The sequence below is a fragment of the Oreochromis aureus genome, linkage group 7 (genome assembly GCF_013358895.1).
Source record: "Oreochromis aureus strain Israel breed Guangdong linkage group 7, ZZ_aureus, whole genome shotgun sequence".
NCBI classification, from domain to species: domain Eukaryota; kingdom Metazoa; phylum Chordata; class Actinopteri; order Cichliformes; family Cichlidae; genus Oreochromis; species Oreochromis aureus.
Window position 1 is genome coordinate 51,436,545 of NC_052948.1, and position 144,179 is coordinate 51,580,723.

The following is a 144,179-nucleotide window of genomic DNA, read 5'->3' on the forward strand; positions in this document are numbered from 1 at the left end:
CTGAATATGACCTTTATCTTCCATCACAACATTGTCAGGTGGCAAACGTGAGAAATTGTTTGGTTGTTGCGAAGTTGAGAATGACCAAACAGTTACTTTGCTAAGCTACAGTTACCATACATGCACTATACCCCACATAGCTTGTATTTGTACAGAAGAGGGTGCTTAAACTTAATTGCATTGTGTAAGATATAATAAAGCGGAAAATAAACATAAATTAAGAAAGATACTTCTATTGGTTTTTTTGTGGTGTGCTGTGTTTCAACTCTCTTTCTATACGCATGGTAAAATCACTTTTTAGCATTTTTTTCTAGTAACAATGTAATTGCCTCCGGAATTATTTATTTTTAAATCTTATGAGGTTCTTTGTGAAATCTGCAATTCTGTAACACCACAACAATATTTTTTCAGATACACGGACATGTGTAGTATGTATATATGTAGATATATGCTACATGCATAATGGATTCCAGTTACACACGACTATCGTGACACTACTGGAAATATCCAATATATATATGTATACATATATATATATATATATATATATACATATATATATATATATATATATATAGTCACATACACACAGGTGTGTGTATGTGACAAAATGGCCATATTTTGACCTCCTGTGTTGAGTTTTATGCATTTGGCCCCAGGTGAGGCGAACCTGTGACTAAATCAGAGCCAGGAAATCTCACAAAGACGACATATGTGACAGCATCAAAGACAGGATGTGTCCATTTTTCCCATACATTTGTCTGTAAAAGACTGAATGCAAAAAACAAGGCTCCACTTCTCCTCAACACAACATTACTTAAGGGCTATTATTAAGTATATTTACACATACAGACACAGGCATGTCTGTGGGTAATCAAACATAGCTCTTTAAAATGACATTAGCGACTGCTCTTCTGCTCAGTAAAACTGCGCATGGGATTTTGTTGTGAAACAAACTCCTACTCTCATTTTTCCTAATTTATTTTGTTTTATTTTCCAATCACATAACTGATTGATATAAGAACAATTACCACTGCCTGCTCTACCTCCCAGGCAGCCGCTGTGCTGCAGGCTTCACTAATGAATGTAATTTAAGTGTTATAGAGGATGCGGTTTCATATTGGTGATGGATGGTTGTGTGTGGGGGCCTATTTTGTGTTGTAGTGGAGGTGTATTAATCATTATTAAAGACGACTTAAATGCTTTCCCTATGCACCAAGGTGATTAGGACTCCTGGGTGGACAGTGTGTGTAGCACTGAGGGGACTGCTGCTGGTAGTTTCCATAATGAAGTACTTACTCAACCTGCTGCCAAGGGACTGCAGGGTCATGATAAGCTGTTGTAGTCAAGGTGAAGCAGTTTATGGGCATGCTCAAGGGCAAACACAAATATACACATGGCTACATGCGCATGCCAAGACATACAGCAATGCACTGTATGCATACTGTGGAATTAAGTGACACAATCACCAGACAAGAACAACAAAACTAAAGCAAAAATAATTAAGTTTGATATGGCTCCAGCCAGGGAAAATAAATGCAATTTATTTATTAAGTCTGTTTTGAAAACCAAAGTGTAAAAGTGACTATCTGCAGTTTGACAGTGGGTTATGAAGATGGCTACAGAGCGCCAGCAGAGACTTGGGGACGTTACTGGAAAACACAGTAATTAGTGAGCTTCAGAGATACTGGTAGGTGAATTCTATTAGCATCAGACAAAGCCTGCCTAACTGTTTTCTTCTTTTTGACAGTCTTCATGCCAAACTAATTTCATGTATTTGTTTTTAAGTTTAGCAAAAGAGCATTTTTTTTCTACAAGTTATTAGCATATGGTTGGAATAAAGCAACAGAAACACATTCAGTGCTCACCAATCACTGAGCCTGTGGTGATGGCTTTGGCATGTGGTGCCAAACCTAGCAATATGGAAATCATTCTGTTTAGCATTCATGGATAAACTAGTTTACAGAAAATAATGACCCAAACACAGTGAAGCAAAAAGATTAAAAAAGATACAAAGGCCAAAGAGGATACCCTGGACAGAGAAAGCTTGGCATCAATGTGTATATACACTAAAAAGCTACTTTCGACTGCTCACTTATTTACAAAGGTTCACCACAGTGGGTAGTTCCATGAGTTTGATTCAGCAGATTTTTAACAAGCGAATATGTATATGAACTAAGAGAAGTAATAAGCTCATTGGGACCGGTTGGTGCAGAACATTAGCAGGAAAAGCACAACGGGCTGAAACAAAATGAACAAGAATACATGAAATCAAAGGATTACAAAATAGCATGGGAATCAGCTCGGCAGGAATAGTAGCCATAAGCAACCTTACTTTAATTTAGGAATATAACTAAATACATGTGCTTATTTGCAAACCTTCACCAATCTGTCTGAGAGTGAATGCAGTCAGTCCAAGTCGCATCACAAGTGTTGACGACAACTTGCTTCCCACCAGGAGACCTGTGCAATCAAAAGATGATTAAGGCAACCACCAATTTTTCCAAGTCATAAGGATGTAAGCCTTACTCCACTGTAAATGAGTCATAAGGTGCTAGCTGCAAAAAATTACAACATGAATGTGATGTAAAAATGTCTGTGGCTGAGGAGACGCAGTTTCCCGGTGTTGCACTGTTTACCTTTGGCATAAAGATCACAGATAAGCATGCACAAAGTCTCCACATTTCTAACATCCTGCAGAGGACATATGCTCTATAGTCAGAATCTTCACATACACAGGCATACCATGATATATATAGAGAGAAGAACAAGTCTCTATAAAAAGATGTAAGCATTCATACAGAATACCACTTTATAAGCTTCACTCAAGTCAATGAGGTACACAATGTTATGCAGAGATACAGCAAACTCAAACACAGCTAGAAGCATCATGAAAGACTGTCTGATTCAAACCCAATCAACAGACACATCAGTGACTTCCTCCATTGCTTATGCTTACGGAGAGGATGGTGTGTTTGTGGAAAAATGTAATTACCTCGACTTGAAAGCCACCATCAATCTGTCCTCTTTACAAGGATCCGTGTGTGTTTGGATGGAAATGCCTAAATCACTGCGGCGGCTCTCCAAGATAACTTTAATTTTTTATTTCACACAAACTGAGCCGAAATAGAAGGGGAAAAAAAGGAAAGGCATTTGAAGGTTAGCATTTAAGTTTTAGTCAATGAAAACAACTTTCACTTTAATAATCAGATTGTGATCAGGTTGATTTGTTAGGATTAAGCAACCAGAAAAAGAAGCTGGACTTTTTGTTTTGGCCAAAATGCTCTTTAGAGGAAGGATGAAATGCAGAAATGTCATATCCTATCATAAGCAACCAAATCTGCTGTTTGCTGTTGCCAAACAAGAGTTTGCGGATTGGCTCGCACCAATTCCACCATTACTTTTTTTTTTAATGCATGCCAGCAAGAGCATGACAACCGCTGTGCGTAACTATTTTGTATGCAAGCTCTTTTTATACATGAAGACCAAGATAAGTGACAAATGTCAGATAATTATTCACTGCTCCTGCTTGAGAGACCTTCGAGCTCAATCAGAAGGTCCACTGGTCTCAAAAAGTATACTTCTTCAATTCGGCTTCTTCTACTTAGAAGGAAGAAAATTTATAAGTAAAGTTGATTTTTGACTAATTAGCATCATTACCACAAACGTCCAAGTTGTCCAAATTAATGGACAGCAATTGCTGATGTATAAATGTACATAGAACATTAGCTTGCCTAATGAGAAGTGAAATGCATTCACTTTGTTCATGCATTTGTTATTAATCAAAGGTTATGAGTGACACTGGAAAACTGACACTGAGCTACTACAAAAGCAAATGGCTTAGCATGAGGTAATTCACCGGCCAAAATACAGCTAATCAAAAAACCTACAAGCTCTGCACTGAGCATTTTTACTGCTTACAGTGTGTGAAAATTACAGTGTGCGACCCTGATCGCATGATCACACTAGTGACTGACTCTCCTTTGAGTCACTGTGGATTGCAATCTATGCTCAGCTTCAACAATAATAAATCCATTTTCTCTCCTCTCCTTGTTTTTTATTAAAACATCAGTGTGTCAAACATTCAGTCTGCAGCTTCTCATTTTTAGCCGCTTTTCCTTTAATTTAAAGAAAGCAAATAAGAGGGAAAAAGTTATTTTCTGATTGTTTCACGGCACTTACCTTCAAAACCACAAGTAAATACACCCACACCTCCACACAGTCCCACTGAAAGGTGCTGGTTTGAGTGCATGTAAAAGCAACCAGGGTGCAAGCTTCTTGCTGACTGCTTTGGCCCTTTCTGCTCTTTGCCTGAGTCTGTAAGCACAGCAATGTCCTCGACTACACAGAGACTCAGATCTGCACCTCTTTATACATCAATGAATAACAGAGAGCTAAGAAAAGAGATGGATATGACGATGTTTGAAGGTTTTTTTTTTAAAGACTCCAACCTTCACTCTATGCTTGCTGTTATAGTTTACAAGGCTACACACGAACTGCCCAAAGGATGCAGCCCAGAAATGTCCAGCAAAACAAGAAGATATGAGAAAATACATGGTCAAAGCCCCTACGCTCACACTGACTTCTACTGGGTCATAAGTAACATAAGTTACATAAGCCTGAAATTGTCTATGTGTCTATATATTCTATACATTAATCTTCAAGTGACTTTGAAAGCCAGAACTTGGCTATCTTGCCAGTATTTAAGCTGTACAACCATAAGAAGATGTTTCTGGCATCCCAACAGTGTCCACATATTTATATGAATTTTCTGTAGCTTATTGTATCAGGTAACTTTAATCAATACTTTCTGCCTCGGAAATTGAAGGTTGCAGATAATAAAAACCTTTGGAAACGTTTGGATTTTTAATGTATTTTATCTGAAAGCTAAATGTAATAATGTAACTATATTTATACTATTTATATAGACAGAAATACTTAAAAAGCAATACTATTTTATGTACTAAGTGACCAATTTTTACATATCATAGAAAGTCATGGTTAATTTTGCAGAAAAGCAAACAATATATTCCATGTTACATCAGAAATGTGGCCATTATATTGAGTACATTAATCTTGCGTTTTTACATCTTTTTTACATCTTTATTTAATATTCATTATCTTGATGTGCATCGTGGATGTTATGTTTTTCAGTAACTGTGTTAAGAACTATTCTGCCTGACCAACTGAGAAGAAAAAAAATAACTCACTCCATCAAAATGTGTATGTTTATGTGGTTTAAACTTATGATTGAGAAATTACACAGTAATTAAAAAATAGTTGTGCAGTACTTAAAATACTGCACAACAGTATAATTTGTTTGTTGTTTGTAAAATACCTGTGATATGCAATAGTTAAAATTATCATGCACTACCAAAAACTGTTTACACTTTACTTAAATTACTTACAGACTGCTAAACATAATTACATTTTAATTTCTGATAAAATACATTGAAGCTACATTTAATTAAAGGGGAATTGCACTCTTATTCACAGGTGGTGTTAGAGTAGGCAAAACCAGTGTTACCAAATTAAAGACTGTATCAGATTTGGTAGCAGTTGATAGCAATATTGGCCGTGCACACTATTTTTCAAAGTCCACCTTAATCACCTCTGCAGTTATACTTTATTTATTCAGCATTTATAACTAGCAAAATAACTAGAGTCTCCCAACGTGAAGCAGCAGCATGGGAGTGAATACACAAACGTGATGTGATGTTTCAAGTAAACTAGCAATGGCCTTGAGAATCATTATGACTCCTGTCTACTGGGAGCAGAGGGTGTAGCGAGGTGTGATTACAGGGGCCACAAGGTGAACAGACCGAGGGAAGGTAGGTGATCGGGTGGTTAACAAAATGTCGTGCTTCTCACCTCCTTTCCTATAATGACAGTGGTAAGTAATAAAGAGTATTGTACATAACCTTTAAATGTTATTGCTGTTTACCCCCAAAGCATATTATTTTTTCATTTTTCATTTCATTTTGCAATTAGGTGCAGTCACGCTGAAACAGAAAAGAACCTGCCCCAAACTTTTATATTGTTTTGTGGCAAATGTCTTGGTAAGCTGAAGCATTAAGATTTTTCTTCAATAAAACAAACAGATCCAGAACAACCCTTGTGAAATTCAATTTAATGTGGTATACTTGCAAAATTACATGGAAAACAGAATAAAACATTATGGAGCTTTCTATTCATTAAGGCCCCATTACATTGGTAACTTCCCGCACTCGTGATAAAGTCATCACTCAGCTACATCCATTTATACGTGCCATTACAATACAGGTAGCCACTGCAGTATTCTCCTGAACAACAGGTGTTGCCACTCAAACAACACATCCAGATACAGGAGAAGAAGTATCAAAATACTATTAAAAGATCAAAATTTATGTCCTCCTTTAAATTCTCCAAAGTCTCTGTTGGGTTGATCCTGTCCCTCGGACCTTATGTTTGACACCTTCCGTGTAATCAGTGACTCTCTGAGCTTCCATCATAGAGTCAGAGGTGTGGTCCAATACTTTTGTCTCTGTGTCCCTTTAGGCTTGCGTATCTCTGATTTGGAAAGGTTTCTCCACGGCATTTGTTTATTTAGCTTACCTGTAAAACAAACTAGGTGATCAGGCCTGCACTTCTGTCTGAACTAACCTGGAAAACCACAGAAACAGAAATAAAGTGAAATGAAATAAAAAATCCCGGCTCAGCTTGAAAGTCTTTCAGATTCTCTTTCACTCCTCTCTGGACACCACTGACAATCCAGTACCGTCCTGCAGTCACAGCCAGTTCAGCCTCTGACCCTGGATCTCAGTGTCCCTGACACAGAAAGCAGTGGCCACTGATGTGAAAAATACTGTCACTCATCCATAATTTTTTTCTTTCTGCAATTTCTGAGAGGTAAGTGTGAAATAACCTCAGAGAATGATTCATTTACTGATGCAGCTTTTGATTACTGGCAGACTTGAGTGAGTCAGCCCTGTGAGAGCTGACAGATCTGGTGACATCATGAGCTGGCCACTCATTTCTAACCCTACTGTATTTTGCTCTGCCCTCTTGTTTAAGTGCGGAAGCCTCACTGGGGATGGATGACAGTTTGCTGTTAATAATTCAGCAGCAAATAAAAGCCATATTGCAGCAAATTACCTCACTGCCGGCCTTGTTGCTGGGATTGTGATAATGAAGTCATGGGTTAGATCAGCTGGAGAGACTGTAAAGAGAAAAAAAACATTACATCATCAATTAGAAGGCTCGCGGTTCATAGTTTACACATTTTCCATATAGATTTATTGGACTAGCTTCTAGCTCCTTGCATCTGACTTGTTTTACATTATTTGGAAATTACATTTTGAACTCAAACTGTGAAAACTGGATTTACTGAAAGAAATAAACGCTGCAGAGGAGAGAACATTTATATGTTTTGTTTTGCTTTTTTCAAGTAGAGCCTAATTTAAACACTTTCATAGCCCTCGTTCTGAGTCCATTCGCTGTGTGAACTACACACAGGCTGTTTTATTGCTGAGCCACAGTGGCAACCATGACAAATAAAAGAAACCACTGTAGTCAATTGCCTGTGGAGCAACCATGAGAAGAGAATGAAGGGATCATTTCTTGTGCTGCCTGAGACCTCTGGTCAGATGGCAGAATAGAGTTGTCAGGAGCTAATACAGAAGCTAAATTAAATAGATAAATCTCTCATTTCTTCCCTCACTGATGGTCTGAGATGCTTCGAGCTGTGCCGGGAGGTCAATGATGGCTCAAACTTCTGCCACGAGACCTCGAATCCATGACTCTGTTGTCACTAAGAAACTGTAGCCATGCTTGTGAATGCATCATGTTGTCTAGCTAACCTCTCTCCAGTCAGCCAAACTCCCTGTACTGTATGTAGCATAGCCTTCTCTTTAAGAAGCAGTTAAATAACAAGATGATCAAATACCTAAAAGTAACAACATGCGCTACTCTCTCTCCTGCTTCTCTGTCCTTGTAGCTGCCGTGCAGACACGAGTGGGTGGTTATTTCTATTTGACGGAGCCAATTTGAATGAGCGGCTACTGTTTGTGCCTTTGAATTTATGCGGTTTCTGCAAACAATATTGGTTCTGAGCCAGAAGGACTTTGAGCAATTTATACTGACAGCCAAGAGTTTCTTTTAAATGTATTTTACTGCAGATAATGAACAGGGAGGCTCTGACAGGAACATTACGTGTTTCTGCTGAATGTTTACTGATTATCCACTGTTTTTGTGTGCCATTCGAGCAGGTGGAACACACCTGCAGTCACTTTACAGGTGTGGAGAACAGTTTCACTGCTTGTTTGAATACACACTGCACATACACGCAACCACATAAATGACCACACATGCTGCTTTATCTTATACACCATGCTCTGTTCACCTGTTCATTTTGAATTTGCTGAAGATGCTTTTACTTGTATTTAGGGAACTTTGTCTTTATAATCAACGCTGGCAAATTGCTCTGCAGTCCCCTGTGATGTTTTATAAAGGGAGTGCAAACTGTTGCCACATTATGTGGTACCTAACTGAAATCCCTGGCTTTAAATATATTGTTTAATCACCTGACCCTTAGTTATTTTGGATTTTATTCATGTTAAGATAAGTACATGTTGAACTCACTGGTTGGTTTTGTTTGTGTGTAGTTGTTTTATTTGGATTTGTTTACCATGTGTGTAGGCTGATCTGATGAGACGGTATTTAATTTCCTCTCTGGGGTTTGTTTGTTAGGCAAAGACACTATAAAACCTGGGTGTAGCTACTGGACTGGAAAAATGAAGCCTACAAAGAACTGCATTAAAGCTGTATTCTCTATCTGAAGGCCACCAGATGGCTACGGCTTTGGCTGCAAAAAGACTCCTAGTTCTATTGAAGTCTATGCGAAAAGTGCCTTTCTGTCTCGATCTCTGTAAACACTTTCATGCTGAGTCACTCATTTCAGGTTATGTTAATAATAAATTAAGTCTATTTTGTAAATCTTGGTTCAAGGTTCTTTATTTGTCACATGCATAGTTATACAAGTATAACACAGAGTGAAATGTAACCTGACACGCTCCTCGACATGTGCAGGGGGGTAGAGGAAGAACATTATATATATAGTATATACATTAGGTGAATGTGCAGTAGCAGCAGCAAGCAGGTGAATTCTGTACATCAAGTGAATTAAACAAGAATAGGCAATCTGACTATTTTACAGAATAGACAATATAAACATATTTAAAATTAAAGGAATTTGAAATGCACATTGTGCCTGGGTTTAGAGTGTCTGGAAGAGAATCCTGTCTCAGTCAATCATAGATGACGTGAGAGGGCGTGTGTGTGTGTGTTTAGGGCCCGGATGGCTTGGGGATAGAAGCTCCTCTTGAGTCTCTCTGTCCTTGCCCGGATGATGCGGAACCTTCTACCGGATTGCAGAAGTTGGAACAGTTTGTTGCCGGGATGGGACGGGTCCTTCAGTATCTGCGCTGCTCTAGTCCGGCATCTCCTGGTGTAGGTGTCCTGAAGCGGGGGGAGAGCAATCCTGCAGCAGCATTCTGCTGTACGGATCACTCTCTGAAGAGCTTTTTGGTCCTTAACACAGCTGTTCCCAAACCACGATGTGATGTTCTGTGTGAGGATGCTCTCCACAGCGCCTGTATAGAAAATCCTGAGGATCTTTGGAGAGACCCTGAACTTCCTCAGTTGTCGGAGGTGGTACAGGCACTGCCTAGCCTTTTTGGTCTGGACCTGAATGTGGGCAGACCATGTCAGGTCTGAGGAGATGTGGACACCAAGATACTTGAAGGACTGCACCCTCTCCACTGGAGCTCCATTGATGATAATGGGTTTGTAGTCTCTATGCTGACTCCTTCTGAAGTCCACCACCAGCTCCTTGGTCTTGCCGACGTTCAGCTGGAGGTGGTTGTCCTGGCACCATGATGCCAGATTCTTCACTTCGTCCATGTAGGCCGCCTCATCGTTGTTGGAGATGGCGCCCAACACCACTGTGTCATCAGCAAACTTCACAATGGTATTGGAGCCGTGGGTGGCCACGCTATGATTCAAAATGGAGGCAATGAGCAAGCAGTTTCACACTTCACACAATTTCATACCATCATGGACTGGCACTTAATTCACCAATCAGGCATAACATTGTGACCACTGACAGGTGAAGTGAATAACACTGACTGTCTTTTCATCATGGCACCTGTCCACTGTCGCAGCAACAGTGCACACATGACCATCATAACAGGACCACGGAGCCAAGGGCGTAGATTTGGCATGGACGGAAGGGACATGTCACCACCAATAATTTGATCTCTTCGAGTAAAGAAAAACAAACCGATAGAAAGAAAAAAAAGGATCTGTCAGCGTCTCATTCACCCAGCGGTGCAGAAAGAGTTAAATTACGTTCTCTATTGGAGTCCTATGTCATGTGACAAATATGACCAATATGATTGGCTGTGCCTTTCAGGGAGCTCTGTTTAGTTTTAGCAGCGGCAAGCCTGCGCTTCAAGGACCTGCAAGGAGGAGAGGAGGATGGCAGCAAAAAGGAAGAACCTGGATATAAGAAAGTATTTTTCAAAGAAACCTGTAAGTCACTTAAAGTCAAGCTCACTCATAAAATGTGTCCGTCATAATAACGTTACAGGCTATGCCAGGCTTTGGCCCACATCAGTCTAAAATTGTATGTAACGTGTTTTGGAAACTAACTGCACAACAGGCAGTTCTATTAGTTATCTCAGTCTCCCAGAGTAGCATTTCTAATTTTGATTGAAACTGTCAGAGAAAACGGCAGCCTCGAGCAAGCCGGAATATTAGTTTACAGAGGCTGTTAAAATTATATGTCTAACGTTAAAATGTTGGTGACACAATAATTTCATCCTAATGGTACTGACATATTCATAGGGTTAATTTTGAGACAAAATATCATGAGGTAGTCATGATTTTGCAAATATTCCACCTTGTAGTGCAGTTTGCACAAATTGTTTTAAAAGTGCACTCACCCTACAAACATTACTGATGAGTCAAGATCTGCACAAATTGACAGAAACACTGAAGCAGCTACACATTTTATTCTTATTGTCATGTATGTCCTATTTGTCAGGTGACAGAAGAACCAACACAAAGCTCAGAGAGCAATGGTGATACAAGATCACAGGTGAAATGTGATGATGACTTGGTGGTTCATGACTGTATTTGAAGCACATGTGTGACTGCATTTATTTGGAATGTCTCACTGTTATTCATCAGGTGACAAAGGCAGCTCTGCCATGTTGTAGCTCGGACAGAGATGAAGAGGCAAGGTCACAGGTGACTGACTGATGATTTGGTGCTATAGATTAACTAGTATTTATTATCATGACAATTGTTAGGCTGCTGATGTAAATTGATTCATTAGTGTATATTTGGCAAAGAATCTGAATTGACATGTCTCACTTTTTATATGGCACAAATCAATGTGTTATTTTATCAGGTGGCAATATGTCCTAGTGCAGTCAGTTGTATTATATACAATAGGATAAAAATAGAATACAAATGTTATATACAACTGAGTAAAAATACAACTTTGTCAGAAGAGAGTGTTGCACTTAGTCTTATTGCACATGTGTGGGTTTGTGTGTGTTTGATCAGGTGCAAAAGTCTTTGTTGTGGAGTCTGATAGCAGTGGGGAGGAAAGACCTGCGAAATCTCTCCGTCCCACATGTAAGTCCTTAAAGTCATATTCTTTTATTGTCTGGACTGTATTTGAAGCTATTTTTATTTTTGTATGATACCTGATTTATATGGAATATGACTGAAGTAAACTAAAGTCTAAAATACTTAGTCATTTGTTTAATAGTAATTTAACATTATATAATTCACATATAAAACTATGAATTGTAATTTTAAATGGTTTAAAAGCATGTAGAATAGCATATGTAGGCAAGTACATTTCTCCTTTTTTATCAAGAAGCAAAGACAAAAAGGGGAAAAAAAAAAAAAGAAACAGGGCAGGGTTCGGTGGTTAAAACAACCGTCCCCACCAATGCCAAAACCAAATCTACGCCCTTGCACGGAGCAACGGAAGAAGGTGGCCAGGTCTGGTGAATCACATTTTCTTTTACAACACGTGATTGGCCGGGTGCGTTGTTTACCTGCTTTAGGCAATGTTCTGCTGGGAAACCTTGGGTGCACCACCTACGTAAGCGTTGCTGAAGAACATGTACACAAAGCAAAAATGTTTCAGGGATGGTTTAAGGAGCACAACAATGAGTTTGAGGTGTTGACTTGTGTTCCAAATTCCCCTGATGTCAGTCTATTGAAGCATCACTGGGATGTGCTGGACAAAAAGTCCGATCCATAGAGGCCCCACCTCCCAATTTACAAGATTCAAAGAATCTGTTGCAAACATCTTTCAACCAGATACCACAGCACAGGTTCAGGGGTCTAGTGGAGTCCATGCCTCGATGGGTAAGGGCTTTTTGTGGCAGCAAAAGGCGGACCAACACAATATTGGGGCTGTGGCCATATTGTTATGCCTGTGTATATACTGCATATAGTGCATTTATAATTAATTTTGAGCAGTCAAAGTACTTTTTAGTACAGGTCTTGTTCATTCACTCACACACATGTACACCTAAACATTTCATCAAATATACAAACATGGACAGAAGGAGCTCTGATTGACTGACTTTCCAATTGATTGACGATCCCACTCTACCACCTGAGCCACAGCCGGCTCTAACATCGTAAAAGCGCTCACTGTCACGTCTCCAAATTACCATAAAACCATACATCTTAGGGCTTCAATACAGGACTTAAGAAACTGTTGGACAATGTCATGGTATCCACATCCATCTTCCTTACCATGATTTTGTATATTTTCAATGTGTTAAAAGAAAAGAAAACGTGTTTCAAAACTTACCTATTTGTATTGTGATGCAGAAATTGTATCTTCTAAACATCCTGCATTGCTGAATGAAACTATGAATCATCTGAACCAACAGGACCTCAGAAGTAAAACTGCTTATCTGAATGTATCATTCAAACTTTATTTGAGCTGCACTTTCATTCTCGGAGGCAACACTTTTTTGCATTGTACACAGACACATAATTTGGTTTGTGTGTGAAGAGAGATAAAAATTTGTAATGAAAATTTGCAACTTGTATGTTCAAGCATGATTGGGAAGTTACACTTGTTTGGCTCAGAGAAACCTGGTTGCGGTGCTTAGTGAGAATTTTAATTCAAAAATGATTCCTTTGAACAATTGTTGGATGAGCCTGAGGAAAAATATGTTCAATATTTACACTTGGAGTACATTTTTCTGACACTTGAGAACAGGCAGGGGTTTGTGGATTAAAAATAATGATATTTATAGATCTAACTTGCAAGTGTTTCTCATTACAGAGCATTACGGAGCCTCTTTAAACTTCCCTCAAGCGAAGATAAATACAGAAGGATAAAAAGTGTTCTCTAATTTGACCAAAGACTTCTACTTTCACATCTGTTGGATATAGATGGATATCAGCAGTAGGCCATTATATTGCAGCTATTCAGTAGCAGTTCAGGTGAATTCCAGCTTGAGGCAGATAGACATGAGCTCCAGTCGCCATCTGTGTGCCAGCCCAAAAGGCATGGTTTCCCTTTCACTCTTTCCAAACATGAGAAAGAGTGCAGGGGGTTGCAGAGAAACCGATCAGACGCAAAGTCCAGTTTCAAATGCAGCTTCTTCTTAGAGCCACCTGCCAGGAAGGTTAATAAGAAAGACCTTTATATTTTATTCAATAGTCAGGTGTATTGTTACGATCTTTATAAAGGAAAAAAAAAGAGCCACTGAGAAGAGTTGTGCTATTTGATACAGAGTAAAGCCAGTGTTACACAGACAAAATCTGGCCTCCAGTGTAGTGACTCCTGACCTCAGACGTGTACCGGCACGGATTACAACACGCCCTTGGAGTATTGTGTTTGTAAAGATCATAGATGGTGATGGTGCTGCGGCTGCTGCTCACACGGCACATGACCGTGTGTTTCACTTCAAATTTAAAACGAAACTACCATAAAAATTACAGCCTGTTAATTTCTTTGTAAGTGAGCAAACTTCAGTTTTCAGCGGGGGATCTGTACTAGCATCTTCGTCTATGTTTTAATTGTTAGCATTGTGTGGTGATGTGTGCAGCTGAACACACACGTGCTGGCTCATAAAAGACCGAGTGCTGCCGCTGAGGATGAGGCAGCGAGCAGTTTTCATTGACCTTTGCGGTGTAGCAATGATAGCTTGTGCTACTTTTAATTAACTTATTATACAGGTACACCACACACCTGGTACGAAGGCTGTGACGATGTGGGGCTATAATGAGCATGACAGTGAAATTCCTTGAAAACAACAGGGCCTTATAATAACCGCCCTCTGTGTACACTGATGTATACGTGCGGAAGATAAAGATCCACTCTGCCTATCAAACACACCCAGAAGGAAGGTTAGCCAAGGACTGCAAGCCATCTGATGCTGTGATGTGTTTTTTTTTCTAGTCTCCAGCTGAAGCAAAGCATCTCGCTTTCATCCTTAATATATTTACACTTACTCGCCAGAAGGGCAAAGGCTGTATGGCTGTACGAACAAAGACTGTGATTAGAAGAATAAATCTACTGTTGTCTACTATATTAAGCAGGAAATGAGGATAATATTTACAGAAGATCCTCGCTTGCTGCTGCACATGTTCCTGCTGTCCAACTTCATATTCTGGATCGGATTCAGGTTTGAACATGCACAGGAGGATTTAAGGAATTGCTATTTCCAATTAGGAACATTTTTTTAGTGACTTAACAGATTGTTTTCAAAACTTTTTTTTCAAAATCAGAGTCCCAGAATGCAAATATGGATGTGAGCTGGAAAAGAGCACATGTCCGCGTAATAAAAGCAATAAAATTCCACAATTCAGTTACCAAAACATGAAACCAGTCTTTTTCTTCATCTTCATATAGTAATAAAATTTCAAACATAATACAAAATTGGTGCTGTTCTGATGCAGCTTTAGTCAAGGCAGATGGGAACAAATGCATAGGTGCATTCAGCGGGTTTCTTGTGAGGAATTCAATTTGCTTCTAATCAAGCTAGGTGCATAGCAGATGGAAAAGAACGGGTGTCAGGGTTTCAAAAATGAAAAAAGAAGAAGAAGAAAGGGGTCTTGTGTATGTGAACGTGTGTATGACAGTTCTAGCCCCCAGCCTGGAGGGACAGGTCTGTTTCTGCAGGCCTAAATTGGCTGTCAAACCTGCCACAGACGACCCTTCTCACAAGCCTCAGTCTCATATTTCTCCTGTAATATGAACTGGAGGCGAGAATGGGGGAGGGAAAAAATGCAATTACTGTTCTTTTTTTTGTGTGTGTCTGTGTGTGTCATCTCGGTCATGTATGAAGGCAAAAACAGAGCAGCTCTTGTTATAATGAATCCCCCAAAACTCATTTCCACTCCCACAACAAGCAACGGGTGTGCGGGATCCCATAACATGAACCCGCAAAAGATTGTCAGAAACACTCCACATTACATGCCATTACTCCGTATTCTTCCTCTGTTTTAATAAAGGCTTCTCGGTACATTGAGTTTCCTGAGAGCTTGAATTACATTACATCCTCTTGTCCATGGGTATGAAGGCTTTGTGTTTTTCTCTGAGAAGTTACGGTATTAGTCTTTGGTTCATCTTAAAAAAGAAGACTAACAAAGCCAAATGATATTCACCACCTGACATCCTCATTAAAATGATTTATGGTAATTGGGAGGAGTGACAGCAACCTATCTTGCTTTATGTGTGTATTAGCGCACCATGAGCTAATACAGAATATTTGTCCTCATTACATCACTAACATTAATATAGAATACGTCCATGGTATTGCACCAGATTGCCATTGGACTGGATGACATGTCCCTTTATTATGGGTACCATGGGCATTGTAGCTCATTTTAAGCTGACTAACAACCTGCTGCTGTAAGTACGAAAGCTAATATAGTCCCCAGCAAATGTACTGTTTCCACTAGGCTGGGTACACTCTACGAACTATATCATAAACATCCATTCATCCATTCGTTTTCTTCTACTTATCCAATTCAAGGTCAGGGTCAGGGTTCAGACAGTGTGGGAAGGCAGATGGCTGGAGCCTATCCCTGCAACCACAAAGCAAGAAGCAGGCACCAAGATGTCTTACAGAATTATTTCAACTCTTAACAAAATGCCATTTATGGCTCCCAATTAGTTTATAAAGACTTATGTCAGTGGGCTTGGTGCCCAAAGCCACAGAGCAGTAAGAGAAATGGATACACCAATAACTTAGTCATGACTTACTGTAATTGTGACAGCCCATACCCAAGACATTATTTTAATTGGTAATTAATTTGGTATTCTAAATTGACTATAGACATGTGTGTGAGTGTGATTGGTGTACTCTACCTCTTGCCCTGCGACGATAGTCTCCAGCTCCGCCACGACCTTGAATTGGATAAGTGGAAGAAAATGGATGGATGGATAAAAAAAACAATTTTGATGACAGCCAGTGCCAGCATGGTTTATTTTATTGTCCTGTTCTTTCTTTTTCCCTCTGTGCTAGGAAAACAAACAGATGATAAGCTGTTTTTATAAAGTCTTTTGGCTCTTTCTCACCCTATCTGCAGACATTCAGCCAGTGCCAAACTGATGTAATATAAAAGATACCTATCAGCCACTGACCTTGGTAAATATAATCTAATTTACAGATAAGATGATATCAGTCAGCAGGGCCCATACTGCCCCGTATCACTGTTCCTGTATCAGCCAAAACAAAACTATAGAATTTCAACCCAGCTCAATCATGAAAGGATAGGTTTGTTTTCTTATAATGTATAATGTATCTTTTGTGTGAAAAATGAAATAAAAATCCAAGAAAGCCAACAACCAAATTCTCTGGCATCCCTGCTCAGAAATCCATCAGCATAATGTTCAATATTCTCTTTAACTTTGCCACGATGCAAAGTTCGAATTCCCTCTGCTTTCTCCTTCTTGTGGTTTAGTGCTTGTTTAATGCTTTGTTTTTATAAGCAGAAGTTATTCTGCAAAACATCTTTCATGCCATGCTACAACTACACTGCAATGGACTGCATTCCAAAGGCTTGAATTTGAAATTGATTGACAGCCACCCACAGCGACATGCTACTGTCTCCATCTCTCGACCAGACAGATTTCCTCATTAAATGCAGTGTTCTGGCACTGTGGAGGTGATCGATGGCGTCGCTTTCTCATCCTTGTGTGCTCCTCACACGATTCATCATTCATTCTGCTCCTAGACCCCGCCACCCCCCACCCACCCTCCACTACCCCAAACCCCATCTCAAAACTCTGCAAGGTGAACCATTTCAATGTGGGGATAACAGACATACAGTAGGTCAGTTGTGGTAATCAGATGTGGGGGAGGAAAGCACCAAATGAGCCGTGTTTCAAAACACTATGCAGAATATAGACTGCCCCACCAGGGACAACATCATACTGGATCACTGTTACACCACTGTAAAAGATGCCTATCGCTCTGTGCCCCGGGCAGCTTTGGGACATTCTGATCACTGCATGGTCCATCTTATTCCAGTTTATAGGCAAAAACTCAAACGTGCCAAGCCTGTAGTCAAAACTGTGAAGAAGTGGACTAACGCAGCAAAGCAGGAACTACAGGACTGTTTTGACTGCACTGATTGGACTGTTTTTGAAGCTGCATCTGATAACCTGGATGAGCTCACGGACACTGTGACATCATACATCAGTTTTTGTGAAGACGTGTGTGTGCCAACAAAGACCTTTTGCACATACAACAACAATAAACCATGGTTCACTCCTAAACTCCAACATCTTCGTAAGGCCAAGGAGGACGCCTACAGAAGTGGTGACAGGGCCCTGTACAAGCAAGCCAGGAACACACTGACCAAGGAGATCAAAGCAGCTAAAAGGATCTACTCCCAGAAGCTGGAAGAACGGCTCTCAGCCAACGACCCTGCGTCAGTGTGGAGGGGCCTGCAGGAAATCACCAGCTACAGACGCCCCGCACCCACTGTTGAAGCAAACAAAGACCTGGCCAACGAGCTAAATACATTCTATTGCAGGTTTGAGACGGACAGACTCCCACGCCTCACCCTCCCCTCCCCAGAGACACTGCTTCAGACAATGACCCCCAACACACCTTCCACTTCTCCCCCCTTCACCCTCCCCCTCCCCAATCCAGTCTCAACGACCACCCCCACCCTCCCCAATCCAGACCCAACGACCACCACCACCCTCCCCATTTCAGACTCAACGACGACCATCACCCTCTCCAATCCAGACTCAACGACCTCCATCACACCTCTCACCCCCTTCCTCCTCCCTGAAACTCAGAATACACACTGAGGATGTGAGCCGACTATTTCAGAAACAGAAGCCCAGGAAAGCCCCCGGACCAGACGGTGTCTCACCCTCCTGCCTCAAGACCTGTGCTGAACAGCTGGCTCCCATCTTTACTCGCATCTTCAACAGATCCCTGGAACTGTGTGAAGTTCCCTCCTGCTTCAAACGCTCCACCATCTTCCCTGTTCCCAAGAAACCCACCATCACAGGACTGAATGACTACAGACCTGTTGCCTTGACGTCTGTGGTCATGAAATCCTTTGAACGACTGGTGTTAGCCCATCTGAAGGACATTACAGGCCACCAGCTGGACCCTCTGCAGTTTGCCTACCGGGCAAACAGGTCGGTGGATGATGCAGTGAATATGGGGCTGCATTACATCCTGCAACACCTCGACCACCCGGGAACCTATGCCAGGATCCTGTTTGTGGACTTTAGTTCGGCTTTTAACACCATCGTGCCTGAACTTCTCTCTTCCAAACTCTCCCAGCTCAGCGTGTCACCAGTTACCTGTCAGTGGATCACCAGCTTCTTGACAGACAGAAAGCAACAAGTGAGGCTGGGGGAGATCACCTCTGAAACTCGGTCCCTCAGTATTGGTGCCCCTCAAGGATGTGTCCTCTCACCACTACTGTTCTCCCTCTACACTAATGACTGCACCTCCAAGAACTCAGCTGTAAAACTCCTAAAGTTTGCAGATGACACCACCGTCATTGGCCTCATTCAGGATGGTGATGAGTCTGCATATCGGTAGGAAGTTGAGCGGCTGGTACTCTGGTGCAGTCAGCACAATCTGGAGCTGAACACTCTTAAAACTGTAGAGATGACAGTGGACTTCAGGAGACATCCCTCAACTCTGCCCCCCCTCATCATATCAGACAGCCCTGTGTCGACTGTGGAGATCTTCAAGTTCCTGGGTACCACCATCTCCCAGGACCTGAAGTGGGAGACCAACATCAACTCCATCCTTAAAAAGACCCAGCAGAGGATGTACTTCCTGAGACAACTGGGGAAGTACAGTCTTCCACAGGAGCTGCTGATCCAGTTCTACACTGCAGTCATTGAGTCTGTCCTGTGCTCCTCCATCACAGTCTGGTATGGTGCAGCCACTAAACAGGACAGGTGCAGACTGCAGCGGACTGTACGGGCAGCAGAAAGGATCATCGGCGCCCCCTGCCCTCCATCCAGGATCTGTACCTCTCAAGAACCAGGAAACGGGCAGGGAAAATCATCACAGACCCCTCACACCCTGGACACAGACTTTTTGATCTGCTGCCCTCTGGCAGACGGTACAGAAGCCTGCAGACCAGGACCACCCGACACAGGAACAGTTTCTTTCCCCTCGCCATCTCCCTTCTAAACAGTTGAACTGTCACACTGCTCCCACTGCCAGACTGCAACTGCACCTTATGTACATTCTGTAGTATTCATTCCACCTCATTTCATTTCTGTATTTTATGTATATACGTTTAGATTAGTTATTTATAGTTGGTTTACACAGCTTTGTGTATGTATGTGTATGCATGTGTAATGTATATATAGATAAGTGTGTGTGTGGGTGCGTGTGTGTGTGTGTATGTGTGTGTGTGAGATTTACATTGCTGTGCTCGAGAGCCACCATCTACCGGAACCAAATTCCTTGTATTTGTCTGCACATATACTTGGCCAATAAACACGATTCTGATTCTGATTCTGATTCTGAATAGACCTCTGGAAATGCTACAACTCTGGAAATTTCCAGGCAAGGTCACTTTTCTGTCCTTCCTAAGCTTCGTCTGACATTGTGACTTCATGCTCTGGCAACCATTTCCACCAACTGATGGATCACAGGCAATGCCCTCCCTTTGCAAGTCTTTTTTGTTCTGCTGCTTTTTTCCCTCTTGTAAAATAAACGGAGGTGATTCACCAACTCCAGGGAGGCAGGGAAGGCCCCTGATATGACTTGCATGAACAAATCACAGCCTCATTATCCGCAATCTATCATTGACATCCAGCTGACCTGTTTTCCTACAGCTGCGACATACAGCCTCAACTGACGAGTGACCACCAGATGAATCATAATTAAAAACCAGTTCCTCCCTTCCCTCAATCACCACCGTGGCAGCGATACCACTGAGAGTTATCAGCGTGAGACAAGCTGAAGTATAAATGAAATGCAGAAAGAGACAGAAGCTGTCAGTCACCCTGTTTAGAGTGAGCATATCCATCTGTGTCTCCTACAGGCACCGAGGAGGTGCAGCGGCCCATCAGCCAGTCAGGAATAGTTCCCACCTCCTCCCTTCTACTTTCTGATTATTACGTTCTTCATGAATAACTCTGGTTTTCAGTATACCACTGTGCTGCATACTCCCGTCTTGGGAAAGGGGGAGATTAAAAAAAAACCTGCCATTAATAAGGGCAAAGGAATGCAGGGTACACACAGATAACATGTTTCCCTGTGCTGGATAACAGCCGTCTGCTTGCTGTTTTTCTTAACAAGCACAAAAACAGAAACATGTGATGTGTGCTAGGTGTGTTTTTGGAACCCTCAGAGGCACAGAGGCTGGATTGGATTTCCATACCTTGTTTTGGTATAATGAAATGCAGATCCTCTTTGTGCTCCAGAAAAGATAGCTTTCCTTGCATTCAGCTGCAGGATTATCACGTACAGCATAATGTTCGTGCATAACTGAGTCGTCTCAGCCGAGACAGCCGAACAACATTTGACACAAATTATAACTAGCGGGACACAAGTGACATATTTGTGGCTCTGAAGAAAGACATTTTCATGTTATGTTTTTCAGTCTGTCAGAGTGAATCAGGGGTGTGCAATTAAATTTCCCAAGGGGCAACATGAGAAACTGGGACTGTTGTGAAGCGCCAATAACACCATAAAGCATTACAGTTAATACTGAGCTGAACTGAGTTCAGTTTATTGGTGTGGCCCGCCACAACAGACCCAGATTTCCATTAGGGCCCCTTGGGAAAATTAATTGCCCACCCCTGGTCTACCTGGTCACATATGTGAAACATGAAGTACTCTGAGATCACTCTCTGGGCAGTATTTATTTCTAAGGAAATAGTATTGTATTTTATATATATTCATTTTTGTTTCTTTGCTCTTTTTCAACACCCCTTAAGAAGTCAGATAAGGGTGTTAACTTTGATTACACTAACATTATGTTATGAAGGTAATTATAGCTAGCTATAATGTGATATTTAGAATCCCCAATATACCAGCAACATTTCCTAAATGCTGACAATACAAACAGAGACAGAATTTAAATCACAGTTTTAAAGATAAGAGACAGTTTATGAAAGTTTTTTATCCATGAAGATAAGGTCACAGGTCAAAGTAACATGATATTTTGAATCCCCATGTAACATTCCCTATATGCCTATATGTTGACAATCAAAACGATGCTTGAAGGAAACTTAGTTTAGCCCTATATACCATTATTATCACTTTGATATTCAGATCAATCAATTGACCTTGAAGGTGGGGTCAGAGACCATGTGACGTGGTATTTTAAAGCTTATAGAGTACTTTCTATATGTTGACAATACACCCCACACTTGTAATGATCATAGTTTCTAAGTTGTAACTTTTTTGTTTGTTTTTTTACAAACAAATCATTAAGCTGACCTTCAAGGCCTTGGTGGATGTAAGCCATATTTTAATGGATTGCTAACATGAGCCCACTCTACACCCTTACGAGGTTTTATCAGAATTAATTCAAAACTTTTTGAGCTATTGCGTTTGCACACAGAATGACATGCACATAAACACTACCAAAGAACATAACCTCCTTGGTTATTACATCCAGTACAATAACATACATTACATCACATACATTTTTCTACTTACTGTAACCGCTCGGGCTAAATAGCATCACTTTCTTTCTTTCCTGCTTTTATTCTTGGGTGACAAGCAGCTAAATTGCCCTTTTAAAAAGTAATACAGCCGCTAACACCAATTCATCCATGACCAAGTGGGTGTCCACTTGTTATTTAATGAGGATTTCCTTATATTAAGGAAACTTTAACAGGCTACAACTTTGCACATCAAAGTTTCCTCTATAGCCATTTAAGAGGATTCAGTAAGTGTAAAATCCTTTTCCCTCATTAAATGTCACTAAGTTAAGAACACACAAGTCATGCTTGGAGGGTTTCCATCACGTGTGCGTCAAGTGTGTGTCAGGCCTCCTCGTGGCAAACGTGTATTTATATAAATAGACTCTTAACTCATTGCTATAAAAATTCATATTAAGTCCTGACTTCACTTTTATGAGACAAATGGAGCAGCAGAGCAAACATTTTTTTCTGTATCACATCGTTTTAAAATGTCAGATTAATTATCCAAATAGGGTCTATTGCAAGCTTTCACCTTTGTCACACGCTACTTGTTAGCAAAGAGAAAGCCTAACAGGATATTCTTCCTCCAGTCTTTCTGCTACTAATTGGGCCCCTGAAACTGCTGCTAGTATGGTAATTGTGGCATTGTATCTGAATATGCACTTCACCACTTTAAGCTTTTGGAATGAAAATTCATACAGGGTTCGGGGTTTGTGGTTGTGCCACGTGTTCATGTGAGTGTGGATAAATATGGCCTATTAGGGAGAGGTGTGGTGAACCAAAGGAGGTGATAAGAAAACCCTCCTTTATTTTTGCTTTTAAAATGTAATTGGCAGTCATTGTTGGGGTTATAGATTAATGATTCCATGTGAAGGCTTCCTTTGGGCATTTGAAAGGAGCGATGTGTAAGGCATTTTTTTTAACATTAGGAAACATTAAAAACACAAAATTTTAAGAGAGTGTGATGAGTGTTGACATTATGGCTGGCACTTTGATATATTGTGTTGCAGAGATTTGTACTGAAGTATGGGTGCTAACCAGCTTGCCCAAAGGCTATGCCATCTCCTATTACCACTTTGTACCCCAAGAGTGAGTCACCATGGTGTCAACTTCAGTTCAACATATGAGGAAAAAGAAATGGGGCTGCCAGAGTGTATTTTTACTCCGTAAAGACTGTCTTGTCATGCAACTTGTGAGGATAGGTGGATGATAAATGAAACAATATATGCAAAGGAGAAGACAAGGGGATCTAAAAATTATTCTTGCCATAAATTAATAAAATGTATTAGACAGTAGGTGCACTATTTTCAGAATTACAGCCAGATGTGTCAACTAGCAGGCCTGGGGAATAGAACTGGGCAGGCACTGCTCCAATTTGGCTCTCAGGATGACATGAATTTTACGGCTTTTCTTCCTGATGAAGACCACTCACATTCATACTATAACAAAGTAATTAAATAATAGAAAAACAACTACATGACAGGAAAGAGGACTGCCTGGGCAATAAGCCATCAATTTTAAACATTTCTTTCTTCCAATTTAAGGCCGTAGAGTAGTGGTGACAGCATTTATTTATCCTTTAGAAAACCTGAGACATACTGTTGAGACTGCACTTCTTTTTGTTATACTAAGATGGATACTGAGCACACTAAGCAGCTGGATAGTGTAGTGGTAAGACTACACACCTTTGGAGCGTGAGTCGCAAGTTTGATTCCCACCAGTATCCAGTAAGGGTCCTGGCTAGAACCCTCATGCTACAAACCAAGCCCTTGAATGGTGTAGCTATTTCTGCCAGCTGTCTGCAGTTTGGACACGAAACACTTCCACTGCATGTTGTACTCTGTGTATGTGACGAATAAAGCTTGTTTGTTTGAAGATATCTCAGGGATTAACTGTGTCGTTAAACGTCTTTACAATGACAGAAGGGAAAGTTTCACAAGTCAGGCCCATTTACGATCAAAGTGGGCTGCATGAGGCCCACGATGTAAAATGAGTTTGACATTCCCTGCTATAGGCATTTTCCCATGAAGCAACCTCTTTTGAATATGCAAACACTGGCTGTAGGCAAAGTGATCTTGCTTACTTTCCGTTAACCAGGTGTCAAGGAAGAGATTGGACCAGTGAGTCTAACACAAAAGTCTCTGTAACAGTAATTTTCGATACAGTTTCGATAATGGTTTTATCTCTTTAACTTTGGATGCTTTGTCTCAGAAGCAGAAGGTCCAGATGAACAAAACGCCCATGAAGCCATGCAGAGGTAGCAATGATTCATTCAGCATTTGTTCTGGTATATCAGGGTGTAATTCAGCAGGCTTGTCCATAAAAGCCAAGAGAACCCCAAAATGTCCAGGGACTTAAATTTAGACTATCTTCACAAAGATCCAACCAAACATCCATGACACTGTGAAAAAGGAACTCTTTACCAACTAGTGAAATGATGAACTTATATGTGTGAACTAACTAGGAACTGGAAATTTGGTGTAGAGATGAATCTTTAAACATGTTCTTAATCTACCTTTTAAAAATTTGCCTTTGCTTTTCAAATTCCATAGTTTGGGGTGCTATAGATCTAATCTCAGTTTATGCTTTCCAACTTTCAGCTTGCTATCTCTGTACTTTTTAGCGACACTACAACAGTATCAGCCACTGAATAATTTCCCACAGCCACAGTAAACTCAAGATAAACTCTCACAGTCCTTGGGTCGTTTTAATATCACGCATATCCTGTTTGTTCTTTGCCAATCAAGTTGTGAAGCCAAAGCTCAGGTTGGCTGTTTATCTGGCGTCCCCGCTGGGAAACAAAGCCAAGCATTGTAAAAAATTCTACTTCCTCTTTTCACCTTCTTTTCTGTTCCAAGGCAGATTTGGGAGAGTCTGATTAACAGGCCTGTAACGCAGCATTTAGGAAACATTTTGTTTTGATTAAAGACAAAGTTTTCAATTAAACTGTTGCAGGCATTTATAGCACTGGTCTTGTGCGTTCACTGGAAAATGCATTTCCATTCCTTGCAAGAGGGAAAACGCTGTAATCACTTGGAAAGAAATATTGCTTTTTTTCCCTAAAACTTCTAAAGTTGATAAACCTTATTTATCTTTTTTACTTTTTAAGAAATAAACTATGTCATAATGTCTCACATAGATATTGTGTCTTTTTTTCTTAGTTATTACAACCACACACAGTATTTACTGTTATGGAAGTATTAACTTGGCATGATGTATCAGCTAAATGACTTCACACAGCAGACATCAGACATCTGTTGCAATTTTCTTGGCAAAGTTTCTACACCGGGTTACAGGACCATCTTTCACTCTCACCTAAACAACCGTCAGAATAAGATGTTCCATGTGTTTTTTGTGCAAATAAAATCCAGCTGAAAATGAACTGCAGTCTGTCTGACAGCCTTGTGACACTCCATTTTTTTCAGTGTAATTTTACCTTAAATGGGCTTGATTTGGGTTTCTTGCTGCTATCCACTGATGAAGCTCTAACTGCTGCTTTTCTAAGCACTAACTACAAACATTCAAAATAGTGCTAAAACTCATTTGTCCTGAATTAATAATTATTACAAGACTTGTGTCCAGTGTTTCCCAAGTTGCTGTTTGTGCCCGTTTATGAGAAATTACCTTTTTACATACCGTCTAATGCATTTAGCCCTGTGAGACCAGAGAGCACAAAATATAAACACAGAGAAATGTCAAACATGATCATCCGACAGCTTCTTCATTAATGGGGATTTGCTAGCGATTTGAATATTTCAGGGTTGTTGATATACCAAAAGCAGCACCATTTGTCTGGGTGTTCATCAGTAATTTGGTAGTCTGGGACTGGAAATACAAATATTAACCACTTAGGCAATGCAGGCAAAAGTCAAAGACAGCCTAAAATCAGACATTGTGTACCCAGAAAGGTGACCCTCACGTCTGTAGGTTCAATGCTGTACATTGGATGTGTTAGACACATGATTAAGTGAATTTATAAATATAGCACTCATCATCTGCATCAGAATGTGAGGTCATTGTTCACCCACTCTTCCAACAACCTGTGTCCCTAAAAATGCAGCGAAACAATTAAATATAGTTCTTAGATTTCAGTCACCTAGTGCAAATAATCAAAATCATTACAATTTCAGTGTGAATCCAAACAACTGCCGCTCTCTGACAGATAAAGAAATGAAACAAAAATAGATTCAGAGCTATAAAGCTTTGAAATGTGTTTTAAATTTCAGTGAAATAACATTTGATTATGGCTTCACGGTGCAACACACCAACATCAATCATAAATAGCAGTGTGAACAACAAACACGCAGAGTGCCTCAGTAATTCAGCTGAGAGCAGGGGGAAACCAAACACAGAAAGAGGCTGTGATTTTAAAGCAATTGTTCTGTGATTGAAGTACTCTGCTCCCCAGCCCCAGGCTCTCAAATAAAGCCTGATTCCTCTTCCCCCATATCCTCCAAAATGTTTTAATGAGACCAAATCCTTTTAACTCATGCCCGAACTGCCAGAGTTATGGATATAACTGTGTTTGGTTGTGTGCGTGTGCATGTGCGTGTGTGTGAGCGTGTGTGTGTGTTTGTATATGAGAGTTCTGAACAGTTTCTCCTTCTCCTGGAGTGAAAAGGGCAGCAGTTTCCTCTGGAGGGGAAATCACATCAAAGACATCAAAAGATCCAAAAAGGTGGGGCATCAGTTTCAGACCAAATGAGCATTATCTCGCACGACCAACCGTCCGTGACCACCGCCTAGCTTAACCCAAATGCACCGAAATGTGTCTGAACTCTGAATAAAATGTTACCAAAATATTACACCTGACAGACTTAAAGCTTATCCCGAGCAGCAGTCCTGATCTGAGTGCAAAACTATAACCAAACTGTGGCCAGGATAAAAAAAATCGGAATGACTCTTTCATGTCATATAGTCAGTAGGCATTTATCATAAATGGGAAATTTAATTTCAGTGTAGCAACTAGGTATTAAAATAATAATAATGATAATTAGCCTCAGCACAAACACACCCACATGTGTGTGCTCGGCTGTATAAGGAGGAAACGTTTTCTTTTTCTACACTTTCAGAGTACTGTGGAATTTTCTGAGGAACTGTTGCTTAGCACTGATGGTTATCATTCACAACAAAGAAACAACACACTGAAAGGGGATGTTCTAGAGGCTAGAAGTGAAGTAATGTTGATAATACATAGTTCACTTAGCTATTTGCCACAAGAGCACCACAAATATATAAACCTCCATAGTTATTATTAGCCATGCCGTCTATCTGTGAGTTGGACAGTCCAGTATTTCAGTTTGTATTAAATATTTCAAATAGCATTGAACAGCCTGCCACAAAATCTTCCTGCAGCACCACTTTGAGGTTGATGTGTCGTTTAGGGTACAAAATATTTAAAAGTTTGAAATAGTTTAAATCATGAGGTGTATTTAAAACTCTTTTTACATGACTATTTAACTAAACATCTTAACATCCTTTAGATTATCACAAATTTATGTTTCAATACTAATTTATCCAACAGTTGTGTCTTGTTTTAATGAAATATCTTGCTGAATCGTACAGATCATGTCAAATCAGACTCCTACATAATAATAACAAGTACTCATACCTTGTAACAAGTACAAGTTATCATTCAGTCTTCAAGCATTCCTTCACTATCATATGATCTGTGAATGAGTATTTCATGGGAGAGTGAGAGAGAGGTGAGATAAAATGCCATTTCCTAATAGAATAACATAATTCCAATTGCTCTGTAACACAAACAATATGCAAGATGTGTATCATTGCTTTAACAAAATAAAAGTGATTTTTCTGCTTCCTGCATCTCGTCTTCTAATTAAGAATATAGCTTTTAATTCAACTAGGATTGTTTTGAATATCATTTGTTGGGCTCCAGAGATTCACTGGTAATTAGCTGTGAATATTCAAACGTTCATCCATGGGGTTGGATATTGCAATTATCCAGTGTTTATGATTAAATCTGTTGTTTAACTTTTCCAAAGTCAAAAAAAGTTAAAAGTTGAGAGTTAAACCTCTAAAAGTGATCCAGCAGCTGATATTTTGTGTCAAATTGCTGCTTTCAAAGCTGGAAATGATCACAATCTTGTAAATGGTGGCTGTTGTGGTTTTTTTCAATTAATGGCCTCAGGGAGACAATCAGATGTTTGTGTTTGTATTTATTTTTCAAAGACTTTTACAGTTATCAGTGATTTTGGAAAATTTTGGTATTGAGTAAATACAGCAACAATATCAGTACTGATACGTTTAACTTATAAAGGCAGCTTATGTCAGTTTGCCATGATTTCTAAAGATGAATTAGAGTCTTTTTCTCCAGTTGATCCTTCTGAGTTAGATTTAAGAAATTATTTCCTCCAAACCATCAAAGTGCCTTTTAGACCACATTATGACAAAACTGCCCAAATAGGTCCTACCATTAATTAATGCTTCAATCACAAATATGATCAGTCTATCTCTATTAATCAATTACTGACGACACGCCTTCAAGCTGGGAGTAATTAAGCCATTACTTAAAAAGCCATCACTTGACCCAGCTTGACCCAGCTGTCTTAGCTAATTATAGGCCCTTTTCCAACCTTCAAAAGTTCTTCAAAGAGTAATTGTAAAACAGCTAACTGATCACATGCAGAAAAATGATTTATTTGAAGAGCTTCAGTCAGGTTTCAGAGCTCATTACAGTCCAGAAACAGCATTAGCGATGGTTAAAAATGATCTTCTTATGGCCTCTCAGAGGACTCATCTCTGCGCTTGTCCTGCCAGACAAGCAGTGTTCAATACTGCTGACCATAATATTTTATTACAGTGATTAGAGCATGTTGTAGGTATTAAAGGTACTGTGCTGCAGTGGTTTGAATCATATCTATCTGATAAATTTGCATTTGTTCATGTAAATGGAGAGTCCTCTTCACACACTAAGGTTAATTATGGAGTGCCTGTCTCTAAATGACTTTGGGTCAACTTTTTTTTTTTCATTTTTAATGTGCTATAGCTATAAAACGAGACGTGACAGTCAACGCCAGGAGGTTCAGACATTTTTTTATAGGTTATGTTTGAGGTATATTTTTTTAATTTCCAAAAAAATAATTTCTATAATGTGATGACCAACAGCCACCAGTGATGGATGACCCAAACATTTGACCAACAAATTCAGCCTTCTCTCAGGCAGCTGCGTCTGCAACTAGGGGTAAATGACCCCTCATAGCTATAATTGCCAGTTCCCCATAGTGAACAGGCAGATGGAAGTGACTGACCTTTTTTTCACCTACTTTAATGACCAAGGAGGGCCAACTCACTATCTGTTACCTGCTGCCTCCTCTGATGCCAAGGAGAGTGCTATCAAAGGAATGAGCCTGTCAGACTGTGGCAGGGAGCTCATGGTCCAGTGAAAAAAAGGGATAGATGAAACTGAAAATATGCATGTGAAATTCAAATTAAGCATGTTAAAGGATTTTTCCAGTTAGTTTTAACTTGGGTCTCATTTTTGTCATTTGGCTATCATTCTTCTTATATAAAGATGTTGCACCAGTATAAGTGGTCACAGAGACCTCACAATCAAAAGACATCGCTATTACACTGGGCAGTGTGGGAAACACCAGTACTCAAATGATCATACTGTTTTAAATATAAACTTATTCAAAACATAAAACAACCAGAAGAAATATAAACTGTTTGTATGATGTTTGAATGTCAGTTTACAGGTGTTAACAGTGTGTTCATACCTCTAATGGTCTTAATAAAAACATTTGCAAATGATTAAAACAAGATTCCCCATTTGGTTTTATAATATTTTTCCTGTAAGACTACAGTAAACCACTAGCACCCATATGCCATCATGAAACTGTTATTTAACAGTATATTGATGGTAAATTTCATACTATGAGAACTATCTCAATAATGTGCCGTACAGAATATAAACATGACACTGTTATAGACTGGTTCTTGTATTTTCTACTGTACTTAAGCACTCAAAGTGCTTCATACCACATGTCTCAGTCATACAAAAATTCATACAGGTTTTTTTTCCTACTAATATTCTAGCTAATATTCAGATGATTGACACATTGGGAGCAGCTTTTGCCCTTATCTGATTGCCATTACATCATTATTTTAGTTTTTCTACTGTAATCTCTGTGAAGCATTTATCAGTGTCAAATATATTAAAGTGTTCTAGAGTTATAGCAACAAAATGATTTATATTACTCAGTTCTCAACTTGCATATCCTCTTTCATATAACTCAACTTGATGTTCTGTTATGTTTTGTTCTTTTCTGGACAATGGAAAGATATCAATCAGTCGATCCCCTACAAAAAAGCATTAGGCATCAGTGGGAAGAAAAAAACTTCCCTTTAACAGGAAGAAACATCCTTATTATCAGCCACTACTACTGTCAATGTTCCCTCTAAGCTGCGCACGTGCGCAATTGCGCACTGCTGGCACGGTCTCTGCGCACAGAAAATCTGCGTTGCGCACAAAAAAAAATCTAACCTGAATTGAAATTAAAATTAAAACTTTAACAATTCTGTTTTGCAGTGTTAGTCAGTAAGTGACTGGCTGCTCCTGTATGGGATAAGAACGATGCCACCTTATCCTATAGTCCAGCCAATAATGCGATTCACATACGCAGCCAATCAACGTCGTTGACAGGCTATGACAGCGTCCTTATGTGCCGACACCGGTGTTTTAGCTAGCAAAGCGGCGTGGCTGATGTGCAGTGAAGCCACATTAATGACAACGTGTACAACCATTGGAGATGTGAGCAGGACAGACGGAACAATTGACGGAAAAAGTGTGGACTTTATACCAGTTTTTAAATTGTGTTGATAGGCCACGTAGAACCAGAGTTATGATAAAAATATCTGCAGTGTTTGGTTTTCTTCCTGAACACTATCGTTATTTATATTTACTGCGGGAAGAAACGGTAAAAACGTTTTTACCTTTTCTTCCCGCAGTAAATAAAAAAAAGCGTTTTCCTTATAAAACGCCGTTAACGGCTCGAAAGCACTCCGCCTGTGAGCAAAACCAAAACCAAAAAACCCCCCGCCCTTTCCTATTGGTCGAAAAAAGTACCGTGTCGACCAATCAAAAAATGATATGGCAACGTGGCATCTAGTTGTTAAGAAACGGGGGGAAGTTTTAGGAGTGACGGCGGTGTTCTGAGATGTGAGAGATTTGAGACGTTTAGCGCAAATCTTGTGTAGTTAGTGTGTAGTTAGTGTGTAGTGTAGTCAATAGTTTTGTTGGTGTGTCAGAACAATGAGGCGACTGCTGAATGTTACAGGTGTTACAGGAGTGATACATCTCCTGTTGTCAGGCCTGCAGGTATCAGGCTGTTGTTCTCCTTTATCTCATAGTGGACAGAAATTATTTTTTGGAGTGGCACAAATAATTTGTGTGGCATCAGATTTGATGCAGAACAGCTGATTGTTCTGTAAATAGTTTGAAATGTTTATTTAAAAACGCCTTGGCTGCATTAAAAAAAATAAATAGCTGCAAAAAACTTTGTTGTTTGCCAAACTGAGTTACTTTTTTGAAGTAGTAACTATATAATTAATTGCCCAGCATTGGTCATTATATACTGTATTTTGCAGACAGAGAGTTACAGGACTCTCTCCCAGACCACAGACTCATACTCATAATACAAGTCAGAGCTTTATGGAAAAAAAAAGAAAAGAAAAGAAAGAAAGTTGTTTTCAAAATTGGAGTTCAAGTTATTTTTACTTCCAATAGTGTTAACATACTACACAAGTCATGAACAAAAATTTTTAAATTTTCATTGTAAGTGGGCTAAAACAGTTAATTAAAAGTAGTCTAACATAAATGTAAATGCTGTAATTTGATTATTTTAATAAACCATGTAACTTGGATGGATTAGATGCTGGCATGACCACAGTGCACACGTCTGATGTCGCACACAGTGGTCCAAGGGATCTCTCAGGGAGTTTGTGTGTTCACTCAGACATGTGAAAAATTAGAGGGAACATTGACTACTGTAATATGAAAATGGTTGCTTGCTGTTAATATTTGGTCCTTAAGGACGTGAGCATATAGTAAGCAATAGTCCAGGGGGTCTTATCTTTAGCTGGGATAGGCTCCAACCACTGGATGGATGGATGACAACTTGTTAATTGTGTGAATGCCTACAGCACAGAAATCAAATTTTATAAACTCATTCATATTTCTACACCAGTCTCCATCTATATTAAAGGGTTTTTTCTTTCAAACATTTGTAAGAGTCTCTTATGGTTCTCAAAATACTTCCACAAGTCCAGTAAGTGTAGTTCAGTAACATAACATATTGATGGTATCATTTTTACTACAGTTTGAACTTATTCTGTTAACATATGAACAACAGTAACTGAAACTGGTATATAAAATGCATTTCCTGTAGAAAATGCAGTGTGAATGCTAATAGCTGAATAGTTTGATTTGAATTTTTATAATTGCTGAAATCTTTGGTGAAAAACATGCTTAATGGGCTGAAATACACCGAAACATTCACCTGACAGCCAAAGCACAGAACTGAAATTCACATAGAAGAACTTAGAAACTAGCTGAACAGCTTGAAAATGTACATAAGAAAAACTGTCAAATGGCAAAAGAAAATTTAGAGCTAGAGCACATCTGAATGAATATTAATAGCTCATATTCTTTAAATCACTGGAAGAGTGGAATTATGTATTTTAAATGTCTAAACTCAAGAATTTTGAAAAAAGCTAAATATTTTCAGAATATCGGCTGTTTTTTGTTTTTTGTACCCTTGTGTATCTGCCATTTGTTCGAGGGGAATCCTCTATATGAGAAATACACTGCAGAAAGCCTGTGTCTCTCTTTGTCTGTGTGCAGTGTTGGGAAGGTTACTTTTAAAATGTATTCCACTACAGAATACTGAATACATGCCCCAAAATGTATTCTGTAACGTATTCCGTTACGTTACTCAATGAGAGTAACGTATTCTGAATACTTTGGAATACTTAATATATTATCATGCTGTTTACAGCTACATGACTGTCCTATTGCTGTGATTTATTACTGTTACTGAAGGTACGTAGTACCTAAACGTAGTAAAGGGACCTCTGGCTAATACGTCTGGTTCCCTGTCGGGCTGGTAGCCGAAAACTAGCTTTACTTTGTTGTCTGGGTCAACTTTGCTTGCGGGAGACAGAGAGAGGCGTTGAAAGGCTGCTCCAACGGAACTTATTTTTTCCGGAGGAAAACACGAACACAGTGTACAGTTAAGTCTTAATAGCTTACTTACAAATGGGCTCCTCAGGCACTCTTCTTGGCTGCTGTGGTTATTATTATATTTACATGCTTCCAGCTCCCGTTTTTGCTCCGTGACAGCTCGGACTTTTCCTTTCTCTCCTCCCTCGCTCACAGACACATAACGGCACGGCAGTCCATTCTCCCTGCAGCACGGACTACACTGCCCATCAGGCTACATTCTTTAGAGCTATGCCTGTAGCATTCTGCCTTTTAGCTTAGCACAACAACAACAACAAAAAAGCGCTCTCTCACCCAGGAATCACGCAGAGAGAGAGCGCGTCACCCTGTAACCATGGCGACCCTAACGCTGCCGCCTGGAACAACAGAACGTAGCTGTCAAACAAACCCAAATAATCCTGACCCGCGACAATATGAAACAGGAAAGTACCGCCGTGTAATCCATTTATTTCAACAAAGTAACTGTATTCTGAATACCACCTTTTTAAACGGTAACTGTAACGGAATACAGTTACTCATATTTTGTATTCTGAATACGTAACGGCGGTACATGTATTCCGTTACTCCCCAACACTGTCTGTGTGTGTGTAAGGGCTGCAGCAGGTGAAGCTGTTTGGGCAGGAAAAAGTACACAGCCTCTCTGACTGGTGGATTCAAATTGAGTTCAGACTCATTGACTGGCATAGATCCACTCAGGCCCCTCGGTGCAGACATGGAGTCTGTGTGTTTGTGTGAGTCTCTGTGTGCATGTGTGTGTTCATATGTGTCCATATTTGTAAATTTGTGTATCTGCTGGCTGTTCCTTCTTGCTTTTCTAATGTTTCTGCCAATTTTTCACAGTTGAAAAACAAGTAGTTTTGAGAAAACTTCAGCTTTTTTCAGCTGGCCATTTTGCTTTTCCAATATTTCTGCTTAAGTTATTTCTTTTCTACTAAATTATACTATTTCTGCTACTATGTTACATTTCTACTACTATTATACTACTGTATATTAAGTTATACTGTTACACCATTTCTTCCAAGCTGTTATGTTTGTGCTAAATATTAACATTTCTGCTGAATTACAATAATTCTGCTGTGTTGTACCATTTCTGCCAAGTTATTATGTTTCTTCTAAGTTATTGCATTTCTGCCAAGTTATTACATTTTTGCTAAGTTGAGCAAAACGATTACAAGTTCAACTACTTTTCAAATACTGACTTCATCTTCTTCAGCTATTTTCAGCTGTTTTCAGCAGACAGCTTCAGCTTTACAGCATTCACACAGCATTTTCGCAGGAAATGCAAATTTTTCTAGTATTATGTTAATATAATAATATAATGTTAATAACAGATTTGAGAAAAATCATATCTATATTATATCTTGCTATTATTATATATATTATTATGATCTGCTGCAAGCTGGTTAGAATCATATATGAAAACTACAAAAGTAATCCCAAAATTTTGTCCTAACATTCAATAAAAAAGATGGGTTGAAACTAAAAAAAGTGATGGCAAGAAGAAGAAGGTAATGTGATATCAAGATAGTACCTGATAAAGGAAAAAATTTTCTTTTCTGATTTGTTCATTGCAAGTTTGATCATACATCACTCATACATCAGTTTTACAATTCCAAAAGAAGAATAAAGGTCAGACAATACAACGTTGGGAATGCTTTCTTCATGTGGTAAACACTTTAGGATTACACTACATCTGTTAGCATTCCGTGACAGTAACCTATCCTATAGGTTGCACAACACCCCAGTAATACATTACTATCCAGTAATTATGCCACCTCTTGTTAAACATCATGACACATGGCTACTTGACAGTCCTCTATAATTTAAAAGGACAAAGAAGCAAAATGAGGGTCCCATTGAAAACCTGGTGGGTGGGTTGAACAAATGAGTGAACCTATTGTGAGGGATTACCCCAGTGTCACGGTGCAGGATCACAGTGAACAGCTCATCCACACGCTCTCACGAACAGCATCACATGAGTGTCCGACACTCCTCAAGTGCTGACAGATATGAACCTTTGATGTGTATTAGTATGCCTAAGAGATGGCTCACCTCCACCCTGTGCATAAACACCAAGACTGCAATTAAAAGAAGCATTTAAAAATAGATGCGGTCTGTCATGTCACAACAATGTGGGCCGTAGATAGCCGACGACCGCAGCGCGTACACATCCAGTTAAAATGATTTTCATCCCTCGCATACAAACACATGCGTGCATGCACACGCCTTACTAATACTGTTGTGCCAACAATATCGCAGGAACGACTGATGACACTGATGACAGAAAGATGAGAGCGCTGACAGGGTGACAGGCGGTGAATACACTTTCATGGAAATAGCTCACGATGAAAAATGATACACTATTCATAGCAGAAAGGTACCCAATTGGTGGCAGATGTTAGATGCAGTATTTTTATGATATTCCTCTCCTCTCAATTTGAAAAAAGCAATATACAGTATAGCTGGAAACCATTATACAAGTGGACATTTTACCAAATCAATGTAGAAAAAAAAACTGCCATGAAATGCGCATAGACGCACGTAGATCATACTTGTATTGATTTGTGCTCACCCTCTGGCAGTGTGAGGCATTTGGACACCACTAGAAGGCCATGGTTATCAATTCAGATGCTTTTTTGATACATGATAGCCATTAATAGAAAGTATTTCTTTGCCTTTAGCAAATAAGAAAATCATTTAGTTGCGCCTTTTCTGCTATGAGGACATATGAGTTTCTGTTTTGTCCCTCTCCTCCGTTTTAATTTATTTTAACTTTATCTGTTGTGATGCCTCCAACCATATGTCTGGGAAACTAGATTCAGATGTAGTGTACAGGGATGGGCTTGGATAGTCATGAAAAAGAATAGAAACTGATTAAAAAAAATAATAATAAACAAAAGAGGTTTCAGTTAACCTCATTGAATTCCCTTCCTGCCCTCTCCCAATATTCTGATAAAATATAAATGTCTTTTTAACCAGTTTTTGTAGCCCAGAACACAGGAATGAGCACAGACTTCTGTCAAATGAGGTAACGCATGCTCATTTTCTCTACTGTACACAGCATTTATGTTTCCAGCTGCGGATATTCACCCCCCCCCCAAAGGCCTATTCCGAGCCAGGAAAAACTCTGATGTAGGCCCCAAAGCACTTTGCAAAGCAGTCCCGTGATAACAGTGCTGGAGAGCCTGTTAATGCTGCATTTACGTCAAAGGGAAACAACATATTTGTATTTTTCCAGCTTATAAAACAAACATAGAAGTCCTGGAAGGTAACTGTTTGATGTTTTTTTTCCCCATAACCTCTGATTTATCCGCCTGTGTTTTACACAAAACTGAAAGGACTGAAAAGCAACTCAATGCAGTTGTGCACGTAGACCTACTTAAGTTCAAACTGAGCATCAAAATGGGAAAGAACGGTGTTCTAAGTGACTTTGAACCTGCCAGATGGGCATGTATTTAAGAAACTGTCAATCTACCAGGATTTTGGCACACAATCATCCCCACAGTTTACAGAACATGTCCAGTGAGCATCAGTTCTCTCTCTCTTTGCTGATGTCAAAGGTCAGATGATAATGGACAGACTAACAAAGAAAGACTAAAGGACATTTAAGTAATCACTTGTTATAACTGAGGTATGCTGAAGAGCGCAACTCACTGAACACCAGAACAACAGAAAACAGTGGATAAAACTTGCACAGGCTCATCAAAGTTGAACAACAGAAGACTGGAAAAACATCTGGCCTGATGACTCTCGATCAATGCTTCAGCATTCAAATGGTAGGGTCCGAACTGGTGTAAACATGAAAGCGTGGCTCCTTCCTGCCTTGTATCAATGGTTTATGCTTGTGTTACTGGTGTAGTATTGCAGGGAATATTTTCTTAGCACGATTTGTGCCCCTTAGTACCAAATGAGCATCTTATAACTGCCACAGCCTACCTGAATACTGACGCTGACCATGACTATCCCTTTATGGCCACAGTGTGCCCATCTGCTGATGGCTGCGTCCATGAGGACAGTGCTCTATGTTACAAAACTCCATCTCAAATTGTTTCCTTTAACATTACAGTGAGTTCACTTTACTCCACTTTTGGAATGTGCATTATGGATGTGCAGCTGACAAATCTGTTGATCATGTCTGTATGAACCAAACTCTCTGAGGAATGTTTCTGGCAGGCTGTTGAAAACATGTCATGAAGAATTAAGGTAAAGAGGGCTTCAACCCAGTACTAGAAAGGGGTACTCACCAAAGTGTCTGATAATTGTACTGTATGTTATTAACAGTGATAATCTTAGCTATAAAGCAACATTTTGTAAAAGAGTGGCGTACCTGACCTGCCTTTGCTTTGAAGCTCAGACCCGTGGCCATGACACTGAAGCTGCACAGTGTGTAAGTGTTGTAATTAGCACTTATTTTGGGTTAAACAGCATCGCACTCGGCTTTGACGCAGCTGCAGGAGACGATCGTGATTTTAAAGGGACGTGATGAGTGAGACCAATTAAAACGGGGGTCAGAGATAAAGATCAGAGGATGTGTCAGTTAAAAATGTCTCTTCAAAAGAAGCAACTTTTTGCAAATGCTGCAAAGGCATGTCATACGCAAATCTGAACGGAAATGTTTGCTTGTGCCAAATACAGTAAAAAAGAGAGAGCAGAAAACACTGAAAAGTACTGAAAGTCAGACAAACATGAATCAGGTTGTTATGATCATTATAGTTGTAGATTTCCCTCTCTGGGTATGGTTTTGAATAGTCTGTATATATACTGAGTCTATCCTGTAACTATAATTCACCCCTAAGAGAAATCTAATAACCTGTATATATGTTGTATATTGTGCAGGTTTCTCATAAAAGCATCACTCACTGGGATAAGCTTTAATAGCTGTTATTTATATTTGGACTGAGCAGGTTTATTCTGTGTGCCTACAGAAATCATTACACCTCCCCTTGGGAGAGCCTGTAGCAACGTGTGGTTCGGCCTGCCAGATGACTCAGCGATAATATGTTTCCCCTTTATCGGTTTTTCCGTCGGTGTTATTGGTCACCTTCCACAGAGGTCATTAAAAAACAACTAGGGAAGAAGGGACAGAAGCCACGTGCTGTAATAAGGAACAACCTTTAATTACTGATTCCAGACAAAGAGAAGCTAAACAGATGAAACGCTAAAGAGCTATTACTTTAATTTCAGCTCGAGTGTGTTTACGCTTTAATGAAAGAAAAATTATGACACTTTTGGCTCCGCTGCTCAGTTAGCTGGAAATGAAAAGCGTTTGTGATGATATCGAGGAACTTTCAGCTGAACTGGAAACATTTGGATGGTTGATTGACATCGTACTGCTATAGCTCAAGTTAGAGCGCATTTCTCTGTCTCTGCCTCCTGATTCCACAAACACGCACCACACATGATTCAGTAGACCATCCTCTGCATGGTCACCTCGCAGCAAGACCATTCCAGTTTTTGACCTCGCTGAGCTGGGACCTTTCTGTGGGAAGTTTGTGGGCAAAAACATGACTTAACACTCAGTTACTTTTCTGATAGTTCAGAACTTTTTAACTCTTTGTGATGTATGTTGAAAAACGTGCTGGAAACATTCCTAATTCCTGATTCGTATTGAGATCTACAACAGTGCAGATGATTTCAGTGTATTCATAGTTTTCACAGGACTTCAAATCATTATAGGAAGGGCCACCTGAAGAGCTTGACATTTATTTATAAGCATGTAATAAAATTGGGCAGTCTGCCTCACAGCTTAGTAGAGTTTAGCAGAAGATAAATTATACCGCCCTTCACTTGCATCTAGTTTAAAGGAGCCAAAGGTTCAAATGGAACAGGAGAAAAATAAAGTGGAGGAGCAGGAGGAAAATTACCACCAAGAAGAATAAAAGAGAAGAGGAAGAACAATAAAAAGGTGGAGTTTATACCGAGGTGTCAACAGAAAGAAATGAAGGAGAAGTTAGCTCTACAAGGCCATCATTTCTCCTGAAACTTACAACCCCACCATTTCCCCCCAAACCTATTCACTGCCTCTTACTTCAAACCTTTACACCAACACACCCCCTAACCCATGCACCTGCCTATTTAACCCTTATAACATACCCATTTACCCCAACCCATGTTTCCCAAATGTAGATAAACAGATAAGAAAATAAAAGCCCAATAAAATCAAAGGAAATAGCTCAAAACAACAGCACAAAAACCAGAAGTAGCTCAGAATGTGTAACAAAGAACAACGCCGACCAACCAATCAGGTCTGCTGAAGTGAACTGACCCTGTCTGTAAGTTCCTTTTTAACTAAAGCTCTTAAGCACTGTATTCTAGTGCTTGTTTATATAACAGTACAAGCATATGCGGCTGTGCGAACAATGACACCTGTCACATATACACGCACACACACAGGCACCTCTATGACATGCATACAAAAGCTGGCAATATCGTAAAAGGCTGTTTCTTTCTCTTCCCACACCTTTGTCAAACACCTTTGTCCTAGACAAAAATACAAAAGATTCTTTTTCAAACAGCTGTTTTGGTTTCCTTCAAAACTGATGAGGTAAGGTACGCCCTATTCCACAGAAAGCTCAAGAAGGCCTGAGGGAAACGGGCGTAATCTCAATTTTAAAGCAAAGGTAATGCCTACAATGGATCCTTGATAAGGTCTGACTAAAAGGAATTATTTTTAAATGATTTAAAAAATGCTAATAGTGTTTTACCCAAAAGGCATAAAGCTATCGTACAGTCTCAGAGTCAAAGTAGCCCCTAATTTAATAAAGCAGTGGTAAATAGAAAACCATCAATTTTGCAGCAGTTAACATTTGAAAAAGCTCAGATCTCTCAGCAGCTTGTTTCAGATCTGTACCACAGAGAAGCTAAAGGCTTCATCACTATATTTTATTTCAAAACTTGAAGGAGAAACAGTTCCCAGATGACCTGAAAGGCCTTGAGGGTTTGTAAGAGCGCAGATCAGAGTATTCAGAATATCAGAAGTGTTCTGGTCTTAAAACATTTAGTGTTTTATAGGACTGAAGTATATATATATATATATATATATATATATATATAGATATATATATATATATATATATATATATATATATATATATATATATATATATATATATATATATATATATATATATATAGAGAGAGAGAGAGAGAGAGAGAGAGAGATATATATATATATATATATAGATATATATATATATATATATATACATATTCACACACAAAGGAAAAAATAAACAGTCAAGCTCTATGATCAATGAGTTTAGCAGTGGAAAAAATTCTATCAAAAACATATATAGACTCTATATATCATGCCATAATGATGATAAAGTACGTACAGTATGTTTGCTCCTGAACTCCTCTATATGGTGACTGAGTCAAATATTTACCCCAAATAAAAAGTACTGTTTCTTTTTCTGTGCATTTACACATAAAAACTGCACGATCGAGGAAGGGTTCATTGATTGATTTCCATTTTAATTTCTACGTTTCTAATTTAAAGCCCCTATTATTGATATATTGTGATAGTTAAAGTGTCTGATCAATATGTTGGAAGGGTGGCACTTTATAATAACTTCATGCTATTAAGCATTAGTAAGGTATTAACTTATCATTATCATTTATATATCATTAATTCTCCTTAGTCATTTATAAATATAGATATTTTTATACATCTGTTACTTCTTACACCACGTACAGCTGCCACTGTGCAGTTACAGCTATCACTGCTAATACAGCACCCCTAGTAATAATCGTAATAGTTGTAATAATATTAATAATACTAATATATTTTTTACTAAGCCAAGTTTGATCACCTAGGCTACCACATGCAACCCTAACCCTATGTCCAAAAAATGATGAATTACACTGTAGTTCTTTAAACAAAAACAAAAATAATCATGCAAAATGTACCAAGCCAGAAAAAAGGCCGGGGCGTGCAGCTGACATGTAATGAAGTGGGCGTTTACAAAATATGCAGCAGGTCTGTGAAATAATAAGGTGCAAATTGGGGGCAGAGCCGGGACCCTGTTGCTATCACAGACATCTGCTCTTCTTAAACCACGACAGAAGCAGAGACACAGGTGGAGCACATGAAACACATTACTTTTATTGTCAGGAAAAAACCTGGAAGCTCTGTTTTTGTTTTTGGCCTCTTGTGAAAAGATCAATTTTGGTTCGCAGGAACCTGTATTTGAAAATAATAAATAATGAAATGCCCAAGAAACGTATCGTTTGTTGCAAAACAACATATTGCATTCATCTGATACTGGAGCGGATTTTATGATTGCAATTCAGCGGTGCGCTCAGATAGGAAATCATTGACATTCACGCACCTGGTCTGCCACCTGTCACTGCTGGCAGCTGAACGGGAAGCTCAATCACACATCTGTTTACACTGTTGGAGATACTGCACATGGAGACCAAGGACATAAAAACTGAAGTGTTATTGTCACCCATGCTGAGCTCTCTGTTTATGATTCAGCTAATTTGCTGTTTCAGTGTAATAAACCCCATCATGTAGCCCATCAAACAAACCTAAAGAAAAACAAAGCAAATCCAATTCTTTTTAAATGCAATTTTATCGGGAAAGTCAGGAATGTACAACACATGAGCTCAAAACAAGAAAATAGACCTGGTTACACACGTTCACGTCTTTGTGCAATAGAACCCTTCACACCGCACAGTAAAACATGACTTTTTTTGTAATAAATAAATAAAAGCACATAAGTTATGTACATGGTACTTAAGTCAAAACATCAAAATACTTCCACTGCCTTGTGGTCTGATTACACTACAACAGAAATTAAACAGGATTCATGTTATAGTGCCTGTACAAACATTAGGAGACACCTAAAGCATTGGCACATTCTTTACAAAAAAAAAAATCCTCAGGAGAAGCAATATGTAAATGCTAGCTCAATAGTTCAGCACAGAGCACAAGAGCATCAATAAGGCAACTTCTTATTGTTCTGGGCACTTGGGAGGATATTTATATTAGGACATTTTTCACCCAATGAAGCAAGCAAAGAAAGACAGCTAAACTGAGCAAACATATTTATGATGCTGAGCTTTAAGCACTGTAGTTCAATGGTTCCTCTGTCTTAGTTTAGGGTCTTAGCACACTAATGTTACTAAATCAGCACTAAGCATAAAGAGAGACCTGTTAGGCTATTTGTTTACAGGAACTGTTCGAAACTGTAGCATTTGCAAAATGAAAGGGACATTAGGTTTTACGAAAGAAGCACATTGTAATGGCTATGAAATGACAGTGTTTAGACTTGCTTCCAAAAAATATCACTGTAACTATGAAGTTCTTCCTGCCACTGGTACTAAATCTGGACTAAAAAGCAGTTAGCACTTTCCCCATTACAATGCACTAGTCAGGCAAGGAATAACTGTGGTTAGACATAGCTGCATGACTGAAATTATTGTAACCATGTGCAATGAACATTAGCTACTTACATTCAGAGTGCAGCTATAGATTTAAAACAGGAATATCTCCACAAATAGTCATGTAGTTGCTGCATGACAGCAATTTAACCAAGAAGGACACAGGCACTTAAATTCAACCTTGCTTTTATGTAGGAATATAACTAGACTACAACCAGTTGGCAACCAGTTCGAGTACATATTGCAAAAGACGAGACGATTTTCACTTATTGGCACAGACTGACTCAGATGGATTCCAATTTGTTGGCAATCTGTCTGTGTTTATAAATTAGATGCCAGTTATTTGCAACCCTTGACAAATGTGTCTGAGAGTGATTTCAATCCAAGCTTGTGACTGTTTGGAGACAGGTATGCCTTACCAAGTCGTAACCCAGAGGTTGAAGGTGTTGCACCAGTTGGTCAAGCTAACTACTTCCAATTAGTCGCTGAAGGCAAAAAAAAACCACAATCCAATTATCACTTTAGTCACAAGGAGGTTGCAATTCTATTTTTACTAGAGCAGTTTCTTTACTCTCGTGTGACTGAGCCATTAGTGAGCGGTTGCTTCCCCAGTTAGATGACGTGATGGGTGTGATCCAGTCTTTGTGACAGCGGGTGCCGAAGTCTGTTGCCACTTTTAAATGTTTGACCTGAACATGACACTAGACGAAATACTAAAGGCTCAATTACGGTCACATTTTTTCCTGAGGAGATCATTAATGTTTGTACCAAAGGTCATGACAATCCATCCAATATTTGTCAAGACGTTTCAGCCAAGTGTCAAGCAGGATCACAAATGTCTTTAGAAAATTTTATGGAAACATATCCAACAGCTTTTAGGACATTTCATTTCATTTCCGATGGACCATTGGACAATCCAAAAGAGCCAGGCTAAATTTTGACTTCAGGACTTAAGGCGGTTTGAGCGAGCGTGCTTTTGCGTATTGCAGGAAATAATTCTCAAGTGCTTGAAAGCTTATTTCTCATTTCTACTCCCTGATAAAACTGACAGACTAGCCCAGCTGCAACATCCCCACTAAGACCATATCTGGGCTTACTTTTTTAAACAAGGAAAACGTGCTTCAGATAAAAGGAAAGAAATGAGACGGCAAGATTGCAAAACGTGGGACTGATGTTGTCGGCTCTCATCTCTCATTTCTAATGATCTGTGCTCCCCATTGCTCTTTAGCTGGTAAATAAACAGGACCTGTCTGATGAATGAAACAGGGACAGTTTACTCCAAGGCAAAACAATCGCCCACCTGAGAGATCCAGGCTGATGTTTCACCGATATGGAGTATATGCTTTTCTCTCACTCTGTGGGAAAAATAATAAATATAGAGCTTGAGGGGTGAGATATGCGGGACCTGAGAAAAGCAGCGAGGGAGAGACTGTAAAAAAGCAAAGAAGGCGAAAGGTGAAAAGGGCTGCAGGGGATTTGACAGTCAATATATGGCCACATATATATACACACACACACAGACACACACACAAAAAGAAGACAGAAAACAAGGAACACTGAACACTCAGTGGTGTTTTGAGCTAAGGTGCATGACAAGTGAGACAGAGTCTTTCTCTCTCCATGTTGCCAGTAACTGTTTACAAAAAAAGAGACCAAAATAACCTTTCAATGGTAGAAAACAAGCATGCTGAAAAACGAAAGTAAAAAAAAAGAATTGCTTTCTTAAGGCGGCCCAGTCCGCTACTGATGCTGATCGTGAATGTCTTTCACCAAGTGTTTTTTTAGAGTTTGAAATGCACCAACGTTCAGAGGTACACAATAGTTTCCTCCCTGCCCTCCTCCCCTCCACTGTCGGTCTCCAAGGAAACCAGTGCACTTAGGTCCAGCTGAGGGTCACCGGGATGCGGGCGCACCGGATACGGGTCAGTTCCACTTGCTGTTGGCGACCAGGTCTCCCCATTGTAGCTGTGATCTGAGTGGGCACAACACACACAAAAAAACCATCATTTGTAGGAGAAATACAGTTACTGAAACTGAACAATGAGACGTCATCATTTATTCACCGCTGATCAAGTATCCGACAGTATGGGACACGTAGCCACGTGTTTAATGAGCTCGGTCTAATTGCTTAGCCCACTTATGTAATCACTAACAGCATACAGATTAGGCGCTGCTGAGCCTGCTGCTCCCTCCTGCACCGTGTCTGAAAATGGGGAAAAAAAGAGAATTTCAAGCTATGCATCACACCCCCTCAACTCAGGCGTTTTATCAGCGGCTTTCTCAACACGATCAATTGTCAGGCTTCGATGACATCAGCCTCCTCGCAAGCGATGGCGGACAAAAAGAGAGGAAGAGACAAGGGACCAGAAATGACAAATGAAACTGCTAACACCTACGAGTTGGCAAGCATATGGTCATGCTGAAGTATTCTCGCAGCAAAATACTAAACCCCGACCAGCCTGTAGTTGCTGTTCTCATAATCTTTTTCAAGGATTAATACCATTATTATTCAGATTCAATTAGCTCTTAAAGAGGCTATGCTTTTGTAGGTGGTAACTATCACTTGTCTCTGCTACGCTTGCATTCTTTTTTCATCCGTGTGCTGTCTAGCATTAGGGCAGGTGTGCTGTCATGGTAACAGATGGCGTGAACTATAAATTGCCTCATTGTGTCCCTGTAGGAAAGTGTCTGTTTGATTAATTATATAAGAGTCTGTCAGAGTAGCTCTGTTAGCCAACACACAGGCCAGGCCTCCACTAAATGAGATGTAAAGATAAAAATACCAAATCTTTTTCTTTGAGTTTCATCCATGAAATATTAAGATTGAATGATAATGTGACATGCATGCTGTTAAACATTTAAATTGCAATAAACACAAGGCTGTTAAAGCGTGGCACAGGGTTGTTTTATTTTCTGTCTACAGCAGTGAAAGGTAAATACTACACTACTGCTGTGTGTCATAGTTAAACTCACTATTTTGAGTGCATAAGTGTGTTCACATTATCAACTATGGATACATTTAAGAGTACCTCAGTTGGTCCTCGTAATGGTCAAAAAAAGGGCAACATTCCTGACGTTTGACCCGTCAAAATTCAAACACTACAGAAACAAGTGCTCGCTCTGCAGAAAGTAGTGTACAAAAGAGAAGTATCCACTTTAACAATTTAGCATCGCATTTTAGTCCACAGCATGGAATAAAATGCAGCACAACAAGAAATGGGTCTATTTTTTAAAGTATATGTATTTTTTTTATTTGCATCTAAATAAACCAAATGCAAACTTGGTGCTGACAGTTTAACCAGATGATTTACAAACAGGGAAGAGCTCACAACTCTCCCAAGTTCCTGGTTCCCGCATCAAATGATCAAATCAGCAATGATTTTCTAACACCAGCCACCCGGCGATTGTCACCGTTTTATTTCTGATTTAACGATGCTCCCAATGTCTGCCATAATTATCGTTTGGAAGCAGCTACGACCAAGAGATATGTGCTGTAATAAATCCTTTATTGACCAATTATGGCTCAGTCACACTAGAGTAAAAACAGCACACCAACCTCCTTGTGTCTACAAAAAGTCAACAGTTGACTGATAATTGCAACGAACTTTGTTGCTTTCGGAAACTGGTTGCGGGTACTTGCAGCCCAAACAATCACCATCCAACTCAGACTGACTGCAGACAGGTTGCTGAAGGTTGCTGTTCAATTCATAAATGCAGACAGATTGCCAACGCATCTCTGCAAGACATTGCTTGGTAATAGTGGACTTGACTTGGTTACTAACACGTTGTATTCTGTTTACATTCGTATATAAAATCAAGTATGTCTGTGATTTTACAGTTCAATCAATGTCCTGCAACAAATACGTCATTATTGGTGGAGGCAATTCTGAATTCCTGATTGAAATCTACAGGGTTCTGGTTGGACTCTGAATTTTGCTGCATGCTTTTCGGTTGTTTGTTGTGTCTGTATTAAAAGTGTGCATGTAAGGATGGATGGCTGACGTCTGTAGACCAAATCTACCTACAGATACAAATAAGTAACCACAAAGTGACCTGTTATCACTTGTTAATATGAATTTTTGTGCATGCAGACGACAAAAGATAAATTGCAGTTTTCAAGAAATTTTTCACACATAATCGGCATATTATCACAAAGCGATTTCATTTAATTGCCAACCTGACCCAATTCAGTTGCACACTCAAAGCAGACTAACTGCAGACTGACTCCATCAAGCATAGCTTGTTGTTCTATTTCCATATTGTTGCAGTTGCTTTGAATATGTCTCCAACTACTGCTTTACCTGTGTGACCGAAGCATTCACAGATTTCTAGCTTTCTGTAGGGGATATCAGCTCTATGTATAAAAAACAAACAAAAAAACAAAAACAATAGAATTCTCCTTTTTTCATTTAAATTCTGACAATAAATAAAAACAAACTTAAACAGAATTAGGACTCAGATTAACTTTAGCCGGCTTCAGCACAATGAAATAAAAGGAAGCGAACGGGCTCTCTGTAGATGGGCTCGATGGGTTTGATTGAAGAAGTGGCTGCGTTAAGCTAGTTAAATCTAATCAGCCTGGAGCTGCTCGCCTTAGGCAGAGAGAGCTCAATTCATTCTTTTTATTTCAGTCTTTTAGGTTTGTGAGCACTTGGACTGACAACAACACGCTGATGTCAAAAAAACGATACCGTTTATTAGGAAACTAACGATGAATGAATAAAGTGCCGTGATCATTGTGTTATATAGGCTCACAGTGTACAAAGAAGCTTTTTTATTTAATGCCAAGGAATTTTTAATGCCGGATAAACACAACACTTGGACACCTTTCCACAAAAGAAATTGTACACAACCAGTGTTATAAAGTAAGCAGTAAAATGTCCTGATGAAGGGAGGTTTTGTTAAGTTTAGCACCTTTGCAAAAAAACCATTCCTAAGTTATGTGTTGCATTATTATTTGTATTGTGTTATGTCCACTGTTTTTTAAGTGTGTGGCAGACTCACAAAAAAATGATCTATTCAAAAGCTACTGAGCACTGCGATGCTTGAGCACAAAGTCACAAAGCAGGTTTTTTGCCTCCTGCAGCACTTTGTACAGGGTTTGAATTCATCAGCGTGCCGTAAAGTGAAGCGGCTTCACCTTTCTTTTCTTCCTCAACCTCCTCACAGAGCTCTCATCTTTTGTGTAAAAAGGTGAACAACAAAAACCTGATACGACTCATCAGATGAAGCGTCAGTGTAAAAAATTCCATCCAACTGGTTCTCCAAGATTACACTGAACCAGAACGAATTATGGAAATCCACTGAATTAAAAAAGGTGTGTGTGTGTGTGTGTGTGTGTGTGTGTGTGTGTGTGTGTGTCGGTGTGCACAAAAAGAAATAGTCACATGCACAGGTGAGGATGAGAAGAGAGATCATATTTTGATCCATGTGACTGACGGCACAATGGGTCATTTACATCTGAAAGAGATTCCTTTTCTTTTCACACGAAAAAAAAAGAATGGAGATACCGGGTTCCTCCACATACCAAGCAGCTTGTGACCCAGAATGAGATCACACGAGAGCTCTTAAAATATAAGATGACAAAAATGACTCCTTGCAGAGGTTAAAATCAAACAGGAACTTAGGTGGAGATTTGGTCTTTTATTAACTGTCGAGGAGACCCTTAAGGGACCCACTGAAGAGCCTTGTGGTTACACATCAGCTGGAGCACACCCTGCGCTGTAGACTGCAGACATCCACCCCGGGCTTGTTAACAAGTGACTCAGGTTTCACTGGGGCATTGAATGTGCTCAATAATGAGGAAAGGTTAATAAGCTGATCAATGGCAAAGAGGTTGTGCTGCCTGCTGTAAGCTGGTAAACAATACCAGGAACACCGCATTAGGCTGCGCTGACCCGGTTTTTACGAGGGCCCAGGGAGACAGGCCGAATGTAAACTGTAATTTTCCCCGCCTGCTGAGAGCATCGGGGCGAGCACGCTGATGAATGGATTAGAAATGGGGACGGGCAAACATGGGAATGTAGCCGACACCTCCAGAGCGCAACCTGATTAATCTGTGACTGCATCTCTCATTCCTCCCCACCCCCCGCCCGCTGACGCCACCCTCTTTTCACCTGATGCGATGACAAGCCATGCTGTAATGAGTTTTGCAAAGATTTCTTTCAGATCGATGTCCCAATCAGTCAGCCATCGCCTGCGAACTGTGATTCACACGCTGTTGTCTGCCCGGCCAGTCGATAGATAGAGAAAGCATTGATTTTCTTTTTCCTTTGGCAGGCTCGAGCATTGTGGGGTGGGGTGGAGTTTGGGGGACTGGATACTGCTGCAGGTGGAGGTGATGGGAGGACAGGCAAGGCCTCACCGTGGATACGGCCTTGAGAGCGCGGCGTGTTTGTGTGTACAGTAGGCTCTCGCATGCATGGGTGAAACCAGTGCAAGCAGAAGGTTTGTTGACATTCTCACAGGGAGCAGATTTCTAATTTATGTTGACAGGGCGATAACACAGTACGCTACTGTTCAAATACATGAGGTAAATGCAATGTGTAGCGCTGTGCTAAAATGCATGTTCTTACATATTAAATGTAGTAGAAATGGAAATAAGCAATTGAGCTATTCAGTGCTGAAAAAAATACAATCCTCTTTTGGCAAGCAAAAGGTATTCACTGAGAGAAAATATATCCCAGCCTCAACTTTGGTCTGTAGGAGCAGACGGGGAAAACAACAGCTCTGAAACCAGCACTGTTACAAGTGTACCAGAGACTTGTATGGAAGCCAGCTGAGGGCTCAGTATCATTAGGTCTTCCTGAAAGAGGAAGGTCCCATCTTATCTTAAAGGCTTCATAGTACCACATCCCCTTTGCTCTCAGACTGCAGGGTTACTTGTGGTTCCTAGGATATTTAAGAAGTAGAATGGGAGGGAGAGCCTTCAGCTTTCAGACCGCTTTTCTGTGGAACCAGCTCCCAGTTTGGATTCAGGAGACAGGCAACCTGTCTAATTTTAAGACAAGCCTTAAAACTTTCCTTTCTAAAAAGCTTACAGCTAAGGTTGGATCAGGTGACCCTGCACCTTCCCTTTGTTATGTTGCAATAGGTCTAGACTGCTGGGGGCTTCCCATGATACACTGAGTGTTTTTCCTTCCCACTGTTGCCAGCTGTTTGCTCATAGAAGGTCGTCTGATTGGTGGGGTTTTCTCCCCACTATTGTAGTGTCTTTACCTTTCAATATAACAGTGACTGTTTTTGTGATTTTTTTCTATATAAATGAAATTGAATAGAACTGACAGAGGAGAGAAAGTACACCAGTGTACAGAAAAGAGATGCACTGGATTAATCCCATGAAACTAAAACCAAATCGAGACCATCAGTATATCTCAATTAGAACCACTGAAAGCCGAATGTTAATGCAATTAAAATTCAGTGTATCATACAGTCCAATTTAGTTTTTGATCTGTTTGAAAATATAGTAGCAAGCAAGTGACTGGAAAAGTTTAAAAAACATATGAGGCCCAAGCTGGCTTTGCATTTGTGTCTTCTCTTTCTAACTTTGAAACTGAACTTTGTGGTAATTCTTACCATGCCTTCCTGCAGGGCTGTAGAGGTATCCAGTCCCCATCATCCATCCCTGGGAGTCTGAGTGTTGGCCGTGGGGAGTCTTAGCTCCAGGAGGCTGTCTGCCGTTGGATTGGGCCAGCAGGGAGTTGAGACAATTGTGTGTGCTAGCATCATTTCTTCTGTGGTGCACATGGCGGTTGTTGACGCTGGTACTGGCTAACGCGGCCTCGTTCACAAACACAGAGCCGTTACCGGTATGGCCTCTGGGCGGACTTGATGCCGAGTCCTGAGGGAGAGGGAGGAAATGTCAGGGCTCGATCCAGACTAGCAAGACGATCATCGAGAACCGTGAGAACAGGAAGAGGAAACCCGTTTTCGTTCCAGGATAAGATCATCAACAAACAATGAATGCTGACAGCTGGATGGCATTCACACCTGTGAAATCTGTCAACAATCCACCTTTGAAATACACTCATGCATTTACATAAAAAGACCAGGAAACACATTTGACATACCTGCCAACAACTAGAAAAGCCTCCATTTCAATATCTCTACTTTTCTCAAGCTTTAATTACAAAAAGACAAAAAAGTGAGTCACTCGAAATGACATTTTCTCACTTCATGCAATAAACGGATCTCTCTCTCGCTCTGTCTCTCTCTCTCCAATATAAAGAAAGTGAATGAAATTTTATTTTTTGATGCTCGCAGTACTGAAACATTTCTTTCTGTGGATAATATAAAGACTTCACTGTGAAGTTTCTGCAGAGGCAATTTCTTCCAGAGAAAGCCATTTCCAAGAAAAGTGCTCACAGTATGTTCTGTGGATTTATGTGAATAATGGAGAAGCTGTTTCTGGAAAGACACTCTCGCTGACATTTTTTTCTCCCTCACAAATGACTCACTTATCGTTGCAAAGGCAAAAGCTCTCCAGAGAAAATAAAAATAAAAGTATATCAACTAAAGGTAAGTGAGGGAAAATGTTGTCATTTGGGTGAAGCAACCCTTTAATGTTTGGCTAAGGGCAGATTAGGACTCATCTTCACATAAACATGGCCTTTCCCTCTTCTGAGTGCAGGCAGCACAGCTAATTAGATGCAACCAGAGTCAAAGTGTGTGTGTGTGTGTCATTTGATCTGTCTCTGACCCTATGAACCACTGCCTCTGGCTGAAGCATTAGTGTGTGTGTGGGGGGAAACATTAGGACCTACACTGTCTCGGCACGCTTTTGTTGGACCGACTAAAATAGATGAATGGAAATAAATAAAGACTGCAAAAAGCCAGGAGAGCCTCATCACGTCTAGCCTGGAAAAGACCAAGGTGGGGGTGGCAGTTGTGGTGACATCTGTGTGTAAATTAATGAGGGACAGAGGGAATAACGAAACCTGAGCCTGCTCATTTGTCCATCCTTTCTGTGCTCTCTGTGTGTCTTCTGAACAAGTCACACCTGCTGCCGAACACAAGTCCCATAAGCCAACGGAGGTTCAGATAGATGTATGTGCTAAATTAGTTTCACCACTGCTGCAGTTCCACGTGAGGTATATTGGGACTTAAAGGGCAGGGGGAACAGCACACCCTTTATCCTCCATGCCTTCCAGCTGTGTGGGACATTTCGCTGGAGTGCTTTTCAAACAAAGTGTCGATAATCTAAGCCCCTTTGGGTCACGATTGATTGGTTTCTTAGGCCGTGCGCCTCTGGTTTTAATTATTTTTGTCAGAGCTTTTATTTGCAGTGGTTTAATTATCATCAATCATTAAGATGTTTACTGGTGAGCAGAGCTGCCGGAGAACTAAGACAAATGGTGCTGAAATTGCTCCCATTATCGTGGGTCGTATGTCAAGAGGGGATTGGGCTTCTAGGTGTGAACGTGTGAACCAGCGTAACTCAGGCTGATGGCTGTTTGAGAAAAGCTTCGCGTTAATGATTTTAGCACAAGAAATACTCCATAGATGCTGTACATCTGCCCCGTGCTCCCAATGAGGTCACGAGCATTAGTGGGGGGCTTTACTAGCTCATAGATTCAATGGTAAAAGAAAGGCCTATCATTTCCCCAATACCTGCTGGCCATCAAGAGGGATTAACATGTGAGGATTCGCAGTTGGAGGGCTGTCCTGCGGCCCGTGCTTCCAGCACTGCAGCAGCTTTTGCTGCTCATCCAGGTGTTCTCGCTCCCTCTCCACGCTCCTCTGGCCCTCCCTGAGCCTCTCCAAGTTCTGCTGGTACTCCTCGAGCTGCTCGTCCAGCTCTACGCGTTCACGTCTCAGCCTCTCCGCTGCCACCTGGCACTGCCTCTCCCTCTCTTCCAGCATGCTCTCCTGCGCCCCCTGCTGACTCTCCCTAGCCTGGCACTCTCGCTCCCAGCGCTCCTTCTCCTGGCGCAGGCGGTCATGGAGCCGCTGGGCCACCGCCGCCTCCTCCTTCTGCTTCTCCAGGTTACGTTGCTTCTCCTGATCCTGGAGGGCGCTACCCCGGACGGTTGGGAGATGCAGCCGTTGGGCACGAGGGGAAGGGCGGCCGCTATCTTGGAGAAGGAGCCTCTGGACCTCATAGCAGCTGTCCTGGATGGTCACTGCAGCCTGGCACAGAGAGGGGAAGGGCAAAAGCGACATGGTTCATTAAATTACAAACGATCAACTGCCACTTTTACCACCGTGTTGCCTCCTTGCAATATATTTGAATGGCAAAATGTGACGGAAATCATGATCAAGGCTAAACTGATGGCTTTTAATTTTTATGCATTAAGGTCACCGCAACTAGTGAAAGGAAGCCACAGCTGCTCTCCGCCTGTGGTTTTCCGAGTTCATACCCAAGATGAAACTTTGAATATGGAAATCACATCGTGATCAAATCCTCGAGCCTAAGTAGACAGGCAAGAGCGCGCGAACATGTCATATGCAAATACACCCACATTCTCCTCCTCGTACAAATTTAAATTTTACACCAAAGAAGGGGCGTGTGTACAGTGAAACAAAAGATCCTGCTACGTCTCCCGACTGAAAAAACTAAACAAAAAACAGATCAGTGAGATGAGCTCCTGGAGCTCCAGCAGAGTGATGCTACTGTTTACTGAAAGTGTGCAGGCGAATGAGAGCCTGCTTATGATATAGCATGTATCTGTTCATACTGAGATCACAGGAGGTGTTTTTCTTTTTCTTTTAATTTCTTTGTTGGCTTAATATAGATGAGGGCTGTGAGGAGGGTAAATAAAAATAGCTCACCTGCAGACTGTACAGCAACTGAGTCAGGTTTTGGACACTCTGAGCCACCTGTTAATAGACAGAGTCAGATGCAAAACACAGATTAATGGGTCTTCTGCAGATTTCATGTGTGAACATCAAGATTTCACTCCCTATTAGTTAGCTACACAAGTAACTACAAGCTCCATTCCTGTTTAAGCATGAAGTTGCATTCACAGAACACCTGCGCCCCCTGGAGGCCACGCATGAAATGTCACCACATTGTTTAGGGTTAAATTATCACTCAGTAGTCAGCATGAAAAGTTATTCTCTCTTATCAGAGTAATTTACCTCACAGGTCACAGAAAGCTGCAAAGAGCAGCAAGGCTGTTGCATGGTAATTGGAATAAGTCCCCATATCAATATTTAATGCTGCAATACCTCAGGAAACTAAATGGACTTCCTTTATTATGAACTTATCAATGATTCATTAGATTAAGGCCAAAATGTAGTTCTAATAGACTGCACTGAATTATTAAAGCAACAATCTTGAGCCACACATCTGTAAAGACGTGGAAAGAAGCCGTGCTCAGATGCAGGGAACACGTTACCTCTGCAGTACAGCAGCGAGGGAGGCATTACCTCCTGATATCTGCATCAATATTTAACTCAAAAAGCAATTTAATTTATCTTCTCTGTTTATATGGTGAAGTCACATTTCCTACAAGCTAAATCCATTTTAAACAGCAGGTTGCGTACCTTCAAGTCAACGTCGCCTCGATTGTCTTTTTGAAAGTCAGTTGTGGACTGAAACACAAAGGTCTCAGGCCAGCTCCCCTCACTGCCCCGAGGGTCTTCAAGCGAGGCCTCGAAAGAGTCTGAGGGCTCGACAGGTACAGCAGGGCTGACAGGAAACACGCAGTCTGTGTCAGAGTTCTGGCTGTGACTCGATGGTGAACAGGCCTTGGATGATAACATGGCCTTCAGGTTCTCAGCTGGAAAAAAACAGACGGGACAAGTGTAAAACTCAAACTAGTAACATCAGTAACAACATTACTGAATCAACTGAAGCCATCAACAGTTCAATTTTGTTGTAAGAACATAATCCAAGTTTTCTCGCTGGCACCGTTGGCATTTTAAAAATCATGTAACTCTGTTAAATTAAAGCGCCAGCATCTCATACTTTATGAATTTTCCTAAAATTGGTTTATTCATCATGTAGTGAATTGCAGGGTGTGTGGAATAAAAAGAAAAAAAAACATTATGACCATTTCAACCCAGCACCACCAAAGACATTACTTTGATCCCATGGAAACTAAGCTAAAACAACACATGCTGCATGCCGGGCTGTTTAGCATCATGCATTTTTTGCACACCTTTAAATATGAAAGCTGCTATACCAAGAGCTAGAGCTAGCTGGATAAGATTATTTATATCTCTTACTTATATTTGTGATTTTCTGACTTATTCTTACAGTGTAAATATGTTTCTTCTTTTTGCATGTATTGCTCTTTATGTTTATTAGTGTTGCTGACCTATTTTGGCTTCATCTCATATACTCGTACACATGCTGGAATCCTTGATTAACACATAAATGCAAAGGGGACTGTAGTAAGATAAAAGACGATGGGTCACAGATACTACCACATTTATAACCAAAATTAATTTTTAGCTTTTCCATAATGTTTTTCTTCTCTAATAAATGAATTATTAGATGTGTTAACTATTGTGTTCTCTGTTGTTCCCTTTGTGGATTCTAACATGTATTTTAACTTCATTATTTACGTTAATTTGACCTGTTTGACGATCTAAAGCACAAAAAGAAAGGAATTAGGAACACAGGTTTCTGGTTATTTTTCCTCTGTACTGTATTGCTACAGTAGATTTTTTAATTAAATGATCAAGATGTGATCAAGTGCAAACTCTCAGCTTCAATTCAAGGGGTTTTACAAAAGCTTTTCAATAACTGTTTAGGATTTTTATAAGTACTATAAGGAGTACTGTAAGTTGATAGTACTGTGGATATGAAAATATGTTTGCTGAAGTGTGCAGTGCATGTGAAAGTTTCACCTTCTTGCAGCGCAGCGGTCAGCAGTGCAGCAGACTGGGGAAGCTCCTCTGAGTGCGGCTGCACCAGCAGTCGCGGTTCAGCTAGTGAAGCCTCCATCCTCCCACTCAGAACAGAGAGCTGTGCGTAGATCTGCAGCTTCTCCGCCAGGCTAGAGCAGATCTGCTGGTCCTGGCTCGTCAGGCTCTCTGGTACAAGAGTTCATGTAGTTCAAAGAGCGTAAAATGTTAACAGCTACTATGTTTACAGTTTTTCTCAGTTGCTTTGGCTCATTTCTTAAATGTCAGCTGAACGTGGCCAAATCATGTGTGAAACTCTTCAGAACAGTCTGTTACTTTAGCACTTCAGAACAAGCTTTACTTGTTATTGGTGTTTGCAAATATTTTAGAACATTTAGGCAAGAGACGACACTCAGTGTGGTACAATTCAAACCATTCAGAGATGCTTCAGTCTTTAATAATGCTTCTATACGCTCAATATTTTTACTCTTGGTAATATGTAAGCATCAATTCATTTGCAGCTCAATGAACAGCGAATAGTCCATCTAACAGTCACAAATATGCTGAGCCAACATGTGCAAGTCATCAGTATTGTAAAGCATCTTTTAGAGCTTCAGTGCAACAAAGTTAAAACAATGTAACATTTTTCCATTACAATAGATGCAAAACATCATTTTGACAAATGCATACAAGGCCGGCAAGTTAAGACCCTTTGGCAGTTCATCTGCAGTGTTTTAACATTTTAAGAGAAATGCATCTGCAGAGCCAAAACAGCAGCATTAGGAGAAAAGTGTCAAAGCATCTGAAAAAACCCCAACCCTGTAATAAATCTACATTTAAAATTATTACAGTCAAAAGTAAAAACACCCCAAACAAAATGGTTAAAAATACCTTGTAGCTTTTGGATCTTCTGAAAACGAGCCTCGGCAGCTCGCTTCTCCTCGTCCGATTCACTTGTGTATTCCTCTTCTTCCTCCGGACAGCTGAACAGAGGCAACAGTGAAATCAGGTCAGGCAAATGTGTACACATCAAAAAATCTGTGTATTCAGTTCTCAAAATCTTCCTTTTCCCCAGAATACAGAGAAAACCCCAACAATCAAACAAACCCGAATGAGCAAGAATCTGGTGACAGTGGGAAAGAAAAACTCCCAGGAAGAAACCTCTGGCAGAACCAGGCTCAGGCAAGGGCCTCATACACACCTTTCTACGGCCTCTCTAATAAGCCTCATCCATGTGTTTCGCTCCTCTTTGGACGACGTGTGGACCTCATACATTTCTGGTCCAGCCGCTGAGGCGCTGATCAGAAACATCCCTCTCTCTTCGTTCGCTACTTCCCGAACTATTAACTTCTGTAATGGAATCACTGGAGGCTTCTGGTCCTTTAACACATTTAAAGCATGGAGAAAAAAACCCCAAAACAAAACATCAATCATCCTTACATGATGCAGTGTTTATTACTGATTTCTTTCCTGAATGCATACCACGGTTGCAAATGTGTACTTCTGGTCTTTTTCTTGGAGGAAGATGAGGGTGTCTATGAGGAGCAGCGCCAGGACGTCTGGGGAAAATAACAATGGGTAGAAAAACAGTTAGATCAGAAAGGATGCAAAAATGACACATGAACTTCTAAGTATCAGGTATCACCTTTGAGTCGCCCGGTGGCAGTCTTCCACAGGAGCACCCCCTGGTGTTTGAGCACTTGTCCGGGTCCCATCATATCCTGCTTGCGGAAGGTGTGTCCGCTCTTCAGCTTAGCTGCGCTGCGGTTCTCCATGCGGTTAAAGACTTCCTGTAACCTCTGATGCCGTTCGTATTCGCTGACCCTCATGTCCACAGCTGCTATGACCTCTCGAATGTGAGCCAGGGCTTTCGAAAGGTCTGCGTGCTCCTCTGTTTCCTCTGATGGACAGAGCAAAGGAAAAACAAAAATTAAAAAAGGGGGTTTTCATGTTTTTTTTTTAACTAAAGTAAGGTTTTATTTTTTGTCCCCCAACACCTAGGTGTAGTAGTCATAAGAGCCTGTATCCAGCAGAGGGCAGTAGATGACTGACCTTGAGTATAGTGTAGGATCCTCTCTAGCAGCACTGGGTACTTTGTAATCCTTTGGGTTACCAGCAAGATGCACTCTGGGATTTCCCTCCGTCGCACCAAAGAATTATTCCCTTGTTGCTTTAAAAATGAAGTATAGCAATTATGAAAGATCTAGTGAGGTGAAAGGGACTGAGTCTATTTTAATTTAATGATTTTTGAAAGCATGACACAAACGTTAAATACCCTGATGAAGGTCTGAAATCTTTTGTTATGTTGTTGGAGCTCTTTGAAAAAGCTGACAGCTTCATTATGGCGGCTGCAGAATTCTCCGTATACCTGCTTCATCTTCTCCCCGTTCTCATCCGTGAACTGCAAAAAGTAGAACCAGGCGAATCAAACATGACCTAATCCGCTGTAACCACACCTGAGACAAAGGTAGACCCATGAACACCAGCTAACCTGCTGGAGCAAGATGTCTCCTATTCTCTGGATGAGGTAGTTCCTGTGGCCCTGAGGCTGGGTCGAGCTGTGTCGCCGTTCCTTCATGGCGGCAAAGAAGGCGTGGTGAAAGAGGAGCAGCTGGTCCAGACAGGGAAAGACTCGCTCCACCGCTTCGGCATCCAGCTGCACTTCTTGTCTCATGCCTCGCCGGAAAATCTCGGCCATGATGTGCAGAGTTTGCAGGTGATGAAGCTCGGTCTGCATCAACTCTGCATCGGGGTGGGGGAGGTGTTAGATTTGGGACACGTGTTAAATTATGCCAATAAAAAGCTGAATCTCTTACTCAGTCTTAAAACAGTTCTCTGTGGTTTGACACTTTTACATATGAAATCCTGACACATGCAGAAAGTAAAGCATTCCAGGAGACGCCTTTCACAACAGCAACATCTGCTTACCATAGATTACATCCTGCCTCTTGACAGCTCGTTTGTCTTGCTTCTTGCAGAACTTGTGCTCAACCGTCAGGCTCCATGATTCAGCTTCATATTCCACAGAATCAGCTGATATGTCACTGTGGATGTATGAGTCTGTGCAGTCTGCAGATGGAAAGAGGCATACGAATCACTTTAATTTCTCTCAGTCAGTTTTGTTTATTTTCTGTAACATTTTATTTAGTAAAAAGAGACTCCCTAGCTTCTTTCCCCGCTAATTTGACAAAATGACACCTACAAGTTCTAACAAGGTGTTCAACTTTTTAACTGTTCTGCATTTTAACTGAATGATAAAAGAAAGTTTGGATGTTTCTTATCTCACATAATGTTTCTGTACGATTTAATAGCATAACCTTGAACTACAAACAAAGTGCAGGTCATAATGTTCTCCCCACAAGATTAGACGATAACAGTGAAAAAAGCTTCACAGTGCAATGTACTGAAACCACCTGCAGGGCATCGGTGAGGGCTGAGATTTAGAGAGAATCACAGAGAAGTTGTTGGAGAGACAGCAACAATCCACACTTAAACTCTTCACATGTGAAACTCTGGGATCGCATTTTTGATCTTCAGTTGATCCTAGCAGCACTGGGTACCCCGTAATCCTTCGTGTAACCGATCCTCTGATGACATCAGACCAAAACAAGTCAACTTTAGTGACTATATGTTACTTTCGGCTGCTCCCTTGTTACAAAGGATCGCCAGAGCAGGTACTTAAATGTTTAAGCAAGAAAACCCCTCTAAAGTCAGATGTTGGAACTCTGAGGGCACTAGCTTAGTGCATTTCAGTAGGAAAGTCAGGAAAACAAGGGCTGCTCTAACTTTACAAATCCAAGTTGAGGGGGGCATTACAGATTAAAATTCTGACTTAAATATTAGGTTAACCGGTGTGCATAAATTGGCTAGCTGTCTGTCCCTCTATGTTAGCCCTTTGATGGACTGGCACACCCTCCAGGGTGTCACTAGTCCTTCTGTGACCCTGCACTAGTTAAGTAGTTAAGAAAAAGGATAGATGCATTTAAAATATTGGACAAATTGCTATGAAATCAGAAAAAATGAAAAACATTGCAACCACCATTTCCACTAATGGTTTGACTGAAAGTTGGAATGCACTAAAGATTTTACAAATGCTTTGATAAACACTGAATGTTAATCATAAATCACACAAAAAAATCTAGCACAAAATCTTGCCCCTATCATAAAGCCTCCATAATAATTAAAAAGACTAAAACTAACACTGAAACTAATAGAAACAAAACTAAAACTCAACATTTTTAAACAACAAAGACTGAAATAAAACAAGAAATTTCACTCTGGCCTAAAGTGGATTAAAAGCAAAAAGTCAAAATGAAAAAAAAAACATCAATTAATAAGTAAATAAATAATTAAATACAAAACTATAATACTTCTGGTTAGGCCATAACATTTTAAAATATTATTTGTATTGTTAGAAGGTTATAAAAAAACTAGGAATGGTTTTGGAGAATGTTTTCCCAAGTTTAAGAAGAAAGTTTTGGGAAAAAAATAAAAGTGCCACTCAAAACTTTACTAGATCTCTGAATCATAATCATTGGGCGTCCTACGCTATAAGTGCGTCTCAGAGTTGGTAAGGATAACTGCCCTGTGAATATAAAAGTCTAAAAACAGTGGAAGACCCCCGATTCATTTACAGACTGTGGAATGCATGATAATGGTTCACTAAAGCTGTGTAAATCTGAGACTTGTCTGACACACAAACACACGATGCCTTCAGTTGCTACAGGAAAACACACATATCTGTGCTCTCACTAAATTTCAGTACATTTTCTTCCTCAAAGCATCTTCTCTCTGATCAGACGGTTTAAAAAAAAACCTTAAAGTTAGTTTTTAAATATGCATTTCACTGTTACATACAATTTTTTTTTGTATTTGGGGATCCTGAACGCGCCTTTATCACGCCTTTCCTGCAACTATTCTATTTGAAAAGAATATATATTCATTGGTTCTATTTTAAAAGTCAAATATAATGATCAAAAAAGGGTGGAAAGCTACTTTTTTACAGTAATATTATAATCTAATCTTTTAGGAAATAGGAATGTTTTACATTTATTCTTTGACACCCATCTGCTTCCAAACATTTCCTGTTTTAATTTAAAGTAATGGGAGGAACTGTGATGCCTACTCACCAACTATATGCCTTCGTCCCCCATAAAAAAATACTTTCAGTTTCTGAATAATATTCTTACAGTTTGACCTTTTAAACTGCACCGATCAGCTTTTTCTTGCAGCAGCAAACAATGAAACAGAAACTGATCTGTTTCTTTTTGGGTCTTTTAAACAACAAGCCCTATTCATGCCTTACCCTCTCCAAAGGACGACTCGGTGGAGGTGGAAGACACTGGAGTTGGCAGGAGCTCTTCAGATTGGCTGCTCAGCTTCAGGGTATCGGACTCTGTCTCTGAACTCTCAATGAGTTGGCTGTACCAAGAGGAAAAACACAAACAATCGCTACTTGTCTGTATTTTTTTCTTTTTTAATGAATGTCACCACAACAAATTGTGTAAAAGATAAAGATTAATAACCTTTCCACGTTGGGGAAACTTCGTGAGAGAGACTGCGTCACGGCGTCCTTCTTCTCCTTGGGAGTCATGACAGGTAGAGAGGTAGAAATGGGGATCACTGAGTGAGAAGGGCTGTCTCTCACTGTGAAGTCTGAGGGGGTGACGGGAAAGCAAAGCAAATTAGCCTAGATAACAATAATCATCCCAAGTTTTATAAACAGGAAACTCTTGCATGACATGGTTAAAATCACCGGCGACCAAGTGTTGTAAACTCACTCTGTGGAAGGGATGCTGTCCTGTTCTTCACCATGGACACAGCATATTTTTCCTGATGTTTCTAAGTAATACAAATGAGGGAGTCTGCTTACAGCACATAAACAACCGACAAATGGACGATCTGCTTTAGGCCAAGACTCACCTTTAAACACGGGGGGACAGATTCCTTACAGCCCTTATGGACAATCGCAGTGCAAGCTGTAATGGAAAAAAACACCATTTTAAAGTTTTTATACATGAAGAGAAATTAATATAAATGCTCTTTTGAATTGAAGTTTTACCAACTTGAGCAATGTAGTAGGTCCTTTCCAGAAGCTGGTTTGTCACACACCACACACACCGTGGGGCCTAAACAGGACCCTGTCGCAAAGCGATGTCCATTCGGCTGCCGGTCCTTGCCTTCTCTGTCCTTCCCTTTCCCCTTTGAAAGCCACGCCAGAGACATTGGAGTCAACAAAGAGGCCATACATACGCGAGGCGAAACGTGACTGACAGTTACACCTATAAACTCAAGCCCATGCAGGACTTAGTACAAAAGAGGATAAACATCTTTGTGAAAGTTTCTATTTGCAGGGTAAAGTCTCCAACATGCGAGCGGATAAACGAGGCCACCAGGAGGACCCGCCTTTTTCCAAACCGTAAGAAAGTCCACTGACACGGAAATGAAGTGTGGTGTAAACAACAGACACAAGCAGGGAGGGCTTCCACTCTCTGTGCTGACTCAACAACAGGGGATTAATCATTAAAAAGGAAAGAAGCTGGACATGTTTGGTCTGTCCCTCTGACCTTGAGTGCTTCCCAGAAACATTTCCTGGTTCGTGTCTCTCAGAAAGCAAAGACTTGAGTCTAGACGTGGGAATCACCCAATGACATAAATAGTCTTACAAGAACAACACAAATGATCCTTTAATCTACGGATTTCATCACACCAAGGCCTACAGAGCAAACACCTGAAAACACTGCATGCCCTTTCAAGGTATTATACTGAGAGTTTCATGTTGTAGCTAAAGCCAGCTTTAATCTACAACAAGCTGAAGTTATGCGAGTTATTCTTTACATTGTTGTTGTAAGTAAAACTTTTATAGGTGTAACAGCAGGACTCTTTGTGGCTGGGGTTTACCTTGCTTTTGTTACGTGTACTGGACATCCTGCTCTTGAGAAAACTGAATGTGCGGATGACTTTGTACTTCTCCGACTCCGTTTTGGCTGGAATGTTGTATTTATCCAACTCCTCCTCTTCAATTCTGTAGACAGGTTGATGTAAGCAATGCAGTTATTATTATTTGTGTGTGTGTGTGTGTGTGTGTGTGTTCTGCTTACTAACTGGATTGAAGACATAAATTAGTCACCGTGCTCTGATTTCCTTCTTGCTGAGTCAACAAAAGTAAACCAAGCATGACAGGTTTGTTGAGGTGCACACACTCTTACATGCAAGTAGTCCACAAACATAACGGCTATATGACGTGACAAAATATCGTTTCAGCTGATACTGTGCAGCATGTTGTTTCTGTTAGGGACAGGAACTGAAATAAAAGACTGTACAAACATTTCTGTTATCTACCGTGGGGGAAATAATTATTTGATCCCTTGTTGAATTTGTCAAATAAACATTCTCTAACTTTTATGGTGGAAAGAGACAGAATATCAACCAAAAATCTAGAAAAAAAATTACAAAAGTTATAAACTGATCTGCATGTTATTGGGTGAAATAAATATTCAATCTCCTTATAGCCAGAATTCTGGCTCCCACAGATCGGCCGTTTACCCTCTGTGGATTACAATCACTCAATCAATTACACATTCTCCTGTTGTCAACCAGTTTTTTCATTCCAACTTCTCCACCACCATGGGCCTGGCCAGTGAGCTGTCAAAGGACGTCAGAGACAAGATTGTAAACCTGCACAAGGCTGGAATGGGCTACAAGGGTCACCAAGAACACCACTAGTAACGCACTACAATGCAGTGGTTCGAAATCTTGCAGTCCCTGCAACGATCTCCTGCTTAAAAAGTCACATTTAAAGCCCTCTCCTAAGTTTGCCAGTGACCTTCTAAATGAAGGCTTGGTAGAAAGTGCTGTGGTCAGATGAAACTAAAATCGAGCTCCTTGCATCAGTTTGACAGAGAAATGCTGAGTATGATCCAAATAACACCATCTCCACAGTAAGGCATGGAGGTTGAAACATTATGCTTTGGGGCTATTTTTCTGCTAAGGTTACAGGACATTAATACACTAAGAGACCAATGAATGAATCTATACTGTACCAAGCCATGTTTTGCTTGGGGATCAAATACTTATTTCGCTAAATGACAAGCAAATCATTTTTTGGGGTTGATATTCAAAAAAAAATTGAGACTGTTCATTTCTTTGTCAGTTAGAAAACTTCAAATTCAGTAAGAGATTAAATAATTACTTCCCCCACTCTACAAGCACAGACCAAAAAACAAGTTCTCCATTTCTGCAACACTTTGCTGTGAAAGCAAGTAAAAAAAACTAAGAACTGTTAGAAGTTAGAGACATGCATGACAAAGAAAGACATTCGGTGCATATTGTTAAAAGATCCTAATTCTGTTACTGTTCTGCTGTTAGAGGAAATGTGGTTTGTTGACAGGAGGTACACGTGCTGTAAGTTTTGTTTCATTTTTTAACGGTTAGTCTTTTATGTCGGATGGTTAATGACGCGGAAACAGGCAAACAGAGGTTGATCCCCCACATACTCTTTGAGAAACTCAGACAGGGTGAGATGTTGTAGGGACTCTGCCAGCTCCATGCTGCCTTCATCATCAGCAGACTGGGCACGCTTACGAAACTTGATCTCCCTGTAAAGAACAGCGCCATAACAGACCATGTTTATATATTCTCTGCCACTAGAGTAGCTTTGTATGAGTCACAGTTCAAAATAATCCTTTTTTATCCAACACAGGGCTTTGGTAAAACAAAGAAACAAACAAAAATAAACCCCAAGAGTTTTCTTTTGTAAACAGGAGAGCTGAACATCCGATTGGCCCTCTCTGCTCCTGAGATGATCACATTAAGGATATCTACTCTCTCTGACATCATAGAGATCCTGGAGTAAGGAAAGCTGTGCGAGTGAGTGTTTCAAGCAGTCAGAATCCCAGGAATTTGTCTCACAGGGATTACTTTTGCATAGTTTGTCATCATTATACAAAACTATGAGCATCTGCCATTGTTATAAAACATCCACATAACCAGAAAGTTGAAGCGCAAAGTAGGTCCACTTAAAGGTGATTGATAAGTAATATCAATTGGCTTTTCTTTTTTAATGGAAGAACTGGAAACTGTGCTTTCATATTTAAATCATAAACATTTCAACATCAATCCATATCCCTTTCAACTCAGTGATGAAAAACACAGAGCAGCCTTGTGACACTGACAAAAAAATCAGGTTGGGCGTAGAGCAGGGTCATATTGATATCTCTGCGTCACTACCTCTTTTGTCCCTGGAAAAAAAAATAGATCAAACACCAGTAATGCCAAAGAATAGGCTCTGAGTCATCAGGACAAAAGAGCTTTTCATAAAAACCAGCAGCCAAGTTCACAGAGCGCCTGCTGTCACCAAGCAACCTGGTCATGACAGTTACCTACATATGCTGCCCTTGGGATTGCAAATTTATTGACGCATACGGCACTTTCAATTAAGAGCCCCGAAAGGTCACATCATTTAGTGCTAGGAAACAAAAGGAGACAGAAAAGAGACCCTGGAACACAAAATAATCCTAATAAGGTTGAGTAAATTAAATGCAGCGTATAAATACCTTTTCTCATGTGACTGATCTGATATACTCGAGGCTCTTGGCTCTGTGAACACAAAAAAGGGGCAGATGTTGCTAAAGTTGAAAACAATAAAAAATGATTATTTACAACCCAAGAAAAACAGCAGGTAAAGTAATATTCAGACTAGGCAACAAGTTTTGTTGTCAGATTTGTCAGATTTTATTTCCATTCTAGAGAAGCTGTTCAGTTTCATATGACAACATTTGAATACAGACACAATTGTTATGCAAAGCAGCAAAGATGGTCCTCAGGTATCGAATCAGGACAGGACGATAATATGAAAGGCAGTAGCACAGACAGACAATCACAAGTGCTGACCCGTCAGAGACCCACAAGCAGTCATCTTTTATTTAATGGCTGCAAATGTGAATTCTTCTTGCACTCCCCTCGAACGTTCTGATTACAGCGAAGCTGTGTCGTGATTACGAAAGCCATACACAGACACAAAGACAAGCCAAGGTTATTACAGTTTGGTGATTCTAATTGAATTCTCTTTTTTTCTAATCTTAACTTTTAATTTTTTGTTTCATGTGTTTTGATGAAGAGCATTAGAGTATATTTTTACATTTTGATGTTTTTTTAAGGTTAATATGTGTTTTGTCTAAAGTCCGTATAAAACAAGAATAAATGTTTTCTGAATTTGTCACATTGCAGAAAGTTGTGTTATTAAGTGTTTAACGTATATGATTAAAATATGATGAACAAATGAAGAAACTCAAGCTTTGTGAGCATTTGCAAAGACAACAATACTACGCCCATCTGTAGGAAAGGTGCAGCCTCTCAAAAGTTGAAATACCAGTTGTGATTTGGTGAATGCGTAACAGAAAATAAATGCATTCTAGCGGCAGTATTAGAGTTTAAGCCAAAAAAGATATTCCAGGCAACAATGCCCTACACAAGAATCAACTTTTCCAGCAGACTGTTAATGCTGTAAAGATAATAACTGTGTGGCCAAGTAAAGTAAGGCTGTCAATAACAAAGACCCAAACATTATTTGGTAGTATTTCTTTGTCTCTCTAGAGTAAGATTAAATTGACAGATATGCTCCAAGCCATCTAAGTTGAAGTGGCAGTCATTGTAGAAACTTTTCTCAAATTTCAGGTTCATGTTTCTTTTGTAGTCGTTTATGTTTTGCACAGAAATAAAGACTGTACTTTTATGATTTGTGGGGAAAAAATAATTTAAATATTATACGCATCCAGCAGGCAGTGTAATATTACTATAGGTTACTGTTACTAACTGGTTTTCCCTCATTGACAATTTGCATTTTTTCCTCAATATCAGCCCTAATTACCCCATTATATAAACTTTAGGCTAACATTGAACCTTAGTTGATAGTAAATAGCAAGCTATCATAGTACCGTATCATCCCAATGGAGCACTTTGCTCTCAGACTGCTAGCTTAGTTGTGGTAGAATGGGAGGCAGAGCCTTCAGCTTTCAGGCCCCTCTTCTGAGCTCCCAGTTGAATTCAGGAGACAGGCACCCTCTTTACTTCAAGATTAGGATTAAAAGTTAAGAGCTGGGTCAGGTGTCCCTGAATCCTTGCTTAGTTACGCTGTAATAGGCCAGGCTGCTGGGGGCTCCCAATGATGTATTGAGTGTTTTTCCTTCACACTTGTTTTTATACACCAATCTGAATTTAGTCATTAATTTAATCATTCATTATTATTGCCCTCTTTCACAGTGTGTCTTTTGTGCTGTCTCCCTCCACTCACCCCAGATCGCAGCTGATGGCTGCCCCTCTCTGAGCCTGGTTCTACCGGAAGTTTCCTTTCCTTCCCACTGTCACAAAGTGCTTATGAATAGTGGGACATCTGATTGTTGGGGTTGTCTCTGTATTATTGTAGGGTCTTTACCTTACAATATAAAGTGCCTTGAAGCAACGATTGTTGTGATTTGGCTCTATATAAATAAAATTGAATTTAAAATTAAATTGAATTATATGACTATTACTGCTTTTTTTCCACATTATTACCAAACTATTACCATGTTGTTACCAAGTTTCAATATAAAATTCTATCAAATTATAACTCAAGCCATTTTTCTTTTTTTTTAAGAGTTGAATCAGTTTACAATAATAACCTTTAATCGCCCCTCCCACAAACATGCAAGCATTAACAGTGACAGCGGCATGCCGGCTTTGCTGGGCCTTAGCACAATGAGACGGCTGCAGGTGTCCAGTACTTACTACCAGGGTGGAGCAAAGACAGAGATTTAGACAGAGAGAGGGCCTGAAGAAGAGATCGGCTGTGGCTGACACTGTGGAGCACGGCATCTACAGGGCACAGTGGATAGAGGACTGCTCATAGATCAACTAAAGACACTTGAGACTATCAGCATGTACAGTCAACTCTAAGCTAAAAGCTGTTAAACAGTACTTAAACTTCTATTTCATTCAGTTTTGTAAACTTGTTTTGAATAAAAACTACTAATAACAACTACGTAAAGAAAAACCTTAAACTCTGATTGACATTTTGAAAAAGACAGTGTTTTTTTTTAACGGTTGCCACTGTCATGTCTACGCATTTCATATGAAGCTGGAGGCAGCAGCCGGTTACCAGCTGGCTCACCATTTTAACAGGAAACAGCTAGCCTGGCTCTGCTGGAAGCTAGCAAAATCCATCTAATTTGTTTAGTCCGCACAAAGAACACTGTTTAAAAATGATAAATTGTGTTTTTCCAGGAGAGGTTTTCTGCCAGACTATTTCTTGTCTAGGTCTGGTACACTCATTGTGATGTCAGGACTCCAGAAATAACTGACTCCAGCCAAGAATTTGTCTGTCACATAGAAGCACCACTTTTTTATTCAATGCATAACGTGCTAATTTGTGGACTATAACTGTTGCAGGTAGGTTAGCTTACACCCACTGTTTCGACCCTTAGATAAAGATAGATATTTTTTCTCTGTACATATATTTACTATACAGACAAGAGGCTGAATATTCTCAAATGCAGGAACGTGAACAAGCATATTTCCCATTCAAACCACTACTTAATTTACTTAGAGTTGACTGTACATTATATTAGTTGTAAGGCTATCTAGTTCAGCTGATCTGTCACTTGAAAGCTAATTTAAAATTAGCTAAATATAATTCTCACCGACCAACGATGTGAGACTACCCCATCAGTGACAGACAAAAAAAGCAAAATAAAAAGGTTAATTGGAAATGTTAGTCATGTGTTAAACTTTTATCATGCTCAACGATCTGAGCGTTACTAACCGGGGCTGATATCTGAGGCTTGGTTATCTCGAGTAAAACGAGCTGGACGTAAGCTGATTTTGGAGGAGTAGGAATAGGATCGCAATCGAAGGCCCTCGTCAACCAGTTCCTACATGAGAAACAAGTAATGTTTGAAAGCATTAGTATAAAACTTGTAGAGCACTTCATGCTCATAAGCTGAAGTACTTGATGAGAGGATGGTATATTACTTGTGAAGTGGGTTCATATGCTGATGCAGACTGGCTACGGGTGCAAGTGAGATCAGGAGAGGGGAGAGGGAAAGTTTCCTCTTTGTCTTCACTTCTCTCCACATCTGACGAGAGCGGGGAAAGTGGAGACTTTGGCCCGACGCTTTCTTCTTCGCTGTCCACTTCCAGAGCCACCAGACTGGGACTGGAGTTATAGATGACAAATTAGTTTGACACTATCCGTACTCACAACGCACCGGAGAAGACATCTGATGTTAATACCTGAGGTCACAGGTCTCCATTGGTGGACTGCCTCTCTGATCGGTCTGCTCGGAGGAGGCGGGACGGATCAGCCTTGTGAGAGCCAGATCGACAGGTGAAAGCAGGGGAGAGCCGGATGCAGAGGATGGGTAGAAGTCTTCTGAAAAGGGCGGAGGGGTATCGGTGGCTAAAAGAATTTCCTCCGAGTTGATGGTGTCCCATAGACTGCCATCTGTCCCTGTACTGTCCCTCGTCACTCCGCTGACATTGTACTTAATGTCAACATCATCCGCCTGAGGTGAAAACATAAGGCAGGAGAGGAAAGAGCAAAATAAAAGAAATTTATTGAGCAGCAAAATTAAAAAATGAAATTTTATAATTAAAAAGAAAGAGAATGACGTATGACCTGTGCGATGGTGTGGTCGCTGCTGTGGATCGCAGAGAGCAGAGGGTGGGCAGCTTCCTGAGTGAACTGGCTCTGTGCTTCACTGGACGGCATGCGATCTCCATTTACTATGACAAGCATACAGTTAAAACTTCAGAGGAGATTCACTTTGGTTTAGAATCATTCAAACAGACTACTTCTTCTTGTCACACACACACCACTTTCTTAGTAAAGATCAACTACTGCACACTCTTGATTACAATAATTCCTCCCAGCATCAGCCCCATCAGCCAGAAACTAGAGAGAGACGGCTCTCAAGGGCAGGATAAAATAATCAGGCGACTTATCCACACAAACAAATCAAGAAAACTTCACCATGACGTGGTCAAAAAAGCATGTCATCATGATAGACCTTTAAATCATTTTTGCTTCTCTCTCCTGCTTTTTTTCTGTTATTTGAAGTCTTTTTTTTAACCATAATTCAGTCATCCTATTGCCTAAATGTCATGGCTTAACACGAATAAAGCAAAAATGTGATGACCTTTAAGGGGTTGTTTTTATAGAAACTTCCACATATGATCCTTACCGGCAGTCTGTTTGTTTTCTGAGGGGAAAAAAAAAGCAGATTACTGATTTGCACTGAGTCATGCTCACTATCACTCTCCCTCTCTCTTTTCTTCAAGTGCTAGGTCAACACAGTGTTTATGAACACTCATTCGTAGCAATATTCAGAAATAAAGGCAATGACCTTGGTTAGATTTTAGTTTTGATCTCATAAAAATCCAATGATGAAGAATAAAAGAAACAATGTTGCCAAAGTTTTATATCCATGTGCATGGTTTTTAAGATTTAAGAGGTCATAAAGCTCCTTGAAATCAGAGTTGAAGTTGTTAAGACTTAATTTTTTGTTTTAATTCATTGACTGCTCGGCACTGAAGAGAGAGGCATCTCTGTCTTAATCTCATCTTTCAAATCTGATCTGTTTTCCTTTTGTCGCCATATAAATTTTTTGTGACATTTTCTGGTCACTGAGCCTATACATGGTTAGGATCTGTTTGCGCGTGCTGCCTCTGGCATTCAGGAGCTATTCTGCCAATTAATAATCTCTTTTTAGGGCGACATAACATTCATATCTACTTTGGCTTAAAGTTTCTAAACACTACATACTTTGGTATTTAGACAGAAGTGAGGTTTTAGGACTGGCCAGAGTTTGTCTAGAAAGGAACAGTTAGTTCCAGGAGGCTGACGCAGGAAACTCTTTTCTGCGCTAAGCTCTTGGGTTTGAAACTCAATGTTTTTAAAAAAATTTATTTTCTGGCACTTACGTCAAGGTTCATATCTTGGAGTTAATGACCAACAGGGGGCGACACCTTTGCCTGCATATAGAGTTTTGCTTGGCAGTGTTTCCCAACTACAGTGCCACGGCACATAGGTGTGCCATGAGAAATGATCAGGTGTGTCGTGGAAGATTATCTGGTTCCACCTGATTTGTACTCTAAGTGATCGGCGTGAGTAACGGGCAGAACAATTACATTCTCTTCCACTAGAGGGCAGTACAACTACCTGCTCTAATTAAATGGGTTGCCAATTGCCAGTAAAACAGAAGAAGATGAAGAAGAAATGACATAATAGTCATGCTGTGAGTGAGACAACACAGCGCGTAATAGCAATAGATAAATATTTGAAAAGAGAAAGTAGTCAATCTGACCTGGGTCCTGGAAAAAATTCCAACCCAGATGAAGTCCCTAACATGAGTAGTGGCCAGAAGAAAGCAAAAACGATATAATGGGGACAACTGAGCCAATTCTGCTATAGCTGGTGCGCAGGGAAAAATTATCAATATGCTTTTTGTGACATTTTTGTTTGGTGGTGTAGCGTGCGATTTTTCTAATGTAAAATATGCGCCCTGGCTCCAAAAGGTTGGGAAACACTGGTCTACAGTCCTGTGCTCCCTCACTACGTGACCTCAGTAGACAGTTTTCTGATGACTCCCAGAGGACAATCACTAGTTTCAGACTATAGTGACTAAAACATGAATTTCATAATGTGAATAAGTCATTAGCCAAAGAGCATGCGGTGCTCTTTCACAGTCAGATCCATACCATACTCATCAGCTTGGGTTTCAAAACACTAAAATCATAAAAAAAAGCTCAGTTTAAGTCTTCATAACATGACTAACCAGTGGGTGACATAAAATTTGGTACTTCTTTTATAGTGTCTATGGTCCCAGCAGCTCCCTTATTTTGCAAGGGGTCACCTTAGATAAACTCAATGACTCCCTGAGGGGTTTGTGGGTGATAAAAAGCTAGTATACTGACCAGAGGTGGGAGGTAATTAAGTACAAATACTTGGTTACTGTAGTTAAGTAGAACAGCACAATTCACCATTACTCCACACTTCAAAACATTAAACCAATTTGAGTCTAGATGGAGGAAAACTATAGCTCATGAAAGAATATCTCATTGGTGTATCCATTACGAGGGCTTTCTGCATACAGAGATGAAAGAGGCAAATATATAAAAAATTTATGCACCATTTATAGCACTATGCTCGAGTTAAAATGGGTCAGAATGTTCTGGAATGGTTGTATGTACATGCAGATGTACATAAGTTGCGGTCATGGTACTTCAGCATCTAGCTAGCGCTACAGGAGGAGGAGCAAGCATAAAGGGAGCAAAGTTTTTTTTAAGTAATTTCAAATGCAGTGTCACTAACAGTTCAACACACATCAACAAACATACAAACTGTTTGAGTGCAGTTTGTCACACAGTGTGTTGCTAGCTAAAGGTGCAGCTGTTGCATTTCACAGGAAGAAAAGATAACTTCACTCGGAGATGAAGAAAGATGTAAGAAAGAGAAAGATGTAGAAAGACGGGCAGGACAAAGGATGTAATGTCCTCATTTTTAAAAATATGGTGCACAGCCGGTGAGGTGTTCCTGGTCAGAGTTGGTTTACATAAAGGGTGGCAGAGATTAAACTGAATTTAAGCTGATGATGCTTTGGTTCATTCAACTTTTATAACAAATGTATACTGTCTAGTATAATGACAGTATAGGGAATGGAAATCAGAGAAGATAGCTCTTGAAAAATTTGCTTACAGCTTGTTCAATTCAGTTGTGTAAATCCACAAAGAGCAGCAGCAACAGTTGATCACAGCATGTACACAAAGAAAATAGCTCACAATACTAAACAGGAGTAGAGCTCAGAATAGAAATGACTGGGTTCCCTTCTGTGAAATCCCACTTTAATATTAGACTGTACTCATTTTCCTGTTCAAAAAAGTTTGTATTCTCATCTGTTAATATCATTTAATTATTTTATTATTTTATTAATATAGCAGAAGGTTCAGTTTACTTTTTACAAAAAATAGCTGGTGGAGATGCCCTCCAAAGAGCTATTTTTTTTCCTTTTTTAATATGAGCACATTTAGAGCTTGTAATTTTTCACTTTTACTTGGGTAAAGAATTTGAATCAGTACTTTGACTTTTACCAAAGTATTTTTAACACAAGTATCTGTACTAGTAAAAAATGCTTCTACTTTTGACACCCCTGTCTATGACACTGTCAAATATTTTAATCTATATTTTATTGGTGATCAGATATTGTTTTTCTCTTGCTTTTTTCTGAATCTTATTTTTTCTCCTTTTCTAACCTACATTAGTGGTTTCCAGTTAACTTCAGATGAATCTTGTCTTTAGTGCTAATTAGCAAACGTGAGCATTTGGTTTAGATTAAAGGTAACTCTGCATGTATTTATACAAATATACACACTATAAAGCCTGCCACATGATCTGTATATGTAATTTGACCGTTATATGTATTTAAATAGCACAATATTTCCCTTTTACTATGAAATGTAGTACATTTAAAGTAGCCTGAACAATGTCTCAAAGTAAAGTGCTGTTGAACATGTACAGTGTACATAATTACTTGGGCAACTGTAAGGGAGTGGTGGTTGGCATTTTTATTTTAAACACGTGGAAAATTGCCTTCCTTGATGAGTGCACTTTCCACCCAGACTTTGATGTCTGGACCGGCCACGGCTGCACTAATGTAAAGGAAATCCTGGGCATCACAGAGGCATTTCCTCTTTGCTGCTCTCACACAGTGAAGACATACAAGTAGCGCAAATGGAGCTCAAATATACAAGGCAGACTTCTCATATAGTTCCATGACTTTTATCTTGTTTTTATATATCTGCTGTGAGCTTTAAATAGAACCTTTCACACAGGCAAAAACAAAGAACCAAGATTCCAGTAAACTGGATCTAATGGTGACAGACACAAGCAGCACAAGTCTCGGCTGGTAGACTAATCGTAACACGAGCTAGCTCCAACAATAACTGCCACCGCTGAGTTATGTCAGTGAAACATGAGAAACTGTTATGATCATTTCAACAGATCTGGAAAAAACAATAACTCCAAATGACAATTTTTCACCACAGTAGCCCCAAGACACTGTCATCCCATCTAAAGCACTCAGGCCAAAAGAGAGTTTAGGAACTTGAGGAATATAAGGAGAAATTTGCAATCTGTGGAAAACAATGGGACAATGCCTCGTGTTTTTCACGCGACACTACTTAACGCCGACACTTCGTCGTAAACGCACACACATACTTTCATTTATACAGAATTTACAAGCGCCATTCAGTAGCACCAGAGTCTCTCCAAAGTTTACAACAAACTCTTCATTCTTCCACAGCATCACACAGGAAAATTAGCATTCGCAGTAACCGTGGTGACACCTGAAACACTTAAGCATCCTCTTCAACTTTTTTTACTAGCCAATGAGCTTCAGCTTATATAGTCTTGGGTAGATGTTGGATTTAAAAGGGAATCAGCGTAAATGCATGTGTCTTATCTGAAATGTCAGCTTTTGTAAGCCGAGGACACTTTAGCTTGTTAACATTCCACCTCTTGCTTCGAGTACACAGCTCTACTGTTTGATCCAGGAGAGAATCGGGGGAGGGGATGGCAGGGCGACAAACCAGAGGGGGGCATCTCATAGCTCAGACAAAGTCTGAGTGGGACAAGCCTGACCCCATTCCTGTCTTTGTCCCAGTGACAGGGCAGATTCTTGGACCCCTGGACTGAGTCATTATGGAGCCAGTGTGGGTAAAGACACAACCAGCATCATCCAAAGACTCCCGGAGGATAATATGTCCATTTAATAAACGAATACCACCTCTGTGCCTAATACAGAAGCCCATCCCTGTCTGTGCCCGTGAAGCAGCAACTGCATCGATTTCCAATGATGTGATTCAAAACAGAGCTTCGCATATTGTGCTAAGACCACGAGAGAAACAGTTCCTCCCCAGGCTTTTGTACTAGCTTAATATGTTCTGTTCCCACACCCTGCTGTTCAGTGCAGCCACAAATATGTTGTTGTATTTTTTATGGATTACCCATTCATCATTTAATCCAGATGCTGAAGAGTTATTGCCGTAATATTAAAACGGAAAATAAAAAGTTGTGATTGCTGGGCCAGAACGTTGGGCCAGTGAATAAATCATCTGAAAATACTTGAAGCAGAGGTCGAAGAGAAGAGAAGAGAAGAGAAGAGAAGAGAAGAGAAGAGAAGAGAAGAGAAGAGAAGAGAAGAGAAGAGAGTTACCAGATAATGAGTACTCTTCTTCATCATCATCGTCATCTAAAGACAGGACGAGCTGCTCTTCAAAAACCTTTAAGCAAACACAAAAAGCATGCGTGCCTTTTCACCAAAATTACATATAGTTTACTTGAAAACATCATAAATGCATATGGCTGCATTCAAAAACCAGGAATGATCATAAGTGGCAAATCTGCAAACATCTACAACATATGTATGTATACTCACACTGTCCACGAGCACATGCTGTTCCTCATGTCGTTCCTTGTTGATGCCTGTGCAAAAGAAAAACACTTAACCAAAAGCTGAAGCCTGACACACAAACACCCTCATCTTCCTCCTCCTCCTCCTCCTCCTCCTGCTACTGCTGCTGCTGCTACTCTAAAAAAGAGAGTTATGTGGAAGGCACAACATCAGGTTCTCTGGATGTGACTCTGCTATCCAGGAATGGAAAACTAACCAATCAGACTTTGTGCTCGTCCAAACCAGCAGGTCCAGAGAAAGAGCACAAGCTCCCTACTGTGGAGCTGTTATTTCAAGAGGATTAATGGACGGCTGCTAGAGTCGCGACGGGGTTAAGGTCAATACCGAGGTACACTTCCTGCTTCCCTTTATGAGTCGATACTGCCACCTGCCATCTCTATGGTTACCAAAAAGAGTAGCCACAGGTTGAAGAAACACAAAATGTGTGTGTGCGTGTGTATGTGAGACATAGATATAGAATGACAGAAAATAATTACCAGCTGGCATCAAAGATTAGCAAAGATTAGTCTCTGCGTGTCTGCATGCCAGCCTGAACATGTCACCGCAGGGAAAGAGAAACAATGTGCTTCTTCAGTTTTCTCTGGAGGCTCAGATGTGCAGCGGCTGTGCCTTTTATGGTGTCTGTTGAAAGTGTTTTTCTAGTCTCTTTAGGTCCTAAGTGATGGATGTCTGATCATACCATTGTTTGCTCAAGTGAATCTGTGGCTGTTCATTTTTCCACTGCTCCAGAGTAAAGTCTCCAAACTCGCATGCCACCGCAGGCAGACAACACGCATGAGCTGTTTGCGCACACGCAGATCAGTGTGATGACAATAGCAGGGTTGTAAGTAATTATTATTTTCATTATTGCAAAATCCTTTGATTGTTATTTTTGACAAATCAAACACTTTGTTTCGGCTACAAAGCATCAGAAAAGTTTAAAAATGACCGCTACAGGTTCTCAGAGCCTGGGATGAAGTCTTTAAACTGCTAGTTTTGTCTGACAAAACAGTCCAAAGTCCAACTATGAGAGTAAGTGATCTGAAATATTGAAAAATGCAATGATCAGTTTATTATCTGTCAATCAAGAATTTGGATCATGACTGAGTTCATGGAAGAAACAGTGCTGACGTGTGTGTTTATGAACCTTTTTTTGTTGTGTGTGTGTGTGTGGGTGGGGGGGTTACACAGCCGGAAAGTCCATGTAATATGGGACAAGACACTGCTTTGGTGTGGACTGAGCTCAATCACTACTTCTGTAGTAATAACATGAGTAAGGACAAACTTGATTAAAGCTATTTCTTATATTTACTGTCAATTAGTACGGTCCAAGATAATTCTTTATTCTAAAATCCATAATTCTAATCCAACATTTTTGGTGAAGACTTGCACTAAAGGTACAATCAGCTGCTTTTTAAGGTTATTTAATAGAAGAAATACTGCTGTGCTCATAAATATAGACTGATTAGTATGTAATTACATCTTCTAACGTATAAATTTTGAATTAATCCATAAAAATACACAGGAACAGACACCGGTTTGTAAACGCTGCCATGTTATCCCACCGTCTTGGATACAGTGATAAGTTGGACATAGCTGCTCTTCCTAATCACATTTTATGTATGTGGTTAGAGACCGGCCCCATCAAAGTACACGAAAAGCTGGATAAACATTGGCCTCATATTTTTCAGATAAAAGCCTGAAAGTAATCAATTTCTCTGATATTATGAACACAAATTGACCACAATACTACACATTAGACTGAGTTTAATTCCGAACTTACCTTTGTTAGTCTGAACACCTTCATCCGTGTCCCTCTTGCCCACCACAGTATCAGCTCTGAGCACATTGATCTTGGACAGAAACAGATATTTGAGTAAATTAAAACTGCCATGAACTGTACAAAGAAACATGACATTATGATAAAGTACAATTATTTAGTCACTACTGCAGTCTTACTATAATATGTGTATATATAAGCTATGTATGGATGTATGTCCATATGTACTCACCTACAGGTGGGCCAATGTGAACCAAACTTTGCATGAACAACATCACACATACATTATTAACATCGCTATGTTTTTTTCATTTGCGTATTCATCATCCAGGAATGTCACATTCTGTTTGTTTGTTTCAGATGTGAAGTTCAGTGTACGTCAGCCTTTGCTTTGTTTTTGCTAGTATAAATTACTCTAACTTCAATATCAATGTCAATTTTATTTAGAGAGCACATTTCATTACATGTAAACTCAATGTGCTTAACACACACACCCACACACACACACTCGTGCACACATAGATATTAATTATAAGCCTGTGAGAACAGAAACTCAAAACTTTTCTATTGGTTTCATTGGTCTGTTTCTGAGTGTAGACCCATATGTAACTGACCTCAGGTCAGCAGGCATTGTGTTCCAAAGAACAGGACCACATTAACTGAAAGCTCCCTCAGCTCACTTAGATCTTTTTCTGGGAATAGTTAAGAGCTGCACCTGATGACCTGAGTGGTCTGATTGGGTTATCAACACGGAGCAGGTCACAGAGTTGTTGGAGAGGTCAAACCATTGTTTGCTTTATGAGCTCACAAAAGGATTTTCAAGTGTGTCCAAACATTAAAGGTGGACTCCTTATATTGATTTCCAACTCCATATTTAAACTTGTGGACACTACTATTGTAGTTTCACATGATCCACAGTTCAAAATAATCCTTATTTGCCTTATAACAGGCCTTGACGCGACCCCTCAGTTTATCCTCTGCCTGAAACAATTTGCTTTGGCTTCTCACTCTTTAAGGTAATCCCCTTAAGCCTGTTATCATCAGCTAACGTCATTCATTTTCTTCCCTCATGCCCTTCGTTTTACAGAGGTAACGTATTTACTGCTTCACTCTTATCAAAACGTGTGATTGTTAAAGAGCATGAGTGTTTACACAAGGGTTTACTAAACTTATGATATGGCCTTAACTTGACAACATAACTTTACATCAAGCACAAACAGGCATGGGAACAGTCATTTGCATTTTCTTCCCTAAATTTTCAACAGATATCCCCTGCGGTTTATTCTCACCATTTTAGAAACACCAAAGTCTCCTAGTCTTTCTCGCAGGACCATGATGCTCTTCTGAGGGGAGCTTCCCGGGGTATGCCTCACAGAGAGGGCTAGAGAGTCGGTCCCAGGACAGAACCTCAGCATGTAAGAACTGTTGGACCACAAGCACCACACACCAGGAAGAGGGCTAACTGCAGGACCTGGAGAGCTGATGGGGAAAAGATTTACTAAGAGACTTCCAAATATATCAGCTATTGTACATACTTCTCAAGCTTAGTCATTGCAATGTTATTACTGCATGTGGAAATGTTGGAGGTTTATCATATATAAAATATATTCTCTGACATTTAATGCATGTGCATTTTGTGTATATTTCAATCTTTATTTTTTCAGCATTACTCATCATTTACTTCATAAAGTCATTATGTACAATATTACAGTAATATCCTCAAAAGGAAAATACTACTATCTGTCAGGAGTCGAGAAGAGTCAATAATAAAATAATAAGAGCCTTACGCTGCTAGCAGCATGAACATGGCATGCTGTCCAGACTTTTGAGCCAGTTGGAGGGGTGTGTCTCCCTCCTGATTGGGTAAGGTCAATGCCCTTTGACCTCTTGGTTGGTGAATTAAGAATCGGGCAAGGTGGACCAAACCCAAACGCACCGCAACGTGGAGAAGGGTTTCTCTGGGGTGAGGTTTGACAGCTGGAGAAAAAGAAAAGAAAAGCGAGAATTATATGGAGGGAGAAAGATACTGAATAATCTTTTAATCAAGGAAATGTTTAAAAAGCACTGACACATGTAAAACAGCCTTCTTAGGATGTGTCTTCTGAGTAATCAGTGTCAGGATTGTTTGTGTGAGTTGTTCATGTAAACAAAAATTACTTTTAGTCAATATGAATGAATCCAGAACTTGTCCTGCAATTTCAAATAGACTTCCAGTGCATCAACACAGCAGCAGGGCACTGTGCATATAAGGAATATCTGGAGTGTGACTCTGCGTTATGCCTGTATGCACTATATGAACATTATTATTATTACCAACTAAAACCAAATGCTTCCCTGAGCAAACACCTGCTGTGACACAGTTGCTAGCTCTAGCCTCCTGTTCACTGGAGTATAAGGGAGTATAAACAATGAGTATGAGGACATGTCAGCAGTCGTTATTCCCTATGACTGACTGATCTTTTAACAGTCTGTAGTCTAATGTAGGGCAGCAGAAAAGAGCAAGCGAAAAACCAGCAGTAAAATTCTTCTCTCTACATCGATGTCGTCTAGTAAGCTCAGGAAGAAACGTTAAAAAAGATTTTATCATCTGGGTCTTCCCCCCGTCTGTGGGTGAGAGTTACCATGGTACCATCTTTCCAGAGCAGAAACAATGTGCAGAAGAATTCAACTATTTCTCTTCTCCTTTCCAGTTCTTGTTGAAACCCCAAAATGAACTGAAATGTCCTGCCGCCTCAACAATGGTGCCATTAAATTGTGACCCAGTTTGGAGACACCAAGGGGAGCGAATGCTGCACATGCTCTTTATGCAAAGTTCAACAAACAAGCACGTCATTGTCAAATTGTTGTCATTGCAAATAGTGCGCCGCATGGCTATGGGGGCCAAGAGCTACTTTGAATTTGCACCGCACCCAAGCTTTGCATCAGCATTTGCTTTTTCTTTAAGCAAACCATGACCATACATGCCAAATAAAAGGACACACACACACAGTCTGAATGCAGCCTTTAGCACTGCATGTGAATATGCTGCTTCAGGCTGCCTGTAGTCTCATTTGCTTTTCCTGCTTATGATGAATACAAACAGTCTGGAATTGTAAAGGCATAATGAAACAGCTGGACCAGGATATGTAATTCCTAATTTCTTATTTTCATTAAAATTTTGTTATACTATTGAGCATTTTAATCCTTTTCATTAAAAAGGATAGGTCAAAAAATAATAAATAACTCAATCTAAGGCTAGATGCCAGAAACTCTAGCAATGGAAGTGTAGTGCAAAGGATTGTGGGAGTTGATTTAGCACCCAAGGAGGTCTGCAAGACAACTCTAATCTGACCGAGAAAGAATAATGGCAATAATTACTTTGTCTTTGGAGCAAACCAGCCTCTGCCCAACTGGCTGCCTGGTCCTCTGAATCATGTGATGACTGAGGTGAGCCGCACAGTCAGATCTCATTGGGTTTGAAACCACTGAACACGAGAGCACCAGAGCAATAATGATCTGAAGGATTAATACTGTCCTTTCCTCAAAACTACAAAAAAAATGTTTTCCAAATGATTAAATAACTTTACTTTTGTGATATCAACATGTGAAGATAGTGGGCACCTTGTGTGCTCCTTTCCAGCACAATGTTTTAGTGTTTTCATATTATCTAATACCAGACCTTGCTGCAACCACTCAGTTTAACCTCTGTCTGAAACCAACAGTTTCTGCATATTTCCCTTTCAGGTCAACTTTTCTGATTGGCTGCCCCTTTTAAACAGAGGGGTTGACCTACAAGTAGGTGGAGCTTCTCTACTCACAGCCAGAGCTGTGTGGTTAAGTCATGATATTAGGCATATCCACTCTCAGTGGCATCATTAGAGAGCTAAGAGACTGACCTTATTATATTAAACTTGACCATGTTCTATATGAGTATCTACAATCTACCATAAACCAAGCAATGTACATTTATGGTCAGAGGTTTCCATACACTTATCATGCCAGTTTGCAGCTTTTAATGATTTCTCTGAAAATTTCTTTTTCCAGGGTGCAATAATTGTACAGCATACATCTTTAATGAAAATCTATGCACAAGTTTAAATTTATTTTGGATTTTCTCTAAAGCACACAGGCACAACAGCATTTGGTTAAATGTCCCGATAACAATTGCACATTGACCAGACACTTTAACTAGCTTCTAGCATGATTTTGGATATTTGACCATTTCCAATGTGTATTTGAGAATGTGTATCACTCTTCTGTTGTAACACTCAGTTGGTATCAGTACCACAGCAGCAAAACAGCCCCAAAGCATGACGCTACCACCACTGTGCTTGACAGTTAGTACAGTCTTCTTGGGTTTGAAAACCTCACCTTTATGCCTCCAAACAAACTCTTGTCAATGTGACAAAATAACTCAATCCTTCTGTCTTATGACCATAAAACTTTGCAAATTTGAGTTGATTTTCTTTGTCAGCACCCTCTCATTTGTTGGTGACACAAAACATGTTCCACTGTGAACAGTGACCGGTATTCCTGCAGTTTACAGGTCATGTCAGGCTTGAGTTGGTGGTTCCTGGGTTGTTCCTGAATATCCTAACCAATTTCCTCTCATCTGAGGCTGACAGGTTGGGTTTTCTTCCAGACCTTGGCAGTGCCGATATATCCAAAACCTTGTGCTTGCTTACAATTGTTTGAACTAATGAACTTGGAATTTCCAATTATTAAGAAATGGCTTCAGAGACCTTCTCAACTTGTGTAAATCTACAGTTCTTCTTAGATCTTCACTGAGTTACTTGGACTTTCCAATTTTTCTGAGTATTGGTCGATCTAATGAGTGCTGTCAAACAAATCGTTTTTATGCTGGCAAAAAAAAATTATTAAAGTTTTAATTATTAATGATTATTAACATGATGTTAATAGGCCTTGACCTTGTCTAGCTAAAAGACATAGTAGAATCTTCAGCACCATGTAAAAGTTTAAAGTGAATGCATGTATATATTTGAGCCTGTGTGGATAAAAGATCCAAAATAAATTCAAATTTGTGTACCCACAATTGTTCTTTTAAAAGTCATTAAAGATGTGAAGAGAACATGAAGCAAAAATAACATGAAGACACATTTGGGCTTTAGAGTCAGAAACCTTCTGAGATGCAAGTGGTTACTGAAGTTTCTACAAAATAACCTCCGACTTAAAGTTGGACTTTCCATTTCATTACCTTCTTTAGGTTGGCCATCTGTTTTCCACTGCTGAGGGTAATCCATGTTAGCCAAAGCATGTGTGATCTTCTCATCCAGCAGCCGAAGATCAGCTGAACTTTGATTGATCTCCACCTCCTGCTCAACATGAGCTAACTGTTCCACAAAGAGCTCATCATTCGCTCCCTGTGCGCAACAAGGAAACTTCTTCAGGATCTCTAAGAAGTTCTGGGGGTCAAGATGGTCCCTGTTTTCACTTAGGTATTCTGCTACTTCCTGGGCATCATCCCTGACGTACTCAAAGAACGCTTCCCCCTCACACGGTTTGACTTTGTTCTCAATGTGAAAGTAGGATGTGACAGAAACAACTTCCTCAAGGTTGTGGCCTGTGGAATATAGAGAAAATCATAAAAAAAAATCAAAGCAGGAAGTGATGACAACGTGAGAGCCAAAGTGGTTGACTAAAGGACATACCTGGAACTGTGAAGCAGAGACTCAAGCCATCATTGGCTCTTTTTGCTGTAGTCACGTGTGCAAGTCTAGAGCCTTGTACAACAATGTAGAAATCTGCATGTTCAGAAACTCTGGTTTGCAGCCTCACATGAGCCTCCACTTGTCCCTGGTTTGAGAAAAAGAAGGTCAGGCAATATTATCACCCTTGTGTATGATTTCTAGTAGAACTGAAGAATATTCTATCACTTTGGCTAAAAGTCACCAAACTTATGCGATTGTGTCCAATGATGATGTTTCAAAGATGTGTACCAAGTTTGCGAGCACTTGCAGTCAGTTGCCTTTCAAAGCAACTTTGGTGCATCAAGACAGTGATAAAACAGTAATAAGACAGAGCCACTCTGCTGTCAGTGTGCAAGAGAATGTGATAACAAAGCAATTAACTGTGATACATCGGTGATAATCATGAACCTGTTGCGAATCTATTGCCATCAACATGCAAAGAATTTCTCACTAAACATTAATTTGCATTAACTACTTGCATTCAGAGTCCAGCCAGAACCTCATGTATATATTCAGAAATTCCTTCACAAATAGGGACAAAATGGCACAGATGCTCAGCAACCTTGATTATATAGCAATAAAACCAGGACACAGTCTTTTGGCAACCAGTTGAATCAAGCCCACTTATGCAAAGAAACTTGTCCCAGGTGACTTGTGCTCATCTTGGCAATCTGTCTGCGTTTTTAAGTCAGACAGCAATTATCTGCAAATCTTTACCAATCTGTCTCAGTGTGGTTGTAGTCAGTCCAAGTCAGACTGTGACTGTTTTGGAGACAAGTTGCCTCGCACCAGGCAACCTGTGGCTTGTTACTCAACTTCTTAACGACCAACTGATCACTGCAACTACTTACAAGCTGTCACCAAACACAAAAAAGTTTATGCAGTCGTTGGGAACCAGTTGTTCCTAGGATGCAAAATGTAAAAATAGGCCATCCTATTTTAACTCTAGTGTGTCCGAGCCATTAAGCGTAACCTATACTGTAAGAAACCTGAACTTCAAGACAGAAAAATGGGGGATTTAGTTTCACAACATTCACTGCACTCATTGTACTTAACCGTCCTGTTGTGTTTTCCCAGGAAGAAAACAGGGGCTCTTAAGTTTTCACAAGAGATGAAGAGATTCTACTTTTTAACCCACTGTAGCCTTTTTTCCTGCATTATCCTAACAACTGTCATAACTTTACCATCTTTTAAGGATATCAGCAGGAAACATGACAGCACTGACTTACTCTGTTTGTACACAAACACAAGCAAAAACCACCAAGGTTTTCTTGCCTTCCAGCTCATACACTGCAAAGAAAACACAATGACATCAAATCAGGAATATGCTGGAAGGACAACTGTTCTCTGTAAACACCATCCTCGTGTCAGTATAGATAGCTCAACACTGGAATTTATCTTCTTGGTATTATGTTCCTCCATAAGAGAGTTAGCAAACAGTTTGTCCAGACTCTGACATTCCAGATAAATTGTGTGCAATACTCTTATCTAAGACATGTCACTTTCTAATGCATTTGCAGTGCCTGCAGTGATTTCACTTTCAAGGAATTTTTTTCTCAGGACATTTTATGTCTTCAAACATGTTTTGACCTATATTATACATGCAAGTATAGGTCAATCTTTCCCTTGGAAACAAAAAAAAACCAAAACAAAAAGTATAATCATTTTGACTGCACTTAAAATCTGGTTCCAGTCAAATTTCTAACCTTTACCCCTGTTCTTTCGAAACCCTTGGGGGTTTCAAGAGTTGCTATCTTCCTGTTGTTTGCGAGGCTGCTATTTGGAAGTGATAAACAGGTCTGACTCAAGCTGCAGTTTCTCCGTTTTCAGCGGTTAGCTGCAGTACCACTTAGTGCACACTTATCTCTGATTGTTTTTCCGCATAACAAAAGATAAGATTTCATCCTGCTGCTTGTGTAGCCTTCGTTATTTCCTGTAAGTCTAACTCCACATGAAGAGTCATTCATAAAAGTACATTTACAAAAAAAATGTAATAGAACTTATTTAGATATTAATGCTATGTGCAGTTTTCTGTACTTTTTATACTGTATTCCTTTGTAAATGTCTATAAAAGACACATCACACAATATTGTTTGATTGTATTTTGAATCCTGCACAAAGGATATAGTTTCAACTCAATTGTCTCAACATTACTTTAAGAGGGGCAAAATTTGATCAGACAAATCTGTACCTCCTGAGCCTTGGAGATGAGAACAGAGGACGGCTGGGGTTGTGATATGACGACACATCGATGTGATCTATGGCCTTTTTTCCAGAGCACCATCATGACACAACCTGATCCAGTAACAATGAAATATTCAACACCTTGTGGTTTTTTACTTCATGCCTTCCACGTGGCGAGTTTGAAGGTCGGGGAGTATATTTAGTTATGAATACAAGGTTTCTCATATATCCCTGATAGGAATCTACAAGGCACTTTTGCTGTTGTATGACATAACAACTGGGGTGTTTTGTTTTTAATGTTTATTTTTATTAAAACACTAAATCCAATGATACACCAGAGAGATGGTTTTATAACCTCCACGTGTTATTGTCCATTCAGTGTGGGGGGTGGGAGGAAAAACAACATCAAATCTGCTGCCCGGTCTCCAGGAAACCTGTAGTTGTCAGCTCTACAGCTCTTTGCCATGATCTCCTGAGTGTATCACACGGGTGACGTCAGGGGAGTAAGCTCAGTGCCACCGCAACAACAAAAACAGCTCCAATAACAGTTAGATCCCCTCAGTGCAAAGACCTATTGATGTCAGCTCTCAAGCATAGTTATTTCAGTTTAATAACCAACACAAATAGCATTTGGTATCATTAAGAAAAACTGCACTGTGCAATGGAGCCTGCTATAATCATAGAGTCACTATAAACCCTCAGAGCCTATTTAATTTGATCAAAGAACAACAGAGGCCACCGTCCCACTTACTTCCACATGCTCTAAGATGATATGCTCATGAACGTTCACACACAAAGACATTACATTAAGCAAAACAATTGTCCAACCACAAGTATGTGACAGTACGTCACACACTACCATAGCGACACTCTGGGCTGTTCACATCTGAACTAACATAAACTCCAGAGTCTTGAGAGTGACAACCAGCTAGTGCTGAAGGCCTTTTCTCAGGCTCAGCTGAGACACATACCTCTGATTTAATCTGCTGTGCAAATGGGATACTAATAACTAGTCTACATGTCAAAAGGGGCTGGTGCAGTGCCACAACCATTCATCTCAAAGAAAAGTCCTGTCGGTAGACTAACTGTTACATAATATTCTCAAGAAGTACTGAAATGAATAATTACGACATCTGAGAAAGCAGCTGTAATAGGAGAGCGTGTCTATTTGGTGAAGTAATGTTGTTTTATCCTTCTTTTATGGCTAACTATCTTATTCCGCATCAATAAACATTTGGAAACGTGAGTCTTTCTGTTGGTTTGACATGTGAAAAGCAAACACAATCATCACAGCACTTAAAGGGGGAAAAAAACCCATAAACCATTACACACACACATACCTGCTAGTTTAAAGGAAACCACGATTACACTACACAAACCACACTCGCAATCTAACAAACATTGCAATAAGGAGACACCTAATCTATCTTCATCTGTCAAAATGTGGCAGTACTGCGCTGAGATAAAAGCTGCTGTTAAGAAAAAAAAAGAGGCTTGCAAGCAGATGTGTACTGGTTTAAGTAGAGCCCAACAAGACACTCACCAGCCACTTTACTTGGTACACCTTCCTATTAAGTTGGACCCCTTTTGCCTTCAGAAAGGCTTGAATTTTTTATGGTGTAGGTTAAACAAACTAGCGGTCCCCAAACCTTTTTGCGCCATGGACCGGTTTATGTCCGACAATATTTTCATGGACTGGCCTTTAAGGTGTCGCGAATAAAAACAACAAAATAAAACCAGTACCGGTACCAAAAAAGGAAGATTTATTCATAACACACGGGAAAAGACCCGTGAACTGACAAAAACCCTGAAAACCAGAAGTTTAACACCCGAGCCTCAACTCTCGCGGCCCAGTACCAAACGACTCACGGACCGGTATCGGTCCGTGGCCCGGGGGTTGGGGGCCGCTGGGTTAAACAACAACCATTCCCTGTAAATTTTAGAGATGATTGTGTGAGAAAATCCAAGCAACCAGTCTGATCACCTGCCTCCCCAGTTCTGATGCTCGGTTTGAGCATCAAACCGAGCTGGTCATCGTAACCATGTTTACATGTCCTGTGTTGCTTTTTGGATTAATGAGCAGTTGACCATGGGTACCTAGCGTACTGTACCCCCAGTGACCTAATCCCTAAATTAGGGATTGTGAGTTTGAGTCCCAAGTAGAGTGGCGCAGTGGAAGCGTGCTGGGCCCATAACCCAGAGGTCGATGGCTCAAAACCATCCTCTGCTAGAAGAATATTTAACCACAATTTTGTTGTATAATGACAAAAGGCTATTCTATTGTAATAAAGTGTATGTGTGAGTATATACTGATATTAACAACTGATACTGGCCTATAACAGATGTATCGTTCTGCCAGGTATGTTGACATGTGCCAATATAAAAGCGTTTTCACAGAAAATAATCCAGATTACAAAAATCGAGCCAATTTTAAAGAATTGTTTTTCAACAAAATGTATCATAATTGTATCATGATCAACCAGGGCTATTGTTATTATCATCTGTCAATATTAGCTATTTGCCAATCAATTGGTATCTGCATTTATAGTAGCCAGCAAATTCAAGTTTAAAAACGTACAAAGGGAACCAGATGAAAACACCCTTCAGCCATGTTATGAGAGTTAACATTGCATAGTTTGTCCAGCAGAGGCACTTTGCAACTTCCTTGTTGGAACCAATATGTTTGGAAGACCACAAACATAAACCACGTGATCCAAGCAGAGTCAGACACATCATAAATGTGTAAATAAATAACTGCAAATAACAAATGTTAGGGAAATTTGTTTATGTTTCATTTCTGAAAGCCAAAAAACTATTGGCCGGCATATTGAATATTGGATTCTTAAATCACCAAATATTGTGTCAGTGTCTGTCTTAAAAATCCTGCTGGGCTCTAACCTTGGCAACAAACATCCAGGATTGGTCAAGCACTTGGATATAGCATCTTAACATAAACATTAATGCTGTTATGCTAACTTGCTCACAACAGCACTGCTAACATCCTGATGTTAAGCAGTTGTTATGGTTACCCTATTTACCACCTTATTTGGCAATCCACAGATTTAGATAAACTAAAATGACCTGGAAAATACAAAATAATGCACAAAAAAATGTTAAAATTGCTATTTACCCCTCCAGATCACAAATATGTCAAGCAGATTTCTATATAATAGCAGTAACAGCAGAATTTGGGATTTTTTCAAATCTGGTGCTGCGGTCCTGAGAGAAATACTGAGGAGAACGAGTCTCGTTATCACATTTAAGCCTCGTGATAGTTTCAGATCCTTCAGCATGAACGAATGTGGTGGCAAACCAACAAAAGAAGCAAGCTGCTGGTGTTGCTACAACTGGAAACGTAGTTAGTTCAGCCTCCGTTGTGGAAAAATTGCACTTTCCATTTCACCAACATGGCCACACATTCTTCTTTCAGGGGCATAAGTTTCATTCAATCATGCACCTGGACAAACAAAATGACTTTCGCATGAACCTGAAGCTAAACTACAGCTCAATAAAATCTCCTTCCACACAGGAACTCCCAACACTTTTTCCATCCAACTCATGGCAGCCACTTCTCCATTGATCTCGTCTGTCAGTATTTGCTATGGGCATGACACTGTGTTGCGTGCGTGGAGGTGCACCATAAAACTTTACTAGGCGTGCTACAATAGCAGTCTTTATATCACAGCAGTGTGCCACAGCTTGTCTACACAAAGCCCAGCATTGAAATCTGGATCTCATTCAGTGCTGAGAGTTGCTCCTGTTCAGCTGTGTCCTCTGAGGGTGGAGACACCACTTCCTCTTAGTATGTGTAAGTGCTAGCGCCCATAATGATTCACATGTCTGGGCCTCGAGACCGGCCCTCCATCAGATTCTGTGAGCGAATGGAGGCAGCGATTTCGAAGCGACCCCCACCCCTATCACCACCCCTCTCTCAAACTGGTGACACAGCAAAACAAGCAGACACTCCGCTTACCAGAAATCTGGCAACGCTTCAGTGACTGGCCCACCCAGGCTTCCACATTTACAGGAGAATAGGCAGAGAGAGAGAGTGAAAGAGGCAAAAAGGAAAAGAGAGAAAAAGATGGGGAAATGAAACTAAAATGTCCAAAAGTTTAAACAAAAAAAGTTGTTGAAACATTGATTTGACAATTTTAGAAAAGAAAATCCACATTTTTTTTTCAACTTGTGTAATCAGTAGTTCTCAAAGAGCCAACAATACTCTGTTAGGCCCATGTTCACTATGGGAGCCATGCTTTCAGAAGCCCTTGTCATGTGGTGGGTGGCTGTGTAGAGCCTGGCTTCCCCAGGGACTGAAACCCTGCTGGGTTGGGTTTCACCTGCTACACAAGGCTTACTAGTCAACCAGTGCACACACAGAGAGTAAGGACTGAGAGAGGAGAAGGACCGCTGGAGGGAAACACTTCTGCTGAGTTAAAAAAAAAAAATGTTTTCTTTATATTAATGAAGACTTTCAGTTTTGCATTTGCAAGAGTCTGGACAATGACCAATAACCAATGACAATTTCTTTTATTTACTACAGCAACTTTCCATATAGATTAGAATTCAGAATAATGATGTAAAAAACAGACCTGCTGTTCAAATTGCACTTCTTGTTCTTCTATTAATTGGGATTGAATGTGTATTTGACAAAACGGGAAATTGTGGCCCACCATGCAGAATAAGTTTGACATCCCTGCATTATGCAAACACCTCAGACACACACAAGCAAAGGAGGTAGTCACTTACATATAAAGGCAGCTCCCTCTGGTTCACCTCCATTTTCTCTCCATCCACCAAAGACCTGGAGACAAAACAGCAGTGTTACTATGACATCGGGTTAATAACAGCACCGCCTAATGTAACCTATAGCCATGCTACAACTGAAGCATTGAATGTTGCATCAAATTTATTGCACTTGTGTTATTGTTTGGCGTGAAACTTTAACCTCCAAGATCTGACCCACCTCTTAGCCCCACTGTCTCCCAAAGTCAGGACCGAGAGATCACTTGCTATTTTTGTTTCAAAACATTTCCTGAGGTGAGTAAGATGAAGATTCTTATAGGGCTTAGTTCGCTGATATTGCCCTGCCTGCGTGAATGGAAAAACAATAGCCTTCAGACAGGACAGAGCAGTGATAGAAAGGGTAACTGTATCATCAGCACACACCTGATCCACTGTGACTTCAGTCTCAGCTGTGAATAGTGCATGACTTCAAAGCTGCACAGCAGGTCTGCAGGCTGCGCTTTGTCTAGACACTCATCTGCATCAGCTGGGGCACATCCAGCAGGCCTTGTGTCTCTGCAGACTTTTTGCATGTCCCAAACAGGCAGAAATTCCATTAAATGAGCCGAATGTTAATGTATCCCTAACCCATAAATGGCTCCCTTGCATGAAAAAGATGTATCCATGATTTTATTTTAGGAACATTTTCATTTAATTGTATAAAGTAATCCACATGAATGTCCTGGCTAAAATATCAAGGATTTTTCTTATGGTAACCATGATGAGAAAAAGGAACAGCTATAGTTTTGGGTAGATTAAGTATTTCCTGCTTTTAAAACCTTTTAAAAAAAATCTACCAGTATGCAAGTTTTCACACTTTTGAAGAAATTAGGGTTAAAATTGTGTTTTTGTTGGGTTTTTTTAACCAACCAAAAGCAGGAATCACACAATGTTTATTAATTTATTAACTGAATACTCTTCTCAGCTTTGATCTCAATACACATATTTTAATGATTATTGAATATTTTTTGATTATGCCACTTCTTCCATATAAAAGTACGTAAAGGAAAGGTGGGCAGGTCAATTCATTTAGAGTGGTGGAAATGATTATTTTAATTTCTAGCTAAATTTTTAAGAATAGAGCAGGATCTAATTCTGATGGTAGTTTAAATTTAATGGAGAAAGACAGGATATCAAAAAAAGAAAAAAAAAAAGACTACATAGAAATTATAAATTGCTTAGCACATCAATGAGTGAAATAAGTTTGGGGTTTTTTCACAATACTAAGTCATTTCAAAATATGACTTAGTACTTGGTGGAGAAACCCTTGTCGGCAAGCAAAAGGGTAAGATGTTTCTTGCAGTTGGTCACCAGGTTTGCACACATCTCAATGCTGGGCCCACTTCTCTCTACAGAAACTGTAAATCCTTTAGCTTTCTTGGCTGCTGCATGACAACTTAAACTTTCAGGTCCCTCCACAGATTTTCTATAGGTCTTAGGTCTAAAGACTGGCCTGGAGACAGCATGACCTTAATGTGATACTCCTTTGTTGGCTTGGTGGTATGGTCTGTGCCATTGTCATGCTGGAAGACCCATAAATGATCCATCTTCAATGTTCTGTCTGAGGGAAGGTTCTCATCCCAACTTTTACAGTACATGGCCATGTCCTTTGGCCCTCAAATGGATGTCAGTGAAGTGAATTCGCCTTGTATCCTTAGGAGAAAAAAAACAGCCTCAAAGCATAATGTTTCCTGCAAATTGAGTTGATGCCAAAGAGATCCATTTTGGTTTCATCTGACCACGGCACTTTCTCCCATATCCCTCGCTGACTCATTTAGATCTCAACTGGCAAACTTAAGGCAAGCCTGTACATGTGCTTTCGTGAGCAGGAGAAGGTGCTGCAAGATTTCAATCCATTACACAGTATTGTGTTACCAATGGTGTTCTTGGTGACTGTGGTCCCAGCTGCCTTCACATCATTAACAAGCTCCTCCTGTGTAGTTTTGGGCTCCTCCCTCACCTCTATGATCATTCTCACCATATGAAGCAAATTCTTACTTTGAGCTCCAGATCAAAATGGTCATTTTATATTTCTTCAATTTCTAAATATCACACCAATCACACCAACAGTTGTCACCTTCTCACTAAGCTTCCTGCTGATGGACTCGTATCACATTCCAGCCTTGTACAGACCTTTGACAGCTCTTTGGTCTTCCCATGGTGGTGGAGGGCTTGGAATGGAAGAAATTGACTTTGCTGACAGGTGTGATTTATACACAAGTTGAGATCAGATATATATGTAATCGATTGGCTGATGATAATCTGTTCACCTGGCTGGGTTGTAGGGGGTCATTTATTTGCATGTGAGCAAACTTAGCAATTCAGCAGGGGATCAAATAATTATTTACCCCAATGGAAGATCACTGTTCTCATACCAAGATATGTAATCCCCTGCATTAAACCCAATATTATGCCATGTTATTTTATGAAAATAAACCTGCACGGTGACACTGCAAACCAACAACAAGCATTCAGCGTCTTTAATGCAGGTCCAGTCACATTAGACTGTAACTCTACAGCTGATGTCCTGAAGGTTTATCTAACAATAATATCACTATCATATTTACACAGTGTAATTCTCTTCACAGGGGATACTTTACCAATAGAAGAGTGGAATACCAGAGGCTTGGACATTTTCAGTTTTCAGTCATACTTATATCCATAGCATTACACTACTGTGATGTACAACTGATGATGGTTTATCTATCCTATTACAGAATATATTTTTTTAAATGCCCACAAATGCGATTGTTCTGCTCATCTTCACTTTATAGAAAGTTCAAAACAAGATTCACATCCAAACACAGAAGGAAGAGATCACCTGAGCTTCACGAGCTCAAAAACAACTTTTGAATAGTCTGCAGGTGAAAGCAAAGATTGGACGACCAGGAAACCAAAGTAAGGCACACCACCATCTACGGATTAACCTTAAACCCAACGTTTATTGTCTATTTTTTACTAATACTATGCGAAGCATTAGTGTCATTCATTGTCCTCAGTCTGACTGTTCAGTATGAAGGAGAAACCTGATCTGAGTCGTGGCCAGGCACGCCAGAACAGAGCGTGAGAAAACAGAAAAAAGATTACACATAACAGCACGCTGTCAAAAAGCATTTGGAAAGCATTTTGACATACATAGATGGGAGTATGCACACCCTGTCTTCATCAGGCTTTTTTTCAGATGACGCACGGTTAAACTATTTAATTTCCGTTCACATGGCAAGCTGCAGAAATAGGCTGTCGAATGCATTTTTATGCATGCAGTGAATGACAACTGCATAATTCCGCACTTTTCAACATGACGTATTTAAACTTAATAAAGGAGCTCACAAATTCATGAATGATGTATGACGACTTGTGAGTTTCTCCGTAAATTAGAGTTATCGGACTCAGAATGTAAAGTATTACTTAGAGGAAAACAACCTCGCTTTCACACTAATGCATGGAGCAGCCACACAAAGAAGTGAAAACGGGGGACCGCACACATTGTGAGCACTCCTATGAACAATAAATGATCTCCACTGCTACTGTCACTAGGAAGCGAAACCCCTGCATTTAACAGTCAAATACAGTCAGTAAACACATCATTTATCTCTCTCCGGGATCACAACAGCGGGTTTGAATAGACAACATAGACGGGGGAAAACGCGCGTTTTGCCTTTTACCTGTGAACGCACCAGCATTTCACTCCATCCACGCCTCACGTGAACAATTAACAAGTTATAAAAAATTTAAAAAAAAAAAAAAGTATATACAAAAATTAAAAAGTACATGAAAACAGTTTCGCTGTCTGCACACTGCTCCTTCCTTTAAGCTTTAATGAAAATCTGCGTGAAACGGAACTTTTCCGAGTGAGGATGAATCAGCTTCCCATTACCTGCTGCGCTTTCCTCCCTCCCTCCGCTTTCTCGCTCCGGGAGTCTATTTGGAAAGTGTTAGAGCCGCTCGCTTCTGCTCCGCGTAGTAGGTGTGACTAATAAACATACTTTATTAATGCACCTTTTATTCCGAATGAGTTGTTTCTTTCCGCTTCTTTCAGGTTTCCATGTTTTTGCTCCGAGACAGATAGACAGTTCGTTAGGAGTCTGCAGGTGTCGCCAGTGTTTTTCCTTTTCCTTTGCTGCCTGTCTTTTTTTTTTTTTTTTTTTTTTTTTTTTTTGGTCCACCCCTTCAAGGACCGGGCAGCATGAGTGAAACCTCTCCGGGAGGCAGGGCCAAACGTGGCGACATGTGCTTAATTCCGTCTCTATAAATGTAACGTCCCCAGCATAGGGAGCTCATAATGACATTTAATGCTTCATTTGACATTTCCTTTGGCCACAACTGAGCTCCTGTATTTGGTGTTTGTCATTTTAATTTTCTCCAATCAGAGATCAGCATGAGTGATGTCACTGTGACCGAGTACAAAGAAACCACAGCAGCAGCGGTGAAAAGACTGTAAGTACAAAGTCAATTCAATTCACTTCAGTTCAGTCACATTTTCTCACACAATAGTCGCCTCAAGGGACTTTATATTGTAAGGTAAAGATCCTACAGTAATACAAAGCCCCAACCATCAGATGACCTTGTTCAAGCAAGCACTTGGCAACAGTGGGAAGGAAAAACTCCCTTTTAATTGGAAGAAACCTCATCCAGAATTAGGCTCAGGGAAGGACAGCCATCTGCTGCTACCTGCTGGGGGTGAGGGGAGGGAGACAGATGGAAGAGAGCTAGAGATTAATAATAACTGGAAAGAATGCAAAGTGCATAAACCACATTTTTATTCTACTACACTTCTTCCACGCTTTAATTACTATTAACCTTAGAAAAAATTGCTCCACTTTATCAGCCCCAATGTTAAAATGCGCCTTACACATTAATACAGCATTAACATGCCACATCACTATGCTTTGAACTTCTTCTTGAGTTGGATAGTTGTAGAGTGTACTTCTTGATAGGGATAATAGGGCTGATACACTAAAGTCCAGAAATTTACTGACAACAGTTTTGGATACATTAACTACATTTTTTTATGTACTTTTACTTAAGTATTTGTAATACAGTATCTCACTGAATATTTTAGCACTTTGGTGTGGCTACTTTTGGCATTAGCTAACTTGGTAATAAATATAGTATAAATACACACATGAGATGTGTGTTTCACAGAATTCTAATTTATTATTAAGATTATAAGCAAGACTGGATGTATGAATGGTCAGCACCTTACACTGATTCCACGTTGTTTGCCAATAGCCAGCTTCAGACAACATGGCCAATATCAGCTGAAACAAATCTTATATACTGATGTATCCTCATCAATCAATGCTTGCTTTCAGTTTAATTCAATTCAGTTTAATTTCATTTATGTAGTGCCAAATCACAACCACAAACCCTATTTATATTGTAAGGTAAAGATCCTACAATAGTGGAGAGAGGAAACTCCAACAATCAGATGACCTCCTGTAAGTAAGCAATTGGCAACAATGGGTAAGAAAACCTCCTTTCCACTGTTGCCAAGGAAGAAACCAGGAAGAAAACTCTGGCAAAACTAGGCTCAATGCAAAGTGGTGTATAAACACACTGACAGTGAAAAAAGGTGAATAAAGAAGAAAAACTTAGTGCATTGTGGGAAACCCAAGTAGGCTAGATATATTGCAGCATAACTAAGGGGGGTTCAGGGTCACCTGATCCAGCCCTAAATATATGGTTTATCAAAAAGGAAAGTTTTTGATAAAACTTGCCAAATCGGAAAAGTAGAGATGTGTCTATCTCCCAAATCCAAACTGAAGAGGGGCCTGAAAGCTGAAGGCTCTGCCTCCCATTCTACTTTTAAATACTCTAAAACCACAAGTAAGCTCACAGGCTGAGCGTGAAGTGCTCTACAGGGGTGATGTGCTACTTTGAGGTCTTTACGATAAGATGGGGCCTGATTATTCAAGACTTTTTACATCGGCAGGTGCATGAGGGAAAAGTAAAAATAAAAGAGCCTTTCTGGACTTTGAGATGATTCTTCTTCTTTTTAGTATTTTAGCATTAACTATTGACTCAATAAATGTGGCTGTACAGCTGTTTTATGTAGTGACATCAGGTGTATCAAGCATAACTCACATTTCATACGTAAGCTGATTGGTGATTTTTGCACAATCTACTTTAGGAGTTATTTTCTTTTATGAAAATGAACTCAAGTGGAGTTAATTGCACACTGATAGCAGAAGGACAGAGCTGTCTCAAAATAGCACTTTGTGTGGGACTCTATACTTACTTTTTAACTGGCTCGGGGGAAAAAAGACCTCTTTCATTTTCAGCTGGATTCTCATCATAGTCGCACACAGTGGAGGGCAATTTATACTGACATTTTACGTTAATAAGAAACACAAAAAGAAGACAACTTTCCCACAATCCCTGCTCCCCGGTCACTCCCAACCCCTGTTCTCCCACTAAATAATAATGAGCAGCAGATGAACTAAAACGATGCTCCAGCTTTCACACAGTTGGCAATATCAGTTAATTTCACCCTGTCCCCCAAAAAGTGCCGTCTTGCTTAATTGGGAGATCAAAGGATTATAGAAAGTTTGAAACAAGGACAAAGCCACCCTCAAGTACAGGCACTGAATTCAGAATTTATAAGACTATGGTGCCATCTGCTGGTGTAACCAAGAAGTGACTAAAATAAACAACACTTGTGCAGGAGGTTTTTCCATACCACATTCCACTTGCATCCTCTGTAATTCATACACTAAATTCCAAAGTAGTTAAGGTGCAGTAATCTGCTGTATTTTCTACATGCAATCCCCGTTTCCTGTAGATGGCGAGAGCGGTACACAAAAACACACACTGAGGTTCACTGAGTCACATTTAACAAGGCACAGCTTCCTCAGTGCAACTGACCTGGAAGGGTTTTTTCTTTTTCACCAAGACCCCCTGGTGTTGTTGGAGCAGCTTCATGGACGTCCCATGACCCTTGACCTCCTCATTAGAAGCTTGAAAAAACAAAACCAACAGAACAAAAAGGCCTCGGGAGAAGCATCGCCATCACTTTTTTACTTCAAAACAACAGGAAACAAAGACGCTAATATTTGAGATACAAAAGCACTTTCCTAAAACAATTAAAACAACAAAACAAGAAGGGTTTCTGTCCCAGCGCAGCTGCCATCACGCTGTTTCAATGAAGCCTTTTTTTCCCTAGCCGAAAAGACATTTCAGTTACAGTCCAATAAAAACAGATTTTGAATCTTAATTTCAATCTCCAAATCCTCCTCTGATTTCTTAAATATGAAAAGCATTTTAAAAAATCATTCAGGGGTTTCAAAGGCAATAATTCAAATAACTGTATTTGTTTTCTCTCACAGAATTTGTAATGTCTGTGTCTTTGCAGTTTGACATGGTGATAGATTACCAAGTTTAACTCAAACACTGCATAATCATGAGTGAGGAATTAGCCATCAACCAACAGTAAACACTGCTCACAGAAGCATTAGAGGAAAGCTGCTGGCATGGATACCAGGCAGTTAGTCTGATATTTTTTAAAGAAATTATACAGAAAAAAACACTAGTAAACCTTCTATTTAGGACCGCAGGGGATAAATGCTGCAGGGACTTAAATACTGTTTATCCTCCAAAGCCTAATCACACCATTAAGAAATCTCTACTTTGCAAAACAAACAGAGAAAGTCAAAGAACACAAACACTTTCAGAACATCGGCAGCAAGCAGGGAAGCAAATACGGAAATACACAGATTGTGAAACAAACAACATAACATGAGAAAGGGGGGGAAAAGGATCATTCCATATTTATTTCTGAATAAAAGGATTTCACACATTCTGAGGAAATAGTTGCCGCGGCCTTTAAATCGGATTATTGTGTTGTAAGGTTGACCTTGCCGTGAAAATAACCACTGTTGGCAGGACGTTTGAATTCCCTGTCATTAATGTGGCAAACTGTTTAAAAGGAAAGTAAACAAGCTCGAATTCTTCAGCTTTTGTAGCTTTTCTCACATAAGCCCCGACTTAATTATATAATTTGAATATTATTTCGAACACGCGTCCACACAAGTGGGGATTAATTTCTCTCAGACTTTAGCTTGAACCAAAGACATATGCAAACTAAGTATTTTATTAGGTGCACCTTGCTACTACTGGGTTGGACCCCCTTCTGCCTTTAGAACTGATTTAATTCTTCATGGCATAGAGTCAAAAAAGTGCTGGAACCATTCCTCAGAGAATTTGGTCCATATTAATATGACATCAGCACACATGTTGCTGCAGATTTGTGGACTGCACATCCACGACACCAATCTTCCATTTCACCACATCCCAAAGGTTCTGTACTGTGTGCTGAGAGGTGCTGACTGTGGAGGCCGTTTGAGTACAGTGAACTCATTGGTGTATTCAAGGAACAAATTTGAGATGATCTGAGTTTTGGGATTTTGCGTGTTATTCTGATGGCAGCAGGCATCAGCAGATGGGTTACACTGTCTTTATAAATGGACTGAGATGTTCAGCAACAATACTCAAGTAGGCTGTGGTGTTTAAATGATGCTCATCTGGTCCTAAGGGGCCCAAAGTGTGCCAAGAAAATATCCCCCGACACCATTACTCCATCACCATCAGCAGCCTGAACCGTTGCTCCAAGGCAGGATGAATGGGATCCATACTCTTTTATGCCAAATTCTGACCCTACCCTCCAAAATTCACAGATGACATCGAGATTCAACAGACGAGGCAGCACTTTTACAATCTTCTGTTGTCCAATTTTGATGAGCCTGTGCAAATTGTTGTCATGGTATTGGGGGATTTGACCCAGTGGTTCAGAGATTTTGGACTTTCTAGTCTTTATTTGAATACTCTATTCTGATTCCTGGTTTGTTTAATGTTTATATTTCAGGTATTCATGTATGTTTCATGTATTCTTGGTGTATTTGCTCTAGCTTGCACTTCCTAGTTACTTTAAAGTGTAAAATAGCTGTCTCCGCTTCCCTTAACTGCCCTACTGCGCATATACAGTGAGTGCCTCCCATTGTCCTATGTCAGACCATGTGTTTCTGTTCCTGTCTCTCTTGCCCCTAGTGGTTTTCAGCATGAGTGTGTTTCCTAGTGGTTATACTGTAGTTTTCAGTTTCCCCTTTTTGGATTTATGTTTCACTTTTTTCTATTATGGCCACTTTGTTCTTTTGTGAACAGAAAAGGGGCCCACTTTTTGTTTTATTCTGGCTACCTCTACACGACTGCATGTGGGTCCTTTTCCCTACAGCTAGTTTCTAAAATCCACAGACTGTGACAACTGCAGCCTTTGTGACCATTTGCTTCAGTGTTTGTGTTCAATGTATGTTTTTCTGCATACATTTGTTCTAACAGGTGGTTGTTTGAGTGGCTGTTGTATACAGCTCAAAGCAATCTGGCCATTCTCCTCTGACCTCTATGATCAAGATGGCATTTTTGCCCAGAAACCTGCTGCACACTGGATATTTTGTTTGAGTGAACAGAATAGACGGTGAATATATTTGAAGCATTAGATAAATAACCTTTTTTCAGACTTCATTAAATGATTTTGTGAACTTGGAAAACCAAATAAAACAAAAATATAGAGGAATATATCCTCAGTTTTAGTATATGATAGTTTGTTAAATAAACATTCAACATAAATTCAAACATTAAAAACTAAAATAAGAAAATCCACTCTGTAAACTAACTAAAACTAATCTGATTTTTTAAAAATGAAATAAAAATAAAAAAATAAATAGAAGATACAAAACTATGGTAACTTTGCTTCATACTGTAACAGACCGTCAATTAAATGGCCTACCATTAAATAACAGCTTTGGTATTTTGTTTGTGTGATGTAGTCGGTCCGGTCGGAACCTACTGGGGGGAGTTTAAAAGATGATGCACCGACGTTTCAAAGACGTCCAATTGCGCATGTGCAAATCTATCAAAACACCGACAAAAGAGCGAGGCTTGCATGGAATTTATCTAGAAAAAATGTCTTATGGACTTAGATTAATTTATTTTTTAAAATAAATATTTCTTTCTTGATAGTTACGGTTAATTTGTATGGAGGTTAGCAATCCGTTCTCCATACACAGCGTACCTGGCGGAAGGTTACATTAACAGTAGCTAGCATGCTAAGTACTGGTCAACCACCGTGTGTTGTTTGCTAGTTAATATGTTTCACACGCTGTTGTTTGTAAGGCTTTTCTGTGTGCCTTTAGTACGCAGTCGAGGATAAATGAAGATGACTCTGGCGCAGAGTGCTGATTTCCGTCGATTTTTAGCATAAATTTCCTCCGTGTTTCAAGCGTGCATAGTACACCGTTTAACCTCAGTGTGAAAGCTCAGTACGTGATCCGGGGATGGACAACGTTACGGTGTCAGCCTCCGATGGGACCGCAGAGTGCCCTCTGGTCTCTGAGGATATGGAGGGGATCTGTGTAATGCCTGACTTGAGTGCCATAAAGACTGAGCAGTCGGTGGGTGCAAGCCCAGACGACACAAACACCCAAAATGTGGCTATGGGCATCAAATTCATCTTGCCCAACCGCTTCGACATGAATGTTTGCTCAAGATTTGTAAAGTCGCTCAACGAGGAGGACAGTAAGAACATCCAGGACCAGGTGAACTCTGATCTGGAGGTGGCTTCCGTTTTGTTTAAAGGTAAGAAAAAAGCAAAACCCTGTTTCTTCGTCTTAGATTTACTTGTGATTGTGTCAAGTGCACGATACTAATAAACGTGTTTTACTTCTGTCAGCCGAGTGCAACATCCAGACCTCACCTTCCCCGGGTATACAAGTGCGTCATGTTTACACACCATCCACCACCAAACATTTCTCGCCAATCAAACAGTCCACCACTCTCACCAATAAACATCGAGGCAATGAGGTGTCTTCCACACCTCTTTTGGTGCACTGTAAGTACCATCATTTCCTTCAACTTCAGTTTCTTTCGTTGTTTTTATGTGAGCGGAATTGTTAAAATGTAATTGTTACACATGCACATGTTTCCTTTCAGCTCTATCCATTCATCAGCTGGCAGCTCAAGGGGAGATGGTGTTTTTGGCCAGCAGGATTGAACAAGGTAGGCTGTCAAAGGATTACAGTTTTTGTTGTCATGGAGTTCAATCCATCCAAAATTAGTTAAATGAAAAATTGTACCACAGTAACAACCAAAAACATCACTGCACCATTAAACATTCATAAATTATGTACCAATGAAGTGCAACACTTTAAAATAAAAACACATAAATTAATATAAATGATTGCGCATTTTTACAGACTAGGTCTACTTTCAGTCTTCTATAATGTTCATATATAGTTCGCAGAGGTGTGAACTGTATATGAACCAACCATATGAACAAACTTCTTCCATTTTCATTTAACAATGTTAGTCTTTCCAGACTGATACATTCTGAAAGTTCCTTTATCCCATGTTTCATAGAAGGAGCATCCATACTCTTCCAGCATAGTGCTTCTGTGTTTGTCAGAAGCCCACTGGGTAAATTCCCAGCAGGCACAGTTTAACATTTAGAGGGATGTTGAAGTTGAACACCTCTGACAGACAGTTGATGACATCTTTCCAGAATTTATGAATGTTTGGACATTCCCATGAAAAGTGAAGAATGATTCCTTTTTCATTTAAACATGTTTAGGTTTAACAGAAGTTCTACAAGTCCACATCAGCTACTTGTGTTGAAGACGCTTTGTTTATATTTGTACCTTTAGGCAAGCCTCATTCTAGTTTGTCTCATATATGTCCTCTTATCTGCCGCTTCTCGGGGCATTTAACTTGTTCACTGCTGAGACTTTAAAATTAGATATTAGTAGGTTATAGTAAATAGAAACTCAACCTTTTTTCTTCCAAATCTCCAAAAGAGACTAATTCTATTTTTCATTGCTGTTGGATAAGTGTGCATCTCTCTGGATCTGGATGACATGTATTTTTTTTAACTGTAAATGTTACAGATTCTGCTTTTTTAAAATTTTTGAATCCTTATTTCTCAGACATTGAATTCACCTTCACATAAAAGAGAAAAACAACAGTTCTTCATCAGTTTACCAGCAGATATTGAATCTTGATAATTACTTGTATATGCAAAATATAAAGTTTAAAAATGTAATTAGACCAGTAGATGGAGATTAAATACACTGCCATGTTTTATTTTCCATGTTTATTTTAACAGAGACTGTAATCAATCTCCAAGATGAGGAGGGCTTCACCCCGCTGATGTGGGCAGCTGCACATGGACAAATCGCTGTGGTGGAGTTTCTGCTCCAAAATGTATGGAAGATCATTAAAAAAGTTTATATTTTTATTATATCCGAGCAAGACTTCTTCACTTACTGTTTGTTTGTCATCCTGTGACACTTTTTGCTGTAGGGTGCTGACCCTAACCTCCTAGCCAAAGGAAGAGAGAGTGCATTGTCCTTGGCTTGCAGTAAGGGATACACAGATATTGTGAAGATGCTCATTGACTGTGGAGTCGATGTCAATGAATATGACTGGGTATGTTATTATTAAAAAGTGTGGTTAGTTTCAAGTAGCGCCTCCGTTCAGTTTGTGATCTTGGTATTAAATGTTATTATCTCTGTGGGTTTTTAGAATGGAGGAGCCCCTCTGCTGTACGCTGTCCATGGCAACCATGTGCGCTGTGTTGAAATCTTGTTAGGTGAGCAGAAATCTTTGACTTGAAGGAACATCTGTGTTCATATTTGTTAAAGCGGTTGTGTTGAGTTCTAACACAAAATGATGTACAGTGATTGAAATTTTGTATGTTTGCATGTCTTCCAGAGAGCGGTGCTGATCCTACCATAGAGTCAGATTCTGGTTTCAATGCAATGGACATGGCTGTAGCCATGGGCCACCGAAATGGTATGTGAGAAAAAGAGCAAAACGCAGCTGAGAAACATGCTGGAACAGTCTCAGTAATCAAATAGTCTCTGGAGTAACCCTGACTATATTCCAATATGTTTTAACTTTAGAGTTTGCCGCACAAACCCCAGAACTACACGTTCATTTAAATATATATGAGAGAGAGAGTGTTTCTTTAAAGGAATAAACAACTGGCACTGTTATGACTTCATTTCATTTTACCTGTTCAGCTAATATCTTTAGAGAGAGTAGGGTTTAGACATGCAGAGGAGGAGTAGTGGATCAATTGAACAAAAGTTGTTTAATATAGAGCAGCCAGGCAGGAGGAAAAGAGGAAGACCACAGAGAAGATTCATGGATGTAGTGAAGGAGGCCATCTTTCATTCACCGCATGTGCTGGAGCTGCTCAGCACAGCTCTGTTGTTCCATATCTGCCACATAGTTTGTGGTGGATTTTTTCTAAAGGGGGATGCTTGAATTATATACAGACATGTTCCCTCTGTAAGAACTTGATACCTTATGAGTTGAGGGCATTGAAATTAGATTTGAGATATTTTTTTTCCTACAATGAATCATTTGGTGATGGCATGAACTTGCCAAAAAAAAAAAAAGGTTTTGTCCTGCTGCCAAAGCCTAAAATTGGAAATTGTCCTGGCGTTTGTCCTGTAAAACTTGATTTGAGTGGATAAGAATTTGTTGACAGTGTTGCTGTTTCTGCTAAGATAAACACAAAGTCGCCTTTTCCTGCCAGATCCACACTTTCTCCTTTCTCAGAGTGAAGAATGGTCACATGGAAATGTAAATATTGGTCTTAATTTTCACTTTTAATGCTTAAACTATCGCGGTAATCAGGATTTGTTTCCACAAAGCCCACAGTTCTGTTAAATGACCTCAGTGTATGTTTCTCTGTTTAGTTCAACAGGTGATGGAGGCACACTTGCTAAAGTTATTGATGGGGATCAGAGAGTGAACTGCTGCACTTGAGGGAGAACAAATACTGAAGAGATGCTGCTGTGCGCTGGACAATCATGTAGCATGGCCAGTCTGTCAGCCTGCAGGAGTATTTTGTTCCCTTAAGAGATATTTCATAAGCATTGCTTCATATTATTCATGATGCAAGTGAAGGTTTGTGGTGTGTGAAACATCAGTTTTAACCCTCTTTAAAGCTATTAAGCGCTGCACTTTTTTCTTTTTTTTTTCTTTTCAACATTGACTGTGGAGTTGCATATCCAATCAATATACACTGACTGGTTTTCAAAGAGCATGCTGAGTTCTTCACTGCAGCCCACCACACACTGCCCTCCACCTGTAGTATGTTGCCCAATGAGCAGTGCAGACTGGAATCGACTTTGTTCTAAAGTAGCAAAGAGCTTACTTTTTATGTTGTTGTAATTTAATACCTTTTGCCCATGTTTGTGTTTTAAGACTAACCTATTATCCTCTATTACATTATTTTATTGTAATATTTTCACATTCACACTCTCTGGACTCGGGATATTTCTGAGGCACGAGATTTTATGACTCTGTCAAGCTGTTTGTGGTCCGTTGACTGAAGATCTTTGTGTTTGATGTATTGAATTTTATTTATTTTAATAATTTAAACTGTTATGACGTCAGTTTGTTTCTTTGTGTAGTGATACAAAATGTTCAGATGTGTTGTGAATTTTAAAAGAACTCACACCAAAATTAAACGACCCACAAAATGCTGTGGTGCTACTTGTATGAAAATAGCACCACAGTAAGTTTATTATAGATATTTATCTGATGTGCAAGAGTCAGTGAAGTTAAGCAGTTTAACTTAAACACCAAACTTTTGAAAGTCCAACCAACAGCATCACATTCTGTGGAGAAGTTGTTCTTTTTATATTGTTGATAAGACAGGAAGAAAAGCCTGCGTTTAACAATTTTACCCTGAAAAGCACTGGAAAATTTTGAGTTTCATGCTTCAGTGGCCATAATGCACTGAAAAAACCAAGCAAGCATTTCATGTCAAATAAAAAGAAATGGGGAAAATAAACAAAATCATATTCACTAATGAAAGGTACAGTCTCAAGGTTTTCACAGGGCTCTATGGAGTCTTGTGAAAAACTAAGAACACCCCATGTGCAGAAGCTTGTAGATCCACTGTTTGCAACAATAATTTGAGGTGCTTGTTTTCTGTATGCGTTTACATCATTGTGGAGGAATTTTTGCCCACTCTTCTTTTAATAGTTCTCTTTTACTTCAGTTATTTAGATTTGCAGGCATTCGTTCATGAATGGTTCTTTTAAGCTTCTCCCACAGCGTTTCAGTCAGATTGAGGTCTGGCTGTGACTGAGCCATTGTAAACATGGGGGCAATTTGCTGGGATGCTCCCTCCCTGGATCATTTTAACACACACCTATTAATTTGACAAATGAATTTATTTCATTCAGCTGCTGTTTCTTTGTATCCAAAATGTTGTATTTCCAAAATTGCTCATGCAGATTGCACCATCAGCTACTCACAAAACTGGAAAATGGCATTTTAAAAATAAAATTTTGAAATCAGCATTGCCTCTCTGACCTAAGTTTTAGCTAAAAGCAGAGTCCTTGAAGCAAATCTTGACTCTTAGCAGTCATCTTGAAAGGCCATCGGTCTTTTATTTAAAGCGCTGTCTAAATTATCTTTAACCATCTTTCTTGTTGTGGCATTTCAAAATAGTTTTCTATTCAGCATGCTTTGTGCTTAGCCTGAACTCTCTTAGGGAAGCTTGTGTATTTTTTTTTTTTTTAAGTAATCTTCAGAAAAGGTTCTCCAGCTTCATGAAAGACACCCAAAGCTCCTTGGATGTTGGCTGATGATCCCAGATTGCTGACACCTGTTGTGGTCTTGACTTTGGGGAGGCCTGTCCATGGTTATGACAGTGTTTCCAGATGTGTTCTGCATGGTGAAATCAAAATCCCTCCTCTGTATATAGTGATAATTTTTAAGTATGGCTTGTCAAGTCAACCTTCCATACTCACCATGTCTGATGAGGCATCAGTGAAAAGTAGATGGATGACCCAAAGGACCAGATGCATATGTTCGATCTTGTATTGGGACTGGATACTGTTCGTGTGTTAAGCATGCCATTTCTTTCGTCCTCCACTTGTCCCGTTTCCTTCATTTCTTTAGGGACACACTACACTTCATACCAAGACAAAATGTTTTCATCCAAGATCTCTGGGAATCACAGTGTCGCTGGAGAAATACCATTATCTGTGTTTTAAATTGTTATTTTTGGCATTTTTCATAGCGAAAACTAAAGAAATGGAGGGAAAAAAGTGTTTGCAACAGGCTGCTAGTAAAGTACTTAAAAACGGTGCGCTACACTGTTTTGTCATTCGACCAAAATGAAAGTATGGTTCCTTGGAAGCAAAATATAATGATTAAAGACTTTTTCATATTACTGCCATCATAGGTAATTCTGCAGTTGTTATAGCTGTATTCTAATATACACTTACGGTCACACTCACCCTCTCCATTTTCTTGACCATAATCAAAGTAAAACTGAGGGCTTGATAGCCCTCGTTACCAAAAAACATACCTCTTACCCTAATTTTCATAAGTGTAAATTGTGAAACATACTAAACATCACTGAATACTTTACCTCCCTGTTACTATCTGCACAGAATGTCTGCAACTGCCGTGTCCTTACAGTAGCTAAACAATGTTACAAGTTTAATCTGTACAATTCTTGGTTCCTCACCAAATCTATACGAGCAGTTGCAGTGTTTCAATTGTAGAACTGTACTTGACCAGGAAAACAAAACACAAAAACAGAATTTTTAGCTATTTATTGACAGTAGCAAAGGTTTATTCCAGATATGGTGTTTTTAGGGAGGCCACAGATTTAGGGGGTCAGTAACATGGAGGAAACAGAAGGACAACGTGAGCCTTTAACACCACATTTTTACAAACACTCTCTCACTCCGACCACACAGCACAACAAGCATTAAGGAAGTCTGGTGGCAAAGGGGAGGTGGAATGAGTACTAAAATACCTTTCACGGAAATACTGCTACTCAAGATTTAATACAGAGTACTATTCTAAAAAAAGTTACTCAAAAATAATTCACTTAAGAGTATGCAAGTACTTTCAGGTGTTGCACATGTTACAGAATGCTCACAAGCCAAAAAGAATTTGACGTGTTTTTCCATCTTCTCAGGTACTTCAACTGTTAAACTTTCCACCCCTTGAAAAAAGACATTACAACATCTTGTGCCCCACGTGGTCCTGTCAAGTTTCGACACTCTGGAGTCCCGTCCCCTCTAGTTGGCCTCGTCTTTGGATGCTTCATCGAAATTCTCCACCAGATCTGAAACAAAAGATTAGACATTAAATTGATTGATTGGGGAAGAAAGTAAATGCGTATCCCATCTGCACAAGTGACTCAAAGGTGCTGGAGAACAATTCAGGAAGTGTGTGTTTATGTGAAACAGGATACTTGGTGTAATGCAATTCTTTGCTCATCTCTCCCACTCCTACACACAGATGGCAATGTGCTCGACATATGAGGTCCTTATAACTACTGAAAGCAGCTGTAAAAATGACGGCAAAGGGCATCAAAAAGTTGGCTCCAATTACCCCGTGAAATGTGAGAAACCCACCTATCCAACTCAAAGCTCAGAGGGTCGGGGGTTCAAATGGAAACAATTCAAAAGGTCTGAGCAAACATGTTCCTTCAGTGGGAGAACAAAAAGAAATCCTTGACTCCAATAACAATGTGATGGCAATGGATGTTAACCCCTGAGCCATCAGGCTTCAACTGCTACAATTGCTGAGTACATATGTAATCGTTTGTTACGTTAGTGAGAGCTCGAGCTGTAGGGAGAGAAGCCCTGGGAAAAAAAAAAAAAAAAAAAAAGAGCTGAGATTATTGTAATGGCAACCTCATGTGCTCGGTCCATTTTCTTCACAAAGAAAAGCAAACTGAATCTTACAATCCTATAAACAAAGAACATGAGATTCAAACAAAACCCAGCCCTGCACCATTGTCAAAAGTAACTGATGAGTCCCCTTCATATGACCCCCTTTTTATGAGCCAGAAAGAAAAGCAAACCCACCATGATTTTTCTCTTTTTTTTAGCTAACAGAAAGAAAGAAGAAAAAAAATCCTGCAGCAATAAATGACAAGTGTAAAGCAGGATTTCCAAACAGAACCGCAAAAAATCTAATGTGAGGCAAACAGATTTTTCTCGAGAAATGTCGGGCTGGTCTTTGATTCTCAGTGGTGGAGCAAACTGCTCAGACGCTTGGATGCAACATATGAAAATTGCTCACCTGGAACATCATCTTCTTCTTCTACTGCAGCAATTGGCGCTTTTCCATCTGCAGCTGTAAAAAGAGCACAGGTCTGTGAGAAGCCTGAGAGTAGCCACCAACTAAACCAAAGCCTTTTTCAGACACAGCTGGCTTCATCAGTCCATCACACTGATGGCATTCTTCATGGCTTCACTGAGACTTTACCAGGACACGGACCAAACTAGCCACAGTGCTAGTTCAATATGGCACAAATAAAATATAATGCATGTGGCTGTGGGTTTTCTCTCTTGCCGATAAAATTTTAAAAGTTACTTAAGCAGCACTGTTGCCTCACAGCAAGAAGGGTCTAAATTTTAATCCACCATCTGGACAGGGTTGTTCTATGTGGAGCTCTTTGTGTTCTCTCCAGGTACTCCGGATTCCTCCCACAGTCCAAAGACATGCAATTATTGGGGTTAGATTATTGGATAGGTTTAATTTGCCCATAGCTGTGAATTTGAGTGAGAATGGTTGTCTGTCTCTCTGTTAGCCCTGTGATAAGAGTATTGACCCGTCCAGGGTATTCCCTGCCTCTCGCCCTATGACAGCTGGGATGGGCTCCAGCCCCCCCGCAACCCTGATAAGGATAAGCGGAAGACAATGGATGGATGAATTTAATTAGATGTAGTGAATCAATCCCACAGCTGTAACAGCTCATCAGTCTAAAGTAAAGTACACAATGTCGCATGTAGCTACCCTGATCTATCCTGTCTTCATGTGTTTTACGACATTACAAATAAATTAAATTACTGTTGTTGTGCAATATGTAAATATAAGGAAATCTCAATTGGCTAATGGATGGATTGTGGTGCCGTCTGCTGCAGCAGGTTTTTTTTTTTTTTTTTTTTTTTTAAAAAGAAAAACCATACAGGACTTCTAGGAACAGCTAGACGCAACAAAAAAAGCTTTGCCTGCTGTGGAAATTCTGTCAAAACTCAGATTACAGTCATTAACAGCGAGTCTTCTTATTCTGTTGTCACAAATGTGGTCTTCACTGCAGTCACATTTTAGAACTATTGCATTTTCACTCTGCAACAGACCTGAAGCTGCAGAACAAGCTGCAGGAGAGACGTGGACCTGTAATCTCACATGCGCATTCAGACTTACTTTAGTTTGCTAAGTATTGTTGTATTTAATTCAATGGGAGGTATGTTTTATTTGGTACATGCCAGTGGTGGTGTTAAAAACAGCAAATTATTGTTCTGGGGTTAAAGTACAGTACCATCGCATCTAACCACACTGTATGATTGACAGCTTACAAGCAGTCAGACGTTGACAACTGACTCAGCGTCTGACTGCTAGTAAGGATTCTTCCTCTATTTCTTTGATTTACTGTTAGTTGGCTAACAGTTTCTATGCATTACAAACCTTGACTCTTACAAAAAAAATGGCTGTGCAAGCAGACACGAAGCTGATACCTTAAAATGTGTGTCAGATTAACAGAAACAAGTGGATATCTGAAAATCACTAAAAGTCTGACTAAACAAGCTCAGAGTCTAAAGTGTGGTAAGCTACACGCTGCATAACTTGAGGCTACCGACCTTGTTTAGGCAGAGCCTCGGCGAGTCTCCTGAGGCTCGTCAAGCTGTCTGCTCCCAGCTGGTTCAGGATGCCTGGCAGCATCTCAGTCAGCTGTTTGGTCTCAGCGTGGCCAGTGATGGTGAAGGTGTTGGCTGCGAGGGAGGCCTGCACTTTGGGATTGTTGAAATGGATGACTGTTCCTTGATTTGTAAACATGTTGACCTGGAACCGATCAAAACACGTTTTCCATTCTTAGTGATAAAAATGGCAATCTGTATTGGTGCATGTAAGAAAAATCACAATCAAAGGGATGACTCAAGAGTGATATATGCCCCACCTCCTCAATGCCGGAGATGTTGTTCACACCGAGTTTCTTTAAGGAGAACTGTAGCTTCTTGTCATCTGCGGTTGCTGTTCTGTGGACCACCTTCTTCTTTCTGCGAGCTGTTCCCTGAATGTGGACATTCGCACAAACATGTTTCTTAGTCAACATAACTTGAGTGATGTTTTATGCCCAAATAAGAGAGGGTGTTTTTGGTCTATTTATATACTGTACGCAACACTGCCTAAAATTACTGCTGCTATGCAACAAAACTATACAGCAAACTGCTGGTTGTCATAGAAACTAGCTATAGAAAATTCAGCTGCTTGAGCTCAGGTTTAATGTCCCTAGATTCACATTTTTAGAAAAGAAAAAAGAAGACAGGAGCAGATTTACACTCAGAAAATACTTTGCAAAAGAATCTTTCATGTGATGCTAGATCCGCTTTGCGTGCATTACCTTTCCACCAATGCGGACTTGCGCTTGTAACTTTGCAAGTTTTTCTTGATTCATTATTGCTTCTTTCATCTGAAAAGCAAAGAAAGTTGCATGTCATTATTTCAGTATGTAAATGTAATTATCCAAAAACCAAGGATCAAGTAAGCAAAACAAGTCAGTCCACCCCAAAGCAGGCACCAAAATAAAGTCCAACATGCAGATAAGAAAGTAGCACCCTGAGACTGCCGGTAAAGGGAAAATGGAAAACAGAAGGGAACTGGCAAGAGGTAAAGTGTTATCTGGCCGGAAGCTGACTTGAAACATTTCTGCCTTAACACTTGACCTGATTTAATAAAGGTGACCTGGGAAAATCCAGTCACTTCCCAATCCACTGTTTAGAAATTAACTTGAGCTAGTGCAGTTGGTGACTGGCTCACACCAACTGCATTTTTGGTCATTTCATGTGTTGATCAGAGGCCATCCTACCGACATGACAAATGCTAACCAAGCACTTGCAAACTGCTGTGTAAGTGACCACGTGAATTACAGGAGGTCAAACATACACAATTCTGTTATTCTAAATAACTATGAAATAGTTAGCAAAATATTTGGTTTGTATATGTTCATATTTTTAATTTAACAAGGCCACTCTGGCATTTCTAGTTATTTTCTGTTTTTTTGTATGCCTTTGTAAACTTAAATGTTTAATAAACCGAGCTGTGTACACATCCATTTGTGTTTAACAAGCACAAACTTGCGTATTAAGAAACTGCCATATTAAATACCTGTTCTGATGATTACATTCACACCTGCTGATGGCCTCTAATTAACCACGTGACCAATAAGCTCTAAACATGACTTCGTTTGTTCCCCCCACTATACAATTTGGCTAATGACTCACAAAAATATACTGTGTGCTGAGGAAATTCACAACAACAATGCTGGACAAGATATACTTGCGAGGAAATCAGATGAAAATAAACAAACTTCAAAAACAGACGAGAAACAAAAGTAAGGCGGGTGTGGCTGTGGTAATGAGCGGTAAAATAAGATATTCAAAACAGCAAGCAGACATTTTAAAAAGCCAGAAAGGAGCCGTGACCGTCACAGCAAGCGCTGCTCACTTCACAGGTTAATTAGCAAACGCTTTTTTTCCCCTGAAGTGTGAACCACCGAAGGCAAACCAACATTAAGTTATTGTTGCCCAAATAATCTGAGGTGAAAGCAACAACGGTAACAGCAGGTCTGGTTTAGCTGATGAACACTGAACCGAAACGAGGTGTGGTTTAGCTTTTGTGCCAGAACTTGCAGGCTAACTTCGGCTAGCTTCTAAGCTAACTGGGGAAATTGTCGGCCTGTCACCTACAGCCTCTCACAAGCCCGTCAGTACGGTTAGCTTCACACCACGGCAGATTTCAGCCATCTAGTCAGAAAAGGCTTTCGTTTACCTCTTGCCGTCAGATCAGTGGAAAAAAGAGGAGAGAAGAAGGTATTTAAAGCTCCTGACTGACCTGTAAACTAACAGCAAACACATGCGGGGAGCAAGATGGAAGCGAGAGAGAGGAGGGAGGAAGTGACGTAGTACAAGAAGTGCAAACTAGCGCGCGTTGGGTGTTCCTGCCCTGAGTTTTGCTTTCCAGGCAACACTTTCGAGATTCTTGCACATTGCCAACCAGGCCTGAAAGTTCCAGATTAGGTTAAATTTAGGGATTCGTTATTTAGGAGAGTAAGGCCTAAAGCCTCTTAGACAACACAGAATCATTTTGTAACTACACAGACTATTTTATGCCATAGAAAAGTGGGATAATTTACAAGTTGATATAATTCCAGGTTTGCAAGAAACCACAAGACTTCTGGAATAAGGTCCTTTAAACAGACGTGACCACAGTGGAGATGTTTAGACATAATGCACAGTACCACATTTGGTGAAAACCTAACACAACATGCCAGCACAAACACATTATACGCACTGTCGAGCATGGTGGTGGAGGGGTGACTATTTGGGGTTGTTTTCCAACTACAGGGCTTGGGCACCTTGCAGCAAAGCACACCAGCAAATCTTCAGCAGAATGGCTGAGAAAGAAAAGAATTAAGGTGTTGCTATGCTTGAGCCAAAGTCCAAACCCCAACCCAATTGAAATGCTTAGGTGGAATCTTAAGAGAGGCGTACATAAGTGAATGCCTGCAAACTTCAGTGAACCAAAGCAATGCTGTAATGGAGAGGGGGCCAAAATTCCCTCACAATGATTTGAGAGACTGATAAATTCATTCAGAAAGCAGTTACTTATTACTTAATTCGTTAGTGCTACTAAAGGTGGTTCTAGAAGCTACTTAATGATGGGGTGTGCTTAATTTTTCACAGAGTCCCATGAAAACTTTGTTTAATTATCTGCATGTTTAAGAATGAATCTAATTTGAGAGAGATTGATAGCTCATTCTATCAACAAAGCTGTCAGTTTTGCTTGCTGTTTCTGTTTATATCTTATTTTTATACCTGCAGATTATATGCAATTATATTTGGTGATCATCACACCATACTATTTATTTATTGTTGGAAACTTTGGCTAGCTTTTGTTATTGATTTCCTGATGTCTGTCTCTATGTTGGATTACTTATGAAAGAAAGTTAATTATTTATTTCATCTTTGAAGTAGTTGCTATGGTAGCCGAACAACCGTATGCTTTTGGATTGCCATGAAAATGGGATATCTCAAAGGGTTTTGTACTAATAGATACATTTAAACATGACCATAATGTGGCAATGCTTAAAAAAATAAATAGTCTGATTAGACTAACATTATCAGGTAACAAGCATGTCATCCCAACTCAGCTAACTCTGTGAAATGTCTTTATCACCAAGTAATCGGGACTGATTGCTGATTCACAGAGATAGGTAGTTACACTCTTAAATCTAAACCTACATTTATCTTAAATCACCAATTTATTTACCAAGCACTCCAAGGATGTCTTTTAATTGTGTGATGATACACAAAGGCACAAGCAGAAGCTTCAAACAGCACAAGGAAAGTCCCCAGCCAACCTGGCAGTTCAAACCCAGCATCTTCTTGCTTTGAGGGGACAGTGCTGACTACTGAAGCCCCAACCCTGAACAATGTGAAAATGGGATAGCCTGTAAAGTGAGCTGATTGCTTTCTGAAGTATGTCTTATAATTACGTTATTTTCTGTTTTCAGGTCTTTGTAATGGACAGAAAAAGATGAGGGATTATATCCAAATCCTACTTAGAGCCACAAGATTATAATTGGTTTGGGATTAGCTACAACCTCGAAGGTGAAATTCCTCAATGTGGCTGATGTTTATAAAAGAAACCAAGCCTCAATACATCTATTCTTAACAATTTAAGTTTAGTTTTTTAATGCTGGAAAGTTTTTGGGAAAGTGATGTATTCAGCTCATATTCACTTTAATCTATTATAATAGAATATGTGATATTTCAGTCAGTCTTTAGAACTTTACACAGAAACTATTCAAACTAATTCGTCCTCAGGTTCACCACTGATGTCCTTTTAGCAGATGATAGGGAAAAGGGTGTAATTTTGATTCTTTAAGCCATAAATGCAGCTTTTGACACCGTAGATCAGTCATTCTGAATACCAGGTTGGCATTGAGGATGCTGGAGTTAGTTGGTTTATAGAAACAAACTGCTGGCTTACTTTAGGATAACTATTCATCAGCAGCAGCTCCCTTTACCTGTGGTTCATTTCTAGGTCCCCCCTATGTATATGATTCCACTGGGCAAATAAGACAAAGTCACAAAATCTCTTTTCATTGCTGTACAGATGACACCAGGTGAGTGAAAAAGGGCTCGCTGATGTAAGCTGTTGGATGGCACAAATGTTTCTTAACTCAATTTATTTTAATGAAAACACTTAAGAGTTTACTGATCACTTTTAAAGCACATTTAAATGAGTCTCCAAGCTTCATAGCCAAAATGTTGACCCCCATATGAGCCCTTTCACAGTCCAACTGTGAAGCATAAATCTAAGTCCTGTTTTTGCCAACATGGCCCCTTAGCTCTGCCCAAGAAGACAAGGCCCACAGAATCAGTGACTTTATTAAAATCCCTTCCAAAAAGACATTCCTACCGACTTTTTCATATGTTTTTCATGTGATGTTGTCTCTTTCAGTCTTCTCAGTGTCTGTCATCCTTTACTTGTCTTGTTTGTCATTTCTGTTATTGCTTCATGCGCATGGTATTCATTCATATTTGCAAATGTCTGCATCACATTCTATTAACGGTGCCTAGATTGTGTGCCAAAGCTAGTAACTCTTGCTTTCAAAAAAGAACAGTAAGTCAAAGAAAGTCAAGCCAGTTGCACGAAAATATTTATTTGTTGTTTCTGTTATTGCTTCATGCGTATGGTATTCATTAATATTTGTTATTTGTTCTTTGCATTTTGTTCTAGTTTCAGCTCAGTTTCATGTCTTTCTTGTATGGTCTTATTTTAAGGGGTTTCTCTTTGAATATATTTATGCTTTCTGTTATTACAAATAGCAAAGCATCAGAATAACCAATCAATTAAAGTTACATACAGTGTGCCACAGGGCAATGTGTCCATATTCATTTAAAGATATTCTGCAAAAACAAAGAATGAACAAATTACATTATACACCTGTTTTAAGCCAATTATTGTTATTATTTTGCATTTAATAATAATAATTCGCACCTTGATTTGTTTTGTATATTTGTATATCTACTGCACCGAATACTGTATTAAAAAGACAACATTTAAAAAACATTGATCTTCTTAACACAAAAATGTGAGCTAATATGCCACTGACGGTTATCATGTATTCTTCAAATGAGTCTACATCTGGTCATTTGCCCTCGTGTAACCATATAAAGTAAAAAGCGTGATTTTGTAACAGGAGTTGCGCTGAAGTGGTCCCAGGACCCGAGAGGGATAGAAAGAGCGAAAAAAAACTATACGGACTTCCTGAGACTGAAGAAATCACTTGGATGAGTGAGGGAACGTTTTTCACACTGACAATACGTCCAGATGAACAGAATGAACTTTTTGGGGATTTGCTTACCTGATTGAGCATGCATCAAGACATATACGTACTGTAACACTTCCACAGCCTCGTGGCTCATATTTTCCCACTAAGTCTTACAAATGAAGGCACTAAGTCGACTGATTTTGTGTTGGTCATTTGGTTTGAGGACTGATCAGGAGGGAAAGACGAAAGGTTTTGTGTCAGGACTGCACGAAAAGTGTGCGCAAAACCAAAAGCCTCAAAACGGACTCGACAAAGTATTCTATTAGGTGTCCTCTCAGGGCAAAAACTCTCACTTGAATTCAATTTATCGATTCTTTGGGGATTTTTTGTTGTTGTTGTTTTGTTAGCGTATTAATTATTTGTGTATGACGGCTGTTATAGACACAAATTCTAGGCAACATATCATTGCCCTTTTTCTGCATGTGATACACATTAATCACATGCTCCACTCAGACGGAGCGTTTTGGTGACTTTCAGAGTTTTTATCAGAGCGGGATCAAGGCGGGCAGGGTTGCCTTGAAACAGCTACTGTAAGTGCTTACTTGGTTGATTTTCAAGACAGTTTAGAGGTGCTTCACCTCGTTTTACAATAATAATAATAATAATGATGATGATAATTTGACAGCCGATATTTGGATACGAATCCACTCTTCCGTCTTGACTCTGTTGAGTCACTTACTTTTCATTCCAAGTACATTACAAAAAAAAGACTCATTAACTCATCACACAAATTAACAACTCGTGGCGTCAAACGAGTCCAGGAGCTTTGCTAATAAAACGTCACATCTGATGTCAAGTTTCACGATTTCCAAATGACGGTGACTCGTGAGTCATCACATCTTCTGCGCATATGGTTTCAAAACTGGGAGATAAGCTGTGAAAGACCAAAATGCAAAGACTAAAATGTAATTATTTAATGAACACAAATTCTTCTTCAGTTCATTTAAACTGATTGTATTTGCTTGTTTGTTTTGAATCCATTCTCTTATACGAAAGACTGGATGTTTCGAGTGTTATATCATTATTGATGAGAACAGAAATATGATCGACTGATAATTGGTTATTAATGCAGGTAAACTGGGCACACATTTAAAACCTTTCATCGTTTTAAAAGCATCAGTCTTAGCTGTTGCAGTAATTCCTTGCAGTAAGGCCTAATTTGCACCGATAAATAGCACAGATGAATTTATTGGAAATCTCTCATTTTAAAACGTTTATCTGTTTGTGTAATAATAGTACACGTCATTCCAAAGAGGAAAGTGGCGAACAGTGGTAAGCAGGACCAAGAGCACTGGCGTACGCAGAGAAATCAGAAATACCAGAATCTATAGTTTGATCCATCCATGGCAGTAAATTATTATAAACAATGAATAATCTAAACGGGATGGTTGGAATCTAAAGCTTTATGCGAGGATGCTAAACTGTTCAAAAATGTTGTTTCCCATATTTAAAGAAAGCTGGCTGCATGCCATATTTCTGACTGTCTGTACAGTTAAAGGAGCTTGAATCCTTGGAGGAAATAGACCGGTAGTGTTTTGTTCATTGTGAAACAAGTTCACCACTAGATGGCGTAAGACAAATGGGAACGTCTAAAAGGTTCCAGAGGTCCCACACAGAACCTAAGCATCTGTCAGACTTAATGAAGCACACGTTTATACCCCAAGTGGAAATTTCATTTAAAAGTCAGCTCCCTTTATTAACACCTGAGTGATGACTTCCTTTTTAAAATTTAGAAACATATTTAAAAATCAAATTAAATTAACAAAATAATTTAAAGGGCTGTTTTGTTAAATGTGCGTGCTTTGTTTTTAGGTATTTATCACGTAATCTGTTATTTCCTATAAAAATGGGTACGTGTGGCAGGGTGACAACTTGTAAACTGTCACAATGGGTGTAAAGTCGGGCGGCGCGTAAAACACAATCCTTCAATATTCATATTTTAATAAGCCAGCCATATTCATCTTGACTTGGTTTACTGCAGCTCCCCCCAAGTAAGAAAAAAATAATATAAACTAAACTATATGCTGGTAGAGTCAAACCGAATCTGCAAGGAGAACAATTAGGCTAGAAGTATAATATATATTACCGTGGGTTTTAATTGGCTTACACAAATTCTGCAACTTCTGAAAATTTAAACTTTATTGACACCATTTTTTAATCAAGTGTTTATACTGTTTCCTAAAACGCAGACCGATTCATAATTTTAATCTAATAAACACAGTAAAATAAATAAATAAATACATTTAAATAAAAAATTAAAAAAAACACCCAATTGCCGTAATTTAGTGAAAATGTTGAAAATACCAAATAATTACAAAACACAGGCACAGACACACATACACACACAGTGTAACGTGCTCCAGACGCACGGCACGGCCTTCTTTCTGTGGCTTGCATGCGTGACCCGTGACTGATTCGAGTTAACAGCTGACTCTTTTCCATTACAAATGGCTCCCGGATAATCTAGATAACTACCGGATCACGCAAACCAAGCTGAGTATGATGCAGCAGACTCCGACAAAGACTGTTTGATAAGAAATGTAAATATCGTTGGTGGGGGCGTGTATTTCACGCCTTTATGATTTTATATATAGGCCTACGTCGCTGTGTAGTTTGTTTGGAAATTAAAAATCCAGATGTTGCCTCCATTAATTTATGACATTCGGTAACTTAACAAAGTCCAACAAAGAAAAAAACGCGTGTCAAAATATCCTCTCGGATCCTACAACGACCACACCGCCAATTAGACTTTTCTAAAGATTTTTTAATCTTCCAAAATCTATTTTTGTTGAAAACATTGCGTGGAATAAAAGCTTTAGATTAGTCATGTGTGGAGAGTAGGCCACCGTGAATGGCCACTAAAAAGGATGCAGGCCACACCAAACTTTTTTTTTCCATAAAAACACTCATAGTTCATTTTCAGTCTCTTTTTTGTGATTTAATTTGTTCCTCTCCTTTCATTCGCCGTGGTGACGTTTCCTCGCCATGTGATCAGAACAGTAGTATAAATACCGCGAGAAGATCCGCCCCCTGTTTGATTCAGGTTTGGCCCTTTTGCGGGTTTCACAGCACAGTTTCTCAGCCTGCCATCGACGGGGGTCGCTCCTCATAGTTGGTGATTTTTAAAAAAAAAAAAGGAAACAGCCTGTAAACATATGGAAATAGCGACAAAACGGAGGGACAGTTCTCACCGGTGGCGAAGCGTACTCCACTCCTCTCCCCCTCCTCATATGAGTTGCTGAAGAGGGAGGAAAGGGACAGCTTGTGCATCTCACGGTCTTCCTCATCTGGCGTCGGAGGGGCACGGCTGTGCGTGAGCCATGACTCTGAGCTCAGAGATGTCGGATGCCTCCATCCTTTCGGAAGAGACCGACATAGACGTGGTCGGAGAAGGCGAGGATGGGGACAGCCAGACGCGCTCCTACGTGGATGAAGTAGCGCAGATGCACGACGGTATCCTCCTGGCCGGCTCTCCACCTCCGTGCCTGGACAGCTCCACCTCTTCAAGGGATACCTACAAGCCGGCGGGCAAGAACACCCTGGTGAAGCCACCTTACTCCTACATCGCCTTAATCACCATGGCCATTCTTCAGAGTCCCAAAAAGAGGCTCACACTCAGCGAGATCTGCGACTTCATCAGCAACCGCTTCCCGTACTACAGGGAGAAGTTCCCGGCCTGGCAGAACTCCATCAGGCACAACCTATCCCTCAATGACTGCTTCGTTAAGATACCGAGGGAGCCCGGGAACCCAGGGAAAGGCAACTACTGGACTTTGGACCCGGAGTCGGCTGATATGTTTGACAACGGAAGCTTTCTGAGGCGGAGGAAACGCTTCAAGCGGCAGCAGACGCAAGACCTGCTGCGCGAGCACAACACTTTTCTGCCCGCGGCCGCTGCCTATGGCTACGGACCGTACGGCTGCGGGGGATACGGCATCCAGCTCCAGTCCTATCACGCACACTCTGCGCTTTTTGCTTTCCAGCAGCAGCAGCAGCAGCAGCACCCGAGGCATTCACACGCACACTCGGGGACCATTATCCCTGCACCGTCCCTGATGCCCACCAGCACTACCACGGACTTAACCAGGAGTAGATTTTATCCCCAGCTCAGCTCCAGTCTGGGCTCAGCCGGCGTGCAGGCAGCATCACCGGTGCAGAAGTCGAGCTCCCCGGTGCAGCGGTCCCCCTTCTCCATAGAGAGCATCATCGGAGGGTCGCTTAGCCCCTCCAGGACTTCTCCTGTCGTTGTCCCGGTCTTACCGTCCTCTCTGGGGCCTGCAGCGGCCAGCCAGCCGCAGTCCATACATCCTGGAGCTGTTTTACATCCGGTTGAAAACTTTCCGAGCAGAGTTGTCAGCGGCACTAGCGCCTGTTAAATGTCTTAACTCCAAACTTTTCAAGACACTTAAAAAAAGAGACAGCAACCTAAACAAAAACGCCCCTCTTTGAAGGTAGGATTATTTTTGTATGTTTGTTTTGCTAGCACGCAGCTGAATGATGGACATGCAGAACACTATTTGTGCCTATATATTCATGCTGTTCATGAAGATATATTTAAGTTCATTATTTTTGTTTGTTTATTTCGGTGTGAATCAGACTTTCGACCACGAATTTAACTTTCCAGCCTTTTTTTTTTTTTGTAATTTCCTACCATGAAGTGATTCGTTTTCAGTCACTGTATAAAGGCGTCTCAGGATAACGGACAGGTTACAAACGATCACGTGTCTGAAACAGGCTTATAATGTATTTGTGTCAAACACATCAATGTTTTCTATCAGCCAATCAAAGCGACCTTTTTTGAAGGTTTTGATTTGATGTTTGTATTAAAGAGAAACGCAGAGCAAAGTCATACATTTATAATAATATGCAGTGTGTTTATTTCAGTAATTAAACCTTGTACATTTTTGGCAAGTATTGTGTAATTCAAGTGTGATATTTTTACACAGTTTATTGTTTTTTTTTCAACAAGAATAAATTTCTTTTTGCAAAAATAAGAAGAAAAAAAGTAATTTGTTTGAAAATAAATTTATGAATTGATGTTGAGCTTTCTTGGCGGTTACTGCTACCACTGTGTGTGGAAACAGACGTGTTGCTGATGTTGTTGTGTCTTTACACTGCGGATGTGTTAACTATAACTGTATGATCCAAATATAGTAACCACTGAATGGCTTAAAGAAACAGACAAAACTCTTTATAACACACACAAACACACACACACACGTGCGTGCCAGTCAGAGAATATTTACAAATGCATTAAATCTGACTGCACTCTAAAGTCATTGCTGTGCCCTTTTGAACATGCGCACACAGGGCCTGCGTGTCCGTCTGACCTCTTTCACACTCATCCTCGTAATTACAGTGAGCGGACAGGAGTGTGTCGGAGGGGTGAGACAGGGGCTGTATTTTTGCCTGCTTCAGCTCAGCGATTATCCCGGTGCTGGTGTCGACAGGCGGCCTGGGCTCTTGAGCAAACACTACTCATCCAGAATTTCATTATCTGCTCGTATTAGACCCGAGAGAAAAATGAAATGTTGCTCCTGAAGTCAACAGCGCTCACGATGTTTCGGAGGTTAGAATCACCTTTAATCCACTCACCGTTTTCAGTGTTTGACAGCCTTAATGCAGCTTTATTTGCCCCACACGCAAGAACCCACTAACACATGTATCCAAGCAGACTGTGTTGTTTTTAAATACACGGACATTTAATTTGACACTTGAAAGAAAAGAAGAAAAAGCCTTCCCAAGCACCTGCATGCGCTGTCGTGATGCTGTGTCTGTCAGAGCTGTGCTTTTTAAAAATTTCATAAGCTTTCATAATGTTGCCTGTACTGTACAGCCCTGCTGCTTCCGTGACTGTAAGTGCGTTTGCCTCCCTTTATTCAAAGCAACGTGTGTGTGTGTGTGTGTGTGTGTAGTAGAATGGCTAAATTGGTGCAGCGCTTAGAGCCAGTTCACTAGGCCACGAGAGGACAGCTATTGCGTGATGATGTAACACGCAATGAGAGAAAAAGGTACACGCACGCGCTTACACTCTGGAGAGAGAGTGACTATAGCAGGGAAGGAGGTCAATTGTACTGTGTGGGCTTGTTTACAAATACAAGAGGTTAAACAGGGAAAATGAAGAGATGAACGTGATGTAGCACATTATAATAACGCATGTACCCGAGATTGTGTCTGCTGAGCAATGGCTTGTAATTAAGGCCTAGCCTACAGGGTTTAAATAGTATCTGTCTATACGGCCTGTAATATATATAATATCCGGGTATTCAAAGCAGATGTTTACACTAAATGTGTGTTTGAGTTTCCTTCTCATGGGTCTGTACACTGTGTTTGACATTAGACATCTCTATTCTACAGGATTTTATTTGAATAATACTAAACTCACAACAGTTAAGCTGCTGTTATTTTTAATCACAGTTTCTCTGCACATTTGCTCTGCCGATTAACGTTAAGAGTTCTTCTTTTAACGCGAGACTAAGTGTGAATCCAAACTATGCAACAGGGCTCCGGAATAATTTAGAAATTGCATTCATAGCAAGAATTTATCCTTGTATTCAGGGCACAATATTTGAAAAATGGCACTGTTTTAATTACGTGAATATTACAGATATATATGGTAATGTTTACATGAGTATAATTGTGGCAGTTATGTCAAAAATACAGTGCATCTCAAGAGAAGTTGCTGCATAAAGACGCCAGATGGTAAAATATCTATCTATCTAATAGTAAAGTGTGCACTAATTTTCCTGGTTAAGGTAGTTCATGAAAAATTAATATCTACGCTTTAAATTGAAAATTCAATTATACGATGTTAAGCAGAATAATAAGGAGTATTTTTTTTTTTTATATTACTAACAGCTTCTGTAGCTAACTCACTGCTTTGGCCCCAGTGCCGCCATAATAATAAAAATGCCAAATAATATGTCAAAAAAGGCGTAACAGACTGATCAGAAAGTTTGCTGCCTATGTAAAATAAAAATAAAATTAAATAATAAAAAAAACAATCGTAATTGACAGTGATACTCTTAGGGAGAAAAAAAATAGTTGAATCACGTAAGAGAGAGAGAGAGAGAGAGAGAGAGAAACGTTTTCTAAAGCTTATTTTGTGGATCAAGTAGCCGAACTCAGAAATGATCTCACTGAATGTTTTGCGATAATCTGCAGCAGCAGCACACAGTCCTGCAGTTGTGTTAAAGAAGGGACTTTTCACGAAATGTCACGGATCATGTGGTCATCAGCCTCCGTGAGCATGACTGAAGCTCAGTTTAGCAGCCGATACTTGGGGGTCACAGGTCATGAGGAGAGGGGATAAAGCAAAAACACTCAGCCCATAAAAGACACTAAAACTTTGGGAACATGCGTAAAAGCCATTCAGCGCAGTGATAATAATCTATAATTCAAAGAAAGTAAGGACACTTCCGTTTAAGATGACCAATAAGTTATTTCGCTCACTCTTAACCTCGACATTTAGTCATCATTTAAACACACACACACACACACGCACACGCACACACACACACACACACACACACACAGAATACACTGCAGCACAGCTACTCTGAAAGGTCATATCGAATGGATTTGAGGTGAAAAAAATGATGTAAAATAGGATTCATAGTCGATTGTATTGGGTTAAAATGTGTTTTGCAACCGTACAAAATAAAACAGACACGACAAAACGGTTGGAAAGAGAAAAACATATACGTTTGATAATATTCAAGATGCCTTTATTAATTATTATTAATTATCTAAACGGCATTTTGTCCTTTGATTAAAAATAATAACAAAGATTATACAAAAAATAACAAAAAATAAGTTCAAACTATATATATATATATATATACATACATATATGTATGTGTGTATATATATATATATATATATATATATATATATAATTTTCATGTATATATATATATTGATGTTTTAATTTGTAAAATGTGAAATTATTTATATCCCATCTGCGTGAAGCCTAGCCAGAAGTCTTTTGTGGTCAATGAGGGAAAGAAAGTTGTTAACGTGTGTATGTGTGTGTTTCCATATAATAACAATCACCTCTATCACTATTTTGTAATTATGTAAAAAAAAAAAAAAAAAAAAAAAAAAGTTAAAAAAGACGTTGTTAACCTCTATAAGACAATATATTAGAAAGACCGTCTTCTACCAGTTTCTATTTATGTTAAATACCAAAAAATAAAGAAAAAACATAAGGAAAATATGCTGATTAAAAGAAGCATTAAAGATTCTGAATTAAAAGATTTTTTAAGTTATTCAGATTTTAACGTTTTAAATTAAGTATTTACAAGATTTCATTAGATTTGTATTGAGCATCTGATATAAATGAAGGAAATGAAGAAACCCTTTATTAGAAAATGTGAAAAAGGACATACCTTGTGATCAACAGCACAGTAAATGTGAAAGTGTGAAACTCAATTTCGACTCTTGATCGTTAAATTGTGTTTTCGAAATTCTAAAACCAACTTGCCTGAAGCTTGTGGTATCTGCAGATGTGAAGACAGATGTGTATAAAAAAAAAGTAAAAGTAAAAAAAAAATTAAAAAATAAGATTGGTTGGAAAAGTGGGGAGTATAAGGAGCAATGTAAAAAAAAAGTGAATACCTCCCAGGAGGTGCAGAATCTCTCCATCTGCTATTCAGTGTATGGCACAGTGGCTACACTTATCCGCTCTCTCTAAAAGGAGCTCCGCTTTCCACCCCATTAAAAAGTTTGGGAACTAATGCCACCCCTGAATACTACCCTAATTAGAGGCTGCTCAGAATTGCAAGGACCTGCTACACAAGAGTGGCTTTGGGAGAAATTCTGCTTTTCCCCTTTTGTAATGACATCGTTTTGCTCTCTTTCTTTCTTTCTTTCTTTCTTTCTTTCTTTCTTTCTTTCTTTCTTTCTTTCTTTCTTTCTTTCTTTCTTTCTTTCTTTCTTTAAGCAGAACAAAGCTTTTTATCATTTTTAAGCTCCTTTGATGCCATCCTACAGATCCAAATTGGTGGTGAAAATCCAGTGATGAGCACACATGATGAGACATTCAGTTACAGTAACAGCTATAGAGATGCATGAGGTGCTGTTTGACAGAGGAATTAAAGACTCTGGCTCCAGGCCACGTCGCTCCAGACAGGCCAGGGAGGAACTCTGAGCTTTCACCACTTCATGAAGTGCAAGCTTACAAGTCCTTGCACATAATTTATTTAGCTGAAGACTTTTCAGGGGTGTTTTTATTTGTTCTACATCTTGCCTGTCTCACCTCAGTGTGAACCCACCGATCCGGGATCTGCTGCAGAATTATGTTGCCTGCCTCTCACCGCATTTTTCACTTTCTTTTCTTTTCTTTTTTCTTTTTTAAGTACTGCACGTGTTTGCTTTGGCACGTTATCCACTCATGCAAACAACTAGGATCCGTAGCTTATCCATCACGCTTGTGCAGAATGTGATGATAAAATAACAGGCGGCTTGAAACAAACCATTTGTTGCAGCAGGATTTATTATTCTGTCCACTTGAAATAAAGTACAGAGGTTACCTAGACTTCTCCTACTTAGGTTACAACAATAAATAGAACAAAAATTGGCTACCCCCAGCATCTCCGCCAAGTCTCCAATCTTGGTCATTCCAAATACCTCTGAGTCCAGCAGCTGTGTGATGTCACTGCAACATCCGCTGACGGTTTGCGTCCTACACATCATTAAGCATCGTTGCATTGCCTTTCAAAGGGAACTTCCAAAGAAGCATTGCTCGCCTACCAGCGTCAGGCCTGATTAGTTACATGCAACAACGCCTTTCGGTCATAAACACTTCACCGAGCTCCAGAAGCCCGTTCATCATCATGACGCCCACAGGTAATCCACACCAATGGCTGCAGCTGACACAAGGCAGACCCCAAACATTTCCTCTGAGCAGGACCTGCCTCTAAACACAGTCTGCCACTGCACACAGCAAAATATCTCAACATTTTTGTTCGTGTACATCCTGCACTTTTGTATATGCATATGTGTAAATTGGAGGAAGGGGTAAATTTAGCAGGGGGGTGTAGTTCAAACTTTGGCTTCCTCAGGCAGCAAGTTTGAACTTTCAGTCCTCATTTTCTGCATCATGTCATTGATTTTGCAGCGATGATGGCCTTGTCACTCAAAAGAAAGAAAGAAAAGAAAAGACACATTAAAACTGGAAGCCACCCATGTAGGACCATTCGCTCCCTAGCTTCTTGTCTAAATCTCCTACCCAGATCATTTTCCTCAGTTTCTACATATCTTTTCCTTCCACCCTCCTTTCTAGCTCTAGCTTCATTGACTCAACCACAAAGTGTCTATAAGGCAGATGCTTTAGATCTCTAAGAGGAACAGGGAGACGCTGGAGCTGAGTATTTAAGTGGTTGATTCAAGTCACCGCACCCCTCTCTGTGTCGCTGTATCTTCTCAAGCTTTTGGAGGTCTTCCCAAATCTGCCTAAGCATTTGACAGACGTGCTATTCTCACACAGCAACGGATCAACCCCACAATTAGATCCAGAGATGTTAGGGTACAAACACACAAGCCCTGCAACTCATGGATACAGTCCTTGCTGAAGTGTATGCCACATTAAACTATCACTCCCTGCAACATATTAGGAGTCTGAGCTCTGATTCCCTGATCACACACTTCATAGTTTTATGAGGTCGGGAGTTCCCTTAAAAAAGGCATATTCTTTATTTGTTAAAGGTCTTCAAAATCACAACTCGGTAAGAGCAAAAGATTGAGCACCAACACAGCTTATGCATGGGTGCATAAACAGCTTTCAGGTGTCTCCTATCAATGATATATAATCATCTTAGAGAACTTTTCTGAAATTTTTATGAAATTCAAGAAAAGTTTTAAGCAAATCCTTTTCCTTTGCCTTCTTTTTCTTCCACAGGTTCGATTCTCTGAAACAGGGGAATGAAAGTGCATAAATGTCCTATTCGGTTCTGATCTTTGTGCCAGTGTTAAAACTCCCATGAATTTTTTTGAACTGCAAGATCACACCAAAGTAGAAAAAAAATTCAGTTTTATTTGATATTTCCTCCCAAGGCAGCAGGAACTTCCTGTGCCCCGTCACAACATTTTCAGGAGCCTCTATCAAAGTATAGCTTCACCGTTGGGGGTGTCCAGCAACCCCTGTGCTTCAGGGTGGTCAATTCAACCATTTCTGGTGGCTCCACTGACTGGTAACTGAATACATATTCAGGGCTCAGCAGACCTACTGACATCTAGACTACCGGCATCTACTTCTTGTGTTAGTGCAGGCGAAATTTACCATCTGAATCGTAATGTAGTTTTGCCACTAATGCAAGCTAAATACACTCGATCAGGGCAAAAAAAAAAAAAAAATCTGCACTGGTACTCAATTCACACAAAGTGCAACAGTTCACAAAGCAGTGAGAGAGGTCCATCTTGTGTATTTACTGAATTATCATAATCTCAACTTGCTTTCTGTATCCTATTTGAATCTACAGTTACTCTGGGGGGTCCACATGTTTTATCTCCAATGCTTAGAGTGCCTCACTTATGATTCCATTTTGCCCTCTCGTACATGGCTAAGCTGGAAAAGTGGCTTTTACACTCCCACATACCCTCTGTGCACACGCACTCCTAAATGCGAAAACCAAGACTAATTACCACCATCAAATAATGGTAATTCAGTGCGATCATTATACAAGCGGTCTTCTCCAAACAGCAAAATATCTCTTTTACCAGGAATCACTTAAGTTACTCTGTCAGTAACATGCTGATGGCATGGCCACTGGTCAAAGGCACTAATTACCAGCTACTAATGACTTTCATTTGTATGATTTTCTAAGCTGTACACACAACAGGTTATAAACAATGATACAGAGGATATACAGTAATCATACACAATATTGAAACCAACTCATGTTGTGTTGGTCACCTGCTCTGACCTATTGGGACATGGAAATTGGGTCACTGAGGTATTGTCTGGTACCATGATGTTTGGAGCCGATCCTCTGGGTTCTGTAGGTCCCTCCCTGTAACTAGCTTGTTCTGGTACATCCCATGGATAGATAATTGGATTTGAATCCAAGGAGTTTGGAGGGCTTTTAAAGGTCTTGTGTGCTTCCTTTGTGAGTGTAGTGGGACACATTGTCCTGCTGGAGAAACCATGGCTAACACTTTGCCTGGTCTGGGAGTTATGTGGTGATTTCCAACAATTTTTCAGTTTGTTATATAGTAACATCCATGTGCACAGTATTACCAAAAGACCTTCCATTAGAATTAATCATAAGCACTTCAAGAAGGTGTCAGTGCTTTAAATGTGGCTGAGTAGTGTATTTATTCTAGTGGCATTCAGAGCACTGAAGACACAAAGGTCATGCTCTTATCGTGTTTTTGAATTTGGTTGATTTAACACCCTGAAAGAGTTTACAAATTAATATGTGAACTCAAAATGTATTTTGAGGGAAATGGAAGAATGGATATCCATCCATTCATTGTTTTAACAGCTTGTCCAACCTGGACCACATACACTCGGAGCCTGACGCTGATATTATGGAGCAGGAGGCGGGGTAAACACCAGACAAGCCATCTGTCTGTCATGTGTCTCAAAAAGAGACACATGCAGGTGCATATATGAATATTTCTAGACTATTTCTCATCTGAACTGTGGACCTCACTTGTGATATTATGGCATGTCAAATATCTAAAAACTACATATGAAAAAATACACTTTTACTAAACACATGGACTGTATAAGTTCAGTGAAAGATTTTTGTGTATTTGGTCAGGTATTCTTACATACTCGTATTATATGCAGCTCTCTGCATATGCTTCATTTCTTTTCTATTAAAAAAAGAATTACTACAATCTATATCAATGCATAATATAAACACTGTGACATGTCCTCATCTTCCTCTAATAATATTTGGGGTGGGCTTTGCTGAACATATGCAACGTTTCACTAATTATGGTCTATTGTATGTGAAGCCTAAGAAAACAACATCTGACGTCTGTATTTGTTTCTTTGGCCTGCAGCAGTTCCTCAAACGATGCCCTGGATGGTCTTCAGTGACTGTTTATTTTTTACTGATTCATGTACAGCTCTGAAGCTCGTGTAGCCAACTCAAACATTTAACAATAATATATGTGGAAACTTTAAACAAAACTGGATTACATGGTGAGCTCTTGTTGTAAAAGCAAAGAAACCAGGTGACAGATAAAAATAGTTTGGAAATGTGATTATAAGTGAGACAGAAAAATGGCTTTGAAAAGAATGAAAGCATCTCATTTCATGTCCTGAAGGTCATCTGAAGGAACCCATGATGCATTAAGTAATAAAAAGTGCAGCTTTATTGTAGTTTTAAAGGTACGAAAAAGCCCAGAATGACACTGAAGCATACTGCATGGAGGCCGAGATTCAGCAGTAGCAGCAGCTCTAACAGCTGTGGCCTCTCTTGCCTGCATGTGCCGTTTTCACAGTAGCTTAATTGATTCATTGGCTGCTCCGGTCTCCTCTTTTTGATCTCTCCATCCACTCTCGTCACTCTGCACTCAGGTGGAACAAGGCAGTAGGGGGTCCAGGACGGGGTCTCCACCCAGCACGAGCACATATGTTACACAGATCAGCGTGCTTCCATTTCTCTGCCCGTCACCAGGAGGGATAGAGTTACTGTGTACTGATGAGAGAGGGTGAAATACACCGCTGGTTGGATGGCAGTAGGACGTCACAAAACAAGCATATATAAATCTTTGCATCTAAACGCTGGTCATTATTCAGCCGTGGGGCTCCTTCTCCTGAACATACCTCATCAGTTCTCTCACACCTTCTTTGGCCACCCTTAAACTGGGTAGTTTTAGACTGGAGTTTACATTTCAGACTATTAAAATGCATAAATGTCTTTCTTATGCAGAAATAAGAAAGTTGTATTAACTATCAGCCATGAGGTAAAGATAGAGCAGGAACTGGATCTTTAAAATATAGAAAAGGTCATTTCTCTGTTAAGTTAGTGAAATTTTGGGCAGTCTACTTGTCGTCAAAATGTGACACCATACTCATCGTCATCATGTCATACTCATCTATGACATGAAAAAAGTATTTGCCCTCTTCTTGATTTTTTTAGCCTTTTGTATATTTGTCACACTTAAATGTTTAAGATTGTCAAGCAAATTTTAATATTAGGCAAAGATTACCCAAGTAAATACAAAATGCTGTATTTAAAAGGCAATTTTATTTATTAATGGAAAGAAGTTTTCCCAACCGATCTGGGCAAATGTGAAAAAGTAAATGCTTGCTAAACCTAATAACTGGTTGTGTCACCCTTGGCAGCAAGAACTGCAACTGAACATTTGCGATAACTGGTAATGAGGCTTTCACATCACTGGGGAGGAATTTTGTTCCACTGTTCTTTGCAGAATTCAATTCAGTTGCATTGGAGGGTTTCAAATGGTTTTGAATGGCCTGTTTAAAGTTATGACAAAGCATCTTAATCTAATTTAAGTTTGGACTCGAGCAGGTCACTCCAAAACCTTAATTTTGTTTTTTTAATCCATTCAGAGGTGGATTTATTGGTGTGTTTGGATCATTATCCTGCTGCATAAGCCAAGCGGCTTTGAGCTTGAAAGCACAAACCTTTCAGGATTTCTTCTTAGAGAGCACAATTCATGGTTCCATCAATTACTGCAAATCGTCCAGGTCCTGAAACAGCACAGCAGCTTCAGACCATCACCACTATCACCACTGTGTTTAGCTGTTGGTATGATGCTCTTTTATACCGTGTTAGTTTTAATATGTAATAGGACACAAACCTTCCCAAAACTTTTGTGTCATCAGTTCATAGAATACGTTCCTTAAAGTCTTGTGCATCATCAAGATATTTTTTGGCAAATGTGAGACGAGCCTTTGTGTTCTTTTTGGTCAGGAGTGTTTTATTTCCTTGAACTCTCCCAATGGATGCCATTTTTGCCCAGTCTCTTTCCTATCGTTGAATCATGAACATTGACCATAACTGAGAGAAGAGAAGCCTGAAGCTCTTTAGATGTTGTTTTGGGTTCTGTTGTGACCTCCTGAATGAATTAGTAATGTGCTCTGGGAGGAGTTTTGGTAGGCCAGCCACTCTTGTGAAGGTTCACCACTGTTCCCTCTATTTGCAGATAATGTCTGCAAAAAAGATATTTTGCTGTCCGCAGAAGTCTCAAAGCCTAGAGAAATGGCTTTCTAACCACATTTTCCATTCACCCAGGTTATCTTTGAATAATGTTATAATGATTTGAATATGCAAAATCAACATCAGGAAGGGGGCAAATAGTTTTTCATGGCACTATATTAAAAATTCTAATAAAACATTTGGGCTTTTTAGTCATTACCCAAGTAGTGACTGTCGAGTTTGCTTGTTTTCTAAAATTCAAGTGGTAAAAAGTTGCATTTAGTGGCTTATAAAACAGTGTTATATACACTTTTAGAACATCTCAAATTATTATATAGTTTTTGGCCATGGGATGCTTTAACTGGATTGAACTTAATTCACATGAGACAGAAACTCTATGAGAAGCGGGGGAAACAGCTTGCCTAAAGAGAGAAATCCTGTCAGCACCTCTGGAGCTAATATAATTCTTTACACTCCCGTGTCCATACAGATTTGAGAGTGCACCGTATCAGTCAAGCAGCACAAAAACTCGAGCAGCAGTTCTGCCCAGGCTAAAACAGGAAGTATGGGAACGCAAACAAAATAAGCCTGAAGTTTCAGTTGTCAAACACATTCATCTTCTCCTGCCACATTACCTCCATGTTAGCAGCTGACTATAAACTGCACATTTGTTCTTGATCTTGCTGAAGAAAGCAATTCATCATTTAATCACAATCCACTTTATTTAGCTACACATAGGAGAATTTCCATTGTTTTTAGCTCAATTCTCTTTCAGTGTAGCGCAAACTGGCTGTTTAACAGCCTGACAGATTGATACTCTGTCGTTAATACTTAATGACTTTCCCAGTCTAAACAAATAATCAGTCTCTCAGTAGCAGAGCTGGGGGATTCGTATGGCTATCAATTCTCTCTTTAGGGATGCAGGAGGGAGGGCCGGAGGGAACCAGGCTTGATGGCATTGGAGGTGTTCACCAAAGAATTTATCCTCCTGGTTTTTGGCTTTCTGCGTGGTGCTGCTACGAGGGCGGTCAGTGTGGTGACCTCTCCCCAGTAGGAGGGGTCCTCTTGTGACCTCTATATTCCCCTGCATCCCCTTCCAGCCCTGGCTCAATGCAGGCCATTCATGAGTGTGTGTTTATCCGAGTGATGCTCCGCAGGGACAGACTGCTATCCACTGCCATTTTATGGAGCCTGAGGGGCAGGAGGAGCGAGAAAGCGAGAGCAATGGAAGCGTTTAACTGCTCCGCTCACACTCATACACAATAGCATTTCTATTCACCTCTTCTCTATGTGTTTGTTTTTCTTCTTCTTTCCCTAAAATGGTGTTACAATGCACCTGATTCTGGGTTTTCTTTCTTTCAGTGAGACACCTTTTGGCCGCATAAATGCAGAAGGATTGATATGCACTGAAGAATAACACAAACTTTCTCTCTCTCACACTGCCTTAGACAAACATACAGTTGAGGCACACCCACAGAGAGCAAGAGGGAGAAAGCGAGGAAGTGCTGAAGTATGTCTTACGGCGCTTAACCAAGTGAACCTTGAAGTTATTTAGCTTCCTTGGAACCAAGCATCTGGATCCCCCCCACCCTAAAATCCAATCCCTGCAAACTCCCCCTCACCAAAACCGGCCTCCAGGGACCCGCTGCAGGACAGGGCAAGGAGGAGGAGATGCGTACATGTTCTGTTTTTACAGCTGAGATCATTAAAGTTGTACGTGCAGGATTAGACAAAGAGCGGAACAAGGTTGATGATGTCTTAAGGCATATTCACATTTAAGGGAAAGAATCTTCAAATTCATGATGGTCTTTAGGCTGAAATTGTGGAAATATTGCAATAAACAATGAGATCATCCCCCTCTTCTGAGCCATCTCTTTTTTTAGCTTGTCATGTGTGAGCTACTGTCCACAATTTGCACTGTATTTATTTATGTTTTGTTTCTTGCTTCTTCAATATAATGTTGACTAGATTTTAACATAATTAATAGAAATACTAAGATGTGAGAGGGGGCACGTCCATGAGTAAATAATAGCAGCAGTATATAAATGGTACGAGAGGTACAAACATTTACTGTAAGTTGTTTCAGTTCCTTTTCAACGTGGATGCTTTAGGCAGCAAGATCGTTAGATTGAGGGGAAGATCATGGTTTGAGTTAAAATAGACCCTTTCACAACATTAAGCACATGTTACAACGCTCCATTTGACATTTCAACATATTTCCAAAGGGTAATGAGTTCCACCCATGCAACACAATGAGACAAAAAGTATAGGGATCTCCTAATTTTACAGCTTTATTGTAAAACAGACTTTATTGTATAAACTGAGGTCCTGACGACCAAATGTTTTTGAAAACTTTAGTGTTTTAGTGTTGATTCAGCGGCACTTTGGTGACCCAGAGTGCAGTTTAATACTAGCACAAATACCCGGCAACACTTGAGGAGTAGAGGGTGTACCTGTTTACAGGTCAACATGCTCACACTCCTTTAAGAAAAAAGCTAGTCAAAAGTGATCACAAAGCTTGTGTAGTTTTTTCTCACAGTAGCAGACATAGTAAAAGGAAGTGGGTATTACTGAGGAGTTGCTGGTGGGTAATGTGTTGCCTGTAGTTCTTCATTTTACAGCTCAGTGTATCTGCTCCTTCTAAATCTAGAACACAAGACCCAGACTTCTCCTAACAATAAGCGCTAATCTATGGAGAGGTAATTATATTACTAATGTAAATCCACCGAGTAAAAAAAAGATTATGACCACTATTGCTATAAAAAAGGCATCATGAAAATTTAAGGGATACTACTTATAAAGTAGGATGTCTAGTTATGTCAGTAGTTCACTGATGATTATAATATCATTTGCAAGAGCAGCACAGATGGACAAAGTGCAAAAACTGTGGGTAAAAACAGAAAAGTCAGACACTGAATGGTAACATCTTACTTTTTTTTCTCCAGTGCTGCACCTCACTGTGCTGCACTGACTGATTTAACTTCACTTTGACAAGAACACTTCTGCCCACACAGAGTAAACACACACCAATTAAAACATATCTACTTCAGCTGTAATGGCAGAAAAAAAAGTAAAAATGAAAAACTGTGTTTTTCCATTTAGTGTCAAGCTCATATCAGGTATTGGTCATAGGTCCAGTACAGTGTAAGTGTAAAGGACATGCTGTAATGGATTTTTGGGATGATCTCTGGGGGAGGTTGCTTGTCCGGTGTGTACTGAAGAGTGTAGCTGCCACTGAAGAGAAGTCTTCTAAAAAATACCAAAAGAGCACGCTCGCATTAGTCAGCCTCATTACATTGGCTTCCACTTTGGTTTAAAGTCAATTTTTAAATTATCTTACTTACAATTACCCGGCAAAGCCCCAAAGGACATTTTGTCTGTGGTCTACTGACTGTTTCTCCAACTAAAGTTGAAGTTAAAGAAGACAGATTTTGCAGTTGCCTCTTTAAACTTTCCATCTGCTTATTCGTGGCCTTTTCCCACCTACTTTATTGCACAGTACTGTATTTATTTCACCTGCTGTACGCATATATGTTGACATTTTACCCACTAGGTGCATCTGTGTATGTTGTTTTGTTGTACACTTATTGCCATGTTGTCAGAGCAATAAAACAATCTGACCACCCAACAACAAAGCTCTGTGAGTCATCATACCAAGCTAATCACACAGCAGAAGTTCCTACCATAAATAAAGCAATTAACCCATTGTCCATTGCTTTGTAGCCAAGAGTAGTTTGCATCAAGTTGTTGCCATGAATGTTGGGCTTAGTTTAACTTAGAGTTGTCTAAGGAACTTAATTATCCTGGATGAGCCCCCAATTGTTACAAATAGAATTTCGATGAATATATTTACTTAGGTAAAAGAGGAGTGAGGTGGCTGAAGTAAGACACAAAGTAAACACACTGGCCAGCTCTTACACACTGGGAGATCCAGGCAAACAGTGTTTGCTGCTACCCTCTCAGCAAATATTGTCAAGGTGTATGTTCAATCTAGAAAATGAATTAATGTGCAACAATGGGCACAATGCTGTGATATGTTTTGTTTTTGTTTTTTTTCCTACCAGCTAGGTGTGTCCAAAGTGTTACAAAATGCTGTTAAGCTGTTAAGATTGCAGTCCGTAGGTAGAAAAAGTTTAACTCAGTTCCTACCAGCTGTCTAATGACTTTGAACATCCTGGATGAGCCCCCAATTGTCACAATTAGAATTCTGCTGAATACATAAAGTTAGATAAAATAGAAATTAGGGGGACTGAAGAAAGAGACCAGTTAAACACACTGGCCAGACTGGAATACCCAGGTAAGTTGGATTTGCTGTTATCATCTTAGCACGTGTAATCAAAGTGCATGTTCAACTTGAAAATGCTGAAGTTGGGTAAAAAGACAGAATCACATATTTGCAACAAATAAATTCAAACATAGCTTTTCTGTGAGACAAAGAATAGACATTTCATTCACAGTTCAATGCTAAAGCCAGAACAGCTATCCTTTTTTAAATAGATCCCATTCCAAGTTAAAGAGGTGGTTGCTGATACAAACGGGAGATTTGTCATTGTTTCAGGTCTATTATTTGCCAGTCCTTGGTCAATGTGTACACCAAAATTATGATGACTGTACCTTTTTCAACAAGCTGTTTGACTCCCATAGATAATAGTTACAACTTGATAATAGGTGGTGACTTTAACTGTGTGCTTAACATCATGCTAGAAGGATCATTGTATAAACTTCAAGCCCTTATCAAATGTACTAGAATTATAAATATTTTCATAGTACATAATTGTACAAAAAGTTCAGTCTTCTAATTTATTCCTAAAATTTATAGCCAAACAGGCATTCCTTTTATAAACCCAGTGGAAATTAACAAAACTTTCAAACAATATTACAGCAAATTATACAGCTCTAAATGTGATGACGCTCTCTCAGCTGCACCATTTCTTTGATAACTTTATCCTTCCTCCCCCTCCATCTGAATATAATAATCCATTGGGAGGTGAGATTTCTAACTCAGAGATCCTACAGACTATTAAATCACTAAAATGCAGCAAAACTCCTGGTCCAGACAGTTATACATCAGATTTCTTAAAGAAATTTGCATGAGAATTATGCCCACTGTTACAAGCCATGTTCAACGAATCTCTGTCATTAGGACATCTTCTCACCTACCTTACAACAGGCTGCTATTACACTCCTGCCAAAAGCAGGTATAAATCCAATCCAGTGTGCTTCTATCAACCAGTTTCATTACTGAACATAGATTATAAAATCTTATTCAAGATTTTGAGGCAGGTTTTATTTTAAACTGGCACTCTAGTTCAAATCTTAGAAAGCTTCTTAATATTATTTACTCATCTCCATCCTATTCCCCTGAAATGGTTATATTACTAGACGCTGAAAACGTGTTTCATCATGTCAAGTGGCAATATTTAATTTTTACCCCGAAAGCCTTGGGCTTTAAAGATTCCTTTATCTCCTGGATAAAGCTCCTGTATTTCCAGGCTGTCGCCACAGTATTTACCAATGGGCAACAATCTAAATATTTCTCTTTAGCAGAGGTACATGTCAGGGGTCTAGCCTATCTCCCTTACTTTTTGAAAATGCCATCGAACCTTTAGCCACTGCCTTTCGACAATCAAAGGACTTCCTGGGGATAGAATCTGGGGGGCTCTCTCATAAATTATCTCTTTAGGCAGATAAAATTATCTTATATGTTGCAGACCCATTAAAGTCATACCCAGCAATTCTCATCACATTAACTCAATTCAGGAAACCCTCAGGAGACAAAATAAATTTTGAAAAAAGTGAAATGTTCCCCCTTAATCAAATCATGTCTTAAATTACTATTTCTCATTTCCCATTTAGAACTGTTAGGAAGGGCTTCAAATATCTTGGAGTTGAGATCACACCTGGCTTCGCTTCCCTCTCACAAAACGTTTTGGCATCTTATTTGAAAAATGTAAAAAAGATATGAGTAGATGGGCCAAGCTTCCTCAATCCAAGGCCGAATTAATCTAATCGAAATGACAGTGTTACCAAAATTCATTTATTTATTTCAAAGCATCCCAACTCTGATATTATTAATATTATCGACCACATCCTCACATATTCCTGATATCGTAAGGGTTTGATTTCCATTCTTTATAACAGTATATGCACTATCACTCCTGATTCCTTACAGGATGTTAGGAGATTGTGGGAGATCAACATTGGAAGGGAAATAACAGATGATAATTGGGAGACAGTAATAAAATTAGTACACTCATCATCCCTGTGTGCCCGGCAAATGTGACCACATTTGACCAATGCAGGTCTGGCAAAAATCTTTCCTTAGATGGGCCCTTTATGCCCTTACTGTAAAGGCCAACTAGTAGACCATATACCAGGGGTGTCAAACTCCAGGCCTCGAGGGCCGGTGTCCTGCAGGTTTTACATATCACCCTGGGTCAACACACCTGAATCAAATGATTAGTTCATTTCCAGGCCTCTAGAGAACCTTAAGACATGTTGAGGAGGTAATTTGGCCATTTAAATCAGCTGTTTTGGATCATGCGCACATCTAAAACCAGGACACCGGCCCTCGAGGCCTGGAGTTTGACACCCCTGCCATAAGCATGTTTTGGTCGTGCCCTAAATTGAGTTCACTTTGGGCCAACATTTTTGATGCTTACAGTAAAATTTTCCAAAAAGATATTGTTTCTAACCCCGTGTGTGTGCTTTTTGGATTTACTCCTGAAACTGAAACTATTGCATTCACTTGTCTAATGTCTCTAACGCCTCAATCTCCTTTCCTGGACACCCCCCACCCCTCCAATTTTTCTTTTTAAAAAAAAATTATTTATCTATTTACTTCTTTATTTTTCTATTTATTTAATTATTTTGTATTTCATTGATGTTCTGTTTTCTTTCGACTCAAATGGACAGGAGTAGGGTACCCCTGGGCTGGAATGGGCTAGAGTGGGTGGAGTAGATCAGTATGGTGGGCACAACATTTCTTGTTTGTTTTTTGTGATTGACACGTTCACTGTCATGCTGCAAAAAACAAACAAACAAAAATCTAAGGGCTTTTTTTGTTGTTGTTTTTTTCTTGTTCTTTCCCCCTCCCCTTCTGTTATTAAAGTAATCAATAAAAAATTGTTAAATTTTTCTTTAATGCCAAGGAACCTATTCATGAATTAATTTGCAACAATGCACTATAGGCTTTGATGTATACTTGTTTGGTGTAATTAATAAATCTGTTAACATTGCAATGTTCAGGTAACAAAAGGGCTACCTGTTTTTTCTTTTTTAATTTGAGTTGAATGTAGCCCAGGACTGCCGGAAAGACAGCGGGAGCGGCGCCACACTTCAACATCCAACACTGGCTCTTAAAAGCCAGTGAAGGACTACATCATCCTCCAGAGAGCCTGCTGTATATGAAGGTGTTGTGGTGAGTGATGCCCCAGGATGTTTATTTTAAAATCCCCATAAGTGAGGCTGTTGGACAAAGGCAAACCACAAGCAAAGCAAAGGAACCTGCACTTAAATGCTGTTAAAACCCAGGCGCAGCACAATGAAAAAACACAAACCTTCCACCATCGTACGCTGCTTTTATGCCAATGTGAGACCAGTGATGAATTTTCTTCTCCTCTTTCCTGCTTGCTGCCATCCTCACAATATACTGTTTATGCAAAACCACAATCATTTTGCAAGATCACATAATTTAAGGGCCCGTGGCCATCACTGTAAAAACAATGTAACACATCTGATATTTTAGGCACCTATCTGTACAAACTTTAACTCATAAGGCCCTCTGCACGTATGCCTTTGTTGCGCACAAGCTTTTATGTGTACTTTATGGCCCTGCTATCTTTAGTTCCTTGGGAATATCACAAGAATGCCTAAACTGGCTGCTTCCATAAAATTCCTGCCATAGTCCTCCCACTTTGAGGTTTCTGGCTTTAACATGCTTTGACATACTTCAGTAAATATAATTTTCTTTATTTTTTATGATTATTTCTATACCAAACCATGCTCTTCAAAGGTTTTTTAAATCTTTTTTTTTTTTTGCTAACCCCCTTTTTTTCCTCAGTTGTTGAGTCCATTGCCAGGGAGCCATGACCTCATGCTGTAATTTTAGTCTAATTCAATTTGGACTAGGGGAACTCAACTGAACAGGCCTTTGATTTGAGACCAAAACGGTTAAGAAACTACCACTGGCTAATAGCAGAGGTAAGGATGCTTAAAAAAAAATAAAGATCACATTTTGACCTTCTTCACTTCCTCTTTCAATTGTGGCTCTCAATCATTTTTCCCTCTAAAGGGCCGCAGCAGCATATGTTTTCATTTATGAGACATTATTATGATGCAGATTTTGCTGTTGCTTTGCAGTCCGGTTAATTTTGCACATTGCATTGGTGCTTCCAGTAAGCATTCACTTTAATGTATTAAAATGTACTAACTGGGAAACATGAATATTTGGTTTCTTGCTGAGAACTGAATAAAACATCATGTTTCATCAACAGTAGACAGTAGTACAAGCGAACACCTGCAGCTTTGGTTAGTACATCATTATCTCACCACAAGGCTGGAGAAAAAGAGGGAAAGAGAAAAACCCAGTGTGTGCTGTGTTATTTCTTGGAGTGTCCACAGATTTAGGTCCTGTACAAAAAGTGCAGTAACCTATAACCCAGAACATACACTCTGATATATTTTTTTCAGCATCTGACATAACAGTGATATTCTGATGTCTCTTTTTTTCATGGGGGTGAATGTGAACTTCTGAAATGACCGTTTAATAAAAGTGACTGACAAGAGCAAAAACGGGTTAAGCACTTAGGTGTGTTTTTCCTGCATCTGGAATCACAGGACTGTAAGCTGCCTGATTCATTTAGGGGAGATTTCCAGCCATCTTGGCACACAAAAAGGGGAGGCGTATGAATTGAAGTCTGGGTGTCAGTCTGCTGTAACTGATTCAGCGGTAATGAACCCACGGCTTGGGAAAATGCCAGTGAGCACACTGAGCCACCGGTAAATGATCCACCCTGAACTCTTGAGGTTTGCCAAATGATGTGTTTCCTTATTTTTGACAGCTTTTTTTCTAATAAATGCTTAATGCTCTTGTTATTCATCTCATCGGGACTCCGTCAGTTATGTTGGTGGACATGCTGTCCTCTGAGCTTTGTTGCTGAGAGGTGTGCAACTCCTCTAGGACGCTCGCTTTGAGAGAGCTCACGAGTCAGCACCGTGCCCCCACCCCTTCTCACTCCAAGACAGACAGGTCTTCCAAGCTCCCATTAGCACAAAATCACATAATACCCATAATGTGTTTTGTCTATTTCCATCTCAAACACACATACACACACACATACACACACACACCCCATCTCTGTGACACCACCCTCCTCCCTACTCTTTTTGAGATAGTGGCTCCTCCTCTCCAAAACCCATTCATCTCAGTCTTTTGTCGCCACTGTTTCTCATGCAGTGTGTGTGCCCTCAGCTAACACACCAGGTGAGTAATTCCAGGGCTTTTATCATGACATGAATAAAGCACGGTACCTTCAGGCCCATTAGGAAGATGTGCAAATGTATCTGGATATCATGAAAGACATGGCAGAGCTAATACTGAGATGTCAAGATGATAATATAAAGATAACGTTTCTGGCAAAGAAGCGCAGCTAAGGTGCTGTGTAGACGTGTGTGTGTGTGTGTGTGTGTGTGTGTGTTATGTTTATTTGACTGTGTGGTTATATAGCGAGTCCCATATGAGACATCTCGTGCATTGAGCACACAGGGACACTGAAGCCACACAGAGCATTTGTGAGAGATTATTAGAGCGAAAGATATCGAGTCTGTTTCTCTGGGAGGAGGTTCCTCGAAAGATTGAACCAGAGGATGGAGATGGAGAGCATGCATGCAAACCATAGGGCGGAAGTGTTTCGGGGGAGGGGGCTTTAGCAATAATATGACTGACATTTAGACGTATAACAGTAACACACACGGTTCTATTGTGACATTAGTGTGGCAGTGATAGATTCAGTGACATTAGGCTACATAAATATACAGATGATGTACTAATAAATCATTTGGGTGCAGGGCGGCGCCTGCTCAGCTTCATTCTTGAAAACCATCAGAGCACACTATTGCAGCTGCGTCGCTCGATTCCAAACTTTAATATTATACTAAACAATAAGTACAATACTGGGAAACAAGAAGGCCTACGCACTTTGAAACAGTTTTTTATACAAATATAGACAAAAATATAACTTAGTGTTGTTTACAACTGGATGCTGTATGTGAGAGCTCAGATTTAATCTCTATAAGAGCACTTTGTGACGTCAACTAGCCTGAAAGCCATTTAAGTGGTACTTAAGTAACTTCCACTTTCACTGAGCAAGTGCAACTTTTATCTGGTATTTATATTTTGAATGTTTTTAACATATATATTGGTAGATTTGTTGTCATTTGTAGTATATAAATCCTTCCGCACATGTTGCCAGAAATGACACTTTTTGCAAAAATATCCACAGAGAGTAACTTAAGCTTTCACTTCAGAGTCCTTGTTTCCCAGGTTGTTCAAGTCAGTGTGGTATAATTAAAAATTATCATGCGTTTAAGTGTTAACTTTGATGAGCATTTGGTGTTAATTTTAACTACTTCATAAAAAGGTAATGGCTTCCAACCTGGGGGTCAGAACTCTTAAATAAGTCGTAAAAAAAACCCCAATGGGAATCTTCTCCAGATTACTGAGTAGTTGAGAAAAAAAAATACTATTGAGCTTTAGCACTCTAAAAATCCTTCAAAAATAGTGATCTCACCAGAGAAAAAGCAAGGGCTATGATCCACGATGTAACATCATATTTTATGAGCTCATATTGTGTTTAATATATACAACCCTAAACATGGAGGAATGTGACTGGTGGTGCAATAGTTTTGAAACTGGGTGAACTGGGTTTAAACACAGGGCAATTTTACAGTAAATGTACTCACATGCCACTCCTCGCTTACAGTGTTTTTTAATACCTGTGTGACTGCTGGTCGAGAAAAGAGCCAAAGTCAGAGCTTTTAATGAAAAGTGGCTCCGCAGTTAGTTGTTACTCCAGCTGAGAGACTGAAAAAAGCAACACTGGCAAGACCGAGGGAAAAGTACATCAATAACACAGCTAAACATACAAAAAACAGCCCTGCTCTCTCTCTCTCCTTTTTTCTTTCTTTCTCTCTGTCTCTCTCTCTCTCACACACACACAGTTATAAGATAGCACATGCACAGCAATAGTGCCTGTGCTCTCCTACATCTCTTAGGTTTAAAAAAAAAAAAGAAACATCAGAGAGCAGAGCATGCTTAAGCTGGTGGAGAAAAGATGAAGGTGGAGGGGGCCGGGCTGCATGAATGAATGAAGGTAAACGACACTGGAAAACCCAGCCTGAGTCCAAGTGCCCCTGCTCTGAGAAGTTTGCGTGAGGCAGCTCAACGGAACGTCGGGTTGTTTTTCCGCTCCGCTGCTTTCTGGACTGAACCATAAACTAAAGACGACATCCTCTCATTAGTCTGCCCTCTGTAGCAAAGCCAGGCCATTTAGTGTACCCAAAATCCCATTGTTTAATTGTGCGGGTCAAGTCAAAGGTCTAGCAAAATATTGATGAACTTTTTTAAGGAAAAGGAGGAGGAGGGCGGCGGGGAGGCGGGCGAGGGCAGAGGTGCGAGGGCCACAAACACAGCTGTACTGAAGCAAAACAGAGCCAGAAGACAGCACGGTCGCAGTTTGCGCTGTAAAATTACAATGCACGGAATCACCAGAGCAGCACAGATACAGTTCACTGGCTCCTCTGTGAAGAGAGAAAGCCCTCTCACTTACAGCAACGCAGTCATAACAGCAAGGGCAGGGGGGAGCATAACGCCAGCGAGACGGCGCACAAACGGCTAAGTGTTGTGGATTACACTGTTTGCTCAAATCCATCTTAGGTGGATTACGCTCCTTCACTAAAGAGGGTTGTTTGGGGGTCAAAGGCCAGTGAGGCAAAGACTGCTAAGAAGGTCCTCCAAACACAGCTATCTCTCTAACCTGAGGGGAATCCTGCAGACACCAATATTTAAACCCAAGTTTGTTCCAATATATTTAATCCCATCCCGTATTTATTTCACATTTATACCAACACAAAAGAGCAAAGAAATAGCCTGAGCCCAGTTCCCTGTGCACATACTTTGGTCAATAAAGCTGATCTAAAACGGCCTAAAGAGGTGTCTGAATGCCTAACAAGAAATAATAATAATAATAACACTGTTGTGTTTATGCATATGGGTCTATCTCATTCCTTTCCACCTATCTGAGCTTTCAACTTCTTGCATTATTACAGTATGTCTCTGATGAGGCAGTGAAGTGATTTTAAGCTGAATTTGTGTGGTTTTAATCAGGGCTGAGAGGAAAGGAAAAGGGGGACCCGTTTGGCCCTTTTGGGTCAAAGTTCAAAGAACTGAAATGCATCTTGACGCTATAACCTAAAAATAACATGAAAAAAAAAAAACTACTAAAACTGTGCCAAACTTCTAATAGCAGTTCCCACCTTAAGCCAGACCATTATTTATTAATGAAATGAGCTACTTTGAGCGCGCTCTCGGTCCCATCCAGTGCAGGAAGCTCCGAGGAGGGATTTAAGCACACAAAACAAAAACAAAGTGGTCACTTTATGCCTCAGGCGCGTTTCTGGTGACATTTAACAGCAAGGAAAGCTATTTCCTTTACCATTCAAAGCCAAACGCCCTTAATTGCTCGAGAAGTCTGCTGCAGTTTGGGAAACACTTTGTGATATTTCTCCAGCTTGATCTTTGCGGTTCACTTGAGTCTGTGTTTATTCCCGTGTGGAGAAAATTGGTTTACTCGAGTTGTAATTTTGATATGACACTAAAATATGCCCTTGAACGCGCACCATTTGGAAAACCTTTGTAGTCCTAATGGCCATTCATTATGGGGTTTCAAGATACGTTTATGTTGCCATTAAATCTGACTAAACACAGAAACAAACACGTCCCAAACGCACCTTATCTTTTTCAGCGGAGTGGCCCGGCAACCACGCTGTTTGGCAGCACAAAACCCCCTCGGCCTATCAGATCACTGCTGAAGTCATCTGTTAACCAGGACCGCATCGACTGGATCATTTCACCGATAACAATCTTGGGAACATTTCTACTCGCAAAAAAACTCCAGCAGATCGCTTCTCTGTGAGCGGGCACCCATGGGCTCCCACAGGGAAAATGGAATTTCCTTCATGCTGTGTCACAGGCTTTAAAACTTAAAATCAGCATGCATCCAGCGAGGGAAAGAGCAAAAAGGGAAAAAAGCCTTCTCTCTGGATTTCTGTGGGTGTGCGCGCATCGAAAACGTTCACTTTACGAGTTATTTTAACCTCTCACCCACCTCTAAAACTTTATTTAAGACGAAGAGGGCAAATACACCGAGCGAAGGCTGTCGCTGTCGCTTTATGTGTTTCAGAAATTGGAAACAAGTGTTTGACAAATCGCTGAAAATCAAGGCACATCACTGCCTTCTGTCAAGAAACACCTGGTGACACTGGTGATAAAAGTTTTTCTTTTTTCGTTTTTTTTTCCTTCTCCGCATTACAAACCGTGTAATTATGGAAGATTTTTAAGACTGTACTCTAAAATGAAAGCATTTTATAAGGATGATTTTTTTTAAATGACACATTTTTAGTTTTAATGTAACGATTCAATGCCCTGATTAGAGTTATTTCCCAAAAAACATTTCAATATTTACATAATTTAATTTCTATAAATCCAAATCCTACTATTAAAAGTGTTTTCTACGTAATTCAGTGATGTTTTTCTTAATTTGCTGAATTTACAGAGGTGAAGCGGTCACAGTGCTCTTTTAGTTCAACTGAGGTAAACCTGCTGACTGGAGCTCTTCCAGTTCAAACTCTGCAAACTGGCCTGATTAGAAGGAGTTTAGCAGCTCTTGCGGGAGTGGAGCCAAGCTAGTTGTGATGCCTTTTCATGGAATTATTGTCGTGGAATTAATCCTAAATGTAGGGTGTTGCCTGTCCTTGCAGAACTGCAGTGTTTTATATCCAAAGGGTCGCTTTAAGAAAGGCTACGTGT

The 144,179-nt window shown here is 39.9% G+C and overlaps 4 protein-coding genes and 1 long non-coding RNA gene across 8 annotated transcripts; 3 read left to right on the top strand and 2 right to left on the bottom strand.

The window, feature by feature from the left end:
- Positions 1–41,988: 41,988 nt before the first annotated feature.
- Positions 41,989–93,637, bottom strand: arhgef28a (Rho guanine nucleotide exchange factor (GEF) 28a). 2 transcript variants are annotated; one of them, XM_031734578.2, is made up of 36 exons: positions 93,527–93,630; positions 89,492–89,546; positions 82,523–82,667; positions 82,069–82,434; positions 78,662–78,851; positions 78,164–78,353; positions 76,878–76,947; positions 75,080–75,126; positions 74,858–74,924; positions 69,265–69,371; positions 68,880–69,151; positions 68,619–68,802; positions 68,410–68,518; positions 67,377–67,463; positions 65,168–65,210; positions 64,109–64,210; positions 62,514–62,637; positions 61,679–61,814; positions 61,536–61,591; positions 61,394–61,454; positions 61,139–61,268; positions 60,919–61,034; positions 58,542–58,682; positions 58,105–58,355; positions 57,889–58,014; positions 57,666–57,783; positions 57,259–57,513; positions 57,096–57,172; positions 56,815–56,993; positions 56,505–56,596; positions 55,617–55,802; positions 54,306–54,541; positions 53,589–53,636; positions 52,428–52,946; positions 50,394–50,658; positions 41,989–44,790 (listed from the first exon to the last, which is right to left on the bottom strand). In XM_031734578.2, exons 2-36 carry the CDS (start codon positions 89,522–89,524, stop codon positions 44,624–44,626), a joined length of 5,295 nt encoding a protein of 1,764 aa, XP_031590438.2. In that variant the 5' UTR covers positions 89,525–89,546; positions 93,527–93,630; the 3' UTR covers positions 41,989–44,623. The 2 variants fall into 2 exon arrangements, with proteins under 2 accessions (XP_031590438.2, XP_039471198.1); XM_039615264.1 differs by lacking the exon at positions 64,109–64,210 and having other exon boundaries at positions 93,405–93,637.
- On the top strand, positions 62,208–67,032 carry LOC120441179. The gene is made up of 3 exons (XR_005613854.1): positions 62,208–62,369; positions 64,376–64,481; positions 66,909–67,032. It is a non-coding gene; the product is annotated as an uncharacterized LOC120441179 (long non-coding RNA).
- A 5,750-nt stretch (positions 93,638–99,387) lies between the features above and the next one.
- ankra2 (ankyrin repeat, family A (RFXANK-like), 2) lies at positions 99,388–104,896 on the top strand. Of its 2 annotated transcripts, XM_039615760.1 has the most exons (9): positions 99,388–100,156; positions 100,251–100,409; positions 100,511–100,576; positions 101,679–101,776; positions 101,876–102,001; positions 102,098–102,164; positions 102,287–102,367; positions 103,119–103,165; positions 103,282–104,896. In XM_039615760.1, the coding sequence occupies exons 1-9, from the start codon at positions 99,856–99,858 to the stop codon at positions 103,291–103,293; spliced, it is 957 nt and encodes a 318-aa protein (XP_039471694.1). In that variant the 5' UTR covers positions 99,388–99,855; the 3' UTR covers positions 103,294–104,896. The 2 variants fall into 2 exon arrangements, with proteins under 2 accessions (XP_039471694.1, XP_031590497.1); XM_031734637.2 differs by lacking the exon at positions 103,119–103,165.
- Positions 104,897–106,149: 1,253 nt separating this feature from the next.
- On the bottom strand, positions 106,150–111,579 carry btf3 (basic transcription factor 3). 2 transcript variants are annotated; one of them, XM_031734596.2, is made up of 6 exons: positions 111,464–111,579; positions 109,974–110,042; positions 109,530–109,643; positions 109,213–109,414; positions 107,651–107,704; positions 106,150–106,685 (listed from the first exon to the last, which is right to left on the bottom strand). In XM_031734596.2, exons 2-6 carry the CDS (start codon positions 110,040–110,042, stop codon positions 106,639–106,641), a joined length of 486 nt encoding a protein of 161 aa, XP_031590456.1. In that variant the 5' UTR covers positions 111,464–111,579; the 3' UTR covers positions 106,150–106,638. The 2 variants fall into 2 exon arrangements, with proteins under 2 accessions (XP_031590456.1, XP_039471627.1); XM_039615693.1 differs by having other exon boundaries at positions 111,401–111,471.
- Positions 111,580–118,024: 6,445 nt separating this feature from the next.
- foxd1 (forkhead box D1) lies at positions 118,025–119,992 on the top strand. Its single transcript, XM_031734622.2, has one exon. The coding sequence runs from the start codon at positions 118,292–118,294 to the stop codon at positions 119,345–119,347; it is 1,056 nt and encodes a 351-aa protein (XP_031590482.1). The 5' UTR covers positions 118,025–118,291; the 3' UTR covers positions 119,348–119,992.
- The last annotated feature ends 24,187 nt before the right edge of the window (positions 119,993–144,179 follow it).

What these genes read in the sequence shown, in the direction of transcription:
- arhgef28a (XM_031734578.2), bottom strand. Translation starts at nt 89,524, where the DNA reads ATGGAGGTGAACCAGAGGGAGCTGCCTTTATAT. An exon ending in AGTTTCCCCAACGTGGAAAG is followed by an intron (nt 61,035 to 61,138) that starts GTTATTAATCTT and finishes CTCTTGGTACAG; the next exon opens with CCAACTCATTGAGAGTTCAG. An exon ending in GAGGCAGGATGTAATCTATG is followed by an intron (nt 58,356 to 58,541) that starts GTAAGCAGATGT and finishes ACCCCGATGCAG; the next exon opens with AGTTGATGCAGACCGAGCTT.
- ankra2 (XM_039615760.1), top strand. Translation starts at nt 99,856, where the DNA reads ATGGACAACGTTACGGTGTCAGCCTCCGATGGGACCGCAGAGTGCCCT. An exon ending in GGCTTCCGTTTTGTTTAAAG is followed by an intron (nt 100,157 to 100,250) that starts GTAAGAAAAAAG and finishes TACTTCTGTCAG; the next exon opens with CCGAGTGCAACATCCAGACC. An exon ending in AGCCATGGGCCACCGAAATG is followed by an intron (nt 102,368 to 103,118) that starts GTATGTGAGAAA and finishes TTTTCCTGCCAG; the next exon opens with ATCCACACTTTCTCCTTTCT.
- btf3 (XM_031734596.2), bottom strand. Translation starts at nt 110,042, where the DNA reads ATGAAAGAAGCAATAATGAATCAAGAAAAACTTGCAAAGTTACAAGCG. An exon ending in ACATCTCCGGCATTGAGGAG is followed by an intron (nt 109,415 to 109,529) that starts GTGGGGCATATA and finishes GATCGGTTCCAG; the next exon opens with GTCAACATGTTTACAAATCA. An exon ending in AGAAGAAGATGATGTTCCAG is followed by an intron (nt 106,686 to 107,650) that starts GTGAGCAATTTT and finishes CTTTTGTTTCAG; the next exon opens with ATCTGGTGGAGAATTTCGAT.
- foxd1 (XM_031734622.2), top strand. Translation starts at nt 118,292, where the DNA reads ATGACTCTGAGCTCAGAGATGTCGGATGCCTCCATCCTTTCGGAAGAG.